This window comes from Rousettus aegyptiacus, unplaced genomic scaffold (assembly GCF_014176215.1).
Source record: "Rousettus aegyptiacus isolate mRouAeg1 unplaced genomic scaffold, mRouAeg1.p scaffold_m13_p_6, whole genome shotgun sequence".
In the NCBI taxonomy this organism is placed as follows: Eukaryota; Metazoa; Chordata; class Mammalia; order Chiroptera; family Pteropodidae; genus Rousettus; species Rousettus aegyptiacus.
The window spans coordinates 77,161,578-77,275,122 of NW_023416309.1; the positions used below are offsets into that span (position 1 = coordinate 77,161,578).

At 34.8% G+C, this 113,545-nt stretch overlaps 1 protein-coding gene, 1 long non-coding RNA gene and 3 pseudogenes across 2 annotated transcripts; 2 read left to right on the forward strand and 3 right to left on the reverse strand.

Annotated features, from left to right (window-relative positions):
* Positions 1–685: 685 nt before the first annotated feature.
* PAFAH1B1 (platelet activating factor acetylhydrolase 1b regulatory subunit 1) lies at positions 686–67,942 on the reverse strand. The gene is made up of 11 exons (XM_016138890.2): positions 67,582–67,942; positions 40,749–40,970; positions 20,143–20,227; positions 19,821–19,895; positions 18,733–18,939; positions 12,724–12,892; positions 10,889–10,991; positions 9,451–9,679; positions 7,732–7,833; positions 5,497–5,653; positions 686–4,604 (listed from the first exon to the last, which is right to left on the reverse strand). Exons 2-11 carry the CDS (start codon positions 40,778–40,780, stop codon positions 4,531–4,533), a joined length of 1,233 nt encoding a protein of 410 aa, XP_015994376.1. The 5' UTR covers positions 40,781–40,970; positions 67,582–67,942; the 3' UTR covers positions 686–4,530.
* On the forward strand, positions 34,919–35,036 carry LOC118604237 (annotated as a pseudogene).
* On the forward strand, positions 41,070–41,188 carry LOC118604530 (annotated as a pseudogene).
* A 7,796-nt stretch (positions 67,943–75,738) lies between the features above and the next one.
* Positions 75,739–75,857, reverse strand: LOC118604337 (annotated as a pseudogene).
* A 1,069-nt stretch (positions 75,858–76,926) lies between these two features.
* On the reverse strand, positions 76,927–78,566 carry LOC118604027. Its single transcript, XR_004951636.1, has 3 exons — positions 78,475–78,566; positions 77,823–77,928; positions 76,927–77,681 (listed from the first exon to the last, which is right to left on the reverse strand). It is a non-coding gene; the product is annotated as an uncharacterized LOC118604027 (long non-coding RNA).
* Positions 78,567–113,545: the final 34,979 nt, after the last annotated feature.

Here is a 113,545-nt window from a genome sequence, read left to right on the forward strand (position 1 = left end):
AGTAAAGCAACTGGGCTGTAAGGAAAAAGCCTCATCAATCTCTTATACATAAAGAAGGCTGGAGACTTCATGGATGCCCTAATGACACTTTGGAGGCTAGATGAGCAGTACCCTGGAGATCAAAGGCAGGATAGTCAACACATGTAAAGCAGAGAAAGCAGTGCAGTTTCTGGAGCAAAGGTGAACATTCTTTTGCTACATCTCAACCAAAATTTTAAAGTATTAAAAATCTTCAAGATGCCAAGACCATTGGGCAGAGTAAGAGGCTCACTGAGAACAAAGGGCAATAGGGAGTCCTATCTTGGAGGCCCTGACCACAAGAGGGCCAAGACTTTTTAGGAAGGGCTACACAATAGGTCATTCCTGGTTTAAATTCTCTGGCCTCAGCTGTAGAGACTCTGTCAGAAAGGACTGCTGGAGCAGAGGGTGGAGCTTGAAGAATAAGCCCACTACCTGAACAGCCATGGCACCTAGCTCATACCTCCAAATAGAAGGAAGCAGACAGAACAGGCGGTGCTGGCACTGCCCTAATGGGAAAAAAGCCTTCCACAAGGCCCTACTGCCCCACCACCAATTTGCACCTTTCTCTATGACTAATGCTTAACACAGTCCCAGTTTCTTTTAGGACTTAAATGTTTTAAATCTGTGCACAAAGAGACCAAATTAAAAAAAAAAAAATCACATCTAGTTTTATAGGCATTTAATAGTTTACCAATTGGTACAATAAGATTTTTTAATATGCAGAAAACATGAATAAATTTTGTTTTACACAGTCTGAGAGCAACAAATCTTACTGTAAAACACAAAGCAATATTATATACATTCCTTTACTGATTTTTTAAAATTGTGTCAATATCTTCAGTCAACTCTTACAATCTGGGGAACTGTTTTCTCCAATCACCACCTCGCAACGTTCATATGAAATCAATGCTTGCCTTCATGTCAGTGTCAGAATCAACTTCTAACTCGAAGATTTTGTGTTTGTTTCTGTAATCTTCAGAGTGAGCTTTAGGGATGCCTGAAGGATAGGCAGGACAAGAAAGCAGCTACTTACATGATATAGTGGGAAGATAAAAAGGCCAGTTCAGTCCAGTTGTGACTTGTAAATCCAGCTTGCCCTCCCCCCACCCCACTGGAAAAAAACAGAACCTTTTTCACTGATTTTGTACATGTTGCTTCTCTACCAGGAGATTCTTCTTTGCATCATCTAGATTAACACATTGGACTTATATACAGCTGGACAGAAAGAGTAACCATTTTAAGTGCCTTGTCCTTTAATTCAACAATTTTAACTTCAGTTGCTTAAGGATTATCAAGCCACCACTGTCAACAAAATATCCTTTAAATAGTTTTTCTTTAAATAAATTTTTTAAAAAAACTATTTAATGAGTGATATTACCTGGAAGTTCACACAGAAACAGAAAGAGGCAAACAGGAGAGCAGGGCACTGACAGTAAGGAGACTGGGCTTGGTGACCGAGAGCCAAAGCTTCCAAAGACTATAGAGAGCACCTGCCCCACAGCCCGGACAACTTGCTAACACTAGTGATTTTAGAGCAGTGCTCTGGGCACACCACTGGTCACACCACACATGGACAAAACTGGACGGTCTTAGTCTCCTAAAGTGCAAGATGCCATGTCAAAAAGCAACTATTCTCCAAGCGACATCTAAACTACAGTTTCCGTGGCTTACACTTTCAAGAGTGCAGCTAGGACTTCTTGGGCACATTATATTAGGGTGGCACTGGAATGTCTGTTTTCACACACACACAAAGTCAATAATCATCTGAGGATGCAGTTCTACCAGCATTTTATTTCTTAAATAAATGGCCAATTTGATTGAGAAAGTGACAAAGCAGCAGTGAACCTCTAAACCAATTAATAAATTCCTCTACTTATAATCCAAACCAGTAACCTAATCATTGTACGTATCCCAGGCAAGGCACAGGGTTAGACAGCAGACAGAGAAAATGGAAGAAACAGGAAGAAAGGGCATCAACAGGGCAGTGTCAAACAACAGTGCAGGAAACCTCTGCAAATCTGATTCTGGATTGTGGATGGATCGTTCTCTCCCACCCCTTCGTTATTCAAACAGGGCTCGTTACATTTGGATCCAGTTGAGGACCATCCCTGAGATTCAATGTTTGCTGCTTTTTAAATGCAGGATGTCTAGTAACTCAACTAAGCAGCAGGCTGTGGCAATCTCCCAAGTAAGGATAACTTTTGTTTACAGAGCAATGTTTCTCCTTCTTTGTCAATGAAAGTCACTGTGTGTTACAGGGTAAAAAACCCAGCAGATAGCAACTTTGTTTCCTCCTAAATCAGTACCATTTTTTCCTTTATTGTTCATATCTATGAGTGATTTCTAGATGTTGTGGCTTACCCTTAAACAATTTGTTGCTACATGCTAAAAATGAATTAAAATACAAGACATTTATACATGTACAAACAAATGTTAAGATGCACCATTTCTATGTATTTATAGTTCTTAAAACAGGACAGGAAATAGCAGCAAACGAGAACAAAGATATTTTCCATAGCTTTTGTAGAAAAATCCAGTCAGAACAGCTAAGAGAAAACAAAGACTTCTCAATGTGAGCAGGGTATGAGGCAATATTGTCCTGAAAGTTATTCTACTGTATTTAAGAAATTAGCTTAAGTTATAATTTTTTGTCCTCAAAAATAGCCATTAGTTTTCAAAACACTTTTCCTTCTAGAGACATCTCTCAGGAATTTAAAAAAAAAAAAAAAAAAAAAAAAAGCAAACAAAAAGACACCAAGTAGACATAAAGCTGTTTCTAATAAATATACTGCCTATTCTCTGTGTATCTACAGGACGTTAACTCTAACCCTTTGTCTTTTTCAGAAACCAAATTTCCATTAATTACTAAAAGGGCCATTTAAAAAAAATCACGTTACACAAATGAATAAAATGCAATTCAGGATAAATTTCTTTGTTAAACTGTCTTTGTTATTTCATTGTTCTGTTAACTTTTCATATGACCTTAAAAAAACTGTTGGTTAGCTAAGCAATGAAATTATTTATTAATTATCTGTAATGGAATATTGTTTCCAAAGTCATCAATAAAAATTATCTTAAACCTATCTGTAATAACTTTGGATCGCAATATACAACATATCAGGGATGTATAAAATGCTGAACAACCCAAATGGAGGGGGAAGGGAAGATAAAGGAAATGATTTTCCTTTAGCTGGGAAACATATCCACAGAATCAGAGTCAGATCTAGTTTTCAGAAGCGTTACGATCAAAATGGGTTTATTCTAAAGCATGGTATTCCACAGCAAGATTTATTCTATTTGTATGTTTTAGCACTTCTTCAAAAACCCAAAACCCAAGGACATGGAGGTTGTATGTGTGCGATATACATATACAGACTTATCTACTTAATAGACAGGCCCATATATTATAAACATTTACATATAAACAAATGGTGAAAACAGTACATATTTTTATGCACGCTCCATTAAACCCTGTCTTTTTTTAAAACTTGTTAAGTTAAACACAGTTCAAATTGCTATCAGATTCATGTTGAAAAACAAACTGCTGTTATTTCTCCCACTCCCTTGAAATGGGCAAACATAACCTTTTCAATATTTCTGTCATTATGTAATGCACATTGCACATCCCTAAAAAACAAAAACAAATAGTGATTTGTACCATGACACACTCAAATGGGAAGATTAATTTCTACTTGGAAGTCACATCACTATACAGTCTAACAGTATGGAGAATATAACTAGAAGTGTGTCTAGTGTGGAAAATAGAAGCTTAGAGTATTACAGTGTTTTTCAACTTGTTTACAAAGCATTAAGACCCAAATGAAATAAATGATTTGCTATTAGCTGCTGAGATTTTTCTTAAGATTTACAGTCATTTTCTTACATAAATATACCACTAGCCTTTGCTTGACAGGCTGCCAAAACAAATGTATTCTATTGATTTGGCAAATGTGTCATGACAAAAATTCCAATGTGTAAATCCTCAGTAATTACATAGATGGTTCAGAAGATTTTTAATTGTAGCCTTATTATCTAACATCTTTAAAGAAGATTTATTAAGCACACTTAAGTGATGTTACATAGATACACATTTCAGAAAAAGCCCTAATAACCACCACTTTCCCCCAAATGAGGCCATCAAGTCAGGCACCAACAGATAGCAGAAAAACAGGAATTAATAATTCAACATAAAATGACACTGTCAACTATTCAGTTTAGTGCCCTAGTTCAATTTATTCAACTTCTGCCTTCTTAGGCCTGGTGTGACCAATGCCAGCCCAGGTTTTTAAACCCTATGGTACTTCTAGACAACGTATGTAAATTTACAGTATACAATTTGGATTCACCATGCATGAATACTTTGTGTGTAACATTTAATAAGCTCAATCTACATCCAGAATAATTTACATGAAAGGACAATATTTATTTAAACAGAGCTCAATGGGGTAACCATGGTATCATCAGAGTGCATCCAGAGGAAAAAGGGAGCAGGGGCCAAATGAGACTCAATCAACGGCACTCCCACACCTTTACTGTTTGATCTACACTGCCAGTAACCACATATGGTGCCGTCTTATGGAAATCTGAAAGGAAAAAAAGGCTTTTTTAAAGTCAGATTGAGCCAGATGTGATTTTTAATAAATCATAAGGTCCAAAGGCCAGAAATCACATTTTTTCTATACACATTCACCTCTAAAAAGTATTAAGCTAACCAACTATGTGTTAGAGAACCAGACTTAATGACTAAATCCAGTATTAATACATCCAAAAAAACAAAAACCCTGCACCAACTACTCCTCATCCCAACTGAGGCTGAATAAACACTCAAATCTAACAATGGTAGCCTCAATGTATCCATTTACTGAACACTTACTATGTCCTAAGATAAATACTAATGCTTTATATTCATGTTTAATCCTTGTAACCATCCCGTGAGGTGGCCATTAGCCCTATTCTGCTGAGGCTTTATCTTCATTGTTAGATCACCACAACCTAGCCTGTGTATTATATTTTATTATATTCACTATCTTCAATTCTAGGTTCAGGTCCGAATGATAGTAAGGATGCTTATTAAACTTAAATTCCCTGAGTTCCCAGTACATGATAGCATATATCTGCCACGGAAAAAAGGTCGAGTAAGATTTCCTTTGAGAAACTCACAAGCTAATATGGGAGAAAAATTACCCATCAGAGTGGTCAGTAAGCATCCTCTTCACAATTCTAGTTTCCAAAACCAATGTTATGCAATGGAGAAAGTAATTTTTTTATTATAAGGCTGATGATGAAGAAAGAATTAAGGAAAAGAGAATTTAAAACAAACAATAGGAATCTATGAAGTTTTTAACCTGTCTTCTCTAGTCTGCTCTAAAAAAACATAGTCATTTCTTACCTGGAAAAGTCCACATGATTACATAAAACTGTTATGTCTGGTGTTCCAAAATTTAATTGCTCAGAAAATATATAACTCATACATACCCAAGGAGGTAACAAAGTGTTCATGCGCATTGAGGGTCTTCATGCATCTCTTATTCTTGTAATCCCATACACGTAGGGTCTTGTCATCAGCACAACTCAAAATAAACTTCCCCCCAGAATGGAACAGAACTCCACGTACCCAGTTATCATGACCCACCTTCAAAATAAAAAGGCATCTGACTTAGGAATAAGCTGTTTAAAGGGCATCTATGAAAATAGTAAGTCATTACTTGTAGTGCACTGAAACTACACACATCAAAGTCAATACTGAAAAAGACAAAAAAAAGAAATCTAGGGTATTCTCCTAGATTAAAGAAAAATGAAAACTAACAAGACATGAACAGTAAATGCAATGTGTGATGCTTGACTGGCTCCTGGACAGAGGCTAAAGTAAAATTATAAATTTCTTGAGTGTGATAATTTTATCATGGCCAATGGTAGAATACCCCTGTTCTTAAGAGATACATGTTGTCATGATATCTACAAGTAACACAAACTGTTCACACAAAATGTACACATGTACACACGCATGGGAAAATGTTAATGACTAGTGGCTCTAGGTGAAGGATATACAGGTATTCATTGCATATCTACTCATTCATCCATTTATCTAAATCCCTTTTCCCAGCAGTTCCATTTCTTGCAATTTAGCCTAAGAAATAATGAAGAATGTGCCTGGAGATTTGGTTAACAAAGATGTTCATCAAAACGCTGTACATAATCACTGTAGAATACCTAATGACATGAGCAAGTATCATAAAACCTTCTAAATTAAAAGTTTACTACAAAGCAGTTTGTACAGTATATTTTTATTTTAGAAAACCTACAATATTCATCTACATAGTACTTTAACAAAAAGGTTTAGAACTGCACAATCCAACAGGGTAGCCATTAGTCAAGTGTGGCTATTTAAATATAAACTAAAATTAAATACATCAACAATTCAGTTCTTTAGTCCCACTAGCCACATTTAAAGAACTCCATAGCTGCAAAATGGCTAGAAGCTACATACTGAATAGTACATATACAGAACATCATTGTGGAAAGTTTATTGGACAGCTCGTCTAGAAAATATACTTGGTAGGTATTATTAGATATGGTACAGTGATCTAACTCATTTTTACTTTCTTATTTTGGTTTTTCTGTGTATTTCTAAATTTTTCTGAACTGTAAATAACTACATTACTGAAAAAAAGAGAGCTAGTTTTTAAAAAAGATGACCAAGGCAACATATCCTTTGCCTTCGTTTACTGTGCCTGTGCCCTTATTTACAACTTCAGTCTATTATAGTGACCTATAAAAGTCACCGTCACTAGAGGTAGAAGCCTCAACACAAAAGTCAAATCACATTTCTTATGTCCACATCAAAATAAAGCAGAAAAAATGTAACCCCCTTCTGCTGAAAAATAGGAGCCAGAAACCTTCAGGGAAACGAATGATAACCTGTATGTTACAGAAGAGAACAACACATGCTTTCTGATTTTGAATGTCGATCATCTCTTTTAATAGTAATATGTTAAATCTAACTCAGCTCAGAATACTACTAGAGGAGAGTTTATTTAATTTTCTAATCAATTCCTGATGACACTGTTATGTGTCTATATATCCTACAGAGATAATCACTTCCAGGTACAATTAGCACCTAAACAATCTCTAAAACAAACATGGATGCCAAATTACAAAAACTGCTACTGAATTTACGTTCATAGATCCCCTTGGAAGTTTCTGAGGCAAACAAGAATGCCCATAAATCTTTACTACCATTTATATACCCACATACTGAAATCTAGGTGTTCCTAAAATGAAATAAGCATTTCTGAATCATAAAGCTAGCACCATTAATTTCAGAATGGTAAAATAAACCAAATAAACTGAAACGTGAAAAAATAGGAAATAAAGAATTCATACTAAAATAAAAGAGAAACAAATAGTTTCAAAAATAAATGACTCTATACTCATTCGGTATCCATAACAAATATTATATCATTTTTAAAGATATAGTGACCTAGAATCTCCTTCTGAACACTGACTGGCTTTGGAGATCCTTTATATAACATAATGTTGAATAGGAATAACTTTCATATCATTGTAATGATGGAATAAAAGTATCTTTATAAAGAAGTTATTTTAAAGTCTAGAATAATTCATATTAAATAGATATCACAAGACATCTAACCTCAAAAGGTATAAACACAGTAAAGATGCAAAAGTAGCAGCAAGATTATTCAAACTTACAAGGGTCATAAGGCACATGCCAGTACTGACGTCCCACATCTTAATAGTCTTATCTCTGGATCCAGACAGTAAGAATGGCCCAGGCTTGCCACTTTTTTTAGTCTACAGAAAACATACAAAAGTTAAGTTTCCCATGTAAAAAGTTATGTAAAGATTTTATATGATTTCTACCTAGCAATTATCTATATTTCCAATTTTATAAAACTGCAATTTTTTTTATAATAATTGCATATATTTAAGGCATACAACTTGATATCTGAAATACATATAACTACAAAATGATCACTACAATCAAGTTGATTAACATATTCATCACCTCTCATAACCACTCCTCCCTTTTTTTTTGGTGGTGAGAATACTTATGCTCTTAGCAATTTTCCAGTACATAATACAGTATTGTTAACTGTAGTCACCATGCTGTACATTAGATCTCCAGGATTTATTCAATTTGTTTTTCTCTATCAAAATGCACAAGTCTTTTAACGAACCTAGGCTACATGGGAAGAACCCAGATAATAACTTGGGCTAAGAGTCAGTTTCTAGGGTGTGACTCCATAGTGTAGTGGTTAGCACGTCTGCTTTATACGCAGAAGGTCCTGGGTTCGCACCCCAGGTAGAGCCATGGACCATACCCCAGGTCCACCAGGCTCCCTTGAGTGGGCCAGGGGCTCCAGGCCCAGGGAGCACGCCGCAAGCATGTGGGAGGAGACACCCTAACTTCAGAGGTCCAGTTCTAAAGGGGAAATGGCAACATCCATAGGTCAGGGTGGAAGTGGGTGGGGAGAGAATTATGGGGGGTGGGGAGGAGATTCAGTTACTACAAGATCAAGACAATAAATCTACTGCTCAAGACTTCTGTCATCAAGAAGGATTTAAAAATGATTTAATTCTGCCTTTAGATATAAAGATCAGCCAGAATCAAATTTATGATATATGGTAAGTAACCACCACCAGAGGGCAGTAAAAAGAACTTAAAAAATACAACCAGACTGCAAAACTAGAAATTACGATGGAAGATTCATTTAAAAAAGGGGGGGGGGGGGGCAGCAGTGGGGAGGGTAGGTTTCTCCTTTATTTCTTAAAATATAATATTTAAAAATCCACAATAGGAATGTCTCTATAAAAAATAAATGTGCTTAATTTTGGCTCATAAAAATTTACAGAAATAATATTCTGTAATTTACTTTTAAGTTTATCATAAAAAATAAAATCATGAGGAACACAAGAATCATAAAGAAATAAGAAAAATCAAGACTCAGCTACTGTTTCTAATCATCGAGCGTTAATGACCTCCATATAAAATATTCTTCATTTAAAACATTTAAATATGGAATTGCATTTCGCCAAAAATTATTTTATAAATAAAATTGTTACTTAAAGGAGGCTATTCTTCTAAAAGAAAACTTTAACCTCTCCCATAGTTTTAATTTCCACTGTTATACTTGTAAAACAATGGCATTTAAGATAAATTAGAATGACCATTTTACTCTTCAAGAGAACCCCATCCCCAATCACATTTTAAGGGTTAGCTGACAGAAATAATAATCACCGGTTTAAAAATATAAACACATCTGCAAGTTGGAAAGAGTAAAGAATTTCAAGATTCAGAATTCTGGAATACAGATTTTTAAATGCATTAATGGCCCCATTAATCAGTAAAGTTATCTAGTTCTCAGAAATCAGTAATAAAATCATGAAATAACACATAAATCACAGTACCTCAGATCCTGTTGCTTCAGAGATGGAAGAATATGAGCTTTCTGGAGCCCAGGAAATGCATTCTACCACATGCTCATGTTCTCGAAGCTCAGCTTTGCATTCCTTTGTTGCTACAACCCATACACGCACAGTCTGGTCATTGGAACAGCTGGCTATCAGAGTGCCATCCTGATTTGGCCGCACCATACGTACCCATTCTCTGTGTCCTGTGAATGTCTTCACACAGTAGCTGTCAAAATTAAGTAATAATTTACACTGTGAATGGCAATCATTGGGACACTTCCCAGAAACAATACAAAACTAGCTAGGCACTAGAATGAAGAGAATGGCATCAAGTTAGAGAAACCGTATGCAAGTCAACAAAATAAACATACATTCTTGGTTAATAAAAGATGGGAACTGGCTGGAAAGTCAAATATCAGTTAAAATAAGCTGATGGGAGTATCATTAAGGAGCTAACCAATCAAAATCTAGAAGGTAAAATAGAGAGAAAATCTTTAAAATTTAAACACACACAATAAACCTAACAAAAATATTTCTAGCCATGTTGGGGAAAAGGCATGCTCTACTAATCTGGGTAAAACGAGCAGGCTAAGGTCCTATTATAACAATCTTATAATTCTAAGCACAGCCAAATTAAACCTAATAGGGGCATACCTGCACAATATTATTTACATTTTACTTCAACACACAGAGATCACCTAAAAGAAGACCACAGAGAAAATAAGCCATTACACAGAAAATGGCTCCCAAAGACATCATTTTTTTTTTTTTTAAATAATTTCTCTGTTCTTTTCTAGGATCAAATGTTTAGAGATCAAAACTTAGTTTTCTTTCATCTCTTCTTATGGCTGAGTAATATTCCATTGTATATATGAACCACAGTTTCTTTAGTCAATCAGCTATCGTAGGACACTTCAGTTGCTTCCATGTCCTGGCCACTGTGAATAATGCTGCTATGAACATCGATGTGCAAATATCTTTTCGGATATGAGTTTTCAAGTCTTTAGGGTAAATATCCAGTAGAAAGATTGCTGGATCACATGGTAGATCAATTCTTAGTTTTTTGAGGAACCTTTATATTGTTTTCCATAGTGGCTCTACCAATTTGCAGTTTCACCACCAGTGTATGAGGGTTTCTTTTTCTCCACATCCTCTCCAACATTTGTTATTACTTGTTCTGTTGATTATAGCAATTCTAAGAGGTGTGAGATGGTATCTCACTGTGGTTTTGATTTGCATTTCCCTAATAGCTAGCGATGTTGAACATCTTTTCAAATATTTGTTGGCCATTTGAAAAAAACTTAGTTTTAAAGTATGTAATACAACTGTCATGGTGGATCAGTAAGGGTTAAAGCAAAAATTACTGGAACACTTAGAACACAAAATTCTGTTTAATCTCTCTTTAGCTGACACCTTTTCAACTAAATATACTTACCCAGTTTGCACTTCCCACATTTTTATAGTTTTATCCCTTGAGGCAGACACTATGTGATCTCCATTGGGCATGATGGCTACCGAAGAAACATTGTGGTCATGGCCTAAAGCAGATAACACAATAACGTATTAAGTGATACACCACCAAAGCAATTAAACCTCAGTTTACCATGAGACTTCATCATGGGATTTCAAATATAGCAACTTTAAATACAATGGACTTCACAATTTGATAAGGAACTAGTAACAATAAAATAATCCACAATGAAATAAGTAGCCAGATTAATTTATGATTAAATTTCAACCTATACAACTGTTTTAAAATCATAAGGTATCAGCATCATCAGCATTTGAATATATGTTAATACAATGAATGTTTATACATGAACATTAGAAAAAACACAAATTTCCACTTTTGATATTCTAAGATATAAAACAGAAATAAGATTTATAAAATTAAACAGTATAAATTTTAAAAATGAAGATTTGGTTCTATATTTTAAATAGTGGTTGAAAATTATTTTTTGTAGTTGATATTCATGGAGGTTTAAAAAATGCATTATTCTACACATATTATTCACAACCATAATTAGCTATCTTTTGAAGAAAAAGCCCCAGAGAGTACTGAAAAAAAAAAATCATTATTTTAAGGAATATACAATGGTTGGAAAGAACTCTTTTTCTTTAAATGAGAACAACAAGATACAGGTTAAACATAGATTTTTACAAAATGATTCAAAAGAATTCCTTTACTTGGTAAATTTCCTGAATGCATTTAATATACGTAGGAAACACACCCTTTGAATTACACCCTCTATATAATCTGTGTAATCACATAGCTTACTCATGTGCTAACATCACTGGATAATCAGTTTTATTATTAATATGGTATGTGTTTCTTATATAAAAACATTCAAATTTCATCATGTTTAAAGAAATAACAAAAATCCTTATTTAGTGCCAGGCATTAAACCAAGATGAGTAAAATACAGGCTTCCCTCATTTTATTGTGCTTCATAAATACAGTATTTTCATCAATATCGAGGCAAGACCCTCCACCAGCAAGATTACACCTTGTTGCAAAGCTCGAATGATGATTAGCATTTTTTAGCAATAAATTATTTTTAAATTAATAGACTATAGTACAGTATAAACATTAAAATTTATGCCCTGAGAAACCAAAACATTCAGACTCACTTTATTTCAGCTGTGATATAGAAATTAACCTATAATATCTCCAAGTTATGCCTGTATGCAATCTCATTTATCCTCACAACAAGCCTATGAATTAGGTATTATTACTTCTATCTTGTAGATGAAAGAAGTTAAAATTTCTTAATGCCATAAGTAAACAAGTAGGAACTTGAACCCAGATATCTAATTCCAAAGCCCTTTCCACAAAGGCAAACTGCCTCAGCGTAGTCTCCATGACAAAACCCAGGAAAACAACCTAACCATGAGACTGTAACAGTATACGTGGAACATTAAAAAAGTAAGCAGGGAATTTAGGTTCCAGTTTATACTATACTTACTCTCTCTGAACTTCAGTTTCCCACAGACATATATCCTAACAGTTTTTCTTATCCAAAAATATTCGTGAAAACAAGTTAAATATTTTATACATAAAACACTAAGAGATACTCAGAACTTCATGACAGAAACAACTTGTCAACTTCTGTAGCTTATCCATAGACCATCTAGATCATATGGTCCCTCCGCCAATATAGACAATTAATTGAATGAAGGGAATATATACTCTGTTAGAAAACAATTTTCTTCTCTCTGGAATGCCATGTTAGAAATCAGTATCAAAATACTATTTCCTCTACTCCTTACCGTGCATGGTTCTGATGCATTCAAAGCCCTGAAAATCCCATAGCTTAATGGTCATATCTGCAGAACAGGAAGCCAGAAGCTTGCCACTGTGGTCAAATGAAATATCCTGTACAGAGTCTGTATGCCCCTTAAGAGTTCGTTCAAAATCTCCAGTCTCATAATCCCACACCTGTCACATGAACAGAAAATTGGTTAATATCAACCCATCGCTCCTTCGTTTCACATCTGCACTCAGCAGGCAAGTCTGGCACCTTACTAATTAAGTGATCAAGTGACAAAGGGTAGCAGTCTTAGAAATAGCACATCCTGAAGTATAAATTGGTCTTTTCCTTACAAAGAAAATTGATGGTGCAATTATTAAAACAGACCTCTAGTACCACATTATCTACCATATTACCTAATTATGCTAGTGATTATGCATATAAAGACAAAGTCCCTTCCCAGGGTGAGAGGAGGCAACGGATATATAAATAAAGTACAAAAAAAAGTTTCAGGGGGCTATGATAGGCATCTACATGTAGAAAATAAGGTCACGGATCAAGGTGTACGAGTACTCAATTCTGCTAGACAAGCAGAGCTCAGATACCTAAGAGGCCAAGGAAAGACTTCATGAGATGTTACTGTCCAAGCACTGCAGATTAACAAAAGCATATGTCATTCTGATATAAAAACAAAGTCAGTCACATATTTTAAAGGTAATTTTCTAACAAAAATGAGGAACGATCAAGAATTATTATTATTAAGGAACATTTGAGATATTGCTCCCTGGTATATGTTGTCAATTTGGCTCAAACTCTTATAAAAATTCAAAATAAAGAATATTATTAGAAACAGTCCTCAAGAACATACTAAACTTCATTCTGGTGGCCAAATACAAGTCAGAAATTTAATCTTTACATTGCTCTAAAATCAAATGACTCCATTCTTCCCATAAGTTCAAATTTATCTGTAGTAGGGTATATACCAACCAATTTAAAGAAACTTAGAAAATGCATTTTGAAAACTTATGAAAAAATCTAAATATCCAATACTAGAGAATGGTTAAGATATAAAATTTGCAACTATATGGATTTTAGAACATGTGTACAACATTATGTAATGAACATAAAACTACATATGTGATAACTATGTAAAAAATTAGCCTAAGAAAAATAAATTATCTTCTAAAAACTTTTAACAGAAAGCTTATGAACCATTCCCGATATAAATAAAACATTTTTATCATTTAAATGTTAAAGTACTTCTACATAGAAGTGATTACTGTTTAATTTGTGTACTTTTGTTAGATTTATCCTTAAGTATTTTGTGATTTTTTGATGCTACTATCAATAGCCTTTTTACATTTCAATTTTCGATTATTCACTGCTAGTTTACAAAAATACAATTATGCTTTGTCTGTTGACCTTGTATCCTGTGATCCTGTTAAATTCAGTCATAGTTCCTAGTAGAGTCTTTGGAATTTTCTACATAGAAGATCATGTTGTCTGCAAATAAAAACAGTTTCATTTCTTCCTTTCCAATTTGTATGCCTTTTATATTTCCTTCTTCCTTCCTGCACTGACTGGGCACTCCAGGACAAAGGTGAATATAAATGGTTGAGACTAGACATCCTGGCCTTGGTTCATGATCTCAAGGGGAAGTAGCTTTCCACCATTAAGTATTTTGTTCACTGTATGTTTTTCAAATAGCTTTACCTGTTACAGGTTAAGAAATCTCCCTCCCTACCTGTTCAGTTTTTCTCATGAGTGCACACTAGATTTTGTCAAATGCTTTTTCTGAACATAATGTGGAACCAAGCTTGCTTGCATTTTGAGATAAGCCCTACGTAGTTATGATATATTATCCTTTTATTGAATTGCTGTATTTAATTTGCTTATAATATGTTAAGGACTTTGCATCTGTGTTCATGAATGGTATTGTATGGGTCTCTCTATATATTTTGAAATATCTTTGTCTTATTTTGGTACCTAAGTTTTTAATTTTGACACCAAGAATTCAGGTAAATATTTCACATACTAAAAATAAGGTGTGATCTTGAAGTTCATGTCAGTTTGTTAATTTTACTTTCATGCATTAAAAAACATTAAAGCATTTTCTCTAAAATAAATATAACCAGAAAATTAAGCATTTCTTCATATATGGTGAGCAAACAGGGCATTTCAGTGTTAATTTATGTCAAAAATTAATAAGAATTTTATTTTTCTTTTTATTTATTTTGTATAATTACAAAAGTAATAAATGCTCATGATAAAAAGTCTAGAATGTATTGATATAAAAGAAATAAAAAATATTCATTATCCTATCAATGGCATGTTTTTTCCATTTTTTCTATGCTCTTTAAGTACAGTGAATGTGTATACTTCATTATCTGGTTTTTCCTTTACTTCTTACCATAAAGACTTTTTTTATCTCATTAAAAACTTAGCGAACATTCTTTTTAATCTATTTCCTATTTAGAAAAAAAGTGCAGCTTGCTGCTAGAGTTAATTTAATTTTACAAATAAACACACTCTTTGAGGCTGAAACAAATCTGACTGGTTTTCAATGTGAAAATAAAATAGAAAAACTGTTCTTAAAGTTATTTCTAAATAGAACTTGCCTCTAATCCTAATGGAATATAAATGTATACATACATTGGATTCATCAAATGAATCTTTGGCTAACAATTGCTCAAGAACGATGTTAATTAACATCACGCATAGGAATGCTATGTTTTCTAGGATTTGACATTTTCAGCAATTGAGAATTACCATATTTTGTAAGTGGTAATAACACTACTAAAAACATAATGCTATAAACAGAATGATGCCATTTGTTTCCAAAGACTATCAATACACTAGAGCAATGTGAAAATAATAATAAAAGCGAGATATTTCATGGCAAACTTTGGAATAAGGTTAGGACTGTAATCAGGGAGTTAGTCACCTTGGGGTAAACACTGCAGCTTCAAGTGCCACCAGCAAGTATTCTCAGGGCAAACAGGAAATGAGTTAAAGGAATTCCTATGGTTGCTAAAATTTTTCATTATTATAGAAAACATTGTAAGTGAAAATCTTGGAATAATGAAAAATATCTGTCCTCATTTTGCAATACTTAGGCCACACAGTGATGGTGAAAAGAATTTAGGATCGAAAAGTATAAACTTTTAAAGCCCTTCATATATTCTGCTAAATTGTTCTCCCAACGTAATGAGAATGACTGCTTCATCAAATTCTTATTTGAAATCCTCATGTAAAAAGTAAATATTACTGTTTTTCATATTTGGACTCTTTTTATATTAAAGTTGGCAATCCTTAATCTGCTTCATTAGTGGAATGTATTTTTCAGTTTTTGTTTGCTGTTCAATTTTTTAAAGATATTAGGAATTAACTAGTTCATGATCATGGTATCTCCTATGCCAGTAAGCTGTTAGATTCCTGGCACTCTCTCCCTCCTTCCCACCCACCAAAGTGCCAGGTTGCTGTCATTTCTTTTTTTAATTAAAGTGAATTAAATTTTTTTTAAAAAAGAATTAGTTCTAAATGATAACCAGAAATGTTTCAAAAATTTAAATAATGCAATTAAAAATACTGTAATGAACTATTTCAAATATCTACCTTCTATCAGTTTTCCTATAGTTCAAATGTTGACGATATAAATTAATGACACTAAAAGGAAATCCCTGACATTTATAAACATAAACCCACTGTATTTAGCAGATGCACAAAAGAAATTATTTGATAAATTATTTAATAAAATTTAATTTTGTTATTGATAACTTTAATAGTAATTATAGGTTACTGAGTCCTTACTATCTATTTAAATCAGCCAAGCACTATACTGTTATACACGTTATGTACATATTACTTCATTTTAAGCAAAAGAATCTTATGGCAGGTATTTTTAATCCTCCTTTCCAACAAATGAGATAATTGAGCCTTAAATATATCAATCACTTTGCCCAAGACAGTCACAAAATTACACAAAAAATCTGTTTTTGTGTTCTTCTTTAAAATTTTGAAAAGTAGTTTTATCACAATGATCATTTAGAAATCACCTAGCTTTACCACAATTGAAGAAAGGTGAGTATGGAAGGGGAATAGAAACAGGTTTTTTTTGTTGTTTTTTGTTTTTTTGCGTTCTACACAATATCCAAAGAAGTAATTTATAAGGAAAAAAAAAAAAACTTCATGTATAAAAATAAACAGAACATTGTTTATGATAGATGACTAAAAATAAAAGTCTAAAGGAAGATTCATTAATAGTGCTGAAACACTGCTGACACTTAAGTACTTCCTTTAGTATCTCACCAGCATTGCTTTAAGCAGTTTCCCTGTAGTAACTCATTTAATCCTCCCAAAAGCCCTATAAGAAGTTTAATTATCTTCGTTTTTACAGATAAGGAAAAAGAAACACAAAAAGGTTTTGCACCCATGATCACATTAATTATGAAATGGTAGAATCAAGCACATGAACTCAGAGCCTGTGTGCTTGCCCATTAGCTATCCTAATAAAGCCTCCACTTATAAATAAAACAGTTTTAAATCATTAAAAATGATGTTTCATTAGAAACAAAGAAGGGTATTTCTAAAATACGTTTAAAAAAAGAAACAAAAACTAAATACAAGTGCTTTTTATTAATGAAACCACCATGAGTACACATTAAATAAAGACTAAATGAAAGGGAAAACTGAGTGGTTGCTGAGAGATGTGGTGATTACAGATAAAAAAATTTTAATTTCCAGTAGTAGTATTTTAAAGTTGATTCAACAGACAAATTTTAAGATGGCACATTTACAGTTCTATATCCTTTTATACCACCATTGCAAAATCAATAGTTAAGACTAGGTTTCCAACTTCTTCAAGAATTTCTACCTTCATCCCAATGCCTCATGATAGTGGTGCAGTTTTTTAGTACCCAAGACTATCATGAAATTGCTAATTTAAATACATGTCTATATACATTTGAAAAATAGCAACATATTAGTGTATTAGGTAAGTAATCATCTCAGTCTACAGAAATACATGATGCAAGTATAAATTTAAGACTCTCTTCTAATGACTCTGCAGCCCACCCCATGGATCACCAGCCCACATGATGAAAGGAAGCCATCAATTTAGAAACTAAAGAAACCACATAAGAAAAACATAAAACAATGTTTACTATGAAGAACAGATTAAGTATAGTCACATATAAGTCATTCCTGCATTTTATGCTAGACTGCGTCTATCTGTATAGACAATTGTAATCTACTCCTAGTTTCTTAATTAAATCTCTACAAATAAAACTTAAAATCTAGAACTTAATCTGAAATAGACCTTAGAACAGAGAAATCTACCTAACCTTTATTTTATCTGTCTTTCTGCAGGTGGTTTATATAACTGTCATTGTATTATGTCTGGATAAAAGTGAATTAGAAAAATAACCTTTTATTCTGACTAAAAAATAAAACATTAAAATGTATATGATTACTGTGAAAAATATAAAAATGAAAGAAATACATAACTTATAATGTGATAAGCCCTTATATTCCCACACCCCTGGAGAGAACTACTGTTTAGTTTGGAATCAAAGCCAATATTAACTACATTAAGGAGAGCCCAATTTAAATGAATCCTCTACTGAATTTTTTTTGCTCAATATATTCATACCCTGAATTACTTGTGTTGTAATCCTGTATTTTCATCTATCACCTCTACTGAAAAATAAGGCACACACTTATGTCTTCATTCTCCAGGAAAAAAATTTACTCAAGCACTAGGTGACCTATTGTATAACACTAAATTAGTAAGTCAATTCATTAGTGAACTTATTTGGCAGCTTGCCTCCCAAGAGCTACAATAAAATTTTATTCTAATTTTGTCTTTTAAGGTTTAGAACCAATCACACATTTTCAGAGTCTCTAAGTCCCTCCTGTTCCTCTTTTGAGGTTCTCATTTTAAGGATCATTTTAGTTCTTTCACCCAATTAAATTTAAATCCACTTTTAACAATTATCCTATTATACAGTTTTCATTTTGAAAAAAGTACCTTAATTGTAGCATCCTCTGAAGCAGAGACCATAACACTGAACACAGGGTGGAAAATGACTCGAGTGACAGGACTCCTATGACCACTCAATGCATATTTTTCTGGTGGACGGGGAATCCATTCTTTTGGGTCTCGTTTCTGACCAAGAGGTCCACCTGACGTAAATTCTTCTTTTGCTTCATTTAGTTTTGATTCTAATTCCATAACCTTGAGAATGAACACATAGTTATATACACAGATATAAAAATAGCATATTTGATATTTTTAAAAACTGTCTTTTGCAACTATATATATGCAGGATACTTAAAAAATTCCAATAATTTACAAAGCAGTCATCGGATTTATTAAAAATTATCTATATTACATACCACTAAATTTTAGTAGTATGATGAAATCGAGAACTGAGGAAAACTCAGTACAATTTTGTCATAATTAACTCAAAGACAAATTTCAATTTATACCTACTGAGAGGAAAAGCAATGTACCTGTGTTAGTCCCTCTAAATCTGTTATTCTTAGTAAATTCTCCCCGAACAAGATTACACTGTACATGCTAATGGAAATAATATCACAATAAAAGCTAACATTTATTTAGCACCTATGTGTTAGGTATTTTCTAAGAGCTTTTCATGAATTATGTTGTAGCAAAGTTATTTATTTATTCTAACTTTTCCTACTAAAAGTATAAATCTTAGGATCTGAATATTATTTATCACCTTCACTTTATACACAAAATAAAAGCTCAGAGATAAAAGTAACTTGTCTAAGGGTATACTTCAGTGCTCTTTTCCAAGCATCATACTGGCTCTAAGCATTCTTCCCATCGAAGTACACAAATAAGTTCTTTAGTATCAATTCCTTCAAATCAAGGTTATGTAGATTTAACCCAGCCAAAACCCTGGCTGCACAAGTTAGCATGCATCAACAATGATCTGTCTGGGTCAAAGTTTTTTTTAATGCACAGAAATATATTTTTTATTTGTTTAAGATTAAATATAATTATTAATTAATAATTTATGTTAATAATTTTAGAAAGTTTATATAAAAACACTCTAAATCCAACTAACTTTAAAGAAAAAACTTAGTTACCTTCTTTTGTAATCTAATAACAGATGTCCATTTCTTTTCCAAAAGACCAGCATATTTCTTATCTAATTCTTCATTCTGGTGAAAAAAGGGAAACGTTAGGAAAAAAAATGCCTCAACTACAATTGTTCAAGCCATACGGACCATTTACTTATCTCTAAGCCCAAACATTACTAAAAATATAATACAAAAAAAGTAAAAATCAAATTTAATGTCAAGTAAATAACAAATGACAAGATCTGTGAATACTGGAGGTGACTGCTAATACTTGAGTAAAATCCACTCATTAACTATACTATAAATAACTGTAAAAAGTCAAACATACCATATCTAATTCAGCTTCCTTTTTAAAAACCGAATATGCCTCTTCATAGCCATTTGAACGAAGATAATCTGCTATAGCTCGATTTCTGAAAGAAAACAAAGCCAAATAACTTCTAATTAAATCTCATTTCTATTTTGAAGAAATGTTTCATTTAAAAATCTCATGACATTATTTTAAGATTATTCCCTTCCAAACTATACAAGTACTTCATAAAAAGAGAACACCCTCCCCTCAAAGCCTCTAAACCATTTTGCCCTGACATAGTATATCAATATATTAAATTATTCTTGAGCTTTTAGTTTTAAGTTTCTAATGTGTTGTTTACTTTACAAGCTGTGGGCACTCTATAGGTCAAGATATGGCTTACATAATTAAGTGTGTAATCATCAATTCTGTTCATGTACATTTAGCCTTCCCTTACTCCTTGTTAAGCCAAAAGACACTCAAGGACTGGCAAACTTAGTTTCGCAGAAAAGAACTGGTCTGATAAAATTATAATTAAGAAGTATTTTAATATTAGAGATAACTTTAAACCATTAAAATGGGGGGCTACAAGCTATAAACTTAGCATACTATCGCAGAATAAGACATTCATTTAGAATTAGAAAAAACTTGAAGAATTAAAGAAGCTGAATCAAGAGATGCTTTTTCATGCCCTTCTTATATTCTTTCAAAGAGAAAATGAGCTACCGCCCTCCTAAGGCAACCTATTTCAGTATCTCCCTTTTTTTTGAGCCTTAAGTCCACTATGATACTCATAGTTAGTTGTTTGCTTAGGATTTCCTTTAAAAACTGTTAATTTAAAACTTAATATATACACAAGATTAAACAAATTTTAAATATATAAGTACATAAGAAAGTGTTCTTTCTACCATTGACTCCCAATATTCAATCCCTGAGGCAATCATTTTACTAGTGTTTTGTGTTTTCTTTCAGAGATAATCTACCTATAAACATGCATCCCTGCAAAGTTGTCTAGAGATAATCAATATTTGTTTGTATAACAAACTGCAATACACTACCTATGTCTTATGCAGAGTATCACATAAACTTACTTAATATTAGCAATCACTCTTTATTGGTAGATATAAATCTGCCTTTTCTTTGATGCTTTATTCCATTTTGGAAACATGATTTTGCTACTATAAACAATGCTGCTATGACTTTCCTTGTATAAATATTGATGCCAATGCCTACCTAGTGCTTTAGGAAATAGACACTCTAGTAGTATTGTAAAACTGGTGAGAATAAGTTTTAATTCAGTGACATGTTTAAAAACTAAACAAACAAACAAAAAAACAGTGGAGAAAGATAATAGGGAATTAAAGCGAAGAGCAAACACTTTATGATCCAGGTAATTATTAGCATACCAAAGATTAAAGTACAATAACTAGTTAAAGACAAGGTCAGCACATCACATTCTTGAATAACAGGATTAAAGATAAAAATTCAAAAGTAAAATAAAACAAAATAAGTAAAATAAAATAAAAAAGAAAGGCAAATTCTTACTATTGTGAGTCTGTGTCTGTGTGCTGCTCATATCTCACAGCCTTTACCTTCTGACCTGTTCTACTAATAATAAAACTCAATTCATTAAGAAATACCTTCTTTACACAGAGCTGAAATCTACTTCTTAATTTCCTCCAAGTAATTCTACTTGGGCCTTCCAAACAATACAAAATAGGAAGGCAATGGCTCTCAAAATATTCCATCAAACACTGTGTTGTAAAAAGCTTGGATTACAAACCATCGACAAAAATAAATTTCTCTTTGGTGAGAATATCCCAAATAAGGGAAATATCATTTCTTTAGATATCATTTCTTTATTTTCTTCTTTTAATCTAAAAAACCAACAGCAAGCAAATACTGGGGGAAATGTCAAGGGTAAACGAATCATATATAGCATTGTAAATATTTAATGTTCCAATCTAGCTCCCCTCCTACTTCAGGGTCAAGCCCTAATGCCTGAAACTGCCTGAACATGCTGTTCACAGCTTACAACTCTGAAGCTCATATAACAGATAATGTGTATATGTTACATATAATATGTAATGTTTATAATCCTAATGGACTTTAAAAAATTGATAAATGGTGATACTTTTCCAGGTGAGAATATTAAAGGATAAAAATGCAAAATGATTATTCCTTTTTCTTTATTGAGAAAAAATTCCAACACTTTGAGATTACTACTGCTAACCTTTCAGCATAGTCTTCTTATACCATGTTCTTTGTCCATATGTTCACATCACTATGTATGTGTATGCATGGCTTCTTAATCAAGTAACTTAACCTGCTAATTTCATTCACCATGTTGTGAAAATCTGTCAGTAAATATTCATTTACAACATCATAGTTATTAATATTCAAACAATATTCTATTATACAGATGCACCAAAATTTACTTATGCAATCAGCTAGATGTTCAGGCTGTTTCTAACTTTTTATCATTTTAAACACTTTTCAGACAGTTTGACAACTATTGTAAAATTGCTTCCCAAGGTTGTACCAATTCATATTCCTACCAGTAGTTATGATTATCATTCCTTTACCATATTTTTCAAACATTTGGGTTAACATTTACTTATTAAAAAAAACAAACAGTTGACATCCTTTGATTTTGCTTATATAATTTTTATGAACTAGATGTTAAATTTTTAAAACTTCTACAATACAGCAGGTCCTTGAATGACATCATTTCATTATAACATTATATAACTCTTGTTTATACATCAATTAGCCTATGGTAAAATTGTTTTCTTCAGTTCCAGAACCCACTGATGACATCAAGCAAGGACTTACTGTATTTCCTAATTCTATGTGGCTTAAACCCAACATCTATATTTTAAAAAGCTGTTACGTAGCAAGTTAGAAAGATATAGGTAATTCCAAATGTGCATAAAACAGAATCTCGAAATAGTTGTATGTTACACTAAAACATAAAATATTAAATTCAATTTTAAAAACAATATTCACTGTCTCTTTTGATCCTAAAACCATCCTGTTAAATTAGGGAGAAAAGTGTATTGCCTTTATATTACAAATTGGCAGACCGATTTATCTAAGGTCACCAAACTAGCAAGTAGTGAAATAATTTAGGAAAATAATTCCAATTGACATTTATTAAGTGGGTGGAGAACAAACTGGCGCTCTGCACCTTCTTCCTTTAACTAGTTGTTCCATTTTTTATATATTTCCATATTTTGTATTTCTTCATAAATATTTTAAAAATGGATTTATTATTTTTTTAAAAGCCCTATACACAAATCCTTGAAACCAATGACTCACTTTTAACCACTAGGCTTTTGCTTTGGTAACTGACTAGATGTCAAATATGGGAGAAAATAGTTGATTCACAAGTTTCTGGTGGATCACGGTAATATCCACTCATGTATTTACTCGAACAGGGAACACAGAAGAGGAAAGAAAAAGAGGTAAGAAAGAATATAATAAGCTCAGTTTCAAACCTTTTGACTTGAAGTAGCTATAAGATATTTAAGTGAAAATATGTGATAGAAGAGGTAACTGGTAAGGTCAGTAATTTGAGAGAGATCAGACGTAAGAAAACATTTTGAGAAAATTAGCAAACAGGTAGTAGTGATTAATAAGACTATGTAAGTGTACAGACACTTCAGAAAATGGTATATAATAGGAAGAAAATGGACATTAGGATGTAAATAATGAAACCTTGAGCTATCAGGATGTAAGCCAATTATATTTTAATAAATGTATATGTACAAAAACACAGTGACTAAATTAGAACTGAACTATAAATGAGTCTGATACATTAGGGATAGTTGTACAACATACTGATGATATACGAAGTCTACAACTCAGCTCCAGAAGAGTCTAGTCACTTCTATTTCCATCAAATACAATTTAATCAGACTTCTTGGTCACACTTCTAGCCACAAGTGAGGCAAGTGACATTAACAGAGTCAAGAAATAGAAGTCAGGTTCCCAGGGACAGATAATTTTGGCACCCCACCCCAAATGTCACACTACTAAATATCTAAGCCAACTACTAATCCAGTGAATGTGGAACCTCTAACTCAAACAAGTACCACCATCACTTAAGGTTAAGACTAGGTAAGACTGAATAATTTCTTGGTTCTAACAGTCTAAAGGGTGCTTCTAGGGTTTGCTACTAATTTCAGTTGTTGACCTAAAGTTGAATTTCATCAGTTTTATTAAGGATGGAAGACTTAGCTCTTCTGAAAAAAGTGGGCATCAAGGCAGAAGTTTATAATCTCTCAAAGAAACTTCACATAAATGATTTAAATTAATCTTTAAGCCTCAGGAGATAAAGAAAAACAACCAATCACTAGAATAAAATAAAAATTCATACAGAAGTTTAACAGGTTATTCTGAGTAGACCAAAACCAGTAACCCTATACACAATCAGAAAAAAAATGGTTAAAATCAAAAGAAAGAACATGAACAAACAGACCTGACTAGACAGAGCTTAGGCTAATATAGGGAACAGTACCATACTGGAAATAGTCTACTGCTGTCCTCTGATACTATTAGAGTTTGTTTTCTAACTCTAAAAACGTTGCATATCACCAACAATAAAAGCAGAATACTTAGGTTCTCAGTATCTCTCACAAATTTAAACCAGAGCAGAAGGAATTAGAGGGCATGCATTAGAGAAGACTGAGGTAGATGCTGTTTTTCACAGGTATATTAACAGGCTCACAGAGCTTAACTGACCTTTGATTAGCAAGTGATACAGCTGGGACTCAAACTTGGTTCTCCTGAAGCCAAAATAATGTTAACATAGTTTTGAAGATGTGTACTCTAACATCCTAACACTCTAAAATGTTCTGGGAATTCTAGAAATAGTTTAATTTCATTGTTTATATGAGGAGAAACGAGGTTAAGTCAAAAGCCAACAAACAAAGGTTTTCTTACTAGGCCCATTAAAAGAGATACACTGAAAAAGGCTGATCTCACATATTCAGGAATTAGGAAAGCAATGGAGTTAAGGTGCACTCTTCTAAAAGGCTACAGAGGCTCAATGAATCTGGGATGCCTACAGAGTTATGAGGGCAAACCCTTAAGATAACAGAGAAAAACATACAAGATCAACCATGCAAGTTCACTCCAAGAGGAACATACTGTTGTCTTTAGTGCCCTGCTCCATAAGACAACCCCCACACTATGAAAGGATATACCATTTTAAAGGAACGCCAAATGAACTCCATAGTTCTGGGGAAGGTGTGAATAAAGTTCACTTTAAGCACAGAGACACTACTGAGGGTCATTCTATAAGCTGCTGTCATAGGAAATCAATTAAGTCTCGGGCAGATAACATGACTTCTTAAATATGTGACAATCGTCCACTGACGATTTGGGGAAAGGGCAGCACAGATGCGATGAGTTCCTGGTCATAGGAACTTTCCAATATACCTTTCCAATCTTACATGCTCTGACGAAGGGTTACAATGATCACTCTTCACCATCATACTTTAAAGTACCTACTTCAAAAGGGTAGTCCAGATTCAACTACTACCAGTCTTGAAACAAGTACAAACACACCAAGAGGTCACAATAAGATGATCCTGGCAATGACGAAGAAAAGGAGAATAAAATTTGGTCAAGTCAGGGTGACTGGACCTTCATCTTCACCGTTAAGCAAAAGAACATATGCCTGGTATACTAACCTGAAAGTTACTATTTCTCTTCAAGGAGAGATTTGGATCTAAGTTACCATCCACCCCTCACTCTCCACATGACAGCAGCAACAAAACCTGTCTACTAAATCAGTATACCATGTGTGATTTTTTTTAAAGCAAAACCAAATAAATGAATATAAAAATATGCATTACTGTTGTTCATTTTCATATTTAGACAAAATTTTTTAATTAATAAAATCACAAAGTAGAGGACACCACTAAACAATTCAATTTTAATCCTCCCCCTTCTTATTTATGTTTTCCTCTTTACTCTTGCAACCTGTTAAAAAAGGTGCATGGCTTAATAAAAGTCAGAGGTCGGTGATGTCTCCAGAGGGAAAGTTTGCCACAGTTCCTCAGTACAACCTGCAACTTTAAAAACATGGTCTCCCTTTCTTCTAACTTTAGGTCTACAGTAATTATAAGACGTTTATTTTAACCATGAGATCCATTTAGAATTTAGTAAAAAATTATTTTGCATAAGAAACCCATGAGGAAGTCAGGCTATATGATAGGAAAGATAGCGAATATAACTGCCATGTACTGAAAACTCTGAAACATTTACATTTTTAAATGTAAAGCATATTTTCACTATAAAACCAAGAAAGGGGGAAGGAATGAGTGTTATAGCCTCAGCTTCATACTAGGGAGTATCAAAGAGGATTACTTTATGGTCCCTTGTCTTCCAGGAACTTGTAAATCTGAGGAACAAAATAAAGTTACTAAAGTATGTGAAACCTGATTAAAGGATAAAAATAGGATTCAATGGAAGAATCTTTTTATAAAGGCAAAATTTCAGCTGGGCCTTAAAGAAAAGAGAAAAAGTAGGCAGTATAGGCACAGCACTTGGGAAAGAAAAGAAATGGGAATGGTACATGATGGAGATCTCAATGTATACTTGATAAAATTCTTCAACATTCTTGGTTTTAAAACATTCCTTAACAATGGAAAGGTCTTCATTAACATTAAAAAGATATCTCTTCATAAATGTTATAAAAAGAAATCTCTCAACCAAATATGTAAAGTTAATGGTAAAAGACTAGATATATCTGCATTGATGTCAAGAACAAGACAAGGATGCCTATAATCAGTACTATTACTTTAAATTGTTCCAAAAACAATCCATCTAAATAACAGATATAAATACTGAAAATGAGATTTAAATGAGAGAAATAGCTGAAAACACAAGACAGAAACAGACTGTAGACAAGCAAGGCAAGAAAAAGCAGTTTAATGAAAGTGGTATTTTTAAAAGACCTACTTATCAGACACATACAGGCAGATTAGATGGAGTAGCAACTAAATAAAGGAAGATCATCACATAGTAAGTCAAGCCCTCCAGAATAAAAGTGAGTATCTCTTAAAATAAGGTCATATAAAAGTATCTCCAGACCCACCTAGCTAAACATAGGTTCCATTTGTTGATGGAGCAGTTTTCATCCTGCACTGAACAGCGGGATAGTCAATAATCTATAATACTGCTAATAATAGATTTATATTTTTAGAACCAGCATAAGTCAAGTCATAATATACAGCTGTCAAGCCACTGTTACCTGGTCATTTACTTGTCCCTCATCCCCTTTCATCATTCTCTGATACTTAACTGCACCCCAGCCTTCAGCTGACTTCCAACCTCATATAGGAAACAGGAACTACTTAGCATATATAACTAGCTTTCTTAACTTCCTTATTTGTGTTTGTGCTACTACATTCCTCTTCTACACTATGTCTTTTCTTCTAATAAGATCCTCTACAATATGGTCAAATCTTTCAATAAAACGGAATGTGATATGGCACAATAATAAAAGGGCTTTATATGAGTTCTACAGGAAGTCAACAAATTTGACCTTGATGAGAATACCCTGATTATATTTAGGGATGCCTACATTTCACTCTTGTCAACCAATGTTGAAATATATTTTTGAAACAATCAGCAATTTCATAATTTTGGTTCAAATTCACAAATGAAATATTTGTTTTTGTTTACTGGCTTATTATTTTGACAAGACTAATATTAACAACAGGAAAAAATACTAGTACTCCTATAATATAGGATGTCATTACTTGTTATCTGGAATGATGAGTATGATACATTCTACTAAATGAAATGTTTCAATTAAACAATCCTCAAAGAAGATTAAATATAAATCTCCCTTTGAAAATTTGTAAGATCCTTTATAATCTTTTACCTCAAACAATAATTAGAAACTTTACTGATCACTATATGGTAAATGGTAATATATGCAACATCGTTATAGGTTCCATGATTATCAACTTTTTAAAGTTTAAAAAACAGCAAAACCTCAACACTTAGTTGGATAAAAGCAGTGTATTAAAAAGTCTATGTTTAAATATATATTTACTTTTAAAGTTAATACAAATATATAGCTGTTTTTAAAAATATAAAAACTGAAAATTGCATACAATTCATTCACGTATTTTGCTTTTGTTGCCAGTATGAAGAAAATTCTAATTCACAGAGGTAAGTAATGCAAACAGTTAACCAGATTTAAAAAGTTCGACTTTCAGTCTCAGAATATTCTGCAATTAAACTGAATCAGAAGATATTTTAAAAAGCAGGAAATACCTTCTTGAAAGCTAAAATATATCATTAACAAGATCTAAACATCGCTTATTCCTATTTACAGATCCTAAAGCCAGACAAGACATGTCCAAAACTTTAAACACTAAAATTATTTATAATAGGATACTGCCATAATACAAAGTATTGTGTCCATGCCTTTACAACTATTCACAACATAACAATGTGCATATGTACCAGAGACTTGTCAGACTGCTAACTCAACTCCATGAACACATACATGTTGCTGCAGTGTACTCTCATGTAGGATTTTAAGTGTATAGTACGAAAGTGCAGACCTTTACTTTTTTTTAAAGGCCAGAGCAAAACCACTTTCTTCTAATCACTGCTATACATACATGTTCATACATACATAGATGTGTACGTATATATAATGTTCAAATGTATGCGCAAGAGAAACTCAAACACCTCAACTGCAGAGGTTAGTTCATTAAAGCAAAACACAGATTTAAAATATTTTACAGTATGAAAGGACATGGCAGAACCTTAAATGCATATTGCTAGGAAGTCATTCTAAAAGGTCTACGTACTGTATGATTCCAACGTTCTGTTTATGACAAAACAGTACAAACAGTAAAAAGATCAGTGGTTGACAGGGGTTCAGAGAGGGAGGGATAGACAAATATGTGGAGCATAGGGGATTTTTAGAACAGTGTAACTATCTATAGATAAAGCAGGATTTAAGAGAAAATCAAAGAAAATGAGTTTTACATGTGCTGACCGAACTATCTAACAGAAATAAAAAATTATCCATAAAGGGCTAATTAGAGATCTATTAGGGAGGTCATAGGCTCACCTGAGGAGGATGTGGAAGGCTGAGAGGCAAAGGATTGTACTAGTATGGTAGAAAGGTATTCTACGACCGCACAAATGCAAGCTATTCCAGCTCAGTCATTCTTTCCCACAAATAGAACTGTCCTCAAAGATGATCAGTAAGAAGCAAGAATGAAATATAGGATTCATGCAGATTTCCTTAAGAAGAAAAAAGTTAACGAAGCAAGTAACAGAAAAGAAAGCATGTGTTATTAAGGAAAAATAACCCCAGAAGAAGCAGAAAATTATAGATGAATACTCTATACTCTCAAAGAAACCTAAAGTAAAATAAAACCAAAAAGGGATAAAAGGAATCCTAAAAGACATGATATGATATAACCAAATATAATAAAAGAAAATATGCCCAAATTAAAGAACATCCAAAATCTAGTTTGGTGAACATGAAGATAAGAGAAAAAATACTATGGATTGGCAGGCAGAAAAGCAAGGAGAAATATCTGGCTGACCTAAAACTTCTCCATTGCAACCTATGATGCTAAAGAATATTAAATATCTATAGTTTTATTGTTTAAAAAAAACAAAATTCTTTTTTATTTACATAAAAAATACATTTACCTTATGAAATACTGAGACAATACTGTCACAAATTTTCTTTATTCTACCTTGAACCAATCTCATTCTTTTCAGAGGCAACCACTGTTAACAATTTAGTATATCCTTTCCAGCTGAACTTTATCTGTGCATCCACACAAATATAGGCACAAAAGGAATATGTAACAGAGTTGAAAGGGGTTTGTAATATAAATGTATCATACCATCTTATTTAGCAATCTGATTATTTCACTTAACAATAGGGACCCTGGAGTTCTTTCTATGTAGTACATATAAATATAATATATTTAATATGTGCTATATTACATGTATTACCTATGTATTTAATATATATTAAAAATAGTATATTTTTAAACTACTACCTAGTATCTCAGAATGGATGTGCCATATTTAACATACCACTACTGATGAATCAACTTTTAGGTTGTTACCAATTTCTTACCACTGAAAACAATGCAACAAACATCCTTTTATACAGTAAGTCCTAAAGACATGTTTGCACATGTGCTAAAAAAGCTCTTTATAAATGTAACTTAGATCAAAGACTCCATATATATTTTAAAAGATATTGTGAAACTGACCTTTGAAGAAACTGTCACAACGCATACTCCCACCACCAGTGTCTGAAATAATTCATTTCCTCACACCTTTGCTAGCAAAGGTAATTTTTTCATTTTGGACAACCAGTTGGAGAACAAATTGTATCTTGGTTTTTTTTTTTTTTAGATGATGTTAAACATTATTTCATGTTTACTGGCTAATTTTTTTTTTTTTTTTTTGTGAATGGCCTTAGTAGTATCTTTTTCTCATTTTTCTGCTGGTTGTGATAATTTGTAGCATTTGGGGTTTCTTTACATATTCTAGATGTCATTCCTTTGTTACATGTGTTGCAAATATTTTCCCTAGCTGGTCACTTGTATTTTAATTTTGTTTGAGGTCTTTCTTCACACAGAAATTTCTGTATGAAGTCAAATTTCATTCTGATAAGTCAAGTTCACCAATTTTTCTTTTGGTTTCCACATTTAATATCTTTAGAAAGTCTTTCCCTTTCAAAAGGCTGTATTTTCTTCTGTTTTTATGTTGTTATTTTGTGTTTAACATTTGGGCTTTTACTTCATCTGGAGTCAAGTTTATTTAGTACAACCTGCTCTACTAATGCTATTTGCTAAATGGTACATCTTTCCCTATTGATGTGAAATGATACCTTTATCATATGCTAAATTTCCATAAATAAATTGTCCTGTCTTTGAACTTTATTAGTTCTCTCAACCTATTTGACTACTTTACAGCAGTTTACTTACTAGCTTTACACTAATGTTTGAATATCTGGTACAATTAGATTCTTTCTCGATAATCCTTTAAAATTTTTTAACTGTTTTTCTTTTCCAGATGAATTTTAGAATCAAGCTGGTTAAATTCATGAAAAACAAATTTGTCTGAATTTTTATTAGGAGTATATTTAATTTTACTAATAATTTGAGAATTCTGACATCTTTCTATTTTTCACTTTATTCATCAGAACCAGGGTAAGGAAATCTTTTCTACTACTTTTTCCAATAACAAAAACAATTTATTTCTGTATGCTATCTTATTTCTGGCCACCATACTAATTACAATAATTCTAACTGTTAATTATTTTCAGTTTTCTATGTAGATACTATCGACTACCAATAAGTTTTGCCTCTTCTGTCCCAACAGTTCTACCTAGTTCTTTTTGTTGCCTTACTGCATTGGCTGGAATTTTAAATACAAGTTTTAATGGTAGCAGAAATATGGAAACAGAACCTATTCTTGACCTTTGTGGGAATGCACCTAATATTTCGAAATATTTGCTGTAAATTTCTGGCAGAGACCCTTAATCAAGTTAAGAAAGTATCCTATTCCTTATTTTTCAGAAAAAAAATTATCAGGAATAAGTATTAAAAATACGATTTCAGTAACTTTTGAATTGGTCAAATGGCTTTTCTATTAATATAATAATTACATTAATAGGTTTATTAATGTTAAAAATCTTTATGTTCTTGAACTAAATCAAACTTGGCCATGATTAGCTTTTTTCATGTGCTAGTGGATTCAACTATTATATTATTTAGTGTCCATTCATCTGTGTTCATATTAAAAATTAGCCTGTAATATTCTTTTTCTTTTTCCTTTTTGCTTAGTGTTGCTATCAGGGTTATTCTAGCCTAAAATGAGATTGTAAGTTTTCTATCTCTATGTTCTGGAAGAGATAATATAATCTGGCAAATTACTGGTCCTTAAAGACTCAACAGAATTAAGAGTCTAGGCTTGACAACTGTCTGGACTTGAAGTCTGTAATTTTCTTTATAATTTCCTCTATAGTTACTGATCTATTCAAGTTTCCTACTTCTTCCTTAACCAGTTTTATTATATACATTTTCCTAGAAAATCACCCACATCATTTATATTTTCAAATAGAACAGAACAGTCTCATAATTTTGAAAATCACCTGTTCATTTTATGTTGCCTTTCTTGTTACTATATTGTTCATTTGTCTTCTCTTTTTATTAATCGGTTTCATCTATTTCATAGTCTTTTTAAAAAGCCAGTATTTAATTTTACCGATCAAGTTTGCCAGGTTTTATTTTCTATTTATTAATTTCTGCTTTAATTCATTATCAATTCTTTCTCTCTGCTTCCTTTGCATTTATTTTTTCTTATTCTTGAATTAAATGTATAGTTCATTTCTGATCTTTGCTTTTTAAAGATTCATTAAAGACTAGCTAATGTTCTGTATGCTGTGTTGGCTACATCCCACAGGTCTTTGTTAGGAGAACCCTCATTATTATTGATTTCTTTACTTCCAGTTTCATTTTGAACTCTTAATTCCAGTTGTTAAAAGTACATTTTTAAATGTCCATGTGGATAGGTTTCTCTTAGCTCTCTTTTAACAATTACTTTTAAATAATATTTAATTTTTCAGTTATTGTTGGCATACAACATATTAGTTTCAGGTGTACAACACAGTGACTAGACATCTATTAACTCAAAAGTTGATCGACCCAATAAATTTAGTGCCCCTTTGACACCATACAGTTATTACAGTATTTTGACTATATTCCTTATGTTACACTTTATGTTTCCATGACTATTTTCTAACTACAAATTTGTATTTCTCAATCTCATCCCATTTTTCACCAGCCCCTCAACCACCCTTCTATCTGGTAACCCTCAAAATGTTCTCAGTATGTGTTTTTTGTCTGTTCTTTAGATTCCACATGTAACGTGCAATCATATGGCATTTATCTTCCTATATCTGACCTATTCCACTCAGCATAGTAACCTCTAGAATCATCATGAAATCTATTCTTCCATCCCATTACTTTTAGTCTTTGTCTTTTAATATGAAGTGAGTCTCTTGTGGGCAGCATATGTAAGGGTCTTGTTTTCTTATCCAATTCAGCCGTTTATTTTTTATTTGAAATACTTGTTGATACATATGTAGTTACTGCCATTCTTTGTTCATATTTTTTGACACTTTTTTTTCTCCTGAAAGAAGTCCCTCCAACATTTTCTGTAATACTGGCTTGGTGGTGGTGAACTCCTTTAGCTTTTTCTTGTCTGGGAATCTCTTTATCTGTCCTTTGAGTCTCCATAACTTTGCTAGGTAATCTTGGTTCTAACTACTGGGTTTTTATCACTTGGATTATTTTGTGCCCAAGCCCTTCTGATCTGCAAAGTTTCTGTTGAGAAACTGTCTGACAGTCTTATGGGAACTCCCTTGTAGGTAACTAATTGTTTTTCTCTTGCTGCTTTAAAGATTCTCTCTTTGTATCTAACCTTTGGCATTTAAATCATGCTGTGTCTTGGTGTGGGCCTCTTTGGGTTCATCTTGTTTAAGACTCTCTGAATTTCCTGGGGTTGTATGTCTATTTCTTTCACCAGGTTAGGTAAATTTTCTATCATTACTTCTTCAAATAGGTTTTCAATTCCTTGCTCTCGCTTCTACTTCTGGAACCCCTATTGTTTGCTTGATGCTAGAACTTCGTTTTTTAGATTCTTTTTTCTTGCTGCTATTCTGTTTGGGTGTCCTCCGCTATTCCATCCTTTATATCACTGATTCGATCCTCTACTTCAACTCTCAAGATTCCTTCTAATGTACTCTTCATCTCAGATATTGTATTCTTCATTTCTGACTGGTTCGCTATTGTTTTCCATCTCCACTTTTTACGTTTTCTATCTCTTTGTTGAAATTCTGAGTTCATCAATTCTTCCCCTAAATTCACTGAGCATTAACTAGTGTTTAATAGCTCTGCATCTGGTAGATTGCGTGTCTCCATTTTGTTGCATTCTTTTTCTGGAACTTTGTTCTGTTCTTTCATATGAGACATGCTTCTTTGCCTCCACATTTTGGCTCCTCCCTGTCTGTTTCTATGTATCAGGTAGGGATACTAAGTCTCCAGGTCTTAGTAGAGTGGCTTTTTGCAGTAGGTGTCCTGTGGGGCCCAGTAACACAGTTCTGGGAAGGGTCCAATTGCGGACCTAGTTCAGCCACAGCCTGTGCACCTCCAGGGCCACCTGATAAGAGTAACCAAGCAATCCACAGATGGCTGCCACCCATGCTGGGTTTATAAGTGCCTTGAGAGGCCATGACAGAAACCAAGGTTGGCTGCTGCTAGTGCAGAGCTTGGAGCTGCTCGGCAAAAGGTATAGGGCATGCCGAGGCCAGATGCCGCTTCTATGGGTTTTGTGAGCCTTTGGGAGACTTCAGGAAAAGTCCACAGCATGGCCAAGACAGCTCATTTGTATGGCATAAACCATTGGAAGCAGGCTGGGTGGGCCTGCAAGTTGGGAGAGCTGGAGTCTCAGGGAATCACCTGAGTGGAGTGACCTATGTTTTCCAGGTTAACAGCAATTCAGATGTTGCAGCACCTGCGTCTGCAGGCTGGGAGGGCTCAACAAAGAAACAACGGATACTGCCAGCACTTCTCTCCTGGAGAAAGCCACCCCTCCAGCACTTGCCCTGAAGCCCAACAACTCAGCTCCTTCCTATACGTCTCTGGCACCCCTCCAGCAGCTGCACCAGCACAGGAACTGGAGTAAGCAAGTCCATCACCGAGTAAGCTGGGAATAGGCCCTTTTAAGAAAAATATCTGACAGCACTGCCACCCTGAACATGCCCGATCTCGTCTGACCTCAGAAGCAAGCAGGGTAGGGTCCAGTTAGTACTTGGATGGGAGACCACTTAGGAAGACTCGGTGCTGTAGGTGAAAGAAAGAAAGAAAAGAAAGAGAGAGAAAGAGAAAGAGAAAAAGAGAGAAAGAAAGAGAGAAAGAGAGAGAGAGAGAAAAGAAAAGAAAAAGAAAAGAAAAGAAAAGAAAAGAAAAGAAAAGAAAAGAAAGAACAGAAAAGAAGGAAAGGGGAATGGGCCGTGAAATGGAATGGAACGGATTCAGGACGGAAGTGCAGGAAAGGAAGGAAAAACCGTACTTCCATTCTGTCCCATTCACTGCCCTCCCTCCCTTCCCCTCCCCCCCTCCCTTCCGGAAAGTCCCCCCAACCGCCTAAGGATTCCCTTCACCAGAAAGCCCCCGTCCCTTACCGCCCCTCCCTTGGAAAGGAAAGGAAAGGAAAGAAAGGAAAACGTCTGCAACTCGTGCAGCCCTTCACCTCACTCAGCTGCAGCTCCCTTGGTTTTCACAGCCAGAAGTTGTAGGGATTTCTCTTCTTGGAGCTGGAACCCTGGGCTGGGGAGCCCAGTGTGGGAATGGGACCTCTCAACTCTTCAGGTGGAGCAAGGGGCTCTACAGCCAAGATAGCTCTCTTAATTCTCGATCGCCACACGTGGTTGTGGAACTGGGCTGGTTCGCATCTCCACCCCTCCTACCACTTTGAGGTGACCTGGTATTTTTGTCCTAGTTGTAGGCTTCTGTTCAGCCAGACCTCAGGTGAGTTCTGTGTGCTGGTTGCTCTATAATTTTGTTAAAATTCTAATATGGTAGCAAGAGGAGGCATGCACAGCCTCTACTTTCTATGCCATCTTGACAAGTCCATCTAATTTTCATTTTTATTCCATTATGGTCAGCAATGAGGTCTATGTGATTTCTGCTTTCTTGAATTTCAGAGCATGGCAATACTCTAAGTAGGAAAACGTAGCCTAATAATTATTTATCTAACTTTTTACTTGTTACTCATTTATAGGAGCAAGGAAAAAATTATTCCCTAGTTTGCAAAGGACTCGGGAGGTCCATTTATGAGACCACTTTGAAAAAGGTAGATAATAACAAAATCCGCCCAACCAACAGAGTAATCAAAATAAGAACATAAGAATGGTCCAAACTCAGCAAATTGTACACATTAAATATGTGCAGGGTACCAATTATACTTCAATAAGCTATTTAAAAAAGAATACAAGAATGGGAAAGTTGTGGCACAAAAGGTGAGCGACAAATCAAGCCGAGTGCAAATATTACGCACCAGGACAACATAAAAATCCTTATCTTTCTTGGGGCGGGGGGGGGGGGGGAGGAGATCAATGGGCAAAATTTGATAAAGTAATAGAAATTTAAATTCATTTTGTTAAAAGTAACTAACAAACGACCTAACAACAGACAACACCATTTCCAAATTCACATAAGAGGTGTAATAACAGTTTGTAAAATACAATTCTATTTTATAAATCTAAGAAAAAAAGATATTCATGAAATTTTTATAAATACATGAAAAATATCTGAAAAAATAATATGATAGAGAGGTAATGGTGGCCACCTTTGAAAGTGGAACTGAGAAACCAAGGAGGGGGTAATGTTTACAGTTTGACCTGTATAAATTTTGGTAATAGAATTCTGTTTAATGAATAACAACCTTAAAATTAGAAAAATGGTTCTGTCTATATTACTAGTCAGGAAAGTGGATAATTTTTCACCTTCTTTAATCCACCCCTGACCCATGGATGTTGCCATTTCCCCTTAAGAACTGGATCTCTGAAGGTGGGGTATTCCCTCCCACACGCACCCAGGGACTGGTGCTCACTGGGGTATGGTCTGTGGCTCCACCTGGGGCACGAACCCAGGATCTTCTACATGCAAAGCAGACGCGTGCTAAACACTACACTATGGAGCCACCCCCAGGAAACTAGATAATTTTAATTTCGCCAATCTTCAATTTACCTATAAAATAAAATTGTCATAGTCATATAAATGTTTTTTATATTATTCATATTCCTATATCTCAGAGCAGTTCAAAGAAAGCAGGCAATACTCGTTTACTGAGTTGAATCGTATTTAGTAGTACTATTGCTAAAATTACCTCTTTCAAATATGTAAAAATTCTTTTCATTTCTGCCCCAAAAAGAATTTCATAGGCTAACTGCTATCCAACCAATTAGAAATGCTATAATGTTATAAAGGCAAACTGGTCTTACTTTTAAGAGGTACATAAACATTTGCTTCTTTCCATCACAGTAAATATTCATATTATTTTTGAAAATAGAAGAAAAAGCCAAATCTTCATTTTATTTCCTTACTAAAAACTGGAAGACACTAAATCTATTTCTCAAACTTACACTTAGATCTATAAGACAAAGGTTTTACTTGAGCCCTAAGTCAACTCTTATCTAAAATTTTCTACAAATTTAGCCACCTGAAATTAGGTTTTTCTCTTCTCAATTTGTATCCAAATTGAAAGCTGTATTTTTGGCCATAATGCTTAAATATTCATTCTGAGTATGAGGGTAAAATGCATGACTTGCATGCAGTAAGCTCACACAAGACATCTAAAAGAAAAAGATCTGAATTGACTTAGAAGCAATAATCAAAAACCAGATATACCTTTAGTAATATAAAAGTACATATGCAAAGTTATTTATATTACAATATTATTTATAATTACAAAAGAGTGGAAACCACATAAATGTTCAAATACTGAAGAAACAATGGCATGTGCGCAGTGGAGTGCTATTTAGCTGTTAAAAAAAAAAAGAGGAGGATCTCTATGAACTGATATGGATTTCCAGAAGATACTGCTAGGTGAAAAACAGCAAAGTACAAAAGAGCACATATGGTATGCTGCCACCTTTTATTTAAGAAAGAAAGGAGAAACAAGAAATACATATATTTCTTACCTTTATAAAATAATGAGGCTGGCTCTTACAAAGGGTAAGAGTAGTAGCTTTAGAAGGAATTCAGAAGAGAATAACACTTCTAGTACACATTTCTGAATAATCATCTATATATTCACTATATATTAAATTAACAAGGACGAAAAGGGAAGACAACTGGAAAACTAGAACAGATGAACCACACTGTATCTCAAACGAATAATATAACCACACAAAGAAGGAAAAATACAAAACTAATCCAAATAACCTTATGAACAGTACAGTAAGCCCTCACTTAACATCATCAACAGGTTCTTGAAACTGTGGTAAAATGACAGATAATGAAACCAATTTTACCATAGGCTAATTGACTGACATAAAACAAAAGTTCCCATGGCATTTCATCAACAATGACACGAAGAAATGACAATGCTGAACTAAACAATGTCATTTGAGTACCTGCTATATTTGACTACATACTCTGTCTTTTGCAATGTATAGGGGGAGAACTGCACACAAATTCTGAACCCTTTCCAGAAGGTTTGTTTTTTTAAAGTGGTATGAGCATAACATTTCTGAAACTATTTTAGGAGTATTACAGGATTAAGCAAATGAATCAATATACTGATACTGTTGAGAGTCAAGGTCTCACTACAGAAGAGAGATACAAATATGGCAGAGGGGAAGAGAAGTAAGAACCTTGTGGGAACAGACTGTAATTAAACTATTAGTATAGATCAATGATTTCTAAAATATGTATGTGTACATGTGTATGTATATATCAATGGTTCTCAATTGGGGGATATTTTCCCCGCATCACCACCCCAGAAGACACTGACAATTTCTGGAGACATTTCTGATTGTGGCTTCTACTGGGTAGAGGCCAGGGATGTTGCTAAACCACCGATAGTGTACAGGACAGCCTCCAGAAAAGAATTTTTAGCCCAAACTGTCAACAGTGCCAAGACTGAGAAACCTTAGTACATATGTATACCAAGGTGTCTGTACAGGTAGTTATACAAACATGTATTTCCTAGTTCTATCTACTTAAAGGGCCCAGAAGCAAAACAATCCACAGCAGCAATGTATATACTTAAGTGCTCGTATCTTGACTATTAATACCATTCCCCACTAAGAGGAACTAGGGCTCATTGGGGAAATGGCTGATTCTACAGTTAAGACAAGACTGGTACACAATAAGCCTGAACATCTTGTTAAGCTAGAAAGTAAGAAAGTGTGCATAAAAAATGACAGGGCCATATATAAAAGGCTCCTATGGGACAATATGGGACAATTTGAGCACCAAAACAGTAATGGTAATGAATGGTGAAACTACTGAAAATATAAGAACCCATGAGTTCATACCAATAATAAAAAGACAAATAAATAAAAAGGACAAAAAGGTCCCTTGATTATAGTAAAATGCTAAGTGCTGACTAGTAAATGAAGAAAGAATAATAGTGTTGAAAAGTCATTACCTCTCAACCATCCAGGGGGAAATATTTATAAGAAATAAGACTGTTCGCAGTCTTAAAGTGCCTCCTCACTTATTTGTTGAAAAGGAAGTAACAGAAACTATACAGCAGAGAAATCAAGCATCTTGACTGAGGGATCAAAATTAATATTATCATTTAAGGGCAGATAAACATTATGTATCTCTCTATATGATTTCCTGAGAATACAAAATAACTTATGCCGTATTCTGGCCAAGAATGCATAACCTGAATTTAATCATGAGGAAACAAATGTAAATAAGATCAAAGTAAAATGAGAAAAATGCTGTTCAAAAAGGGTGTGGAGGACTAGTCTTCAAAAATATCAATGTCATAAAAGATAAAAGTTTGAGATGAAATGTTCTAGATTATATGAGACTAAAGAGACAACAACTGAAAACAACACCTAATCCTGGATTGGATGGTGTACTAGAGAGAATTTTTAAAATGCTATAAAGAACATTATTGTTCTTTATAGTACTGTTTCAATGTTAAATTTACTGAAATCACTAACTGTACTGTGGTTTTATAGAAGAATATCCTTATTTTTAAGAACTGCACATTGAAATACCTGGGAGAAAGGTCCTTGACATATGCAACTTATTCTCAAATGGTTAGGAAAAAATATTGTATGTGTACATACACATACACAGCTACAGAGTGCAATGATAAAGCAAATAGTACAAAATGTTAACAATAGGTGAAAATGGATAAAATAAATATTAAGTATTCTTTGTACTAATCTTACAAATTTATAAATTTGAAATTATTTCCAAATAAAGTTTTTTAAAAGCCACAGGGAATTTTAGAAAAAATCTAGAACACGAAGCTAATTTTTTTCTACTATATCCTTCACCACAAAAATAGAATGCTATAAAATATGGGAAGCTATATAAGATACTATATAATAGCAGTGGTCAAGCCATTTTCATGCCTCTCTCATTAATGCATTTGTATTAAATATTACGTTAGCCACCTGATAAAGTTCAAATCTTATAACAGCCATTGGATAATAAAAAATACAAAGCAAGGGAATGGTCTTAGCAGCAATAACAAAAAAGCTTTCGTTTTCTAATACATGGATTCCAGACAAAAAAAAAATTTTAAACAGCTATGAAGCACCTATCTTCCAAATGAACATAATGCTTAAGACAAGCTTGAGGTTGAAACTTATCCCAACTTACTTGTTTGTTTTGCTTTAAACTTATATACAATAAGGCCACAAGGGTAAATGATGCTACGTCAAAGTAAGACCCAGTTTTAAAAAACCAATATTTGAACATTCATAACAACAGTTTTAATCAGAGACTAGATCCCCCAAAGCCATACTTTACTACTTTGTCCTTTATGAGAAGATTGAAAAAACACACACACACAAAACAGAAACTTACAGTTCATCTCGTTGTCTCTGGGACAGCACCATTTTGGCGATAATATCAAGCTTATCTGATATAGTGGTATGTCCTCTCCTTTGGGAAATCAAAAAGCTTTGCGATCCCTGGATTTACAGTCAAATGAGCCACTAAGTGGCTTCCACACAGGGGAAGAGGATTCTTTCACAAGTGAATTCAACCAGTAACCAGGAGATATTCAACAAGTAAGGTTCATTCCACCTAAGAAGAAAGAGAGAGAAAAGATTATTTCTTTCACTTAGAATTTAAATTCTTCTAAATTATTACTTGCAGTACACACTTTAGAAGATTAAGTTTATCGTCTACAACCATGCCACCCTGAACAAGCCCAATCGCGTCTGATCTTGGAAGCTAAGCAAGGTCGGGCATGGTTAGTACTTGGATGGGAGACCACCTAGGAAGACCAGGTGCTGTAGGCATAAAAAATAAGAGATTGTAAACTGACAAGATCCTTGCAATCTGTGAGGTCAACCAAGGGTTGCCTTGCCTAAAAAAAAAGAAATACACAAACATACACATAAAACAATTAACTTTATTGTGATGTTAATATGAATACTAGATATTTTCAACCTACTGTGAAAATGAATGCCAAAATATAAAGTGCTTTATGTATTTTAAATTATCTTTAGTTCACAATGTTTTACAAAAATGTTTTTTAAACTTACTTTCTAACATGTCACCTACCAGATATCTTTATATTAAATTTCAAATATTAAGTGAGACTGTAAATCTCACTTAAAGACAAAAAAAAATCAAATTTTATAATTTACAAAAAAGTATAATCTGAAAAAGGTATGACAGGGATTTCATAAACTGTCCATAAGCCAAAAGGTACCAACCATAACTGAAGTAACCTTCAAGAATATCAGGCACCAATAATTTTAGAATAGCTGATATATTTATAATGCAAATAAACTATTTGGGGATCTAATGTCCTTTTAACCAATATATCAAGGAATAATTTAATACTATTTCGATTTATTTTGTGTGCTTTAGAAGTATGTGTTTTAAAAATAAAAAATGGAACGACTACCCTAAATTCTATCTGCTCATATAGTAATCTAATTAACCTAGTTTTTAGATCATATTGCTTAATACTTCAGAGCCTTTTCCTTACACTTAAAACACTATAAAATATTTTAAAAGTCTCGAAATCAAGTTGATGAGAGTAAATGTAGTTAAAAATAAGAAAAATCAAGTTGCTTAAAGAGTTATTCTTCAAATCACCTATTTTACAAAAAAATTAGTTTGTCTTATCACATTGTATAAAAATAGCTACATGGAATTTACACTATATTTATGAAGTATATGTGATAATCTTACTTAAAATGCAGAGTACTAGTATATACAAAATTCAATTGGAAGGGACACTTCAAAGAAATAGGAAATTATCCTCCAAATGAAATGAAATCATCATCTAATGAAAGGCCTATGGGACCACCTATCAAGAGACACAACATGGACAGAGGAAACAAAGAGCGTTTTTTTAGTACCTTTTTCATGCCATGCCGGGCACTGGTGAATAAGCCAGTCTAAGAAAAATGAAAGAACAAACTCTGGTTTTAAATATGAACTCGGAGTCAAATTGTGAGCGCCCAAATGTTCCCAACGGTAGGGGCTAATTTTAATGGAGATGCTTCTCCACTGGGCAATTCTAGTAAATAAAATCAGGGATTTATTTTATGATCTTTAATGATTCTTCTAGCCTGGAGGCCAGCTAGCTCAAAATGAAAGCTGAAAATCATCACTACCACTCTGTCTAAATCCAGAGAAATATGACTGTCCGTAACAAATAAGGGACTGACACAAATACAATGGACAACCCAGAAAAATCATCCTTCCTTGGTGTTTTACCAACTCCTTAATTATTTAAGCCTCACTTTCCTAAGTCTTAGTTGTCACCAAGCCAAAGCATCTAGGGTCTCATATACTCTGACACTCTGATAAAGGTCACAGTGGGGTAAAGATTATATGATGGTGGTGACTATCTGGTCTACAAATACCTATTATCTGGGACAATGGTACTCCACTGACAATTATATAAATCAAAATGAAAAAGCAATAGGACAAAAATCCCTGTTTAATTAGGAAAAAATCCACTACATTATGTACACCATAGGGTAAAATTAATTATGGAGAGACTGCCTCTAGCCAAAAGAGCAAATCAATGTACAAGAATAACAACAGTACTGAAATACTAGGGATGATCTAGTGGTATACTGTAGAAGTTAATTTATTCATTCGACAAATATTTACAAAATATTTACTTTGTGTGCGCAAACTACCAGGTTCAATGAGGAAAAAGACCTGGTCTTTTCACCTAAGAAGTTACAGTTCATCAGAGGAGTCACTGAAACAGGCAACTGAAACTGTGAAAAGTATCACAAGTACTACCACATAGTGGGTGATGACTCAGGATGAAGTTGAGGTGGTTAGCAGGGGCCTGATCACAAAACAAGCTCAGGCCTTTACGATTTATCCTAGGGTCAATGGGAAGCCATTAGATAAGTTATTTAGAAAACTCACTCACTTTTTTATAGTGAATAATGGACCAAAAAGACAGAAAAGGCAGAGACCACATGGGAGGGCTATAGTGGTGAAGGTGATAGATAATGGGAATTCATACTAGCATAGCAGCAGTAAATGAAGTAAATTATATGGATTTAAGTTATTTACCACGCAAATCCTACAAGGTTGGTGGGTAAGTTGTGAGCAGCAAGGTGAGAAATATCAGTCAAGGAATCTAGGATAACTTCCAGAGATTTCTGGCTTATAACTAAATTGAAAAGGGGATGAGGAAACTAAATATGATTCATTCCATTTTAGATATGTTGATTTCAAGATGACTGAGAGATTTCTAGTAGGAAGTTATACAAACAAGTCATCTCTAAAGAAAACCAACCTACCAAAAAAAAAAGTTTAGTGCTTATCAGTTTAGAGATGGTATAAATGAAGCCATGACAATAGATGAGATGACCCATAGAGAATGTGTAGAGCAAGATGAGCAGAGGGCTTGGCTATACAGACAGGAAAAGCAACATCAACACTTTGAAGGGGCAGGGGAGGGGGGAGCCTACAACTGAGGCTAAGGGAAACCAGTTAAAGAGGTAAAAGTAAAAAAAAAGAGAAAGTATGTCACAGAAGCCAAGGAAGTATTTCAAAAAGATTCAATCAACAAGATCTAAAGTTATCCAACTATTAGGCAAAATAAGGCCTGAAATAGGTGTGCTCCATTAAGCACAGAGCTCACTGATAACCTTGATGAGAATGGATTAAATAAAATGGTAGGGACATGGTTTACCATGGTAAGAACCATATTTAAAACAGCTGATGAGTACAGGGAGATGAAATAAATAAATATCTTAGAAATAAATGGAAATGTTGAAAAGCAGTTTTTCTGTTTATTCCTCCCCCCGCCCCAACCAAGTAAGATGCTTAAATGCTAATGGTGAAGGAAGAAAAAGATAGGAAAAAAGACAGGAATGAAGAATTTTAATATCACCATTTTCACCCCTCAATCAACCAAAGGCAAAAAGACAACCAAACATGATGTACCCCTTGACAGAATTACACTACACCACCTATAAAGTATTCTTGCCACAGAATCAATCCTAACCTGTTCACATCTCTGGCTCAGACTATCAATTTACAAGTACAGAGGGCAGAATATGTTAAAGTCGCCATGGGGGTATAGCCAGAAATATCTAGGCTGTGAAAAGCCCTATAACATAAATGACCCAATTTCCTCAAATAAATTCCAAGGAAATAAAGAAAAAGAATTAGAAAGGGAAACTTATAATTAAGAGAGACATGTGGCATATCAATCAATTACAATGTATAGACCTTATTTAGCTCTGGATTTTAAAAAATTCCTTGTAAAATGAATGTTTGTATGAATAAACATCTGGGAAAATTTATTTGAACACTGACTGGATGTCTGATAATATTAAAGAATTGGGAATTTTTCAAGAGTAAAAATAGTATTGTGGCTATTTTTAAGTCTTTTTAGAAATACACAATGAAAAATTTATTAGTTAAATGATATGTCTGGGATTTGCTTCAAAAACTCTGAGTAGAAAGAGTCGATGGGGGGAGATATATATAACAAGATTGGCCTTAGGTTGATAATAGATGAAGTTGGGTAATGGATACAAAAAGAGTTCATCACACTATTCTCTAATTTTGTTTATGAGTCTGACATTTTCTATAACAAAGACTTTTTTTAAAAGTCAGGAGAATGAAATACTCATTTGAACAAGGAGGAGCTAAGGGAGGAAGAAGAGAAAGGAACATGATTTACATGCAGAATCCTTACATATAAAGATGAGTCATCTCTTCTACCATGTTAGATAAGGAGAAAAACACGTAAAAATACTTTTATATTTCAGGAAAATAGAAGTGAGGTCATTTTCTGAGTAAGGGGCATAAGGAAGAAGGCACTTAGAGGCTTGAAATAGCTGCTGTGGGGAGCAAAGAAATGGAACAGGAAGGACATTTTTTAGATTGGAGACTGAATTTTTAGTGGCACCAATCTACAAAGACATGCTATTTTTCTTTAGCAAGCATGTACATTCTGGCTGCAGGCAATAATGAAAGTTGCATATTTAGAGACCTAGGGTTGGGCTGAGGGTTTGCAAGGTATGTGTGATGGATGCATGATGAGAAGGAGAGTTGAAATAATGGATCAAAGAGCCTAAACAGCATTGTGCAGGAAAAAAACAGGGAAGGCAAATAGAGTAAAGGAAATCAAGAAAGCAGAGGTCTCTATAACCTGGGAGGACAGTCAAGAGAATGGGATTAAATTTTAAACTCCCCAATTTGTTAATTATTAACTTTGTTACTATTAACTATGTTAATGTTTATTACAGCTAGCTAAGTATTGAGGATATATGGTAAAGAAAGACAATGGATATGATGAGTACTAGATGCAGATTAAGAAAATGTGGGTTTAAGTCTGTTACAAATGCTATAACCCCAAGTAATTCATCTTTTCTAGAAAGTAGGTAACATCTATGGTTTTTTTTAAACTCAGATTATTTCATTCTCTATCAATTTCCTACCTTTAATGTACACTTTTACTATCAGAAAGCACACGTATGTGATTATCAAATTTAATATAATACAACATATAGCCTTTCTCAGATTTACCTTTCCAGTTACCTTTCACTTTAATATCTTAACATGTAAATGTAAAATATCACATAAACGGTTCTCAAGTAGAGCAAAGGAGAGTTTATTTTGCAGTTAACAATCTATAACCAACAGTATAAATAAATCAGGCAATATTTTCACATCACCTGGTGGAGTTTTTAATGTTTTCTGGGGGAAGAGGGTCACTGGATTCCTTTAAGAATTTGATGAAAGCCTAGATCTTTTCCCTCAAAGAAGCACATATAAACAAAATATTACATGCATGTTAAGGGGGTTCATAGGTCCTTCCAAAGTCAACATAATGAATGAAGACTTAACATTTCTGAAATGCATTTTGGCAGTACTTCAATACCTCTTGTAAGCTACTTGTATACATTACAACATATCTCAAAGAAGAGTCCCATTTATTCATCTGTATGTCAATATCCACACATTTTTAGAGATAAGATCTGTGTTGCCTAAGCACAGAGGCTTCAGTATTTTTTTTGGAATGCAGAATTCTTTAGCATTCTGTATTCTAATATTATATTCACTCATAAGTTACACCAATGAAGCTCTCCTAGACAACATCTTACTGTTTGAGTAAGTACCTCACCATAAAAAAAGAAAAGGGAAAAGTAAAAAAGCTAAAATAACATAACATAACATTAATCTTATAAAATAGGATGGTAATTAAATTCTTCTCATTTTAAGTTTCAATGTGTTAACACAAGTTTCACACTTATCAAAACAATCTTTATAAAATATTATTTCTCTATTTACTTCATCCATTGGTCCTTGCCAACTACAAGTTTATGAACTAGGAAAAAATAATACAGAAAATAAAGGATGTGTGTGAAGAAAAACCACCAATTATATGTTAACAGTAGGAGTATGGAAATCATTAGATTTATTTATTATTAGATACAGAAGTAGGAGTTTAAGAGAGCCAACTTAAAAACTCATACAGGGATTGAATGATTTCCAACAGCTACTGCTCTCATGAAATTTTCACTTGACAATGATTTAAGGAAGATCTTCAGATTACCTACTTTGCTCCAACAGCACATATTATATTTCATAATCCTATCTCAAATATTTTCCAGATACAGCAATGAGGCAAGGCAGAAGCTATTGCAAGTCAAGAATTATTGAGTACCTTTTCAAAGTAGTTTATTTTCAAGAGTTGAATAAAACTGTTGTTTCCCAATAAACTATGCTTCATGATACTCTGTGAATCATCAGGATTTTAGAATATTTCCAAAAAAACAGAATTTTCCACAAAGTCACTAACAGGGCATATTTTATTAATCTGCATGATTATTCATATTACATATATACCCCCCTTGATATATCCAAGTATTTTTACCATTTCGTCCATTTATCTTTACATAAATTTTAATACACGATAATCCAGTAGAGAAACCAAAAGCTAATCTTAAAAGGTGGTAAAAAAATATCTGTAATTTAATGAATTCATCTCTCAATTTGAGTTAGACAAATAAAAGCTACTTTCTTAGTTATGCTGGCTATATATGAGGTTTTAAAACAATCAGATCAAGGTTTAAAGAGCACTCATAACCAGCATCCAACAAAAAAGGCACATAAAATTTGGTTATTCACATCTCATGTCATGTTTCTATATGTTTTTTAGATAATCAAAAAAGAACCAAACAAATATATAAAATACTAAGGTAGAATATAGTAAAGTCAGAAAAAAGTTAAAGAGAATTAGACAGAAATTTTATATTTACAAACAATCTTTACATTTTCATTCTAAGGTAAATAGTACAGTTCCAAGGATGTTCTGACTACAAGCAACGTACAACACTATCTTAACTTTAGGCTTAGATAATCAACACAGCAAATGCTTGGTAAACCTCACCTAAAGTTTCAAACTACAAGGAACAAAATTTAATCAAAACTAGGTTACTCATTTTCTTCTTAAGGTACGAAATAAAAACCAGATGGAATTTACCAAGTAATGTTTATGAAAATATGGGATGGGGACAGGGGCATACCACAAAGAATTCAAGATTCCAGTTCTATAATTTAAAAGCTGTGTCCACATTGCCTAAGCCTCAGTTACCTCATTAATTCTGAGTTTTCTCAACTACAAAATGTGAATTTTATCCCACAGGGTTTAGTGAGAATTAAACAGGATAATAATGAAAACAACCTCTATAAACTAAGAACTACCATACGTGTTACCTATTGACATCAGTTTTGAACTTTAAATGTATTTTCAAAATTCCAGCTTAAGCACAATGAACACTGGCAATGAATCTGGAAATGCTTTCTTATAAATAAGTCCCTGAAACTGGTTTAATTTTTGACCTTTTTCATGAAGTTTAGTGAAGAACGTCTATAGTCTCCTGGGTAGTGTCACATGACTGATGCTCTGCAAATTTCATGAGAAATGAAAACTGAAGTAATCATTGACCAAAAGATAGTCTTGTCCGTTGTAAATGTTTTTCACTTATGCCATCTTGTCTTCCCCTCACCATGCCCAAAATGTTTGCACCATCCACATCATTCTGATTTCTATCTATATAACTAATCCAACAAAACATAGACATAGACAGTTGTGTTTTGATTTGCATAGTCCTTGTGGTATTGTGGTAAAAGGAGGAACATCCATCATCATTTAAATAACTGGTGGTGGGTGATCTCATATTCTGGATCTGAGTTTGTAGTGTACTCGCTGATAAACATTTGGATTGTCCTTGCATCTGAAGAATTTTCCCCATGTTCTGTCAGTATGCATCTAGACAGGAAATATGACGGCATTATTATCCTGTTTTTGAAAGTGTAAAATCTAACCAATCATTAGATCTAATTATAGTTTTAACATCGTGGCTTTATGAATTTATGCTTACAAAGTATAAAATCTGAATTGGTATAAATTGTCTGTGACTTCAAATTTTTAAAAAGAAACAGTCAAGCTCTTTGCTCTTCTGTAATATTTATCCGCTTAGCACAAACTGTTGATTTCTAAGGGCATGGCTTTGCTTCAAAGAGTGGCTAGATCCAAGTGACTACATTTTAAAGACAAAAGAAAAATTCCAAGAGTAGTTCTTCAAGGAGTCAGAGGAAAATAATAAGCAATTCATTCCTCTGCTTGTCAATGGGAAAATAATGTGTCTATTAACAGAAAAGTCCCCCCTGGATTTAAAAGATACTTTTCCCCTTGGATTTTCTCCTACAAATAAATCTACATGATTGACATTGGAAATAAATAATTTGTTGGTGGTATTTTGTGCCTGCAAATTCTTTATCGCTTCATCAGATGATGCTCCTTAACACGGTAATGGACATGATACCAGATTACAGGTTTCTCTAAATTCTCAACATTTCACTTTGATATTATTCTAGGTAAAACTGTTTTAAAACTGCATCATTAATGCTATACTACAATGCAGTCAAATAATGAAAAATAAATTTATGTATAAAGTCAATGCACTGCGTATTCTGAAAAATACCTCAATCTATAGTTTAAATCTATGAGATTACACAGGACAACAAAGTACGCCTAAAGAGTAATTTCATTTCCATAAATCACTCTTTATGATTTCCTTACTTTCCCATGTACAAAGATAACCCCTTCTAGAGATCTGAAATCACTTTCTAATAAAAATAGCAAAATTAACTAAAATATTAATAGTTCTTCAAGTACCTTTTTCTACCTCTAAAATTGTGAAAATCACTCTTACCTCGCAGGCTATATGAAAAGTATTTAGCTTGCCATAGTTTGCAACTAGATAAAGTTATTTTATTCAAGCTACTTTTAAGAATAGTAGTATCTATTTCACAGGGTTTGGAGGCGGGGGATTAAATGAGTTGATATGTGTGCTCAGAACAGAGCCTGGTACATAGTAGCTGCTATATGATTATATACATATATATTACTCTTAATTTCTGTATCTCCTTCATTTTATTTAATACCCCTTCATTGTGTTAGCCTATCACATTGAAATATTTTGCCTAAAATATATTATAAAAAGATCCTTCATTATTGAAGTAAAAAAGTATTCAGCTATGATTCATTAGCTTTTCCTGGAAACTTTCTCAAAAATCCAAATACATCCACCTGCAATTTGTCCATAGTAGTATACCATTAACTGAATCTTGGGCATTAAAAAACCAAAACTAATTACTAAGACCTCAGAGAAGGATATGAAGATTCCTAATTTTCAACACACTTATGCAACTGCATTTAGGAAGGAATTGCCTTTAAATGCATCACTGTATTTATAACCAAGACATGGCTTACAAGTTCAGGTTTAGAGTACTTTTTCCTTTAAGCATGTAGTCAACTTAATTAGCTAAAGAAAGTTAATGACTCTAACCTGGCCTGGCCCAGCCTCATAATAAAGTCAGAGTCAAAGAATGTTAAAGAAAAGCTATCTCAAATGCAGGTAAGGCCATTTATCTCCAGAAAGGTATAATGAGGTTGCATTCCACATGCCCAAGTCTTCACTGTTAAAATTTTTATTTTGGGTACATGCCCCTCACTCATATGTCTTGCAATTTTCCAGTCCCCTTCAAGATTTGGCTTAAAGGCAGCCAGCTCACCCCCACCTATGTGAAATCCTCCCTGGCCAGCTCACAACCCTTGGCAGAGAGGTAGGTACCCTCTTCTTTATTCTTCTGTGTCATGTACATGTAATCCTAACAGCTACATTTGCTGAATGCAATTACATGCTAGGCCCCCTTCCTACAATGTTAAATTTTTACAACATCTAACAAAGAAACTAATGTTCTCATTTAACAGATGAGGAAACAAGTTCACTAAGGATATGTCACAAATCCAAGGTCAAACAGCTAGATAGTGGCAGGGCCTGGAATCAAACCAGGTTTGTTTCTGACTCCCAAACCAATGGTTTCAAAGAGCAGGAATGAGGACAGAGAGGCGGCCAAGGAGACAGGATTCTCTTTTTATCTGTTACTATATTGGGTTTCTACATAAGAGTTTTTTAGGTAAAAGTTTCCACCGCTATGATAAATTTGAAAAATCACTGATTCTAGTCACTGATTGCCTCCTCCATTCTTTTTAACTATATATACGCTACCTCTGGTACCAAATTGACCTCCTTAGGAGTAAACACTGGACTGTATTTGCCTCTCTAGTACCAGGCATAGTGTCTGGCCCTCAACAAATGTCTGAATGTCTGAATGTCTAATAAGGGAATCAAACTTCAAAAGTAAGACTCGACAAGTAACTGTATATATAGTTCAGACAATTACAAGTTATAACTGCAGAGCAATTTATGGTTAATAAAATTCTTTCATATGTATTATCTTTTTAAAAAGAAACCAAGCTGAACTTAAAAAAATGTTTTCCAAAAATGGCACATTTATTCAATATTCAAAGCTTTATTTTAATAAAATATCAGTTATCCAACAACCATAATACAGTATTGGCAAAAGACAGTAACCATGTTTTATTTTATTGTTTTAATTGTCATACCGAAACACCATTACGGTTAAACCATATAAAGTTGCCAATAATGGCAATTACACAGAAACCTAATATTTATCAGCAGTATTTAAACAGCATTAGCAAAGCTCTCAGCAGTTAGCATAAATAGCAGAACTTAATGTACATAGTTTTGACCAAAAAAATTAAGCAGAGTAACTCTCTCCTCTATGATTTCATAGTTCTTTGTATAGATACATATTTCACACTTCTCATACTACATTATAATCATCTGCCTTGACGGTATCTCAACAATACTCCACCAAAGTTGCAACCTTGACATATTTATTCTTTGTTGTATCTCTACCAAATATCACAGTAATTAATACACAGTAGGTATCTAGTGTTTCTAAATGACTAAGCATCATAGTAAAATTAAGATAAAAATGTATTATGTTCTCAGAACTAAAGATGTATTGTATCACTTCACTCTCATCCTTTTTTAAAATACTAAAAAATCAAATTCTGAAATACAGGCAAACATCAAAGCCCAGCTCCTTGGGGCTGCTTTTAATGTAATTTTTTCTTTTTAAAGATTGAACACTAATTAACATATATCAGAGAAAGTACACCAATTTTAAAATCCTGTAGAAAATCAAGTGGCTGTCTTAACTTTATACTGAAACTTTAAAAATTAAAAACCTCTTGACCTACCAACATGTATGTATATTATATTACTCTTCTGGCTTCTGCTTACTAATGCTACATTTTCAAGTGACAATTAGACAAACAGCTACGACAGCCCTGTAGATCTGTCTTAAAGTCAAAACTAAGTCACCAAAAAAACCACTGCCATAAAAGAAAAAAGCCTAATATTTCTGAACATCTAAGTAGTAAGAAGACATACTGTTCTATGTAAATTTTTTTTTAAGTACAAGATATGGTGAATATTAATGTCGTTAGGAATGATGATAATGAAGAAATCACTGTAATTCTTAAGGGAGCAATATTTGAAAATTGGTTATTTCATGGTGATTGTTTTGGAGATAATATATAGGAAGTATTAAAGCAAGGGAAGGCTGAAAGTAGAAGATGACAGAGGCCTGAATTAGGATAAAAGCAATGGGAATGATATGGAAAAAAAAGTTCTATGGTCAAACTGCAATTATGCAAAAGTAAACTTTTTTTTTGACACAGTTCACTACTTCTCTTCAAGATGGCCTTCTGCAGGATATGATTGGGGTCCTGAAGGTAGATCCCTTGTTTACATCCAAAGACAACTGCCTAGGAATTATAACAACCCAACTGGAAAACCTGCATTGTCTCAATTGAACTGATTTCTAGTTTACTATTATCCACACCAATGTATGCCTCTACTGAAACAAATAACTGAGAAATAACTATATTCTTAGGGCCAATTATTTATTTACTGAGGATGTACCAGGTACCCAATTATAAAAGCAAACAACATGTACCTGTGATTTGTATATCTCAGCACATAGTTAAGCCCCTGTGCATAAAAAACTGACAGTATAGTTGAAGATGTGAGCTATACATATCCTTTTATTCATTCATGACTATTATGCTAGGCTCTGTGCTGTGAGGTTTTAGAATAATTAAGATGAAAAAAAAGGAATCCACCCCTAAAGGAATGTACAATTTAGTTATAGTGAGGTGAGAGGGTATGTACTGGAAAGAAGGTGATAAACAGAATATAACTTGAGCTGAGGACTGACCAAGTCAGCTTTTTAAACTGAAAGACTAAAGAAAATGGAAACGATTGGCAGTTTTTTGAGGCAGGTCTGGGAGAAAGGGAAAGTAATATGTTGAATATTAACATGACAACAAAATAACTAAATGCAAAATTATTTTAAGCAGCTAAAAAATATAGTATTGCTGAAAAGATGAGGCTAAATAAAATGGCAAACTGAGAAATACAAAGAGCAGACATCAATAAGAAAACAAGAGTGATTTCAACCCTGAATTCAAGAGATTCAGCAATGAAGGTAACAAGGTAAAGAACTAAGTTCCAATAGGGTTGAAGGGGAAAAAAATCTTTTTAAATAAAAGAGAGTCTTGAGCACATGTAAAGGAAGAAGAGACAGAGCCACATATTAATATGTTTCTTCAGGGTAGGGACCATATCTATTACAGACAAAAACAGTACCTCCTTACATTTAATCTATGCTGAAAACTACCATTGAGTCCTGATCCATAGGAAAGGTCTTCTACTGAAGTTAATTAATTTCCAGCAGCATAAAATAGGATTGATTGTGTAGTGGCCCCTTTTTTTCTTTGAATATATTTCTTAATGATTTTGGATACTCTGGAAGAATGCTGCTGTTTAGTTTCAAACAAGACAGGGATGTAGCGGATTCAAAATTATTTTCTAAGAATCTTAACCTACAAGCACTTTCACAAATTCTATTTGGGTAAAATTAGGTTTTCACAAAAACATTTAAGTCCTATATATGAATGGTGTCTATATTTGATGATGGAACACCTGGACTTTAGGTACCTGTGAAGGAGTTTAATCTCAATATACATCGAACACTGGGTTAAAGGAAACAATACTTGCTAACCAGATATTGAAGATCAATCTGCCTACTCCTTCAGACTGACTTTTACATGATATGGTTGGTTGGTCTTCCCATACTGAGTGTTGTTAAATAACAGACATCCATCTACCTTAGAGATGTTGATGAGGGTAATGAAAATTACACATAATCCTCATTATGAGGACCCCTATGAGATATGGTTAAGTGCCAAGTGGTTAGTCTTTATGAACTAACAGATTTTTATCTTAAGAACACTGTGAAAAATAATCTAACAGCTTTTTTTCTCCCTGCCAACTCATAGGACGCTCAGAGTCAAATCTGTACTCTGCCTGAAGCAAAATTATTGTGATATATCTCTTTCGGCCTAGATTCTGATTCCATTTTATCCTGATCCTTTTTGTTTCTTCTTTCTCCTCACTTTTAATCTGTGGTATTTTGTAGTTTATACATCCTTATAAATTGCCTTAAAGAGTTATAAATCAAATAGAGACTAATTAGGCAAGTAAAAGTGTGAAACAGCTAGAAATAAGACAACAGTGGTAGAACTGAGGTTTTTAAGGAGAATCGATTAAAAACAAAATCACTGAGCAGACAAAATCTGTTTACCATTCAAATCCTGGACCATCCATTTGTAGTCTCTGGATAAGGTATTGAAATACAGTGCTGACAAATAGGATGGTTGAAGAGATGATATCCATTTGACTCCTCTGCTTAAAACCTTTCTGGAACAAGAATGTATATAACACCTAAAAGAACAGGTAAATATCTTGGCATCTGCACAGACCTTCATGACTCACAAAATCTCTCTACCTATCCTTTTAATCTTCAACTGCACTATGAGGCAGCCCTCACATCAACTTGCACAAAAATCCAGAGATCACAAACTCATGTCATAGAGAACGATGTGGGTAATAGAAATGAGCAAAGCAGTAAACGCTGTAATCTGTTCATACAAAATTCATTTTGTTTGCATCTTAACTATACAACATTCTTCAATTTAAGAAAAATATGCTATTTTACTTTTCTTGAATACTATAGTTGTTCTGCTATACTTGCCTCCCCCCCCCCCCATTTTTATAGAAACATCAATAGAGAAATATTTCTTCACTACAAACAACAGTGCATGGACAATAATAAAACAGTGATAGGGAGTGATAGGAATTTGTTTCATTGGCGAGCTTATGCCCATCTAAAGGAGGGTAGCTGTGACTCAGCTTGGATCAATAGTTGCCATGGGAAAATGAGGGCCTTGCTGTTGCCAGAGCTTCTAATTTTTCAGGCTAATCCAAAAATAGAGACTTTAGGCAAAATTGCTAAATTTTAAATGTTAACTCAAATCTTTTTAACTATACAAGGGCAAGAGAAATGCACTTACAGATTTAGTTTGGCTTGTAGGCCATCAGTATGCAACCCCTGGCTCAGTACTGAAAAAATATGTGTATGTTTTTGAATAGTTGAAGAGACTTAATTTATGGTCTAAAATTGATGCTAACATTATTATCCGTTCTATTTATTTCATGCAAAGCATAAAAATTACTAAAGAATATTTAATTAACCTTAGGATAAACTCTACGATACAAAAACAAATAAAAAAACAATTTTATCATCTTTTCTGCAAATACCCTCTCTCATATTTACTACAGCATTGTCTGTGATAGTAAAATGTGGAAAAAACTTAAATGCCCATTTCTGTAACATAGATTTCAACTATAGTATAACCATATATAAAAAACTATACAACACAAAGTTTAGATCTACACATATTAATAATACATATAGAAAACATTGTTAGGTAAAAAAACAAGCTGTAGAATAATATACAGTAAAATATTCATGTAAATTCTTAGGTGATACATTGTTTATGCATACACATGTATAGTAAAAAAGGATAAAACAGAAAAGGATACATACAAACTTTAAGAGGAACTTTACCACTGGGAAGAGGGAGGAAGAGAATGAGATTGGAAAGAGATACAAAAGGACAACTATAACTGTATAGCTGTCTTAAAAAAAAAACTCAAGCAAATATGACAAAATGTTAACGTGTCAATTCTGGTAGTAGCTATGTAGATTATTCCATTATGTTACTGCAGGATATTTCCCTGCGTGTCTGACATATTCCATAATAAAAATAAACTGTAAATATGTAAAGTAAAATTTAAAAGAAAAAACAAAAAGCACTTTTCTGAGTATAGGTTCCATGATAGGCCCTCTGACAGCAAAATGAATATGTAAATGATACGTAAGCACTAAAGGAATAAATCCTACACTTCTGAGGTCCTATTGTGCAAAACTCTGAAGTCAAACAGTGGAGATTCAACTACTAACTTGGCCACCTACAAACTATGTGACCTTGGGCAAATTTTCAAACTTTCTAAGCCTATTTGCCCATTTATAAAAGGGGCTAATACTACCACCTACCTCAAACAGTGGTGTGAAGCTTAATGACATAATCAGCGTTAAGGGCTTCTCTACTATTTTTCTTTCTTCAACAGAGCTCAGGAATAGTGAAGAAATATAAAGACAATTTCACTCTGAAGATGAAGATACAGCATTGTAACTTTTTGCACTTACACGAGCAAAGTAAAAGGCTGCTTTCCTAGTGTCCAAAGAGAGACAAATAAATCAGTTTTGCCATCACAAGAACACAGAAAGTAAAGGTAGACTCCCCTATTACTATTATTATCAATTCATCTTAATTCTCATCACTATAACAATGACAACCAACACTTACTATTTACTATGTGTTAGGTACTGTTTTAGCCTCTCTAAATGCAATAACTCATTCTATTAATCAGACAAAATTTTATATAAGCCACACAAGAGAAAAAGTAAGATTACGAATTTGAAGAAAAAGAAAACTTCTTTCAGGTGAAAAAACTTAAGAGAAGGTTGACTGAAAAAGGAGAATCTAGTATGCGGATGCAAAGGATACATGAACCAGAGGATACACAGAGGAAAAGAGAAGGCAAGGAATGGTAAACAGTGATAGATTTAAGGAACTGAAAATATCTTCATAAGGCCAAATCACAGGATACACAGAAGGCAGTAAGAAAAAGGAAGAAAAGGTTAGCCAGGACACATCAGAAAAGTCGTGCTTGAGCACTCATTTGTATTAAACTAACACCTATTAAATACCATGTTTCTAGCAACATGCCCTTTGCATTTTCATATACATAGCTCACTAAAGATAGTAAAAAACTGGCAATGGGTTTTTGACAAGGAAGTGACTTGAGAATTGTGGTTGAGGAAAATTAATCTAACTGCTTTATGTGTTATCTCACATAATTCCTCTTCTTATTCTTTGTTTTTTACTATGGCTAATAACACCCAGTCACCCAGGCTATAAATCTGAGATGTCTTCTAATATTTCCCTCTCCCTATCATACTACTCATTCACAATTCTAACTCTTAAATGTTTCTCCAGTCAACAACCTTCACTGATATCGCCTCATTTCAAGCACTAATTATTCTTTCCTGAAAAAAACCTGCCAAGTGACTTTCAAACTCCAATCTGTATTACTCACTGGTACCCACTAAACTATCTAAAATACACATCTAATCATAACGCTTGCCTTTGCCTGAATTTGTTTGTTGACTTCCAAATCGCCTAACTATATAGAATATAATTTATAAATTCTATCAACCTGTCATATGTACCTTTCCAGGCTCATAGCCATATAGAAACCCTACAACCCTCTCTGCCAAACTATTTCCCAGCATACACATAAATAATAGTTTTTCATGCTTTTGTACTTGTGCATGTTGCTGTTCCCTCCACTTAAAATGACCTTCTCCTTGTCCATTCCAATCATTCATTCATCAACTATCTTTAGTGGGGAGATTTGATGGGCCTTGCAACAATAGCCTAAGAGACAGTTTTCATATACCATGTACACTATTATAATCCAGGACCTAGATTTAAAATACTACCTAAGGACACTGAATTGCCTATCCATTTAATTATTTCATTAAAAATCTAGAGAAAATTCAAATTCAAGAAAGTTCTAATTTCAGTCAAGTTTTTCCCTTTTTGATAAAACCAAATGACAAAAAATAAATCTTAAAATCTGACAAATCTAGAAATGAGGGGACCTAAGATTTCTTCAAGGCATGAATATAATGAAATATTCTGGCAAAGTTTATTTATCATAGATGAACAGTGAAAAACACTGGATATAACAGTTTTAACAACTTTTAATGTTTTTAATGATTCAGCAGTCACTTCAAATTTTTACAGTATTACTATGGTGTTGTTATCTTTATAATTACAAATCTCAACATAAAGATATAAAAACAACATAATAGAATTATTCTGTCTCTTTGAACTTGATATAAACGGAGTTTTCTGCATAATAGTACATCCTTAAAGAGAAATTTATCTCTGTGAACTGAGAAAAAGCAAAGGCCTATAAATTTAGAGAAATTAAAAGCTATCTCAGTCTGTTCTCATTTTTACGGAAGCATCACAATATACCCCAAATGCCTCAAATATCCCTAGTGAAAACATCTAAGGTCCAAAAAGTACTTTATTAATTATTCTCCTCTGTCTATTCTTACCACTACTACCAGTTTACACCATGATCTCTCACCTGGACTAATTTCAATAGGTCTCCCTAAATCCAGTCTTGTCCTATTACCATCTACCTCTACACAGCCCCCAGAGTCATCTATTTAAAATATAATCTGGCCATATTACAATCTTTCATTGGCTACCTATTTTTTAAAAGTTAACAATTATTTATACAGCACTTACTGTATATGCTAGTCACTGCTTTAAGTGTTTTACAACAATGTTCATTTAGTCCTCACAACAACCTGTGAGAATTTAAGTAGCTAGCCTTTATATAATATATACACATATATGTGGTATGTATACAGTTGATCCTTGAAAAACACAGGGTTGGGGTGCTGACCCTCCCCCCAACACAGTCCAAAAATCTGCATATAATTTTTGACTCCCCCAAAACTCAACTACAGTTGTTCCTTGGTATCTGCAGGGGACTGGTTCCAGAATCTTCATCTACCCCGCCATGGATACCAAATTCTGTGATGTTCAAGTCCCTGATATAAAATGGTGCCGACCAACACATACAGTCGGCCCTCCCCACCAACTGATTTCCAACAGTGGATGCAAAATGCAGGGTTATGCAGAGCTGACTGTATATTTATTGGAAAAACCCCATGTATAAGTGGACCCACGCAGTTCAAACCCATGTTGTTCAAAGGGAAACTGTGTATATCTATGTAAAAGTATATAAGACAGCTATGTAAGCAGCAGAGCTGGAAGTAGAACCCAGGCATCTGGGCTCTACAGTCAGGGCTCTTAATCACTATACTCTGCTGCCTCCCTATGTCCTAAAATCCACATGCTTTAACACAATTTATAAAATTTTTTATTACTATCTAGTCCCTGTCCACATTTCAAGTCTCATTTCCAATCAAGCCCCACTTTGCTCACGTTCCAGCAACATGAAGCACCTTGTAATACATGTCTTCCCTCTCCCCACTTCGTGACCTTTAATATTTTACTTCCTACTGTCTCTGTCCTTTGGAGCACATTCTAGTACCTCAGCACAACTTCTACAATGGAGTGCACTGAATACAGTCTAATAAAAGAATGAATTATTTAATGCCTCACAAGGCTAGTGAGCAACAATAAACAAAAATTTTCTTTTAGACATAAAAAGAAAAGTTTTAAAACTCAAGTCTCCAATATACCTAAAGGTTATCCTGTTGGAACACAAACCACCACCATAAAAATGTTCCCAACTTTGGTGCTTCTACAACTCTTGTTCCTTCGTAACACCCGCCTACTTGGCAGCCCAAACAATAAAACAAAACAAACAAAAACTCGATTCCTCACTTTCCTCACTCCTCACACCCTTCAGGTTACTAATTTCATACACATTGAATCTCTCTCAAATCCATTCTTTTAACCTGCGTTGCTACTTAAATAATCTCACAGGTCTATCTGCCTCCATCCACTCCAGGGTGGCATTTTCCACAATGCTAACAGTGCCCTTCTGAAAGGGAAATCTAATGATGTCACTTATGACGACTTAAAATCCTCCACTGGCACCTCAAAAGGGCAAAAGCAGTGGTTCTCAAAAACAACTAGGAAGCTTATTAAAAATGTAGATATCCTGGGTGCTCCCCACGGACTCTGCACTGCATAAATATAACATGGAGCCTGGAAATTCATATTTTTAACAGGTAAAAATCTACATCTGATGAAGATGGCCCATGCACCAGCCAGTTTTCCAGGCCAGATCAAGGTAATGTACTCACTCCTCTATATTCACCCATCACCCTACCCACAATGAACTACACAGAACTTCCCTCACCATCCAAAATATACTTATGAGACAGAGCACAAATTACTTCCTTTGCCTGCAATCCCAATGTGACAAGATTTCTTAAAAATGTTCGACCAGCATCTTTTTGAAGACTTTCTTGAAAATTGTGGGCTCTTATCTCACCAAGTACATATTTTGATTATAAAACTGTTATGCTACCTTTGCATATTAAATGTGTTTACAAACTTTAATATCTTTGAAGGCAGGATCTGACAAACTTATTGTATCCTCAATACCTGGGATGTAATATAGCTAAATAACTGGACAGAAAAATTAATGAAAATTTAGAAAAAAAAAAAGCAAAAATATGTAATGGCATTAGATAATTTTTTAAAAAACAGACACCCAATGAGTCTCTATACAAGTGTTACAAAGGAAGGGCAAGATAATAAAAATAATTGCAAGAACTGTAATAACTGCAATTCTTGAGACAATGATCTTGCTCTCAAATCTTGTATTCTCCTTAATGTAAAATAAGTATCTTTCAGGACATGAATATACCAGTTTTATTTTTAAAATAAGTCTAATCAATCAAAATATTTTGTTGTCTGCTAGTATTTAAAATTACTTAGAAGAAAAAGGAAGAACAAGGTGTTTCAAATTCTAGCATAGAACCAATGAGTTAAATACCCTATTTACTTTGCTGCTTAGATAACAGCAGTCTCCCTCTAATAAGCCCCCAAATGGGGGAGCTCTTCTCTAAAATCTCAACACTAAACTCTACACAGAGTAATTTCTAGAGGGATATATAATTCACTTAAAGCTTCTTCAAAGACATGCTTTAACCTTTATTCTCCAAACTACTATTAAAAATTTTTTTAACTAAAAAATGTTGTAGTTAAATATTTAAAATTTTAAGTGAAATTTTTCTGATATTAAGAAGTAACTTGCTTTAATAAATGGAGGAGAGGAGATGAGTTTGCCTTTCAGAAGAATTCTAAATAATATATGTAAACACTCCCTGCTCCGAAACATGGGTTTGACTCACTTTCAAAGGATAAAGTAGGAGAAAGGAAAAATAATAACTTTAAGGTAGAGAAAACTGGCACACACTATATTAACCAAGTGATGAAGTTTAACATCATCAGTGGTATTCTGTGGGTATCATGTAGATGTTCTGACAAGTGCACTGCACTTCTGTGGTATTTTTTCCAAAAAACAATAACCCCAATCCAATCATTAAAAAAAAAGGCAGACAAACCCAGTTTAGGGGACATTTTACAAGATACCTGACCATACTAATCAAGACTGTTAAGGTAATGAAAAACAAGGAAAGACAACAGAAACCGTCACAGACTAGTAAGAGACTGGAAAGACATAAATGCAATGTGATACCCTGGATTGGATCTGGAACAGAAAGAGGATATTAATGGAAAAACTAGTCAAATGAAAATAAAATCTACAGTTTATCTAATAGTAAAATACCAAAACTGACAAATGTACTACAGAAATGTAAGATGTTAACAATAGGGAAAATGAGGTAAGAACTCTGCGCTATCTTTACAACTTCTCTGAAAATGTGAAATTATTCCAAAATAAAGTTTAATAATATAAAAAAAGTGATTAAATTATTAATACTTGAAAGTATAAACAAAAATTTTCTGATTATTAAAGATGTAAATTGTATTTTTCAGTTCAAATAAAATGCTTATTTGCAGTGTAGTTTTTCTATTAAAAAAAAAGAATTTTTTCATTTGGCATTGATTTACATAGTACTTCTTGCCTACTAAGAAGCTCTGAAGCCATCACTGGTTTTAGATACACATAATGGATACCAAAAGAAAAGAATCTGTATTAATTCTTAAGAAATATACTGAAAGCTATAAGAACTGTATTACTATATTAATGACTGCTTAAACTATATATTAAATTCTTCATTTCAAAAAGTCTCTAACAATAAAAAACATTCATTGAAGGATTTGTAGGCTTTTTATCATTCAATAGTAGTAACTACCCTATGAGTTAGATACTGTCAACATTATCCATTCATAGATAAGGAAACTGAGGCTCCTCCTCAAGGTACATAACTGATAAATTGTGGAGTTAGGATTAGAATCTAATATATTCATATATGGTTAGAGTCAACAGCTTTATTTTTCTCTGATGATACTAAATATATAGCTTTTTCCCACCCTTAGAAAATAAGTTAACCAAAAAACTAAATAATCATTAAACTGACTCATCTACATCTTCCCTGCTTTTAAATTCAGCATATTTTGATAAAATAAAAATATGAAAAAATAGATAAAATATGCCTTATGCATATAAAAATTTAGTATCATAAAACCACCCTCTATCTTTGCCATAGATTAAATAATTAACAATGTGAAAAACCTTAATAAACGTAAGACTTTGGATAATGCCTTCAAAAATTAATTCCTTAAAAATTTCCCAGATTCTTAATTTCATTGTTACCAAATAGTCTCAGAAAATTTCTTAACAGCTTTACTTAACTGTCAATAATTCTTGTCAAAACAAAACCTAAGAGCTCAAGAGCAGATAATCAAAATGTGAAGAGCAGATAATTATAAAATGCAAATATACTTTGTACAGTTAGGTTAATTCTTATAGTGGAGAATTTTGTGGCCCTGATATATCAGAAATGTGACACTGTTCCCTGGGACAACATAAAATCTCTGTAAAGGAAGTGTAAACACCTTTTCCTCCTTCACCTCAATTCCCGAGAGATCACTGGAAATTAGCTATCACAAAGAACTATAGGATAGCACATTTCCTTTCACATAACCCCATATTCAGTGAAATAGTTTACTTATTAACACTACTTTCATGTATTTATTTAAATATGAATTTAATGTTACACTAATGTATTAAATTTAATTATTAATGCTACCTGTATACCACTTGTATGCGTACAACAAGTCTTTATTTACTTATCAATACTACTATAAAGCAGTATTAGGCACTTTCTGGGAGTCAAATGTCTAAGGCCTTATGAAAGCAAAATAGTTAATATAAGACCGTATGTTAATAAATGCCAACTTAAGTGATGCAGGCAATAAATGCCACTGATTTTCACCATTTTAGAAAATAAATTAACAAACATAAGAATAATCATTTTTAAAAAGTCCATTTTGTAAAAATAAAAAGAAACATATCCTTGATCATACAAGGAAATATCCAAGTGGCTCAGTACCTGTAATATTTACCTCATACTAGCTACTAACCTAACATGTGACCTTGGGAAAAGAAATTCTAAGTTTCAGATCTCTCATGCATAAAAATATCAACCTACCTCAAAAAAATAACTGACACAACAAATTGAAATGAGTACTTTAAATATATTTACAAAACTCTAAGGAAATGTTTGTGACAATGCTAAATGACAGTGACATCAGAGGACACCCTTCCAAATGTATTCTTGACAAATGTATGGATCCTAACTAGGTAAGTTTCAACCAAAAGCCACCACCTTTAAAAGAGAAAAACAATAAATCAAAATAATAAGCACTTACGATGTCTGCATCCCATGAGTATAAAACAGTTCACAAATATCAATTAAGTCTGTAACTGCCATAGCAAGTTTAAAAATTATACACACAGAAGCTAAACTAAGGTTCCATTTAAATGACTAGCCCAAAGTGTCATTACCAAACGAGCAACAAAAGCTAAAACAATGCAAAAAATCTTCACTGCAGTTAACTATTCAGCTTACATAATACAGCATCCTTCTTCATGAAAGTACAGGTTTCCCAAAACATTTGGCCTTCAGTAAGTAGGATTCACTCTACAGCCAAGCATCTTCAGGAAAGACAGATATTTTCTTTTCAGAACTTACATTGTATACAATTGGTTTTAATTTAGTTACTTTTTTAAGTAAAAAAATTTTTGATTGTATTATAGAAGACAGAACTGCAAAAGAATTTCCACTTCAAACTTAACTATTTCTTTCGAATGTACATGAAAACTGTCATTATGAAATATTTTCAACAACGGACTTAAGGCAAGTAAAAAGAAATCTCTTTTAGAACTACAGCAGACATGGCCAGCTCAGTTTAAAACCTAGGAAGCCTCAAGTCCCTTTGGCAAAAGAGTGTATGATTCACTGCTTTAGGACTTGAGAAGAATTGGAAAATTCACTCTGATTACCCTAAGATTTTGCTTTGGGCTTGTTTTTTAAGACATTTCCATCTTAACGCTAACAACTTTTAGTTTTCACGGCTTGCCTATTAACATAAATTGTGAATGAGCTACATGTAAACAGAAAGTAGTTATATATATTTAGATATTATATATTTATATATATAATTTAGTACATTGGAAACATTTATATTGAAAAAAACAAAATATAGACAATGAAACATAGATATTCTAGCTAGAAAACCAAAAATTATTGCGATATTGACTTTTCCCTTCCAGAAACAGATCCAAATCTTTATTCTAGGGTTACTTTATCTAGAAAAACAGGTACCAAGTAATTCTACTAAAAAATAAAATCCATCCCAATCTCATTAAAAGTTTTATAAGTATAGGAGCATAAAGAATTTTTCAAATTGATCTCCAAATTAAGCAAAGGATACCACTGCCACATGTATCAGAAACACACAGAATCACATTTGGAATTAAAGCTTTCTTACTTAAGTTGTCTTTATCTATTGAAAAATTACTGTTCTTAGTACACTTTCTAAGCTACAAATACTAAGGATGGGAATATGTCAGACATATAACAGTGACTTACCAGTCCTAATTTTACTCATTCGTCACCACATGAACCCCTTCTACTTTCTAATTCCATTAAAAATAACAAAAGTGCAAAATATAACATACACTGACAGTTATAAGGCTCATCAAAATCACATTTACCACATGAATGTGACATTCTTTTGAAGAAGTCTATTTACATAAACGCTTGATACAAAACATTAAGGTGACCTACTCTCTTAAAAGAATCCTTTTCAAAGAACACAACACAGAAAAGGTCTACATAAAGAGCCTTTACCACAAATTATCAGTTTTTACTAATCTTTGATGTTATTTTAAAAAAAATCAAAGATTTTCTGCTTTAATGCAAACTAAAAGAAAACATCTGTAGTATTACTAAATTTTTGCAGTATTTCTACTATTTCTGGCCAAATATTTCTGACATTCACTAATTTACACTTAATGTGACTAAACAATAAAAAATGTTAAGGTGTGTATAAATATATGTGTACGCGTGTGTGTGTGTGTGTGTATATATTCACACACAGATATACATAGACAATGTCTGCTTTAGAGCAGGGACATTGGTTTTTACCTCAATCATTAAATTCCCACCTTGCAAAAAAAGTAGAAACTAAAATTATAAGATTTTAAGATTTGCTACAGAGAAATGCCTTTGTGGTAGCACCAATTAGCATCAAATAACCTGACAAAACATAAGAGAAAAATGCTATGAAAGGGCAATCTAAATCCAGCATTTCACATCTTCTGCTCTCTTACTCCACCCAGTCTCCCTGGCTCAATGGCTGTTCACAGCATCCACAAATATTAGACCATTCTTTTTTATTATTATTTTTTTAAGGGGGGGCGGGGATGGTAGTACCAAAATAAGGCTAGCTCCATCAAAATTAATATATGCGGAAATATTCTGTGAAAAATTGGGTTCTCTTCTATTAAAAAAAAGCTCCAAAATTGTTTGATTCCTTCCTTTTGAACAATCCAAACAATGATCATTTATAATAGAACATAAAAGAATAACCCAATACAGATTACTCTTCTGCTTTAAAACTGCAATTTGCAACTGCCAATAATTTTTGCAAAACTGTGTCCTAAAAGATCCCCATGAGGTAGCTAGACTCAAATAAGAATTTTTTTTAAGTAAAAGCTTTTTACATATTTAACATTATATCACTACTGACATACACAGGAACTAAATTTTTCTGATTCAGATCGGACCCTGCAGCAATCAAGCCCTGCTGTAAAAAATAAAAATTAAAATGAAAAAACTTAAGCAAATACTACTGTGGCAAAAAGAGGAGAGATGACATTATTGGTCTGAAAGGCCCAAATACTGTCTCCTCCGCCCCAGCCTTCAAATGAAATTCACACAAAACAATCCACCTCCCCATCAAAATAGAATTACCAAAATTGGCACAAATTTTTTTGTTCAGCCTTTGAAACGTTATGAATCTCAAGGACTGTGTGTTAAAGTAGAAGTCTGAATAACAGTTAATATCTTTATTCTTTCTCGATTGCTTCTTAAGGAAAGGGGGAGGGGGGAACCTTGGCATGACATCGCCCATTGAGAACGAGACCGCAAATCTGGTTCTTCAAAAGCACAATTTCTTAACCAACAGATTGATATAAATTGGTCCCAGATTCTAACCCCAAAAGAAAATCTCCTGCCCTCCTCCCAAGGAGTTTCTTGCTAAGTCACTGAAGAAAGGCAGAATAACAAATAAAGCCAAAGCACCTTGCTCTCTCATTTGATATTGAAAACCTCCTTCTCTCCACTCATTTGTCTAGAGAGGTAGAGTTAAAATTTGCCCACCACCTCAAAGGCATTTCTCACCTGGGAGGCTAAAGAAGAAAGCACCGCGTTTCCTAAAGGAGTAGGGAGATTAGATGAAGGGGAATGGATGAGGGCCTCGAAGCTCGGTGTTAACAACGTCAAAAGGCAACTCCCGTTTGAGGAGCCCGTGGCAGGCGAAAAAAAAAAATCCTGCTTGATTTAGTGGGTGGATGCTGCGGATGGTTCTGTGGGTCCGCCCGCTCCTCCTTAGTGGGTGTAAAGGCTGGATCACCAAACAAGGGGGCGAGGGAAGGGGTGGGTCGTCATCTTCCTCAGGTCAACCCCATCCTAAGGACAGGTGGGGGAAGGAACGCCCGGCAGGCCTGTGGGTGCCAAGGTGGCGCGGGGCTCAGCCTGGTTCCCGAGCCGCCAACCGTGGGCGGGGTGGGGACAGCGGAGCTCGCTTTCGGCGGCCGGGGAGAAGAGAGCCGAACCTTTCCCCAAGAGCAGAGAGCGACCTGCTCTCCACGCCCTTCCTACCCAAGAATACTTTTCTTGCTAAGTCACCAAGGGAAGAGGGCGATCCCTTTCCAGGGAGGGCCGCGGGTGGAGCCGCGGCTGCCTGGCACCCCCGAACCCGGGCCGGGGAGGAGAGCGAGGGCAGCGCCCTCCCTGGCCTGTTCCCCCTCCTCTCGTGTCTCTCACTCAACGGCCGTCGCGGCCGCCATTTTGAGAGCAAGGAGAGAAGAAGAAGGAGGAGGCAGCGGCAGGGGGAGGGGAGAATGGGAGGGAGGGGACCGGCGCAGCCACATCGTCAGGCCGCTGGGCCCTGCCCGCAGCCGCCCGAGCGCGGTGAAGAAGACAGAGGGGAGGGCGCAGACCCTCGCCGCCTTACCGAAGCGCTGCACCGCCGCCTCCGCAGGGCCTCTTCCGTCCTTCACTCCCATCCACCGGCGGGGGAGGGGGAGAGGGAGAGGGAAGGGAGGGAGGAGGGAGGGAGGGAAGGAGGGAGGGGGAGGATGGCGCGCTGGGCCCGGGCCCGGAGAGGGGGAGGGGAGCGGGCGGGCTCCTCAGCCGTTCCGGCGCTCGAGCCCAAGCCCGGCGCTCGCGGTTTCTCTCGCTCGCGCCCAAGCGCTCCCCTCCTTCTCTTTCTCGCTTCCTAGACCCTGGAGTCGCTGCTCGTTCGCTCGCTCACTCGCTCTCTCCGCCGCCGGACTCCGCCGCCGCCCCGCCGCTCCAGCTCCGTCTGTCACAGGAGCTGCCCCCAACGCCCTGACGTCACCGCGCCGCCGCCGCCGCCCCAGACCCGCGGGGAAAAGGGAGGGGAGGGGGCCGAGAGCGGAGGAGGGGCTGCGGCGCATGCGCTGGCCTGGGCCGGGCCCTGAGCCGCACTGCCTTCCGCTTAGCCGGCGGGGTGGCGGATGCAGTTTGGCGGTACCCAGAAGCCGCAGACAGAGTTTACGCGTGAGGCGCTCCTTCTCGCGCCTTGTGCTCCTCTGTAACCTTAGGATAAAGGCTCTCAGCTCCCTTTTCCTAGTTCTTCGTCTTACTGTTCTGGCCTCTCACGAACTCCGGCTCTGTGAAACTCCCCGCCCTGCTCTTGCCCACAAACGGCGCTTTCCCGGCTTCCCCCAGCTAACTGCGGGACCCGTTGGCATCTGTGGATTCCGGGCCCTAATAGATTTCAGAATAAAGCGGAGCCTGGGCCAAGCTGTCGCTCTTTCTATCTCCGGCCTCGGATGTTTTCCCAGCTTGGGGACAGAGATTGAGGAGTGAGAGCTGATCGGGTTGGCTTGGGATGTAGAGTTACTGAGGTTTGAAAGGCTGATGGACTGTCTGTTCATTTTTATTAGAGATTTTAAATTGGGAAGATTCGCTTTTAGTTGTAATTCAGCTATTCTTCAGTTACACACGCACATACACACACACGAGCCTAGTCGGGTTGAAGTTCCAGGTCTTATTTGGGGCATCAGTTTTCAGACTCTCTGTGTGTGTGTGTGTGTGTGTGTGTGTGTGTGTGTGTGTGTGGACGCGCGCGCGCGCGCGCTAAATTATGAGTTGAAATACTGTAAAGTTTTGGGGGTTTGTGGTCAATTTATTTCACATACAGACATTTCATTTAAAAGGCCAGATTGAAGGTTTTGAATCATTCAGTATGGGATATTTTAATAAGAGGTATCCATTGTGATTATCTCATTAATTTATATTGTTTAAGGAAACTTTTCTTGAAACGTAGATTTAGGTTTATGTGTATTAATTATATTCCCTTTATGTAGGTAAATACATATATTCTTTTGAGAAGCAACTAAGTTAAACAGATAATTTGGGTATGAGTCCTAGATCAGCCACTTACCAGAAATGTGACCTTGGCAAAATTACTCTCTAGGGCCTAGGCTTCTCTATAAAATAGACTTAGTAAACAACTAAATTGTAAGGCTTTTGTGAGAATTAGGAGATGCTGCATATGTAAAGTATATTGCCTTAGTGGGCAGTCATTGGTAACATAACCATTGCTGTAGCTTGTTACCAAAACAGGTTTCCTTTCATCAAGAAAAATTGTTTTTATCCCTAGAGGTGATCAAAAGGAACATGAGTGAGTTGTGTGGAGGGTGTGGGAAAGGAAATCAAATGGTCTCTGGGAGGTCTTTTCCAGATTTACAGTTCTGAGATTCTCCAGTTAGATGAGGACAACTTGAGGCTCAGAGGTTTGGTCTGTGCTATGTCTAGTAACAGTCAATAAACATGAAGTAAATTAGCATCCCTTGTCCTAAGAATTTACCTTCGGTTAATTTTTGCTTTTTAAAATATTATTGCCTGATATTATACTAAATATTTAACCAGCTGAATACATCAGTTCATTTTTTAAATAAATGTTCTAAAAGCCAAAAGAATTGCCCCAAAAGAAATCAGAATCACATCAATAAACACTGATTTGATAAAATAGGTAGCACTAACCCCTATAAACCTTGAGCTCATAGGCTCATGTATTTCAAATACTTCAAAATCTGTATTAAGTAATTAAGATCAGGTTTTATTTCTATAGCAATCCTTCGAAAAAGACAAACTCCCTTTGGAGGAATGTATAAAAACTTTCTTCTCCGATTAGAACTTTTCTGAACAGAAATAAAACTGTTATGTGCTTAACTTGATATGGAGCAATGTGTTGTGGTTCTGTGCACTTTCTTTTCAGTTGCTAAAATGATGGATCCATCTTGATAAACACTTGTCTATTGAGAATGGAGAATTAGGACATCTATGCTATCATAATTCATAAAGACATAGTTACTATACCCATCTAGGAAATATTTAATAATGAATATTTTGGATGATGTTTCTTGAAAAATAAGTATAAACATCAATGTTAGGCAGTAAGTGAAATTAATTTTGAATTCTCACCATCCAGTTATTTGTTATGAACTGTTGATTGCTATAAATAATGTTAGCAAAGGTTCACAAAAACAAGAAGAACTAAAACTTGGGGGAAAAAAAACATTTTACTACCACAATTTAACAATTCATTTGAATTGCAAATCTTTATTTTTCCAGCAGACATTTTCAAAGTGGAAACACTTGTTTCAATTGCTGCAGTAAAATTAGTGTTAGTTTAAACAATTCTGCAAATAAACTGACTAGAAGAAACACTCCAAAAATATTGCTATTGGGCATAGGACAAAATGTCTTCTAAAAGTAGCTCCAGAGCAAAAACCTGTTTATAGATGACCACACATGTTGAAACATTATTACTCTGTTTATAGACAAACATATATTGTTTGTATATTTGATAGAAAGCAATTAGCAAATGGTGAGAAAGGGGCTTTCAGACATCAAGGTCCCATATGAAAGTTAAGAATATGATCCAACTGATAAGAGACTCCATAAGATTTTAGTTAATTAATTTGTATACCTGCATTTCCCCAAAGTATGGACATGTCAGTGAAGGCAAGTCCAACTAAACCAGTCATCATGTGTCACAAACGTTGGGAGGCCATAGAAGCAAATTAAAAGCTAATAAAAGAGATGAAACTCTCAACCAGGACATAGAAAAAATATTTAGAAGCAACACTTTGTAATCTAAAACCTTTAAAAAATACATAGAAAAATAATTTTAAAATGCTTACTTAAAGAAACAATACAAAAGATATATCAAATTTATTCTAGATGTCACCAGAGTAGACTAGGCAAAGGGTAAAACAAACTTTCTTCCATTTTATGTCTATACACCTAGCAGAGTAAAAGATTAATTCTCATTTAAAGGACTTACAGTTTTATGAAAGAGGGAATTTAAAGCAGACCTTTAAAAGGACTAGAATTTTAATTCATTCAACAAATATTCACTGAATGCCTTCTATGTACCAGTTCCTGTGCTAGGTGCTTAGTATACACAATGGACAAAACAAACAGAATCCTTGAGCTCATGGAGTTTATAATCTGGCAGAAATTGGAGGGGGGGGGGGGCGGTCACAAAGCTATGAAGGCAATAAAAAGGATTGCCGTAGAGAAAAACAGGAGAGACTACCTTAAAGAGAAGACATTTTTGAGGAGTGACATTTAAGCTGAGATTTGAGTAGCCAAGGGATTCTGGATTCAGGAACAAGTTCAAAGGCCCTGAAGCAGAGAAATGCTTGCTGTGTCTCAGGAAATGAAAGAATGTCTAGGTAGATGGAATAAAGCCATGGAGAGGAAGAAGGCCTCTTGACAGCACTGGTCCAGCAGAGAAAAAAGTAGTGGAGACAAGATCAGAGAGACAGGTAGGAATCAGATAATGCAGGGCCTTGAGAACATAGTAAGAAGTTTGGATTTCATTTTTATAGCTCTAGATAAAGGTAAGGACCAAAAAAAAGAAAACATATTTTGACCCTTGCCCTTTGATCTTAAGGACTTTTAACAAATAATAATGCTATTATTTTACCTTTTTTAATATGGAATCTTCAAATACATACAAAAGTAGATAGAATGACATGATGAAACCTCATATTCACATCATCAGGTCTCACAATTATAAACTCATGGCTAATCTTGTTTCATCTATACTACCACTCATTTCCCTCTCATTTTGAACCACATGTCAGATGTCACATTATTTCACTCATTAATAGTTTAGTATCTATCTCTCTTAAAATTTTTTTTAAAAAACATAATCATAATACCACTATTTCGCCTAAAAGAAAAACAATTCCTTAAAGATATCTTGACCCTGCCCTTTGAACTTTGCCTCACCAAAGACGTTGAGTGATCAGAAGTTACAGGGAAGGACAAGCAATACAGTTAAGTGATCTCGGATAATAGAATTATCCTGAATTATTTGATATTGGCCCACACTTTTCTTATGAATAAATTTAAAAATTAATATAAACAATTGGTCTTTTATTCAATTAGAATTAATATTACTAATAGAAATGATTTGTACAGCATATAAGTGGCAACGACGAGAATTCCACACGGTAATTGTTTTCGCTGCAAAATTTGACCCCGGAAAATTTCATGTAGTCAAAATCATGATCACATAGGATACTCACACACTAACAGAAACCATAAAAAAGAAACTAAAAACTAAACAAAACCCAGGTAAATATGTCAAATTTCCTTTATAAAGTTATTAGAGGAAAGAATCGATCCTAATGAAAATAATTTAATTAAAATTAAAATTAAAATAGAGAAAGTGAAAGCGGTTTAACTCTACTAATAAATACATTTTCCCTAAATATTCACTGAAGTTAATATAATTCTGATTAAAACACTTGGATTCACAAATTCTGAGTCAACACACCTAAAGGTCAATATCTATGGAGAAAACTAGCGCAGCATTGTCCAATAGAGATATAATATGAAACATGAATGTAGTATTATCTTACATTTTGTAGTAGCCACATTTTAAAAAGGAAAAAGCGAAATTAATTTTATCTTTTTTTCATACTCTTTGAAAACTCATGTATATTTTACACTCACAGTATATCCAAATCCACACTAGGCACATTTCTAGTGCTTAACAGCCCAAGTGGTTAGTGGCTACCGTACTTGACAATACAGATCGGGTGGGAAAGGCAATGTAGGTAGAGAGAATGGTTTGAGCAAAGAGATGGAGTTAAAAATGTGGAAGGCAAGTTCTGAGAATATGAAATGATTCCATTGTAGCTAAAAAGGAATGTTTGTGTATGAGAGAGGGGTAAAAAGTAGATGGAGGGTTGCTGAGGGGGAAAGAGACATATATAAGCTGTAAGACTGGGAAGATCATCTGGATTGGAAGGTTTTTAATATCTTGAAGCTATTCTATCCTGTTTACTATGGGGCTACTTATATTGTCTTGGTGTAAGACCATAAAACAAATAACCTTCATCTTCCAAAGAGAACTTTCTCTGCTCCCTTTAAAAACACACTCTTTTCCCCTCCCAGTTGCTATTTCTACTGTCCCTCCTTCCCCTATTGACAGTACGGAGAAAGGAAAGACTGAACAAACTTCAGGTCTACAAATGATGGTCCGGAAAAACCACTAATGCTAAGTTATATGAAGACATACCCTAAATTGTGGTTTGCATACTTTTTTTCCAAAGCTTATTTTTCCAAACAAAATATTGTACAGAATGCCTTTATGTATAAAAAAAAAAAAAGCAAAAAATCAAAAATAGAGTTTCCCTATTTGAAGTAGGGGTTAGGGGGCACAAACTGACACCCTCTCCACCATACTACACCAGCAGGAAGAAATTTCTACCATCTCACTGTGCACCTTTGACAGCGTTCTCAATTCACACCAGATTCATTTTTAAATATTAGTACAACTCTATATTTTTTAAAAGGTGAATATGTTATGGCCACATATCTAGAATTATGATTTTCTCCTGGATTCCAGTGTACAGTACTTAGGTAAACAAAGTAATATTCTTCTCCCTAAAAATCTCTTTTGATATGTGTATATCTAAAAAAATATGTAAAATTTTCTTCCAAACATCTTCTTTGTAAAATCAAGGTTTATTTTAAACACATGAGCATCTTCTAGGACTGCAAACAGATTAGTGGGAGCAATGACAGATGAGATGGAGATAATTTTGGATAAAAGGCCCATATGCCCCACAAGCCATAGCCTACTTATTTGTGAGACTGCCTCAAATGTCTCACTCGATATTTGTTTCATGTGCTGATGATTTATGCCATAGCGAAAAAATTGGGAAAATGCAGAAGGTATAAAAAAGAATGAAAATCACAAGTAGTCCCATAACTCAGATATAAACACAGTGAAAAAACTATATATATCCTTTTTATTTTTTTTTTGCATATATGTAAGTAAATATTTGTTACAACATAGAATCTTGTTTAAATGCAGTTTTGAATCTATTTAGTTTTTACCTAAAGGTTAAAAATCATTATTTCCCCATATCATTAAGTAGTCTTCAAAAGCATGCTCTTTTAATGGGCATTAAATAGCCCATTATATTTGTATTTCTTACAGGGCAACTATTGGCATTTTGGATGAGACAATCCCTTTTTATTTTTAAATTGAACTTTTTATTTCGAATAATTGTAGAATGACATACAGTTGGTTGTAAGAAATAATAAGTCCTTTAAACCCTATACTCTACTCCAATGGTAACATCTTGCAAAACTATACTACAATATTACAGCTAAGATATTGACATTGATACAATTAACATACAGAATGTTTCCATTAACAGGAGGATCCCTCATGTTACCCTTTTATACCCAGTCACATCTACTTCCCTCCCACCCCCATTCCTTTCTTAATCCCTGACAACCACCAATCTGTTTTTCATTTCTAGAATTTTGTTAGTTTACAAATGTTAAATAAATGGAATCAAATGACATATAAGGCGGTCCTTTGGAGATTGGCTCTTTTTCCCCATTCAGCATAATTATCTGGAGATTGAGCTAGATTGTTGTGTATTCAATAGTTTATTCCTATTTGTTGTTGAGTACTACTCCATAGTATGGATATACCACAGTTTAATAATTCACCTCTTAAAGGACATCTGGTTGTTTCCAGTTTGGTGCAATTATGAATAAATCTGCTATGAACATTTGTGTATAAGTTTTTATGTGAAGATAAATTTTCATTTCTCTGAGATAAATACCCAGAAATTCAATTGCTGGATCACATGGTAGTTTCATGTTTAGTTTTATTTTTAAAAATTAATAAATAAAAAATAAAAAACCTGTCAGACTGTTCCAGAGTGGTTCCATTTTATATACCTACTAGCAATGTATGAGCAATCCTATTTCTCAAATCCTTTGCTAGAATTTAGTGTTGTCACTAGTTTTCATTTTAGCCATTTTTATAAGTTTGTAGTGACATCTCATTATGGTTCTAATTTGCAATTACTTAATGGCTAGCGATGCTGAACATCTTTTCATGTGCTATCTCTATATCTTCTTCAGTATAAACACAGTTTCTTCATGTCTTTTGCCTACCTTCTAATTGCCTGTTTGCTTTTTACCATTGAGTTTAATGACTTTTTTTAAAATGTATTCTAGATACTAGTCCTCTGTTGGATATGTGGTTTGCAAATATTTTTTCACAGTCTGTAGCATGACTTTTCATGCTTTTAACAGGGTCTTTCATAGAGCAAAAGTTTCTAATTTTGATGAAGTCAAATTTATCAACTTGACTTTTTTAAACCATACATTTGGAGTCAACTCTAAGATTTTGCCTACTCCTAGATCCCAAAGATTTACGTGTTTTTTTTTTGAAATTACTATAATTTTACATTTAAATCTATGATCAATTTAAAGTTAATTTTTGTTCAAGGTGTGAGACTTCGGTTGAGATTCTTTTTTGGACTATGGATGTCAATTATTCTGGTATCATTTATTGAAAAGGCTATCTTCCTAAATTGTTTCTCTTCTTGTCTAATTGCTCTGGCTAGGACTTTGGATATGGTGTTGAAATAGGTGTGGTGAAAGCAGGCAACCTTATCTTATTCCTGATCTTAAGGGAAAAGCTTTCATTCTTTTACCATTGAGCTGTGGATTTTTCCTACATAGTCTTTATCATGTTGAGGAAGTTTCCTTCCATTCATAGTCTTTGTCGTTGTTTGTTTGTTTACACCTACAGCCCCTGGTTTTCGTAGGTGGTCTCCCATCCAAGTACTAACCAGGCCTGACCCTGCTTAGCTTCCGAGATCAGATGAGATCAGGCACATTCAGAGTGGTGTGGCCGTAGACTTATTCATAGTTTATTGAGTGTTTTTACCATGAGAGGATATTGAATTTTGTCAAATGGTTTTTCTATGTCAATTGAGATGATCATGTATTTTTTTTCCTTCATTCTAAAAAATGGTGTATTACAGTTACGATTTTAATACATTGAATCATCCTTGCCTTCTGTGAATAAATCCCACTTGGTCATGGTGTGTAATTTTTTAAATATACTTCTGAATTTGATTTGGTAGTACTTGTTGAAGATTTTTACATCAATATTCATAAGGGATATTGGTCTGTAGTTTTTTATTTATCACTGTCCGTCTGGCTTCGTTATCAGGATAATGCTGGTCAGAAACAATGAGTTTGAAAATATTTTTTATGTTTCGTTCACAACGTTCAAGGTTTTTAGTTGTACTTAGAAGGTACAATAGGGGAAAGTACATCTACTCCATTTTTCCAGAAATGGAAGTTGGGACAGTAGTTTTATGAAGGATACGTCACTTCCCTGGTACCTGGGCACTAATGCTAGCAGCACTCCTCAGTCATTATAGCCAAAATTGCTCTAGATTGGAATTATAATTATTCTTATGTTGAGCAGTCAGGTTATTTTTAATATTTCATTATTATATGGAACATAATGAAAATTCTTGAACATAAATCTTTGCTGCATTGACCTAGTTATTTCCTTAAGACAAGAAATATCTTATTATAATTCAGAGATTGGATTAGAATTATTAAGACAAAAAGTAAGTTGGCTTTTTTAGGCTCTTAATCCATAAATCACTTTTTAGAAAGGTAGTGTCAATGGTTTCACTCATCTTTACAAAAGCTGAGCATTATCATTCTTTTCACTCATCCTTACAAATACTAAGCATTATCATTGTTTTCTTTTAAAAATTCTCTTTTATTCATTACAGAATAATCAGAAAGCAAACAAATAAACCAACAAAGACAAGCAATATGAAAATAAATCCTCCTCCACAGGGGCAGCTACTCTTTCCAGTTTGGTATCTATCTTCCCACAATCTTTTTATTGTAGTTATATAGTTATATTTGCATATATATTTTACTTTTACAAAAATTCAATCATATTACATATACTTTCTAATCTGCTTTTTCAATTCAACAATTTATCATAACTATAGCAATAGACAAATTTCTATGTCACTTTTTAAAACAATAAACATTATCATATATTTTCTGTGAATCGGGAATTTAAAAGCGGTTTAGCTGGGCAGTGCTGGCTTGAGGTCTCCCATAAGGGTGCAGACAAATTGTCACCTGGGACTGTACAACACCATCTTTAAAAACTCTTGTATTAGTACTCCTCTGTTTGCAAGGAACAAATACAATTTAAAATAGCTCAGGCAAAAAAGAGGAATGTATTGGCTCATAGAGCCAACAATAGAAGGGGTAGGAGTGAAGGACTAGAACCAGAGAAGTGAATTTTTCCAGAATACATTCTTCCAGCCTCTTGTCAGTGCTTTTTCCTGTGTATCCAATTCATTCTCTCAGATTCTTTCAAATATCTGGAATGCCTATGCTCACACTCATTGCAATTGAAAAACATTCTACTACATGGTTGTACATTAAGAAATCTACAAATCAGCAATAATAAAAATACAACCCAGTTTGTACATTTTTTATACTTTAAAATTTAAAAGATAGCATAGAAATGATCAATTTCTTGAAGATTAGACTTTTTTCATGAAGCTACCTGTACATTAGCACTTCTTTGAATAGTTTTTTGATGATGTTTTCAGTTTCTGCTGTGATCCAAGCTTGGTGTTTTAAGTTTTCATCTTGTCCATAAGTCATTTTAAAAGATAAAGAATACTTTTCCTTCTTCATCAAGATTTTCAAATTTTTTGAAATAGAATTATATAAAGAATGTATCTTAGCTGGATTTTGACTGGGGATGCATCAAATATATATATATATATATATATATATTTAATATTAATGGCAAAATGTTGAAGACATTACCTTTAAAGTCAGGAACAAAGCACGATGTCAGCTATCACTGCTCTTAGTTACAGTTGTCCTTAAAATCCGAAGCTGATGCACTAAAACTAAATAAAATAGATAAAAGCTGGGGAAGAGGAGACAAATTAATTTTTTAGAAGAATGAATGCTCATTAAAATATTAAAACAATAAAACAACATATAAAGTAAAAAGTAAACATTTTTCATTCTCTCTTAATTCCATTATTCAGAGGTAATCACCTTCAACAAAAACTTTTCTATGTATATGCAGACATTTATATTTCTAAGTGTATATACTTGGATTTTGAACAATAAAATTGGGATTATAATATATTATTACCCCACAAAATATTTTCTAAACTTAACAAAATAGCTTGGACTGGTTTCCAAGTTGGTACTAGAGATCTACTTTATTCCCTTCAATGGCGGCACAGTATTTCATTGCATAAATGTACCGTAATTTAGTTATTATGAATTTTAAATTTCAATTATTTTTGCTATTAAAAAAGGTTCTTCAATGAATATCTTTATTCATCTATCGTTCTTTGCTTGTGAAGGATGCAGTCTTTCACAACTGAAATCGCTAAACCAAAGGATAAGCAATTTAAAAGTTTTCACAGATACTCTTAAATTATCCTTCAAAAATACTTACCAATTTACACTTTTAGAGCTTGAAAATATCCATTTATCCATAGTCTCACCAACAATGAAATGTTATAAATTCCTTTAACTTTTGCCCATCTGGTAAATGAAACAAAAATGAAAAGTCATTATTTGTAGATTATATTGATGTATGGAAGAGGCATGAGAACTAAATGTCAAACCAAGCTGTATTTAAAGCCTGTAATGTCCTGCCAGAACAAAGGAAGACTCTTGCTTGGATTGCTAACAAACCATTTACCTATATATCATAACAGGAAAACAGAGTCTTTAAGTCATACCCTGTACAAAATACATCTGACCATTCATTCCTTATAGCCAAACCAGGGAACCTATAAAACAATGGCTGAGATTGCTAACATATCTTTCACACTGCATACCCATATTATCAAAGGTAAACAAGTAAACAAATTCTTTAAGCTTTATTTTAATTCATAGAAACTAAGAATGACATATAAACTGAATTCCCTGAACACTCTGAGTGTCTCTCATTCTCTCTTATTCTGTCCCTGAGAGGAGACCCTGCTCTGTCTGTGGAGTATTATTCCTTCTCTAAGAAACTTTGCTTTCGTCCCTAACTCCGGTGTGCGTTTGAATTCTTTCCTCTGCACAGTTAAGGACCCTCACTCGCCCTTTCTCAATGCAGGACTTGAGTCCCAAGTTGGGGGAACTGGCTCCGTCCTGCATCAATATGATCACTTACCTATAAAAAAAAAAATCAAGAAAATTAATTAAGTTTTGACTAAAGAGCCATGTGCCACAGAAAGTGCTTTCATACTTGGAGAAAGTAAAAATTATACTCAGGAGGCCAATTTGTCAACATGAATCAAAAACATTCAAAATATGCATCTCTTCTAACTCAGCAATCAAAACCCAGTATTTTTTTCCTATGTAAATAAGGAAATGTACAAAAATTTGGCTACAATAATTTTTACTGAAGCATGTCTTATAGCTATGAAAATCTGAAAACCTAAATGTCCAACAACAAGGGACTAGTTAAATGATGGTTCATTCGTATATATAGTCACATATAACACATTCATTAGAAGTGATATTATAGATTAAAATTTGACAAATTAATATTCTTATATTATAGTACTCAATTTAAAAGAACACAAAATAGTATGTATAATATGATAGCAATAAAAATGTATATAGATAGTCCTAAATTACCCATCAAATTTATTTTGGTCAAATGTATTGTGTTCTAACAATAAATTCTTTTTGAGGCCCAAGCCAAAACACCAATACAAATGAAAGCTGAGGACCTGATATCCCAACCGAGCTACCAGGAGTAGCTGCAAATATAAAACTCAGCCATAATCCTGACAAAAGAAGAAATGCCTATTCTGGGACCTTAAAATGAGTCTTCTTGATGAAATTAACAGCTGTTTGAATAACCTCTCTGTTTGTTTACAAAGAGTACAAGCTCTGCCAACATATCTCAGGATTGTTTTAAGTGCCCGGAGGGACCTTGAGAACCCCGTATTGCTCCTGTCATTTAGATGCTTATCCACTGGTTGGAAGAATCTAAACAAGATACTTTCAGCTAAACATTGTAGTGCCCCCCAGGGCCAGTGTTTGCTCTGTGACAATCCTTCTTTTTCTAAAACCATGAATCAGTCCCATTGTCCCACATGCCTCTGTGCATCATTGATTCTGCTCATCACAACAAATGGCAAAGGCAGGAACATGACAAAGAAACTGAGACTTTGGATGAGAAAGAGAACATGAGGCCATAGTATTTAATCCTGCTTGTAAAGAGAGCGTCAGATTTCACAAGGGCTGCTTCAGAGAAATGGTTGGAAATGTGTCAGAAGGCTAATTTCACAGAGAGTGTCTAATTAACAAAATAATACTTGGCAGTTGATCAGCATTTTTTTTTATTCTAAGGTAAAGGAGTCTCCAAAATGTGAATGTATAAAATTTTTCTGGGCACTACGCCATGTCGGACTTATCCTTTCCTTCCTCCACTAGCTAGCTTCCTTTTCCTTTTCACCCCAGTTTCTTTTCTTGATTCTCCTCACTGCTCCTTCCCAATTGGAAACAAATGATAGTTTAACCTGGATAATACTCTTCGTTGTTCTCATTGTACCAGCTGATGTTCACTCAGCTGGCCTAAACCTCTCAGGCAATTTATTTTATAAAGAATAAAGGGAAAATTTTTTTTCCTTCCAGTTATAATACCTATTGCCCAAAACTCAGCTTTCTTTTTAAATCCCCCTAAGGCAGTACAAGGCCATGTCTTTCTATTCCATAATAACTTAATTTACCTCTATTTTATAGTTAGGACTCTTTGGTTGTAAATAAAAGAAACCCATTTGAGGTAGCTTAAGAAAAAAAAAAGGACAATTTGTAAAAGATAGAGAGGTGCTTTCACAGCACCAAAGGCCATGTCTGCAGCAAGGCCACTAAAAAGCCTAGAACCAAGAACAGTGAAGCAGGCTTGAGTCCCTCGTCTCCCTCCTTGCTTCATTCCTTTTCTCTCAGCATATCTGCTTCTTTTTCTCCTCCGATCCACTTGACAGGCAGAATATGACTGCTGTATAACTCTCAATTCACATGTTAAAATTTGAGTCCACTATGGACTGATGATCTGTTTCAGTCTAATCTTAAAGTCCCTAAAGAAACCATCTGATCATCAAACCTGAGCAACGTGTCCACCTCTGTTACAAACAGCCATGGCCAGGAAGGCAGTCAGGTGGTAGCAAACAGCTCCTAAGAGCCCACTCCATTGTGTGATATGTGGGTGTGCTTCCTCAAGAAAGTGGGGTGCCTAGGGAACTTTAGAAATGACCAAAAACATAAACTAAATCAATGTATTGCTTTGATATTTAGACTATTTGGTGACAGTTTTTCTTCTTGAAGCTCAGGAATAGTCTAAAGAAAAGATTTTAAATATATTTTTATAGAATGAAGTTTGCATGACCATGGCCAGTTCACATAGCAGAGTTGAGACATGTGCCCACTTCTCATGGTTCATCCAAATGAGCATTCTCTCGTATTCCAGTCACACCAAATTTCTTAGCCCTTCCACTTCTCAAGAACCAGTAAGCTCAAAATTAAATAGTATTGATTTTTGTTTCCATTTCTCCTGAGTACTGGGTAGATTTATGGGAATAACCTGAAACTTGGAAAAGGCAGCTCAGTGTTTGTTGAAGGTCGATAATGTATTGAAAATAGCACCAAAAGCTTCGTCATCTTGGCCAAGTGCTAGCTTATCTGGGTCTCTTAATCTGTAAAATAGGAGGAATAATGTTTTTATTACTACCTCACAGGGTTGACTGTGGGCCAAATGAGATCACATAATCAAAACTACTTTGTAAACTATAAAGCATAGTACAAGTGTGTCACCTGCATATCTCACATCTCTCCAGGATTTGGTACAAATGAGGAAAAGAGCTATTTTATATAATATGATGGTTAAGAACAAGTTCATTTCAACAAATGGTGCTGGAACAATTGGACATCAATATGCAAAAAAAAAAAAAAAAAAAAAAAAAAGAGAGAGAGAAAAGAAAAAAGAAAGAAAAGAAAAAGAAAACATGATCCATACCCTGGACCATATTTAAAAATTAACTTGAAATAAATCTTTGACCTAATGTAAAACAACACTAGAAAGCTTCTAGAATAAAATACAAAAGATTTGTGACTTAAAGTTAGGCAAAAATTTCAAAGGTAAGACAAAAAGCATGAATCATAAAAATAATTGATAAATTATGCTCATAAAATTGAAAGCTTCTGCTCTTGAAAAGACACTGTTAAGAATATGAAAAGACAAGACACAGACTGGAAGAAAATATTTACAAATCACACATCTGTTAAAAGATTTGTATCCAGAATATATAAAGAACTATCACACTCAACAGTATGAGAACAGCCCAATTTGAAAATGGGCAAAAGATTTGAACAGACTCTTCATCAGGTAAGAGGAAAAGATGGTAAGCATGCAGAAAAAAGTTCAACATTAGGGATGTGAAAAATTAAAACTATAATGAGATACCATACCGCATACCTACTAGAATGGCAAAAATAAAAATAAATTGACAATACCAAACATTACAGATGATACAGAACAACTGGAACTCTTAGGCATGCTGGTGGGAATGCAAAAATAGTATAGCTGCTTTCGAAAACAAATAAGCAGTTTAAAATAGTTAAACATACATTTACCATATGACCCAGAAATCCCATACCTAGGTATTTACCTAGATAATAAAAATATATGTCTGCACAAAGATCTGTATGCAAATGCCTATAGAAGCATAATTCATAATAATTCATAATTGCCAAAAAATGAAAACAAACCAAATGTCCATCAACTGGTGCACAGACAAATACATGTGGTACAGCCATACAATGAAATACTATTCGGCAATAAAAAGGAGCAAATTACTGATACACTAACATAGATGAATCTCAAATAAATTGTGCTGAATAAAAGAAGCCAGGCTTCAATGATTCCATTTGTAGGACATTCTGGATAAGCCAAAACTATAGTGACATAAATCAGATCGGCAGTTGCCAGGGGTTAGGAGTAAAGGTTTGGAATGGACTAAAGGAGTAAAGGTTTGGAATGGACTACAAAAGAGTACATGAGGACTTTTTGAGATGATGGAATTGTTCTATATCTTGATTGTAGTGGTAGTTATATGATTGCATGTGTTGGACAAGTCATAGAACTGTATACCAAAAAAGGGAATTTTACTGTATGTAATTTATTCCTTAATAAACCTAACTTTCAAAAACAGAACAGCGTTAGGTCCTCAAAAAGTTAAACATTAAATTAGCAGATGATCCAGCAATTCAACTGCTAGGAAATACTCAAAAAAAGTAAAAGCAAAGACCCAAACAGATATAGTAGCACTATTCAAAATAGCCGAAAGGTGGAAATAACCCAAATATCTATCAAAAGATCAATAAACAAAATGTGGTATATACATGCAATAAAATATCATTCAATCATAAAAAAGAATGATTCCAGTAAAAATGGTGGAGTAGTGTGGAATGTGTTGTGAATTCTTCCTCTTCAAGTCCTATAAGATCTTTAGTAAAGTACATCTTTCTTCTAAAATAAATAAATAGATAAGAATGAAATACCGATAAATGCTATAAAATGGAAACCTTGAAAACATTATGCTATGTAACACAAACCCGACAGAAAAGGAATATTGTATTACATTAAAGAAATATAAAAATCTATTGTGCTAACTTGATATATGAAAAATGGGATTCCTTTTTAATTTGCATTCTTTATTAGGGAGGTTGAACATTTCCTTCTCTATGTATTTGTATTCAGTTTTTTTGCTTGTCCATTTATTTGGTAATTTTCCTCTGCATTTTTCTATTGTTTTATACATCTTTTCCTTGTTGATAAGTAAGAGATATTAACTGTTGTCTATTGTGTATATTGAAAATATTTTCCCCAGTTTGCCATTTGTATTTTAACTTTGTCTGTGGTAGGATTTGGTATAAAGAATTTTGTCGTTGCTGTTTTCTGTTTTTTCCATTCAGAACTGTTTTCTTTTACTTGGTGTTTTCTACCCTTAGGGTCATATTTAGAAAGTCTTTCTGCTCCCCAAGACTATAATAATACTTATTTATTTTCTTTCTAGAACATTTATGGTTCCATTTTGTACATTACTTTGCATGTGATAAGGGTAAGAAATAATAATAGTTAACATTTATGGGGTACATTTTGTGTGATAGCCACAATATTCTTACTTTTTAACACCCATTATCTCTTTTAGTCCTCACCATCATATGAGGTAGTCACTTTTATTACCTTGTTTATAAATATGGGAGAAATGAGGCTAAAGAAGGTTAAGTAGCTTGCCTTCAATTACACAGCTAATCAGTGGCAAAATGGTATTCGAAATGTAATTTCATTTACTCTCAGAGGTCTTAATTATTGTTGTGTATATTTTCTAAACCATGTCAATTTTTCAAATATCATTTGTTTTAAAATCCAGTATTTCCCTCACTGATTGAAATGCCACTCTTATCATCTAGTAGCTTTTGCTAAGTTTTGGGGTCTATTTCTGTCTTTTCTGTTCTATTGATTCTTCTGTCTATTCCTGTGCCAGTAACATAATGTCCAAGTGACTGCTGCATTATTTATACATTCTATTATCTGGTAGGCCAAGTCATCCCTAGATGCTATTCTTTTTCAAAGTTTTCTAATTTTTTCTGCATTCTTTATTCTTCTGGAAAAACTTTAGAATTATGTTGCAAAGTCCCCAAGAAATTTCATTGAGATTTAAAAAACATATTGGGGGCTGAGGATGCCTTGGATGCTGAGAATCGAGTTCATCGGATTCCTCAGTTCATAATGCACATGGTCTGTGTAAGCCCCTTTACTTATTTCAACTCTTCCCTTATTTTGGTCTACATTCTCTTTCTCTATCAACATAAACACTCATTATTATATGTTTGAACCGTGCCTTTAGGTATGTATGTATTCTTGTAAAATACATACTGCTGTTTCCTGCATATGTTCTAAATTTATGCAAACAGTATTGGCCTAAGGATCTTTTTGTTTCTTTTATTTTTTATTTAATACTTTTTATGACTACTCATGCTACTACATGTATATCTAGCTCATAGGTCCTACTGCTGAGGAGCATTACACAAGGTGCACCCAAATATTCCACTAGGGATGGACACTTCAAATGTCCCCCAATTCCTCATTTCCACAAGAAAGCTGCAGTGAACATCCTTGTACATGATCCCTTATGGACCTGAGAACTCTCTGGAGCACATATCCCAGGTTGGGATTGCTGGTTATTGGGTCTTTGCATCCCTAATTCTGCCATCTTTCTTTCTAGAACATATGTACTGGTTTGTATCCATAAAATGCAAAGAGATTTTTATTTCTTTAATTCTCATCATCACTTGCTACTTTCTAATTCTCTAATTTTGCCCCTCTGATAGGTATAAAACAGTATCTCATTGTTTTAATTTTCATTTCATTGATTCCCTGTGAATTTGAACATCTCTTCTTGTGCTTGTGAGTCATTTGCATTTCCTCTTCTGTGAATTACTTATTGATAACCTTTGCCCATTTTTCTAGTGGGTTTCCTGTCTTTTTTTGTTATTCTTTTCTCTTTCACATACAGGTGTTTAGTTCCTCTGGAGTGCAGATTAGTCTATAGTGGGTGATAGGAATCATACTTTATTTTTCTCCAGACATTGAGATAGTTTTTCTGATATCATCTACTGAACAATTCGTCCTCTCCATGTTGACTTGTAGAGTCATCTTCATCTTACATCAAATTCCCATAGATGTATGGGTCTATGTCTGAGGTCTCTATTCTGTTCCTCTGGTTTATGTCTCTATTCCAATACCATCACCATTCTTGTTTTTTGAGTATGGCTTCATATTATATCATAAAATCGAATTGAGCTAGTCTCCTTCTGTTGCTTTTTATTTCCAAAATTAATTTAGTTGTTCTAACAAGAATAAGTTTGCATATATATATATAAATATACATATACATATATATAATTAAAAATGAGCAGAGGATCTGAATAGGAATTTCTTCAAAGACATATACATATGAAAAGATGTTGGATGTTACTAATCATCAAAGAAATGAGAACTAAAACCACAATGAGATATCTCAAACCTGTCAGAATGGCTATCATCAATAAATCAAAAAACAACAAGTGTTGGTGAGGATATGGGGAAAGGGAACTCTTGTGGACCCTTGGTGGGATTGCAAATTGGTACAGACACTATGAAAAGTAGTTTGAAGGCTCGTCAAAAAATTAAAAATAGAACTACCTTATGACCCAGTAATTATCCAAAAAAAGAAACTAAAACGCTAATTTAAAAAGATATATGTACTCCTAAGTTCACTGCCATGCTATTTACAATAGCCAAGATATGGAAGCAAACTGAGCCCATCGATAGATGATTGGAATAAAGAAGTTGTCATACATATATACAATGGAATATTACTCAGCCATTTAAAAAAAAGCCTAAATCTTACCATTTTCAATGGCAGATGGGCCTAGAGGGTATGATGCTAAGTGAAATAAGTCAGACAGAGGAAGACAAATACTATATGATCTCACTTACATGTGAAATCTAAAAAACAAAATAAACAAAACAGAAACAGACTCAGATACAGAAAACAAATTGGTTATGGGAGGGGGTTGAGGGCCTAGGTGAAAAAGGTAAAGGAATTAAGTACAAATGGGTAGCTACAAAACAGTCATGGAGATATGAAGTACAGAATAGGGATTTAGTCAATAATATTGTAATAACTATGTATAGTGCCAGGTAGGAACTAGACCAATTGAGGGGAATCACTTTGTAAACTATGTAAATGGGTAACTACTATGCTCTACATCTGAAACATATATAAAATAATATTGAATATCAACTCTACTTTAAAAATAGAAATTTAAAAAAGAAATCGGAACAACAACAACAAAAAATAAGTTAGTCCAATTTCTAAAAAAATTCCTGATGGCTTTGCTTTTAATTTAGTAATAAACTTTGGGGCGATTTACTTTCTGAAGGAGTATAAGTACATAAATTTTAAAATAAAATAGAACTATAAGATTATAATAAAGTTCAGCAGTCTCTTACTCTATCCCTCCCCAACCCCAAGCCCTAGAAACTACTGCTTGCTCCCTCTCGGCTTTCTCTTCTGGTGTTTTTCTCCATATCTCTAAACGAGATATTTACACTATCATTTTTGTGTCCCTATTTTAGATATTATCTATTGACCCCTTACTACAGAATAGGATTTTGCTCTGTTTTGCAGCAGACATAGACATAAGCACATTCACATACACATCCTCCTTCATCCTCCGAATACAGTTTTATTACACTTTTTAAAAATCGATACTCAGTGCTTAACTTGTTAGACCATGTAATATTTTCACAGCTAAGTTATATAGTATGTCATGATTATATGTCCTTCTTTTGGCAACATTCTGTTTTCCGTGGCATTAAAAATGACCTTGCTTTTTTTTTTTTTGGATAGTTTTCTATATACCTATCACATGTTTCAAAATCTGCAGAATAACTCTAAAACTGCTTTCAATATAGGCAAACACAGATATCTCAGTAAAATAGCCTCTGAAGCTTTCCATTCTCATGCTCCAATACAGATCAGTTACTCCTCAGACCTGTCGAAACTGTTATCCTGAACTCCCTTGATGTCCATCCTTGGTCTTTAGCTTATATTGGAGCCCCTATTTCTTTGGCTCATGTTATCCTCATTGTATTGGAGATCATCTTTCTGGAGCTTACTAGGAAATTTACTTGCAATAGAGATAAATTTTTGGAAACCATGCATGTTCAGTTATTATCCCTTCACATTTGCACTATGGTTTGACTAGACTTTCAGGTTGGAAATTAGTTTTCCTTGGAGTTTTGAAGACATTTCTCCATCATCTTCTTGCTGTATGTATGTATGTATGTATATATGTATGTATGTATGTATGTATATATTTTCATCTTGTGCTTATATAATTTTTAAGAAATTATTCATTGCGATATAATTGACATGCAATATTATATTAGTTTCAAGTGTACAACCAATGATTTGGTGTTTGTATTAACTGCCAATATTTAGGATGAGAAATCAGTGCCATTCTGATTCTTGACTATGTGTGAGCTTCTTTATTTTTCTTAAGATTTCCATTGTCTTCAGTGTTCTGAAATTTCATGAAGATGGGTTTGGTATGGGTCTTTCCTCAATAATCATGCTGGACAATTGGTAGGTCCTGTCCATTTGAAAACTCACCCTTTAATTCTGGGAAATTATCTTGTGCTTTAATACTTTTCTCCTAATTATTTTAATCTTTTCTTATTTCCTGAAACTCCTATTATTTAGTTGTTGGACCTTCTAAACAAACAATTCTTTATTATCCTCTCTCTCCCTGCCCCCTCTCATTCTACATTTTAGATTTCCTTAATTTATCTCCCAACTTTTTCTGTTTACATATTTTTATTTTCAAAGAGGTACTTCTTGCTTGCTAAATGTTCCTTTTATAATGCATCCAGTTCTTATTTCACAAATGTGATGCTTCTCTGAGCACTCTGGGAATGTTAATCACAGGGGTTTTTTTAAAGATCTTTTCTCTTCTCTGTATTGTCTCTATTTCACCTGAGGGCTATCAAATATCTCATCCTTATTTAGCCATTTATTTTTAAGAGTGAGGCACAGAGAAGGTAATCAGAAACTCCAGTGGTTAAAGCTTGATATCTGCTAGCTTCATTGTGGGTGAAGGTCCTGGTCATTGGTTGAACAATCCACACAGATCAGTATTTGTAGAACTTTTCTCTCATGTGGTCAATTTCTCCAGAAAGAAACTCTTCAATTACAGAGTAGGGGAGTTAGTGAGAAGGGGTGACAATCCTGGCAGTCAGTGTTCCCGAGGCCAAGAGAGGGATGGGTGATAAGTATGCAGACTTTTACTCTATATTCCTAGATTTGGTCAAGTACTTGCTTTTAAGTATGCCTGAATTCCCTAGTCCAGAGCCTCTTCATCTTTCTCCTGCTGGGAGAAGAAGTTATCTATTCTTGCAGGCTTGGAGAGGGAACTACTTAAATAGTCAGCTAATAGTTCTGTGTGTAGCACTAACCTCCACTCCCACATTGAGAGGTATTCAATGCTTCCAAATTCTAAGGCTGTCTACAGTTATTCTTCAAAGTGAATCTGCTATTTTTCAAAGTGAATCTGCTGTTTCTTCCTTCTTGAGATCTTATTTCTCTGGAGCAGAAAAGAGGCAGTGAAATTTAAATCAATTATCCTTAGTCCATTTTCTTTCCATCTTTCAAGATGTAGTTGACATTTTTTATACATTTTCTCTGCTGCTGTTCTCTTTGACCTATGGACTATTATTTTTAGTTCTTTACTTTAATGGGGTAACAGGAAGGACCAAACAAATATTTAGATTTAGTTGGCATGATTAACCAGAGAGTAATTATATTTTCTATTTATCATATATCTATTTTATCCTTTAATGTTTTATATTGGATAGACTGAATTCTTTGTTGTTGATTTAAAAGATATACCCTTGTGGTTATACTGGAGGAAAAAAAAAAAAAACCCTGATTTATCATGTTTGCCAATTTCCATGTTATAAATATTCCCATCACAGCCAATTTCAAACTTCCAATGTTATATCACTAAACATGGAGTTGGAAAGAGAGATACAGCAGCACACCATTATGTAATATTTCTACCATACAAATATAATAGATGTAAATAACCTCACATAGATAATAATAAAATGTAGTTAAAATTAATTTGGGGTATTTATTGCTTTTTTAAAAATGTAACTAGTTTATTTGTTAATATGTATAAATTACTTTTCAATAACAGCTGCATTTAACAACTTGCTCACTCGAAATTTAACCATCAGCTCTCACAAGCTGGACATTTCAATCCTGACACACCACTGCCCTTATATTAGTAAAATCTCAAGCTTATGTTTACTTTCCCTATCACATTTTTGAGCATTTTATTTGCGGTACAATTGACATAGGATACGATGTACATGTTTAAAGTATAAAATTGTATAAGTTTTGAGATATATATGTCTGTGAAAATATTACTACCATCATCGAGCCTATCAAAATTTTAAGCTAGAAAGAAAATCATGATGTCTACTACACTTCAATTCAGAATTTTTGTTTCTAAGAGTTTTTCCTATAAAAATATCTATTTGCTGCTATAAGAGGAAAGTAAATAAATTCTAGACAAGTTAAAACAAGAGATAGCCACTAAAGGTAAGGTAGGAAGAGAAACCGCATGAAGGAACTATCACTTATAAAGTAGCTTCCATGTTAGTTATCTATTGTGGCATTATAAACTACCCCTAAACTTACTGACTTGTTCATGATTTTGAGGTTCAGCAATTTCATTTGGTGTTACCTAGATGGTTCTTCTGCTGGTCTTACCTGGTGTCATTCATCTGTCCATAGTCATTTTGGGTCATAACTGTGGCTGAATGGTCTAAGATGGCCTCACTCACATGTCTGGCAATTGGTCATTTGGACATAGATGGGCTGCTGACTGGGCATCCTCAATTATCCTGTGTATGACCTGTCTGTTGGGTTAGCTCAAGCTGGTTCACATCTTGGTCTCAGGGTTAAAGACACAGACAAAAGAGAGTCAGCCCTTTTGTGCAAGTACTTTTCAAATCTCTGCTTGGATCACATTTGCTAATGTCCCATTGTTCAGGCCTAGATTCATAGAGTGAAGGAATAATTCCACCCCTTGATGGTAATGCAAATGAACTTGCACATAAATGTGAGAAAAATCATTGCAGCCATCTTTGTAAACAGTATATTCTTATTTAGTAAATATAATGTGTCATATGCTAGGTCCTAAGTATAAAGAGAAAACAAGCACATCATCTGTTCTAAAGAAGATCTGATTGAGTAAAGAAGACAGACAACTAAGCAAACGTCACAATGTGGTACAATTGGAACTACAGCAAAGTTTACAGGATACTGTGCAAGTAGGTGGGAGGGACATGATTCACACTGGGTGAGGGACATAGGAAGATTGCTCGGAGGAAGTGACTGTTAAAGTTCTAAGACTCTCTCCATTTTGCCTTCTTAGTGAGTAGGGAAAAAGGAAGGACGAGGGGTACAATGAAAAATGAAGTCAAAGAACTAGCAGCGTCAATCAGCCTTGAACCTTCAACCATTCTCCTTTCACACATTTAGTGTGGAATCACAAAATCAAGATGGAAGCCCAAAGTCAAGCAGAACTACAACCATGAAAAATGCCAAGACCATTTTTCCTGAAACTTCCCAGTCTCTCAGTCTCATCAGATTACATTCTCATAAAAGATCCTTTGTCAAAGCATTTTACTAGAGAAGGTTGTGGACAGAGTGGCTACTGCTTACCACTTTGGGTTTGGAGCCCAGTCTTTCCCATTTATTTTCAGTGATGCTACTCATCATAAGTTTCTGGAAGGCTGTGATTAGCATCACAACCAAAATGCCCTAAAGCACAGCAGAAAGATGAGGAGGAAAATGCAACAGTGGTATAAAGCACAGGGTGCTTGATAAATGTTGAATTAAAAAAAAAAATTTTGGAAGGAAGGATACATACCTTACAGTTGTCTGTGTTTACCTCTGGTCTGATCATTAAAATTTAGAGGGAGGGAACATTCATGATTTCCTATATTTACTTTATATTGTTTGAATGTTTTACAGTCAGCAGATAATATTGCTAGTATTGTAAGTTTAAAAACTGAAAAAGAGAGCCACAGGTCTAAAACATTTCCATTTGATAATACTACCACCAATAATAATAACTCTTAGTGCATACTTGGTATATGCTAAACACTTTATAAGTATTTAACCTAACGTATAACTAACTCTGTGAGTTAAGTACAATCATTTTTTGTTTGTTTGTTTTACAGATTAGGAAACTGCAACTCAGGTAGGTTGCATAATTTGTCCAACGTGACAGATAAGAAATGAAAGAAAGTGACTCTGGGTCATTTAGCTTGAGTCTATTCATAATCGCTCTTATACCAAAATACTACTATTAGCTGGGGAAAGGGACAAATATTTCTGGAAATCTGAGAGTAAGTTCCAAAACAAGAAGTATAATTTCTGTAAAGTTCATATTTTACCCTTAAAAGTCATTGTAAGTTAATTTCTGTGTCATATGTACATAAATAAAAGCATGCAAGATATTTCCCATCAGGGCAAATGAATGCTCCGGGTAGATGCCCCACGTCCATCCTGAATCTTCATGTGTTCTGGACACACCACTGTATATCCAGAGAACTGTTTGCCCCAGGTTGAAAAACAGAAACAAAATCAGTTCTCCATTGCTTTGTCATTCTCTGGTAGATCAACTAGGTCAGAATGTTTTCCTGAGATCCTGAAAGAGAACAAACATTAGTTAACTCTGGTCTCTACCCCAGTTCCAGTTAAAGGGCTAAATTCTTCCTCTTAATTAAAGCGTACTAAATGACCTGTCTGATGACAGCTGACAGATTAGCAGACCTGCTGGTCAGGGTGTGACATTCCTCAGGCTGGCCCCAGCTGTCCCTGACTTAGTCAACTGCTCCTCACAGTCTATAGCCCACTTTCTAGGAATTCACACACAATGACTGCTGCAGTGACGGAGTCCAATCCAACACACAGTTGTTAAAACGATTAGTAAGTGCATAAGTTCATCCGTGAAAAAAATGGAAATAGATAGTGGTAATGGTTGCATAACATTGTGAATGTAATTAAAACCACCGAACTGCATACTTAAAAAGTTAAAATGGCAAATTTTATGTTACATATTTTACCACAGAAATAAAAAAAAAATTTATCCACAGATAAACAATACTTGTTCTGAGCCTCAACAATATTCTGAAATTAGGTAATGGTAACCATATGTCAGATGGATGGAACTACTAGCTAAGGGGAGAGCAATTCTAATCCTGTAACCTGCCACTGAAATCCCTTCAATGGCTCCTCATTACTCCTGAGATAAAGACCAGGAGCCTTAACAATTTTATGAGACCCTATGTGGTCATCTTCCTGATCTCATTTTGTGCCACTTCCCTCCTTGTATTCCTTGTTCCAGCCACCTCAGCCTTTCTTCTTTTCCATTCAACATGCCAAGCTTCTTTCCACGTCAGGGCCTTTGCATAGTCTTTTTCCTTTGCTTGAAAATCTTTTACTTTCCATTCTATTTTTGGCTAACTCAATCTAAACATCATTTCTTTAAAGAAGCCCCCAGTATGGGCCAGGTTTTATGCTATATATGCTGATAAAACCACATATCTTCCTGTTTTAACTGAAAATCACAGGAAAACTCCAAATAACAGTGGCTTAAACAAAACTAAAGCTCATTTCTCTTTCACATTCAGAAGTCCTGGGCTCCATGGTGCCCAGGACTTCTATCTTGAAGAAACCCAGGTTTCTTCTATCTTGTTGTTCTACTACACATAACTTTCATTCCTAAAGTCACTTCATGGTCCAATATAGCAGTTGGAGCACCAGCCATTACGTCCACATTCCCACAAGCAAGAAAAAGAAAGAGAAAAAGGGGGCAAGGCTCCTCCCTTTAAAAACATTTCTAGGAAGTTGTACATAACATTTCTACTTTCATACCATTGGCTAGAATTTAATCATATAACCACATCTAGGTAACCATATATACACCTGAAAGTGGACATTTACTTACTTTACTCATAAAGAAGGGGAGAATGGACATTGAGAGACTACTAAAGTATCTGCTACAATGGTGTTTATCTTATTTTGTAATCATAGATTCATTTAAGGTGATTATTTAACTAAAGTCTTTCTCCCTCACTAAATTATAACCTCCCTGAGAGGTTGGCCTTGGCTTTTGCTTATCAGTGTATCCTTTGTGCTTAACATGGTACTTGGTATACAATAGATATTCCATAAAGATTTGTGGACCAAACATGGAAAAGACGCTGTCTTAATCAGCTATAGTTGTTATAAAAAAATATCATAGGCTGGGTGGCCTATCAACAACAGAAACAAAAGAAGTGAAAGTGGAACTGGAACCGATATTTGTACAGCCATGTTTATAGTAGCATTATTCACAATAGCCAAAAGGTAGAAATGACTCGAGTGTTTATTAAAATATGAATGGGTAATCAAAATGTGCTATATATGAACAAAGGGATATTATTCAGTCTCAAAAAAAAGGAAATTCTGACACGGGCTACAACATGAATAAATCTTCAAAACATTATCCTAAGTAAAATAAGCCAGACACAAAATGACGAATACTATATAATTCCACTTGTATGAGACACCTAGAGTAGTCAAGTTCATAGAGACAGAAAGTAGAATGGTGGTTGCCAGGGGCTGGGAGAATAGGCAATGGGCAGTTAGTATTTAATGGGTACAGAGTTTCAGTTGCGGAAAATGGAAAAAGTTCTGGAGATGGATGGTAGTGATGGTTATACAGCAGTGAGATTGTCCTTAATTTCACTAAACCATCCACTTGAAAATGGTTAAAATTTATGTTATATATATTTAACACACACACAGACACACATACATACACATACACACGTGTACACGTGTGTGCGTTTCTATAGACTTCTGGGCTGGGCTTCTAGGAGGCAAGAAAATGGAGAAGCAGGGAGAGAAGATTTGCCCAGGCACCTCGTCCTGTCTTCCTTGGGCAGTCTACCTCCAATGGGGTTAGGTGGGGAGAAGGGACTGAATCATCTAGGGTGGAAACTGTGAATTTGTTCTAGATGCTGAATTATTTAGCAGAGAGCCCGCATGAGCACCAGGTCCCGTCTGTCTCTGTACCTCTCCCACCTCCAGTTGTGGTTGGCACATTGCTGGCTCCAGCGGGATGTGCAAGGCCAGGATAATTAATTGACATTCCTTCCTCTACACTCCCAGCTCTGTCCTCTGGCCTTAGAGTTCTTCCTGAAGGTGACTGCCATGCTGCTGCATCAGCCTCGGAATTTGATTTTTTGTGGAAGAGATCTCTGTAGTGTGGCTAACCAAGGAAGATGAGATTACCAAAGCCGAAAGGATGTGTTGGGGGGAGTCCTTTTCCCGACCTCTTAGTCATGCAGCCTGTTTGGGCATGGTGTCCTGTGCTGGTCACCCTGCCTGACAAAAATGTGGCCCAACCAGGACTAGACCAGGAAGTAGGGATCTACTTGGCATCATCTGGAGAAGAGAAAGCCAGGGTAGTGCCGCACCTGTTTTCTGCACATTGAAGGAAATTTTGAAAAAAAAAATCCATTAAAATTTTTATATTTAATAAAGTAATATAGGTAATAAGTCAAATAGAAGAAAAAAGCTTAAAGGAAAAACAGTAGCCCTCTGTTCTCCCACTCTCAACTCAAGCTAGGCTTCTCAGATTTAACACTTTTAACTCATTTTTTAGCTGTTTCTTCTGTATTTACCCCCTATCTCTAATAACAAGCTGATAGTGGTATTTCTTAAATTTTCATTTGCAGATACTGCCCATGGACTTCTTCTTATAAATGATTTAAGTCTTTCTTTATCTTTCCCCCTTTCTTCTCAATGTCTTTTTTCACCTCTCTCTACATAATACATACATGCTTTGGATTTTTTTTTTAATTAAAATTATTGGGGTGACATTGTTTTCAATGTCTTTTAACACAAGTTTGGTTAAAGCCATGCTTCATGCCTTTAATACTATGACTATGTAAATATCAATGAGCAAAGACTCAAGTACATTTCCCTTTTGCTTCCCTGGAATTAATTTCCTCTTTTTTTCATGTTCTTAGATTTGTTGGAAACTGTGTCTTCCCTCACCAGTCCAGGACTCTGTAAACCCCTCTCAATCCAATTTTCCACACTTATCAGATAATCCCTCAATTCCATTTTTCCCTCACGCATCCTTCTTGCAGTCCCTTCCCCCACCTGGACAGCTGGCTTTCTGGGCATCTCTCTGCAAGGCACCCTTTCTGAAGCTTTCCTTTGCTGACCTCCTGGGAATTCCAAAGAGAATTGTTTTATAACTGTCTTTATCTGATTTTAAAATTTTATATGATTTCTTCTTGTTCATTGTAGAAAAAAGTTTAAAAGCATGAGAAAGAAAATAAAGGCGATATATTATTCTACTCAAGCATTATTATTAACATTTTGGTATATATCTTTTTGACCTTTTTAATACATTTTAATATACATCAAAGAGAAGAAAATACTATCTGGAAAACAGAACCCACAACTGCAGTATTTCTGCCCCTAGGAAAATATCCTGATTTCTATCTGAAGAATGATTCTTCTGTGGGGTAAAACAGCTTGTGGGCCCCATGAGGCAAGGAATATTAAAAACGAGGTTTAAAAAGACAGGGAGAGAAAATGTTTTTGAAAAAACAAAAAGAGCAATAAAACGCTCTACCAGTTGGAAGTGCTAAAAATTAAGGCATTGAAAAATTCAATTAAAAAAAATTAAGGGATTGAAAACCTAACAGAGATGAAGGGTCTAGAGTCACATTGTCCAATATGGTAGGCATTAGCCACATGAGGCTATTTAAATTTAACAAAATAAAAAATTCAGTTCCTCAGATGCATAGCCATGTTTCAAGTACTCAATAGACATTTGTTGCTAGTAGCTTCCACATTGGACAGCACAGACTAGAACATTGCTATCATCACAGGAAGCTGTGTTGGATTGCACTGGTCTTAAACAAAGATCAGAAACTTGCAATGCGTGGGCCAGATTTAGTTCATAGCAGTAAAGCAAGATGATTAAAAGGATGATCTCTAGAGCTAGATGTGTGAGTTCAAATCCTGCTCTGCCACTTATTATCCATATGACTTTAGACAACTTAATCTCTATGTCTCAGTTTTCTCATCTGTAAAGTAGAGATAATAGTAACTACCTTATAGGTTGTTATAAAGACCAAATAATTAATACTTATAAGGTGCTTAGGTACCTGACATATAATAAGTACTTATTACTTTGATTTGCTGTTAGTTACTAACAAAAATTGAAATATAAATAACAATATAGGTTTCTGTTTTTTTTTTTCCTTTTGCAAGGCCTGGCAACCCTGGCTCGCGACATTCCCAATATGCTACAAATGGCCTGAACAGAGTAGCATCTGCCCAGTTAAGATGAAGCATAAACTCTGCAGTTTGCCCACATGTTCTTTTTGGGTGGATGCTGCATCAGCACCACTCAGGGCAGGAATCTTTTTCCAATTTGCACAAAGGCACAGTGTAAGCTGGTGGGCAGCCCTGGGGAAGGTGGCAAACATGATCGAGCAGCACCTTAAGGAAGGTAATGGCAGGTTGTTATCTAGGGCAGGGATCCCCAACCCAGTCTGGTACCAGTCTGTGGCCTGTTAGGAACTGGGCTACACAGCAGGAGGTGAGTAGTGAGTGAGTGAGAGAAGCGTCATCTGTATTTGCAGCCGCTTCCCAGCACTAGCATCACCACCTCAGCTCCACCCCAGATCATCAGACATTAGATTCTCTGGTGCCAAAAAGATTGAGAACTGCTGATCTAGGGCACTGATATCTAATGTTCAGTTTTAAGCTATAACCCAAACTGTATAGTGAGTGTAGTGATTCTCTACTTCAAATATTCAGTAAAGTCTGCTGTACACAGATTTTGAGGTTTGCAATACAGCATTTTCAGCGAAATGAAGGAACGAGGTGGTCTAGCAAGGAAAGAAATTAGTGATGAAGACAGAGTTAGACTGAAAATTTTGCAGTGACCAGGAGAACAATGAGTCCCTTGAAAAATCTTAGAAGCTTATTTGAGGGTAGGCACAAAGTATGTGGAATAGAGGCTACAATCCGTCTATTTGAATAAAAGTTAGAAAAGCCTGACTCTTAAATATTGACAATCTCCTGAGTCAGACATCTGGGTTATAGACTCGTACACCCTGAGGAGAGGGAGCAGAGAATAATATTTGCAACTTTGTAATTTCCTTTTATCTCTTAGTATATCATCATTTTTCCAAGTCATTGTTCTTTTACATCAGTGTTTCTTAAGGAGGGGAGAGGTCATATCAGAATCAAACTACCCACGTGCTTCTTTAAGTCACACAGGTGTATCAGTCAGGAATCAGATAAGGAAACAAAATCATCTCCAGTGTCTAAAAACAGAAGGGATTCAACACAAAGATTAGGCTATGACCAAAGCCCTGAAAGGCTGGGAGGAGCAGCTCAACACTTGCTTTCACAAATATTCCCAGAACACTTTCAGGGAGCCATTCCCTTTGCTATCTTCAAGAAGGTTGAGTAACATCCTGTTCTAGCTACAATCCAGGTACTAGAAAGCTGGGATCAGTAGGCTGCTGCTGCCAGCCCAACCTGGACACTGGAATGTGGAATTCTGCCACTGCTGCCTCCACAATTTTCTCTCAACATCCTCAAACCTGGAGATGGGACACTGGCAATCTCATCTCAAAAATATGGCATGATATACACCTCACTTTCACTTTTCAAATCTCACGAAAGTGCATCTAAGTGGCAGGACTTAATTTGCACTAAGAATCTTAGCTGCATGCAATCTGGGAAGTTTAGCTTTATCTTTTCAGCCTCTGTAGCATAAGAAGACCACTGGAATCAATGCTGATGGTCTACCAAACATCTCCTGCACACAGATTCTAGTATGTCACCTCTAGGAAATCATTGCCTCTGTTATGGGCAGAGCCATTTTTTTTCCTCTCTGCTATCCACATCCCCATTTACTAATTATAGTCCCCTGATTTTCCTTTGGAGAACCATTCTTCCCACTTGTGATCCATGTGATTGGGTGAGGCTGACCCCAGATCCCAGTCCCAGGGGAGGTACATGTCCCAGCTCTGGGCAACTATTGTACTCCATCTCCCATTCTTGTTCATCAGTGTGTCGTCCCTCAGAGAATATGTGAAGGGATGTGATATCATCCCCGTGGAGACATGAGAAAGAGAATGGAAAGCCATTTATCTTGGACTGTGGAGACATTTACCAACTTAGAGGCTGGGGGGCAGAATACTATGATTCAATGTCACTTTCTGCTCTAAGATTTGGTAGTTGTCTGGCTTGGGTGATGTAGATAAGAAAGTCAGTCATAGATATCTTTCGGAATTTAAACTGTATATGAAAAACACAATCCTGATTTGAAATATTCTGCCCTTTCATTAAACGAAGCACTAGATTACAGTTTCAATATTTTATTTGGAAAATATGGTCCCCGTAACACCTTCACATTCAGCCTAACCTTTTCCCCCAACACATACATAGTCTAGCTCTACTTCTCACTTTCTCTTAAACTGCTCTTCCTGGGTCAGGAGCTCTATTCCTCAGCACCAACATCCACAGCATCTCTCCAGGAACTGAATGTGAGAATCCTGAACTAAAATAAGGAGGAAAACGAGGCAGGTAGTAGTTATCTGCTTAAGAAGTTTCTGGTGATTGTGTGTGCCTAGTGACACAAACCTGCTTCCTATGGTGTTTGATCCTGTTTGGCCGAGGGCTTGGGTCACCTGTAATGAAAACAGCTGTGAATGAGATCAGCGAGCTGGCTCCAAACCTGGACAGCCAAGTGGCCCTGGGTAATCTCTCTGGGCCTCAGTTTCTCATTTGTGAAATAAGTGAGTTGGATAAACTCATGGATACAGAGAACAAACTGATGGTTGCCAGATGGGAGGGAGTTTGGGGGAATTAGGCGAAAGGGTAAAAAGACTGGGAAGTACAAATTGGCAGTTACAATCTAGTCACAAGGATGTAAAGTACACCAGAGGGAATATAGTCAATAATATTTTAATAACTATGTATGGTGCCAGGTGTGTACTGGACTTATTGGAAGGATCACTTAGTAAGTTATATAAATGTCTAACCACTATGCTGTACACCTAAAACATAATGTTGAATGTCAACTATAATTGAAAAATAAAAATAAATAAATAGAAATTAGAACTACAGACTAAACTGCCAAAAAATAAAATAAGTGGGTTGGACCCATTTATTTTCTAGTCTTGATCATTTATAGTCATACATTGGGTTACTGATGATTTAAGGATAAGACAACTCAAGACGTAGGACAATTTGTTTTAGTAATATCCCATCTGTGGAGGAGATAAACAGTATTATATTAAATTGCTCTGAGCTAGGAGTCAGGAAACCTGGGCTCTGGTACTTGTTACATCACAAACTGAGCAGCAGTGGCTAGCCACTTGGCTTCTCTGTGCTAGGAAGGGAAAGGCTTAGAGCAAATGATGTCTTATGTCCTTTTCAGCTCTGAGATCCTATATGAGCCCACCATGATCCATAATGTTTTGCTGGAGAAGTAAATCAAAAGGGTTAAGTGAATGCCCTTATTGGGTTGCCTCCTGCATTCACAGTCTTCTCTGCCCTTTGTGTCCCTCTCACACTCAATGTCCAGATTTAAGGGTAGGAGCTGGCACATCTGGGCCCCAAAACGGCCTAGATGAGCAGCAGGACCTTGAGTTCTACTGAGTCCTCTCATGGCTGGAGTCCAAGGGTTGAAGACCAGACTTTCCCCGCAGCTTATCAGGGCATGTTACTAGCCCAGCCCAGGTGACTACTTGGCAGTGGACTTTGTTTTAATCTATTAAGTGCCCAGAAGTGCCACTTTGGCTGACACTCTCATCCATGCCAGGCCCCATGCTGCAGGGGACTTGTGACCTCCAGCTCTGGCTGCAGTGAAAGTCATTAAAAAGGCAACAACTATCCTTGGAGATTTTCTAGGCTGAGCCACTTTGGAGAGGTGTCACAAGGGGCAAGGCTCACTTTTGAAAATAATGTGGACTGAGAAAGCCTGGTGGGAGCAGAATAGGGGCTTGTGAGAGGAAGCATAGACAACGAGGGAGTAGGGGAACAAGAGTGGGGAATTCTGGAGTTCTCACAAAGGAAGAGTCGGGATCAAGCAGAGAAGTGCAAAGGGGCATGGAGTCCAAGAAATCTTTCAGTGCAGCTAGATCTTCATGTGAATAATAGAGTAAAATCTATAAAATAACACTCCAAGTAGCCTAATTACATATGCTACCTTTCAGTGTTTTCCCCCCAATTTTTTTGAAAAGTAATACAATATAAGGTTAAAATATATATATATATATATGGAAAATAACTAATAAAAGAGAAAGCAGCCATAATTCCACCACCTAGTGATAACCACTGCTAATATGTTGGTATGTTTCCTTCTGGTCTTTTAAGCATACATACACAATATAATTTTTAAAGGGATAATACTCTCTGTGCTTTTTTCTAAGCTGTTCTTTTCACTGGGCACTATGTCATGAATATTTTTTTTCTTTTCAGTCAATATTGATTCTTGTCATCATTTTTAATCACTGCATGATATTTGATCAGGTGAATGTACTATATTTTATTTAACAATCTTTTATCACTAGATATTTAAATCACATCTATTTTTAATATGCTTCTTTGAACCTCTTGGCACATACATCCTTGCACATCTGCCTAGTTATTTCCTTCAGATAAATTCCCCAAAGTAGAGGTACTCAGTCAAAGTGTATTATACATATTGACATATTGACAAGTTCCCCTGCAGAAAGATTGTACCAATTTGTTCTCTACCACCAGTGGCTGATGCTTGATCACCCTTGAGATAATAGCTCTGGCACCTTGTATTAAGATTATGGCTGTACATTCCTTCTTTAACATCTAAATTATATCCTTGACTCAGTAATTCTACTTCTGGAGAAATGTTTAAAGAAACTATTTAAATTACATACATATAAAGGGGATAGATTAGATAGATAGATAGATAGATAGATAGATAGATAGATAGATGCTATGTTGGAGGAAAGGGGTTGCCCGAGTAAGCCAATTGCTTTGGCAATCATCATTGTCCCTATGGATTGGAAAGGGCACCTTAATTGTGTCAGAGATTTCTCCTCAAACTTTGCTCACTGAAGGAGGAGAGGTAGGTAATTACTCCTAGTTTCTTGGACAGTGCCACTGTTGCACATAGGTTGGACCACATGCTTACACCACTCTCTCTACCCTCAGCCTCCTGAATCTCCCCTCCCTTTCCTTAATGACATCAGGCCTTGGCTCATACATCATTGTCAGCCCTACCCTGTCTATCAAAGGTCACTGGTGACATGTACCCAAGTATTTTTACAGCATTTGTTATGAGGCAGGGTAATGAGATGATAACCAGTGTGTTCTTTCCCCTTATCAAAATCTCTTTAAAACTAAGACCACTGTCCCACCTTTTGGGTTGTGAGACTAGAGGCCACCTAGAGAAGTTGGTAGCATAGAACCAGAGAAGAAAGTCAACAAAATCTAGTTTTTAAACTCATAGACTGTATATTCAAGTGTAAGACTGAATGATGTAGGAAAAAAACATGTCAAAATAATAGTCAAAAATAATTTCCCTCGCCTCCACTCTAGAAATGAAAAGATTTATTAGAGAGGCAGAAAGTTTAAAGAGGAAGCAAAACGGCAGGAACTGTGCACCTGGCTTTATCTGAAGTCCAATAAATCCCCTTTATTGGGGATTGAAAAGATCTTTATTCCTAGGCAAGGTTTAGGTAAGGCAGCAAGCATCATAGGCAAATCTCTTACCTTTATTGTGCAGATTCTATGTAGTCCAAATGGCAGCTTGGCATGTCTAGGCTTGAAACTAGAAACAGATTCTCCCAGCTTCTAGGGGGGAAGGCTGGTGGAAGGAGAGGGGATCTCCTGGCTGAATTAGAAGAATGCCTTATGGACAGATAAGGATAACATCAGCAGATTGTTAGGGGAGGAACCCTTCCTGACTCCCACTCACACACCACTACTGCAGCCTTTCTAGGAGCCAGACAAAGATGAGTCACCTATTAGACTGGAACAGGAGGCCACTATGAAACAAAACAGAGAAGGATCAAGAAGTGGTTGTCCCCTCTTGATCTTTGATGCTTATCAAAACCATCACCTCTGTTCACATTTGAATAAGACTTTAGGATGGATTATTTCATTTTATCCTCAGCAGAAGCCTTTGAAATACACCAACGAATTTATCTCTACCTTACAGGTGAAAAAAGTTGACAAGTAGAAAGATTAAATGATTTGCCCAAGAACACACAACTAATAACTGATAATTATTGAACTTTTCAAATGAGCCAAGTCTTATCGTATCAATAATATGTCAACAACAAAAATATATTATCTTATTTAAATCTCACAAGAATCTTGTAAGATAAATACCACTAATATATCTTCATTTTATACACAAGGAAACTGAGGAACAGAAAGACAAGCTTACTCTTGGACATACAGCTTTAAATAAAGAAACTGTGATTCAAATCTAGGAAGTCTCACTATAGGGCAGGTGTACATCACCATCAAGCTATTGAGTAAATATGATGACTTGGAAATGTATCAGCTTGCCTAGACTAAAATACATAACCCAAAACTCCCTTTTCAGTATGTTTTCAGTTAGCATGGGCCACAACAGTTTTTGTGGGAGCTCTGGAGGACAGAAATGAAGCAGAAGCTATTCTGTAGCTGATACATGTTGGAGCTTATCTGCTGCCTCACCTTATTGACATGAGGAAACAACCATGTATGTAAATTGCTTCACCTTCCCCTGAATTTTCCTTCAGCTTCTCTGACTCCTGGGCCAGGTGTAGGTGTTTAGCTCTGTTAAAAGAGCCCTGGCTTTTGCAGAACACCCACACCATCAAAATTAGAGGCAACAAGAACTGACATGGCTTCAGTCGGTCTTCATGGGATTCAGTTCATGCCTCTGAGTTCCAGCTCATTCTTGCCTCCCTCTACTTTATACTCATTTTCCATTCACAATTGCCTGCTCTGTAGACTTCAAGCTCCAGAGTCAGATGTAAAGACAACAGCTTTCCAGAAACAGCTTAACCAGCTCTCACAATTATGTAAGATAAATTCCCTGTAATAAATATATACAAGTCTTTACCTTGCACAGTAATGCAGGAAGCATGGCAAGCTGAAACCATGCAAAGCAATCTTAATAATCAATGAGAAAAAAATCAGTAAGTATGATTCTTCTGTGACCTTTAAATATTTTGGTCAAAACATTAAAAACTCTCCATTGTCAGTTATAAGTACATAGAAAAAGTACATAGTTATAAGTACAAAGAAAAAGTTATAAGTACATAAAAAAAGTAAATCTAATATTTATTTAGTACGCTGTTATTTAAAACATAAGAAACATTGAAAATTAAAATGTTTTATTTCTTTGTAAAAAAGTTATTAACAGTGCTTGCTTTCTCATAATACAACTTTGACATAGAGCAAGCATCTTTTCTATGGCTTTGTGAACAGTCATGCTCCTTTCCAAGTTTGGATCACCTTCCAACATTTTATCCTTTGAGTTTTTAATGACATGAAATACATCGGAGAGTCCCTTTTATGTAAAGCTTGTTTTGTTTTTTAACCAGCATTATTTTCTCTGGAACATCTTCATCTTTTTTACTTTAACTAATCCTTGGAATCTGGGAGCAAATTTCACAGCAGCATCCTTATCTGCAGTAGCAGTCTCACCAGTTTAGCTTAACATTAATCAGTTCATGTTGATCTCTGAAAAGATTAAACTATCTGTTGCTAGCGGTAAACGGTTCTTCTTTAGTCTCCTTGTAATTATCATTTTCTTCCAATGTGGCTAGTAACTTCCACACTTTGGCCTTAATTCTAGCCACGCTGATTTAAAAAAAAAAAAAAGTTATTATGTTCATTAGTCTAAAGTACAAATAAATGCTCCATTTAACTGCAAGTGGCTTTCTGTTTCTAATTTAAACTAAAATATGAAGTGATTTTGTCTTTTTTTTTTTAATATATTTGCCGAGCTTTTTCAATGATTCATAGCACAGCATCATGTAAGTTGAAGGGAACAAAAGTTTTGCCATGCCAAAACATACATTTTGGGATACTGATTTTAAACTGGTCATTCAAAAACAAAAGACTTGATAAGAACTTTTGACTCTTTCCCCTTACCTGCCTAAAGGAATTCAGATAGAAAAACCTGCTAAAGAAAGGGAGCATGGCTGTAGCATCATAACATAAACTTAATGTGACAGACTTCCCTCGTTTCCCATTGTTTTGGTTGGCCCGGAAAGAATTCATTTATCACGTTTGCTCTTTCTCATCTACTTGTAAATTGTCTGCCTTCCCTTTGAAATCATAGACTTCTGTCTTCCTCTCCTATATCCAGAATAGCATATAAACCTTAACTGCCAATGCCTCCTTGGGTCTCGTATTCACTTAGAAAGATGGAAGGAAAATTATTTTGTGTGCCCCTACAGGGTCTGGGTCTCTTGTTTTTGCTTGTTGTCACCATCTTCAAATCTTCTATTCACATCCAATTTAACTTTTAACTGTTTCACTTTTCATTTATTTGCTTCAGTTTCATCTTTGTTGGCCAAATTTTTTTATTTTCCATTTTTGTACACTGTCCTATGGGTTTATCACTGGAAGATAAGATATAAACACAACTACATACTTTGCTATCTGTGATTGAATTGAGTAACAGATACACAATGACCAATTACCAAAAGACTTTGAAGAAGTGACATGATTAGTCACTGATAATGATGTGCATCTATTACTCACATGGTGATTTGTGGACTAAATTGCTAGTAATGAAGTTTTAATTTAGGCCATAGCTCACAGGTACTATACTGTGGTGACAAATTAGAACTGTTGGGGTACTGGTATTATTTAATCAAACCATGATAACTGAAATTCGTGCATTTGGAACTGTGCAGAGTGAGGTCTGGCTATACATTTGTGCATGTGTATGTGTGTAATCTTGGCTGCAATCTCATAAAATAAGTGCATTATTCCTTCGTAACAGTTTCTACAAAACCTCAAGGTGGAGTAGCAATTACCTAGAAGAGATTTGTGGGCATAGCTTTTGTCTAAAGTAGGGAAACACCAAAAAAAATAAGATTAATAAGAAACCCACAAAAATTTTTAAATAATTATACTGACAGGACCATTGCCAGCTTGGTCTCAAAGGGACTAAGACCATACAAAATCAAAAGAGGCCTGTGCACACACACAACCCAACCTCCCAACTTCTGCTAGCAGTAAAAAAGCTGAGAAAACTATTCAGCTGAAAATACACCTACATTTCACAGAGTACTGGATGGAGTCAAGAGTCATGAAGAATTACATCCTGACCTTAAGTCTTAATCAAGGAATTACCAATTTATGTGCAGCTGGATTTCAGAATTTCTATGGACCATTGACTCCTGTGTGCCTCCTATTTTCCTCCTTTTTGAATGGGAAGGTCTATAGCAGTTATCCTATGCCATTGTATGTTGAGCATGTAGAAGACAAATAAGTTGTCACTTTACTTCACACGTTTTCCCATCGAGAGGTATTGTACTTGAGAAACTAGATCCAAGGAGATTTATCTTCCCCTGGATCTGATTTAGATCACGATATTCTAGACTTTGAGCTGATACTGTAACGAGTGGGACTTTTTGGGGATAATAGAAGGGTAGATTATCTTGCATGTGTGAGAAATAGAAATAATTTATGACTAAGGGCAGATGGCAGTGGTTTTTAGGTATATCCACAACATTTTAACTACTTTCAAAAGATGAAGGCTTAATTTTTCTTACTTAGTGACTTCCTTCTAATTAATACATATTGTGGAAGTAACAGTATGTGATTTCTGAGAGTAGATCATAAAAAATATTGAAGTTTCTCCCCTTTTTCTTTCTCTCTTGGATTATTCACTCTGGGGGAAGCTAGCTGCCATGTTGTGAGGACACCCAGCAGCCATATAGAGACGTCTATTTGGCAAAAAACTGAGACCTCCTGCCAATAGCCATATGAGAGAGATATCATGAAAGTGAATTCTACAGTCACAATCTAGCTTTAGATGACTCTAGCAACAGTTGACATCTTGACTGCAACCTCTTAAGAAACATGAGCCAAACCACTTAGCTAAGCTTCTCCCAAATTTCTGACCCACAGAAACTGTGTGATACAATGTTTATTGTTGTTAAAAGAGAAAGATTCTCACTGGATAAAAAAGAGAAGCACATGCTTCTTACAATAAGTACACTTTAAATAAAAGAATGCAAAAAGGATGGAAATAATGCAAAAAGGTACACCATGCATTCAACAATAACAAGAAAGAAAGCCAAACGGCCTAATTAAAAAATAGGCAAAGAACTTGAATAGAGATTTTTCCAAATAAAACATATGAATCACCAATAAAATCATAAAAATATGCTCAACATCATAATCATTAGAGATATGCAAATTAAAACCACAATGACATATCACCTTACACCCTTTAGGATGGCTACTATAAAAAAAGAAAAAGAAAAAGAAAAAAAAAACAGAAAATAACAAATGTTGACAAGGATGTGGAAAAACAAACATTTCTGCATTGTTTTGGGGACCATAAAGTGGTGGAAAACCATATGGTAAGTAGGTCCCTCAAAAAATTAAAAACAGAATTACCATATAACCCATCGATTCCACTCCCGAGTACATAATCCAAAGAACTGAAAACAGAGTCTCGAAGTGATATTTGGACACCCATGTTCATACCAGTATTAATTACAATAGCCAAAATGTGGAAGCTTAAGTGTTCATCAACTGATGAATGGATAAGCAAAATGGATGATATATACATAAAGGAATATTATTCAGCGTTAAAAGGGAAGGAAATTCTGACACATGGATGAATCTGGAAGATTTTATGCTTCCTCTTATATGAGAAACTAAGAGTAGTCAAATTCATAGAGACAGAAAGTAGAATGGTGATTGTCAGGGGCTATGAGGAGGAAGAAGTGGAGTTTAATGGATATATAGTTTCAGATTACAAGATGAAAAGAGTTTTGGAGATTGCACAACGATGTGAATGCAGTCAATCCACTGAACTGTACACTTAAAAATTATTAATATGGTAAATTTTGTTATTTTATCACAATTAAAAATAAGAAAGAAAAATCTTAAAGGAGAAAATCAAATAAGAGTGGCAAATAAACTATTAAAAATAAAAATGGAAAAATGCTTTTGTTATCTATTTGCTAATTAGACCACATAGTTAATTAGAATGTTTAAAAAAGAAACTGAAGTTGTACACTGATCTTTAAAAGGGAGGGGGACACACCATGCAAATGCTAATAACAACAACAACAGAAAACTTGGTGTAGCTATCTTAATATCAGATGAAGTATACTAAAGATAAATAAAGATATTTTATAATAAAACATTCAACTATTTGGACAAGAAAATAATTCTAAATGTTTATGCTCTTAATAACATAGTCTCCAAATAGAGCAAATGAAAATTAATGCAACTAAAAGTGAAAATAGACAACTCTACACTCTTAATGGGAAGTTTAATACACCTCTTTTCATAACTAAAGAACAAACAAAAAAGTCTGTATAGATATAAAAGATTTCCATAACTAACAAACTTGATTTAACATTCCGCTCAACAACTGCAGAATACAAATTAGTATATATTAGGCAGATGAAACATTTACCAAAATTGAGTAAAGTGACAATGTGTATTTTAAATAAATATTATTTTAAATGAATTTTAAAGTATTTAAATATATTGAGTATTTTCACTGTAAAATCTCTGTATGCCTAAACATTTTAAAATACATTCTATATAATCTATAATTCAAACAGGAACTCCCAATGGAAAAAAGAAAATGTTTTTAATTAAATGATAATATAAATATGACATTCCAAAGCTTATGTGATGTAGCTGTGCTAAAGGAAAGTTTAGTTTTAAATGCATAAATCAGAAAGGAAGAAAGGCTAAGAATCAATGTTCAAAGAAGCTATGTCAAAAACATTTTTAAATGACAGACTAAACCCAAAGAAAATGGAAGGATAAGAAAAGAACTTAATAAAGTAGAAAGCAAACACACAATAGAGAACATTAATAAAGATAAATGTTGGTATTTTGAAGAGACTAATTGCTAAATCCTTGGCACAACTGATCAGGAAAAAGAGAAATAGTTTAAATAACCATTATTAGGAATTTAAAAAGGAATATCACTATATCATCTACATGTATTTTTAAATAATATTACACACTACTTTATTCCAATAATTTCTATATTTTGTTGAAATGAGCAAATATGAGAAAACTAAAATTTCTCAAAAGGCAAACAAGGAGAAATGGAAAATCTGAATATTTCTATACTTATGAATGAAATTAAATCAATACTTAAAAACATTCTACAAGTAATTCTTGGCCCAGATGTCTTTATCATTAAATTCTACCAAAATATTTAAGAAACAATGCAAATTTTACACTAATTTCATCTCTAGTCCTCCGTTTCCTCATCTGTAAAAGGCTGGTGTTGGACTAGCTGAGCCGTGTCTGCCCTCGATATCTCTCTTTTAGCCCCTTCTGATAGGCCTTGGTCTTAGGGAAAAGTTGAAGATCTTTGGCTTTCATAGGAAAAGATTTCAGAATTTTGCGGTTTTATACCTACTGACCATCACTGGATGATTGGGAGTTACCTGGGTCCTGTTCTCTATACTTTATAATTTGCTATGGATGTTGCCATCTGAGCTGAGATGGGTTCTCTTCCAGTGGTCCCATAATCCCCACAACTGTCCTTTACTCCCTGAGGAGCATAGGAAGGTTAAAATTGTCCAATAAGATGAACCCCAGCATTAAGGGTACAAAGGGTCATGGGTGTAATATTAATTTCACAAACTCAACTATCCAGAACCTAAAGATTTACTCTTTTAAGCATCAAAACTTTATTTTCACCGTCTTACTTGGAAATTATGCTAAGTATATTATATCTAGTACGTCTTCCTAAATATAGGTTAACAAGCATACATTCTTTAGTTTTTTTCTTTAGAATACAAGGTCGTAGTGATGAATATCAATTATTATAATATCAGAGAAGCAGTCAGGGAAATTAAAGTACATATAGTTATTTGCTCCTACACCAATTAAATTTTTCCAATTGTCTATGATTTTTGAATTTTTGTCTGCTTTAAAAAATTTTTCTCTTCTCTCTACCTTTCAGGCTGTTTACAGCCACCTTAGGTATTGTAAATGTGTTTTCTTAGAAGCAGCAGATCCCATTTTCTAATATGCTGCTTCTTTATTTCTGTTAGTTAAGAGATTATCAGTATATTAATAGTGTGTCTAAAGTAGGAGTAAATAAAGCCCACTGAAGATAAAATAGTTAAGTTGAGATATTAAGCTATGCACACATTCTCTCTCCCCTTTCATTCAAGCAGATAATAGGTTTTGTGCTATTAGTCTCAGGGAGAATTTGCGGCTCCTGTTGAAGAAAGAGGGGTTGAGAGAGATGAATTTCCTCTGACCAGGGTTTTTTATGACCTGGGCCCTTAAATTTGGGTGGGAAAAATTTACATCTTTATTTTCATTAGCCTGTTGCTGAAATGTAGCAGTTCCTTCAATTATGAATGTAGGCAACAAACTAGTGTTGTATTAATGATACTTATGCTTTTGTCATCAACAGAAATCACCTATTTTTATATCTTATTATGGTTGTTGTAATACGTTGAAATATTGTTTACAATTATCACTACCTCGAAAGTATGAAGTTATTAAATCAATCACTAGATCTTGGTATTCGAGTTTTTCAAAAAGCCATATATTACTATAGCATAAGTCCTTTAAAAATATTTTGATAATTATACATCAATATTTCCCCTAGTTTGGTGGAAGGAAAAAAAGAAAGAGCAGAGAGGGCTGTGTGACAGGGAGCACTGAGTCCTTGGGGAAGAGCGCTGCTGCTCACTGTGTCCAGGGACATAGTCTCCTGTCACCAAGTTGGGGGTGGAAACATTTGACAGAGCCATTGTGTCCTGCAGGGACAGATACCTGAGAGCTTGATACCCACCCCCAACAAAAGCTCTCCCCAAACTGTGAATAATGCATGGGAATGGGGGAATCCCTAAAAAAGCTAAGTTCTATTTCTCATACAACTGAGTTTGGGAGCTAAAGTTTGTGGCAGCTACAAAGGCTCCTTTAGGCATAGCTTCAAGTATAGGATTTCCATTCACTGTAAACATAAACAGCATGAAAAAGGTTAAATACCTGTATTCAGGTTGTAAGATCTAGCCTAGACTATCTATGTATATTGTAATTTAAATGAAATAAAAACAACTCCCCTTTGTATTATAGTTATGAGGTCTCATCTATGACAGTTGAATAATTTTTTTAAAAACCCTCTAATTGGACCTTTGATGGAATTCCTGAAGAGTGGCAATGTTTCTGATGGGGGCTGACGTATAGTCTCTGTGTGTGCCAAAGCTGGGAGAGGTCATGTGTAAGTCATGGCTTGTTCATTTGCTGCCTCACCAGTCAGGGGACCAAACTGGGACCCCAGACATCTTTGCACTGAGTCCAGTCACAACTGCTTCCATTAGAGCCTGGCAGGCTCAAGGACAAATTCAGCTGTCTCACTTTCTCCCATTTCTCCATTCCAAAGATAAACTCTCAACTAACGGTCTGAAAGAAGGACCAGGCCAAAAGCTTTTTCCTCTTCCTTTCTACCTTGTCTATAAATTCCCTTTCCAAAATAAAAGACCCCTTTGGGGTAAGGAGGAAGACTAGTCCTGCCCCTCCTTCAATTCTTACAGAGAGCTTGCTTTCCCTCCTCAGGCCTCTCTTTACTCTGCAGGGAGACGGGGTAAGGTCTAAAGGAGAGGTAAGGGTAGTGTCCAACTTTTTGTTATTCTTTGAACCCTGACCTATTCCTTCTACAGCTGGGCCTAGTGTGGGAAAGTCTCAGGTCTTAGCTTGTCAGATTGTGCAATGGACCAGCTGACAGGTGAGGCAGACTCCTCCTGCCCCCAGATAGTATGAACGGTTCAATGGCAACAGCTTCTTGGTCTTAGATGGAGATGGGGGAGGGCTAAGCTAGTGCCTATAAATCCTTTTTTACTTTTTTTTTAAATGCTAGTTTATTTAATTTTTTTCATACTATATATACATATTTTTTAAATATTTTATATTTTTATTATCCCCCCCCATAGGTCCTTTCTCCTCACCTCTATGCCTTAGCAAGCAACAGGGAGGCAAAGTGATAGACAAGAGACCTGAGTTCTAGTCCAGTATCTGCCAGTAAAGCACCCCTGGCCCATCCAAGTCTCCTCCCCACTCTAGCCTTAGTTTTTCCATTTTTAAGACAAGTGGGTGAAACTAAATGAACTTTAACATCTTTTCCATCTTTTAATGGTCCCTGCAACATTATCAACATCCCAAAAGATTACAGTCTTTACTCACAGGCCAGGCAACAGGCTCCATGGGGATGAGGGGCCTAATCCAAGGCACACAGTCAGGCAGGGAGAAGAGAGGATTGGAATGCACCTATTTAGAATCCTAGTCCATTCAACTGCATTGTTTAAGGCTAAACCTCACCCCAGGAGCTCTGCACCTCTTCTAAAAGTTGGGTAATCTTTGAATTAGGAAACATGCAGAGGGAGAACACTCAAAGCCTAGGAAAGCCCAAGACCTACTGCTGAGCTAACAGGAAGTGAGGAAAGGAGTGAGAGTTCATCACCAAGCAAAAGGAAGCCTAGAGGCCCATCCAGATGTGAGACTGGCAGATAGAAAAGAGTGGGTGATAGGGATGCATTAAGATAAGAAAAAGTAGCTATTAGGATGGCTCACTTGTTCACAAAATGATGTCCCAAGTATAGTCTTATTGTTGACAGAGAAAAATGCCATATTAGCTGAACATGTGATCAGCTTTGCTGCGAATAGAGGCCATCATTTAGTGACAAGTACAATCTATGAGAAACAGTCTGGGAAGGGGCAGCACAGGGGCTTGCTCTAATCTCTGAATGGTCAAAGGGAGATGGATTTTTAAAAGCTTCCACTGGCCTCTTCGGGCCTGACATCTTGTTTCTTAGTCCATCATGACTGTTGGAGGAGAGATGGGGTTCAGAAGATAAATAAACTTGAGAGACCACAGGAGTGGCCAGGAGATTTCATCATTCTCTTATTTTTTAAATTTTGAAATATTTGATAGCCAAAGAAACATGTTATACATGTGTACTACTGGTGCTCAAAGATTTGATCCCCTGCTTTATCCAGAGGTAACTGCGATTCTGAATTTGACCTACAATCTTTTGCTTTTCTTTATATTTTTCCACACATAATGTATTTTCCCCAAATAATAAATTGTTTAGTTACGCTTATTTTTAAATTTAACAAGAATATATTTATTCTATAAATTTTTTTCACTCATATTTCTAAACTTCATCCATGCCAATGTGCATATAGTTCATTCATTTGTACTATGTATAGTATTTCATTATGTGAATATATCACAATTAATTTATTTTTTTATTTTTTTAATTTTTTTTTTAAGGCAAGGCAACCTTTGGTTGACCTCACAGATGGAAAGAACTTTGTCAACTTACACTTTCTTATTTGTTTGTTTGTTTGTTTGTTTATGTGTGTATGTCTATAGCACCTGGTCTTCCTAGTACTAACCAAGCCCAACCCTGTTTAGCTTCCGAGATCAGATGGGATTGGGCTTGTTCAGGGTAGTATGACCGTAGACAATTTATCCACTCTTTTGTCCACGGGCATTTGGATTCTTTCCAGTTTTTTGCTGTTTTAATGTCTATGTTTCCTGGAGCCCAAGTGTAAAAGTTTCTCTGAGGTATA

Bases quoted from the DNA above. Each gene is read 5' to 3' on its own strand.
- PAFAH1B1 (XM_016138890.2), bottom strand. From the start codon at position 40,780: ATGGTGCTGTCCCAGAGACAACGAGATGAACT. The intron at 18,940-19,820 runs GTAACTAAGTTT...TTCATTCTCAAG, and splicing joins TTATTAGATTACAAAAGAAG to GTTATGGAATTAGAATCAAA. The intron at 12,893-18,732 runs GTACTTTTTTCA...TTCATGTGACAG, and splicing joins CAGAGGATGCTACAATTAAG to GTGTGGGATTATGAGACTGG.